Below are 137,000 nucleotides of genomic sequence, written 5' to 3'. Positions count from 1 at the left end.
GGAGCCCACTTTGGACTTGCTTCGTTCCTGGTGTTCGAGGTCGCTCGGGTGCTCCCCTGCGGATACAGGACGGCAATGCGACCGCGCGGGGGCAGCAGACACCGGGGGCGCGGGCCCGGCGCACCTGCGCGCGCTGCTGAACTTGGTGGAAAGTTTTGGGTTGCTATGTTGTCCCCTGTTAGTCTGCGAGGCCGGTTTCCCTGTGACAACAACCTTGGGGCATCCTGAGGAGCTCGCCCGGGGCACAGGTAGGTGCTGTCATGGCTGGGTTGTTGGAGGCGAAACCACAAGAAATAATCGTGTTTTTTTTTTTCTTTCTTTCATGTTCCAATATGATTTCATGTTCCAATAGATATTTATTTCATATCTACTTCTTTTTCCCCCCCAGAAAGACACAACAATGATAAATATGCCTTCATACTTATTGGAATTTGTATTTTTTGTTTTCTAAAAATGGCTTTATCGAAGCTACTTAAATGCAAATAATAATAATAATAATGAATTCAGGAGGAACCTAATCCTGGTTAAGGGACAAGATTTTGGAGTCCGTTTGAAAAGACCTCTGACGCTTAATCAAAGGTCTGTGCTTCCGGCCCAAATTCCTTTATCTGTAAAACTGGGATATACTTTGTAGAATCTAGCAGGTGAGGTTGTGTGGGAAGCAGTCAATGAAACAGGGTCTGGGAAGTGCTTTGAGCAGTACCTGCCCCCACCCCCACCTCCACCAGTGCCTGGAGGCGTTGGGGTAAATGAAGTCAGCACCTGTGGATTGAATAGTTGAAAAGTGGGGCACCTGGGTGGCTCAGTCGGTTAAGCGTCCCACTTCAGCTCTGGTCATGATCTCATGGTTCGTGAGTTCAAGCCCCGCATCGGGCTCTGTGCTGAGAGCTCAGAGCCTGGATCCTGTTTCGGATTCTGTGTCTCCCCCTCTCTCTACCCCTCCCCAGCTCACGCTCTGTGTCTGTCTCTCAATAATAAATAAACATTAAACAAATTTTTTAAAAAAAGGAAAAGTTGACTCAAGAATTTTTTGAAGCAAAATAAACTACAAGTTAGACAGAATTGCTTTCAAACACGTGCAAATTTGTGAAAAGAAATTATCTCCAGGGGGCATACACTGTATTGATTCATAAGCCAATAAGTAGACATATTCATTTCAACCAAACCACTTTTAGGTAATTCACTTGGAGGCCAAGGCTAAATTTTGAAATTCTAGAAAAACATGGGCAAATATACCTTAAAATTGATTCAAACTGACACCTTAAAAAAACTCTTAACATAAAAAGTAATAAAAATGCTTTAAAAGTGTTTTTTTTTTTTATTTTTTGAGAGAGAGAGAGAGAGGAGTGGGGCTCACCTGATGGGCTCCAGCTCACAAACGGTGAGATCATGACCTGAGCCAAAGTCAGATGCTTAAAGACTAAACCAGTCTTTTTTTAAGGACATAAAGTTGCCAAACCACCCCAGTGCTCAAAAACAGTCATCCCCCCATAAAAGTTCTGATAAATGGACAAAATGCATAAATGCCAATAACAGATTGCAAAGTCACCCCTGTGAGGTACAAAAATCAACATATGAACAGACATCAATGGGAAATATAGTTTTCACCAATTTGTTTCTTGATCAGTTTGTTTGGAACCAATATGTTTATTTTTTTATTTATTTGAGAGAGAGAGAGAGAACACAAGCAGGGGAGGGGCAGAGAGAGAGAGAGGGAGAGAGAGAGAACACAAGCAGGGGAGGGGCAGAGAGAGAGAGAGGGAGAGAGAGTATCCCAAGCAGGGTCCACATTGTCAGTACAGAGTCCAATGCGAGGCTCGAATTCACAAACCAGGAGATCATGACCTGAGCTGAAGTTGGACGCTTAACTGACTGAGCCACCCAGGCGTCCCAAGAACCAATGTGTTTAGTGTATCTGTTTTCTGCTGGCTCACTTAGACCTCTCTCGGATATTCTCCCACCCACCCATCTTCAACCGCTGCCCCTCTCCCTGCTTGCCCTTTTCTCTACTAGACCTCTTGTGTCCTAAATAAAATGTCCCTCCATCCACTGAAGGACGTTTAGGTTGTTTCCATATCTTGTCTGTTGTGAGGAATGGTGTAATGAACAAGGGGTACAGTTATCTTTTCACGATCCTGATTTCAATTCCTCCGGCTCTATATCCAGACGTGGGATGGCTGGATAATAAAGCAGTTCTATTTTTAATTTTCTGAGGACCTCCATATGTTTTTCATAGTAGCTGTATTCATATGCATTCCAACCTGTGAGAGATAGATAGATAGATACAATGGGATATTATTTGGCCTTTAAGAAGGAAAATTCCCAACAACACGGAATGGAGCTGCGGGACATTATGCTAAGTGAGGTAAGACACAGAAAGGGAAATACTGCATGATCTCACTTATACGTGGAATCTAATGAAGCCAAACTCAGAAACCGACAAAAGAATGGCGGTTGCCAGCCAGAGCCAATAGGCTGGGGTTGGGAGAAGGGGGCTGGTCAAAGGGTACAAAGTTTCCATTATAAAGATGAATAAATTCTAGAGATCTAATGTACAACACAGTGAGCACGGCTAACAATAATACCTTATTGTTTACTTGAAATTTCCTAAGCGGATAGATCTTAAATCTTCTCAACACACATACACCACACACAAAGTCGAGGTGATAGATATGCTAATTTTAGCTGGACTGTGGTGACCATTTCACAATGTATACAGATATTCTTTTTTTTTTATTTTAACGTTTATTTATTTTTGAGACAGAGAGAGACAGAGCATGAACGGGGGAGGGTCAGAGAGAGGGAGACACAGAATCCGAAACAGGCTCCGGGCTCTGAGCTGTCAGCACAGAGCCCGACGCGGGGCTCGAACTCACGGACCGCGAGACCATGACCTGAGCCGAAGTCGGCCGCCTAACCGACTGAGCCACCCAGGCGCCCCTGTCTACGGATCTTCAAAACAGCAGGTTGTGCACCTTCAACATACGCGACTTTTATTAAAAGGAACAAAGGAAAATGTTCCTCGGTGCTCACTCACTCACCTCGCCGTTCAAATCACGTTGTTGCAAAAAAATTCTGTAATCATCTTACCGCCGCCTCCAGCCACTGGCCATTTGCTCCTGCCCCCCCACTCCCCACTGTCACCACCCTGGCCCAAGTGACCGATAAACTCTTTGTTGCTGAATCTGGTGCAGAGACACTGTGAGCAAAGCCAAAAGGTAGCTTTGGCCTGGGAGAAATGTTTGCGACTCACACAGCAGTCCCAGAATCAGTATCCAGAACGGACAGAACATCTAAGGAACTCCTACCAACATAAAGATACAGAAGATGAAATCAAGTGACTGCAGAACACATAGGCAAAGGCAATTCACAGCAGAGGAAACCCAAAGAGCCAATAAACGTGTGCGAAGCTGTCACCCTCCTTAGTAATCGAGGGAAACGCAAAGGAAAACCACAGTGAGATAACTCTCTCCTGCTCGTTTGCAAAGACAAAAAAAGTCTGACAAAAATGTGTCGATGAGTCCGCGGGGGCAACCAGAGCATCAGACGTGACACGCGTCCTGACCTGGCAGTTCCGTTTGTTTCTCAGACTCAGGGGGCCACCCGTGGTAAGAAAGCTGTTATCTGCCGCTGCCTGTTGCACCCGCATGTGAAACCGAAGTGAGTTCACAAGACAGTAATTGCCCTTACTACATGCAGTGTGCGTGCTCTATTCGATCCATTTCACAAGGAACTGAATTGTTTTCCTTACCCCCTACTGGGCTGCCAGCCCCATTTTGTAAAGCACTCCTTCCAGAAGTATTCATTTGTGAACAAAGGAACATGTGCAAGGCTATTTGTGGCAGCAACTTTTCCCATCAATCGGGAAATGGAAATGAATTGGACGGATCTGTTTGAGAGATGACTACGCGGTGGTGACAATGAATGAGATCTGTATACACCAATGTGGAAGGGTCTCAAAAACGTAGTGTTAAGTGATGAAAAGGGGGAAGTCACAGAGTAAGCACTATAAAATGATGGCATTCATATGAATTTTCTCAACCCCATTAGCAACATTATCTTGTTCCGGACATGTGTAGTAAAAATATAAAAACAAGACCCAGAAGGTCCCGCCCATTCAGGGTGGTAGCTGGGTCCCTGGGGCAGCAGAGAGGGGAGAGAGGAATTCAGGGGAAATGTCACCTTCATCTATAATGCCCTCTTTTTCTACATTCACATATTCTGAAGCAATAATGACAAAATGCTAATATTTGTTCATTACGGGTAGCAGATACCTGAAAGTTGAGAACCAGCCAGTCACGCAGAGATCTGAAAGAAGGATGATCCAGACCCCAAAACAGCAGTGCAAATGTCCTGAGGTAACCACGGCATGTTCCAGGAGCAGCAGAGGCTAGGACAGTGGAGTGAGGAGAAAGGTTAGGGAGGAGGATGGTAAAGAATTTGGAATTTAGGTCTTAAGCAGGGGAGTGAGCTCATCAAGTGACTGTGAAAACATCATTCTGGTTGGGCATATTTTGTTAGCTATCAAAACTGAGGGACGAACAAAATACATGGGGATCATTGTGCCAATCTCTTCTTTTGTGTGTTTGGAATTTTCCATAAAAATTTTACAAACAATAATCGATACCACCTGGCTGGCTACTACGAGGAAAATGGACTGTGGGTGGGGGGCAGAGGGGAGGCAGGGAGCCCAGTGAGGAGGCTGCACAAGGGGTCTGGCTGAGAGGGCAGGAGTAAACGGGACCAGAGTGGCCGAGGCGGAAGGGAGAGGTAATAGCATTTGCCGAAGACAGAATGTGGGATGGGGGAATAATGGCCTGGGCTTCGCCCCTGGGTGCATAGTGGTTCTGGAAGACGAGAAGGAGGAGGACAAGGAGGGGCAGGTTTGGGAGTGGGGACAAGGAAAGCCGGGTTTGGGCACGATGCCAGACAGAGGCCCGTGGCCTCCAAGGGGAGATATCAGGTACTCAGAGTCCAGAGTTCAGGGGAGAGTCAGGGCTTGGAGTCGCCTCTTTGGGACTCGCCGGCGTATAAATAGTATTTAAAACCACGGGACAAAATGAGATCATCTGGAAAGTGGGTGCAGATAGAGACCAAAAAAAAAAAAAAAAAGGCCCAGGACTGAGGGGTGGGGCGCTCTCCTACTTGAGAAGGAAGAGGGGAGAGAAGTGAAGAGGCAGGAAAGGAGACAGGAAGAGAGGTTGCTCTTTTGTCCCCACCCCCCTCCCAGCCCCCCCCCCCGCCCCCCCGCAGACCCCACAGCTGTTCAGGCCTCCAGCTCTTGCCCCTGGGCACCTGAGCCCACCCAGTCCACTCCCCACACTGCCTTCTGGGCGTCTTTGTGAAAATGAAGGTCTGACACTGTAACTCCTCACGGCCCATGCAGGGTTAGAGAGCCAGTCCCAGCCTGGTGGCCGGGCCCCCTGTGGCCTGGGCCCCTGCACACGTCAGCCGCACCCCTGCGGATGCTCCCGCCCATCAGACGCAGGTGCACATGTAAGCGCACGCACCTTGTATCAGCAGCCCGTCCCCCTCTCCCTCCTTTCCCCGAGTTGCGTTTCTGACACTTGTGTCCGGAAGCATCCCGACTGGCCCCCACGGCCTCATGCATGCGCACCTCCCACCCTCCCACGCCTGGCCCCCGAAAGCCGTGCCTTCCCCCACAGCTCTTGCCCATTGGCATCGACCACCATGTCTTGTGTGTGGGCCATCTTGGCCTAACGTGGCCTCACCCTTGTCCGCTTGACCCTTTCCCGCTGCCCACTCTGGCCACAGGATGACCCCCCCCCCCACCGTCCTCAGCCACCTGCAGCCCTTGGCCTCCGGCTTGTACATCTGTGAGGTTAGACAATAGTTTTGAAACATGAACTCCTGCTTTTCACCCCAGACTAGTTTTGGGGGGCGGTCTGGATGGTGTCCACTGCTCCAGGGGAGGGTCACTATCAGCAAAAGGCACAGGAAAGGCTTTGGAATTCCAAAGCGTTGGACTTAAGGGGGCTTATGACAGGGAGCAAGAACAGTTGATGCGTCAGAGAAGGGCCTCCTGCCCTGAGGCTGGGACAATTTCCCAGGCTCTGGAAGGGGAGGAATGGAGTGGGCTCTGGGGAGAGAAGCTGGTCAGACCTGGGGTCCAAGCCTGGGAGCCCCCACCAGTACCCCGCATGGCAAGTCTCATTCTCCATCACGGCCTAGGAGCCATTGCCATAGAAGCCATGTTGGTGCCCACAAACCACACAGCCCCCTCCAGCAAGTGGGGTACCACCGAGCGGAGATACCGAGGGGCTGTGGGGACAGATATGCTGGCCCCCCAGGGCCTCCCCAGGTTCTGTCATGGAGCCACCCAGGCCACCCTCTGATGGTCCAACAGGACCACCTTTTTACCTAAGGGGACATTCCTCATGACGACATCTTTCAACCCCATAGCGCCCACCTACGTTTGCCCCAGACAAAGGAGTGGCCCTGGACACCCAGTGGTGGGGGGTGGGAGGGGTGCTTAGAAGGAAAAGCCTGAACACAGATACTGAGGAGACAGTGCCCAGAGCCCGAACAGGAGAAGACACCCATCTCCCCCACCCTGCTGGACCGGGGTAGAGTGGGGGCTGTTTCTGACTCACCCCTGTGACTCCGGTGCCCTGCCCAGGGCCTGATAAACATTAGGTGCACAATAAATATTTATTGGCCTAAATGAAACATGAGGCTATACAGATGAGGCCCACGCTGTCCGATGACTGAGCCAGTCCCCACCCCCAATCTCCCCCTCCCGACTCACCTGCTAGTGACCACTCTGGGGTGACGATGTGACCCAAACTGGCCAATGGGATGAAGAACTCCCGGCCCTGGGCTTCCAATAAAGTTTTTGTCATGATGAATAGTCTGAGCTGGCCTAGCGTTTTGCCCTTTCCCCTTCATCCTGTCCTGTTGGGAGGTGCAGCGGCCATGACGAGGTGACAGTCAGGAGCGCAAAGGCCTCCGTGCAAAAGGTGGCAGAGAAGGAAGATGACAAGAGCCTGGGTCGCTGATGGCATAAGTGAGCCTCTGACCCGACTGCCCAGTCTCAGCTTTCTGTACGAGTCTCGTAAATCTCTCTGTGTTTTGGCTGCAGCTTCGCACGTGTTCTGTTCACAACGGACTCACGACACATTCACAGGACACCATTGGACTAAAACAGATTTGGGTTTGGATCTTGGCAGGTGACAGCTGACATCTGGGTTTCCTCCCCTACCTCCACTCCCCCAAAACTGCTCTTGCCAAGGTCACCGTGTCAACGAAGGGAAATGACGTTATTGTAACGGACGATCCTGAAATCGCGGCTCAACACAATGAAGTGGGTTTCTTGTTCATGTTACGTCCCGTGCAGGTGGGTGGGGGAGGTGGATTGCGCTACACACAATCATTTAGGGTCCCCGACTCCGTCGTCTGGCAGCCCCCACTCTCCTCTGGGCGCCTGGACCCTGCTCCATGGAGGATCGGATGGGAAGCGTTTATGGTCCAGGTCTGGAAATAAAGCACTTTACCGACATCTGCCTTCTATCGGCCGGAATTCAACCACACGGACACGCCAACGTACAAGGGAGGCTGGGGCACGTTGTCTAACTCAGGGAGAGGTGGTAAATTTGGCCACCGGTGTATGCTGTCAGGGTCTCCCTCGGCCCCCAAAGACCTCCACATCCCTATATCCAGGGCTCCCTTCCGAAGCCTCGTTTTACGCCACCTCTCGACACGCCTCAGTGTTGGCCATTCCTCATCTCTTTGAGACTCTTCTCTGTTCTTGGCATCCTTCCCAACTTCTCTGGGTTTTCTCCAGCTCTCCTAGACACTCCTCTTCCACCCTGAAGGGTTAGGGGTCCTCAGGTTCCGTCCTTCTCTTCTCTTCCTTTCTTGTCTCTCCCTGCACATCCCACCATTATTGGCTGCCTCAATCACTGGCTATACTCGTGACCCTGAATCTGTCTCCAGCCTGTCCTGACTCCTGAGCTCAAGACTCTGGCATTAAACATCCTCCTGGACATCTTCACGTAGACCCCTCAAACTCAACAACCCCAAGCGGTTAATATCCTCTTTGCCCCCAAACCTGCTCCTCCTCCCGGGCTTCCCCGGCTGTGAATGGCACCATCATCCACCCAAAGTCTCAACTCCCAACGACTCGCTTCCCCAGGCCATGCGCTCTCAATCACCAAAGCCCTGCTGCCTCGACCGCCTAAACGTCTCTGACCTTCATCCACTCCTCTCCACAGCCATGACCGCTACCCAAGTTCATGCTACCATCACCTCCCTCCTGGACACCTGTAACAAACTCCCAAACTCCACCTGTCCAAACTCTGATCCCCAAGGGTCCTCTAGGCTAGTGCTTCTGAAACTTCAGCTGCATAGAAATCAGCTGGAGAGTTTGTTTAAAGTAGATTTCTGGGGGCGCCTTGGTGGTTCAGTCCATTAAGTGTCGGACCTGATTTCAGCTCAGGTCATGATCTCACTGCTCATGAGTTTGAGCCCCATGTCAGGCTCTGTGCTGAGAGTGTGGAGCCTGCTTGACATTCTCTCTCCCTCTCTCTCTCTGTCTCCCTCTGCCCTTCCCCCACTTTCTCTTTCTCTCTCTCAAGATATCTTTTCTTCTTTTGTCGTTTAAATTTTTTAACGCTTATTTCTTTTTGAGAGAGGCAGAATACGAGAGGAGGAGGGGCAGAGAGAGACAGAGACACAGAATCCAAAACAGGTTCCAGGCTCCAAGCTGTCAGTACAGAGCCGACACTGAGCTTGAACCTATGAGCTGTGAGATCATGACCTGAGCCAAAGTCAAGACACTCAACCCACTGAGCCACCCAAGTGCCCTCTCTCTAAAAATAAATAAATTAAAAAAAAAAAAAGTAGATTTCTGGGCCCCTCCCAGGCCCCCTCCCCCCCACCCCGCAATCTGATTCTCATTCTATTGGTGTGGAATGGGGCTCAAGAATTTGCATTTCTAAAAACCTCCCCTAAGGGGGTCCCCTGGAGCAACCAGAGCTAAAGATGCTGGAGCAGAGGATGCAAGTTTTGGGACCATACTCTGAGCAGCAAGGATCTCCGCGCTGTCCAAAACGGAGGCCACTAGCCACAGATGGCTATTTAAATTACGAAGACAAAATAAAACTCAAAATTCAGTTCCTCGGTAGCACTAGCCACATTTCAAATGCTCAACGTCACATGTAGCTACTGTATTGAAAAGCGTCCAGTATAGAATATTTCCATTACCACAGAAAGTTCTACAGGATAGCGTTGCCCAGGCCGTGGGGACCGTTCTAAAAATGAAGGCTGATCCTGGGCACCCCCTCCCTCTTTTTAAAAAAAATTTTTTTGGGGCGCCTGGGTGGCGCAGTCGGTTAAGCGTCCGACTTCAACCAGGTCACGATCTCGCGGTCCGTGAGTTCGAGCCCCGCGTCGGGCTCTGGGCTGATGGCTCAGAGCCTGAAGCCTGTTTCCGATTCTGTGTCTCCCTCTCTCTCTGCCCCTCCCCCGTTCATGCTCTGTCTCTCTCTGTCCCAAAAATAAATAAACGTTGAAAAAAAAATTTTTTTTAAGGTTTATTTATTTTTGAGAGGGGGGAGGGGCAGAGAGAGGGAGACACAGCTGAAGCAGGCTCCAGGCTCTGAGCTGTCAGCACAGACCTAGGCCCCTCTCTTCCCCCTAAGATTTCAGAGGCTCTCACTTCCTAATGAAGGACATCGAGAGCCTGGAGGGCACAGAGATGCTCCTAAGCGCGGATACCCTGAAAACGTTCGGAAAGTCTGTATCTCCCCGGGCTAGAGAGAGGCCAAGAACTTTGAGCTCATTGGCTGGTAGCGGGGGCGGCTGCCAGCGCTTTCCTTTGATTGGGTACTTTCTCATAGAGGAAAGCCAATCATCCAGGGAGGTGGGGGCGGGGCCCGGCTGGCCGTACAGGCCCCGCCCCGAGTTCCGGCTCTAAGCACCGCGGGAGAGTCCGATTGGCGGTGAGTTCTGACCCTTTACCTGCTTAAAGACCCTTAGGTCCAGGACGTCAGCTCACCGCTTAAAGAGTGGGGAGGTAGGGTCATGTCCTCCCTCCGGCCACAGGGAGCACCCCTCCCCCAAGCCCTGAACTCCAGGTGTTACAGTCTCGCCCTCTGTGTGTTCAGTGTCACCGCCTGTGAAATGGGATTGGGTGGGAGGGGTGGGAATGGGAGAAATTGCAGTGTCCCTCGGACACCAAGGCTGTGTCCCCACAGGAGGATGGCGCAGGAGGAGGGCGGGAGCCTGTCCGAAGTGCGGGCCCGGGTGGGGGCATCACATGGCATCACCGACCTGGGCCACAAGCTGCACTTCTATGACCGCTGGGCTCCAGACTATGACCAGGTAAACTGGCCAGGCTCCTTCCCCTCTCTCCTCTTGCTTGCCCAGCCTCAACTTTGCTATCTCTAAAGAGGGAATAATTAGCTTTGCATCATCCCAGGGTGGCTTGTGAGAATGAGGTGAGACCCGGTAGTCCTGCCTCCTCAAGGACTGGCCCCCTCTTCGGCTCATCCACAGTAGCTCTGCCCTCTGACCAGCCCCATGTTTCCATATTGGCAGCCCCTTGAAAAATCAGGAAACAAGACCTCTCTACCCTGGGACTGCACCTGGAGGAGGTGCCAATAAGCATGCGCGCGCACACACACACACACACACACACACACACACACAGCTTGGCCTGTTTGATTCCTAGACCACCCTACACAGAGGTCACCCAAACACTGGGGCACGGGGTGCCAGTCAGCTCAGTACTCTGTCCCCAGGATGTGGCCGCCCTGCAGTACCGCGCCCCCCGCCTCGCAGTAGACTGCCTTACCCAAGCCCTTCCGGGCCCACCCCATGCTGCCCTGATCCTGGATGTGGCCTGCGGCACCGGCCTGGTGGCTGCTGAGGTGAGGCCTCCCCACATCCCCTGTCCTGTCTTCAACTCCCCACTCGCTCAAATTTCCTCCCACCCCTGGCCCCAGAACTCTGCCTCCCTGCTCAGACTCACCGGTCCCAAACACGTGGACTACATTTACTGCGGAGCCTGCTGCCCTCCCCAGGTGCAGGGACCCAGCTGGGAGATGGCAGGTGTGAACTGTGACTGAGTCCCCCCACCTTAGCTGCAGGCTCGGGGCTTCCTCCAGCTGCATGGGGTAGATGGGAGCCCAGGGATGCTGGAACGGGCCCGAGCCCGTGGCCTCTACCAGAATCTCAGCCTCTGCGTCCTGGGCCAGGAGCCTCTGCCCAGTTCTGAAGGTACTTCCCTTCCCACCCAGGCACCTTGACAGTGAGTGCCCTTCTCTTGTCCAGCCTCCATCCTCCTTGCTGAGCCCTTCACAAGCCCCCGCCCACACTGAGCCCCATGAACCCCCACCGGGACCCTCTCTGAGCCCCTGTGAGCCCCTCTCTCTGAGCCCTCTACCCCGTGATCTGATGTCATCCCTGTGGGTATCATGAGGCCACACCAAAGACAGACCCCACACTCCACACAGGGACCTTCGATGCGGTACTGATGGTGGGTGCCCTTAGCGATGGCCAGGTGCCCTGCAGTGCGATACCTGAGCTTCTGCGAGTTACCAAGCCAGGTGAGGAGCGGGCCCATCCAACCCCACGTGAATGCCTTCCACCCCCCCCCCCCCTCGCACACCCACAGACACTAACCTCCGAATGTCTCAGGCTAAGCGAGGGGCAGGGTCCTGCCCAGGGTCACACAGCCTAGCCTAGCTTCCCAGCCACCAGCTGCCACCATCAACAGACCCAGGCAAGCAGGCAGGGCAGACCAGTAGCCAGCTTGCCCTCTTATCCACTGGGCAGCTCCACTCCCCCTGGCTCTGTTTCCTCGCCTCTGAGCAGTGACAGAGCCCCTTCCCCAATGGATCGCAGTGAGCGCTGAGTGCAAAGACGTGTCTGAGGCCTTTGCTCCAGTCCTGGCACGCAGTGGGGGCTCAGTTCAGTTCCCTCGTCTTCCGGCTCCCTCACGAACTCACTGACAACTGTCAGGTGAGTCTCTTGCTCTTTCCTGGTCTCAGTTTCCTCATCTGTGAAATGGGCTGCTCAGGTGAGATGATAGACGTGAGCACTTTTTGTAACCTCCACCCGTGGGTTGATGTGCAGCTAAGGATTGTGTTTACTGTGCTCCTCCTGTGTGCCTTGTCCCGCGCTGGCCTCTGCTCTGGAGGGGGGGTACGCACCCTGCCCTCTGGGCTTCGATCACCAACCCACTGCACCCCACTGCACCCCAGGAAGGGGCGTGGGGAAAAGGACCAGGGCACACACTCTGAGAATTCAGGGAAGAGAGGCATTTCCGGGGGACAGGCGGGGGGGGGGGGGCACTGACGGCAGTGGGCACAGGAACACAGCCACAGGCCAAAACAGGTCAGGAAGACAGCCACGGGGAGTCAGAGGCAGAAAGGAGCATGGGGGACTGAGCAGGCAGATGCTGAGGCCCTGACTTGGCTGCAGGATGGGCTCAGGAAGCCCCAAAGTGGGCCTGTGGCAGCAAGGCCGCATCCTCTCCCTGTCCCCCTCGCCTCCACTGCGAGGAGCCGGGCCTGTGGCTAAGCCTGGGCAGGTCTGGGCAGGCTTCAGCCTCAGGGAGCAGGGTCTTCGATGGGGTCAGAGAGAGAGGCAGTGGTGGGGCTCAAGAGAACAGGAAACTCCCGTTGGCATAACCAGCCCCGCCCACACTTGTCAGGCCCCTGAGCTGGCTAGAGCCCCGTCTGCTGCGCCCCTGTCACAGGCTCCCCTGCTTCGGAGCCTTTCCTCTCACGGAGCCCCAGCCACCCACCCTGCAGGGCCCGGCTTCTCCTCCCCGCTTCCTCCAGGAAGCCTTCCAGACACTGGCCTCTTCTACATGTATCTGAGCCCGCACTGGGCACGCTATAGGTGTCTAGGGAACACCAGAAAGGATATGTCACTCATTCATTCAGCCGGCGCTTAATGTGGTCCTTCCTGTGAGACCCAGAAACGAGCCCCACTCTGTAAGCTGGGAAACTGCAGCTCAGAGAGGTGATGGGACTTACCCAAGGTCCCAAGTGCTTCCTTCCCGTGCATCCAGACACACCACATCCTCCGGCAGAGGGGCTGGGTGAGCACTGAGGAGGGAGTCCCCTCTGTCCAGGGGATTAAGCCAAGAGTTCCCAGCGTAAAGGACGCGTGAGCCTGGAAGTTGGTATAGGAGGCTGAAAACGCAGAAGGGTATTCCTTGAGGCGGGAACAGCGAGCAGCAAAGGCATGGAGATAGGAAAAGGCTGGGGGGGGGGGGGGTTGGTGGTGGGGAGAATGTACGCCCTTGAGGGAAGAGCAGGAAAGATAACCTTTCCCAGAAGGGGTGGGCCTAGAGCCTGGAACCAGGGCTCCTGCCCCTCCCCCACTCACCTCTTCCCCCCCACCCCCACCCCCGTCTCTCCCTAGGGGGGCTGGTGTGTCTGACCACCCGGACCAACCCGTCCAACCTTCACTACAAGGAGGCCCTGGAGGCTACCCTGGACAGGCTGGAGCAGGCCGGGGCGTGGGAACGCCTAGTGGCCTGGCCTGTGGACCAGTGGGAACTGGCCACATCCGAGCTTGAGGTGGTGCCCAGAACCTCTGACAGCGATGGCTTCATCTCTGGCATCGTCTACCTGTACCGAAAGCAGGAGGGGGCCCAGGTGGAGGGATTGAGGCCCAGTCCTCAGCCCCCAGCTGGCCTCTGACCCTCCCATCCAGGTCTCCTCCAGGCCCGTCCTTGGGCCTCCTCTGCTTCATCTGTAAAATGGGGCCCCTGAGCCAACCTTGCCCATTAAATGAGTCCCAGGAGGGGTAGCAGGACTCTGGCTCTGTGAGTCTCTTCCCCAGGAAACTGACATCCGTCCCTGAGAAGGACAGAAGTGAGAAGAGATGGAACAGAGAGGGCCCCCACCCCAGGCCGCCCCTGAGCCAGCCCCGACAGGGCCACAGATGTAACTTCCTGACACCTCCCGTGGTGGGCCCTCTCACGCTAACTCGAGGACAGGAAACTCATGCCCGTGCCTCTGGCCTTGGCCAAGTACCTTCACATGGCCAGGATTCAGTTTCCTCCTCTCTAAAGGAGCCGGAAAGCTGAGCTCAGGGCGTGTCTGCCGGGTGAAAGGGTTCAGTGACCCCCGGGCCTTGGGGGTATGATCAGGACTAATGATAATTCCTTCACACAGGGACTGTGGGAAGGCTCATTAGGGAGGAAGACTGAAGCCTGGCCTTCAGGACAAGCAGGATTCCGAGGGGTGGAGAAAGGCAAAAAGGACATTCTAGACCCAGAGCAGGAAACAGCCTGGGCCAAGGCCAGGACATGGGACCTGGAGGGTGAGCAGACCAACCTGGATGCCCAGGTTCGGACAGAGCTGGGACAAAGATGGATAGAGGGCAGGTGGCCCACCCCCCAGGGCTGAGTGTTCTCACGTGGCCTCCCCCCTGGGGTCCCCAGCACTTCAGCAGTGCGTTTCCTATGATCGCCTTGACCTTCCAGCAAACGAAGGGCTTGAGCGAGGTGATTCCCAAGGTGAGGGCCAGCTCTGATTTGTCACAGTTCCTCGAAACCAGGTTGTTGTTGTGGTTTTTTTAAGTGTTCTTGTGTTGACCACCACACAACGGTCGTACTCCTCCCTCACCCCTGCCCAGGCTTCTAGCCCTCCCCTGCCCACCTTCACGGCTGAAATCAGAAACGATATGGTCTTCCTGTGCACAGGTCCCATTTATTGTAGAAAATTATAGTAATTACCATGACAAACAGATATTAAGTTACAAAACAGAAACCAGAGAGGAGGCAGGGAAAAAAAGGTCCAGGACGTCCTGGGAATGAAGGCCAGAGAAAGACCGTCCCCCCTGCTCTTCCCAGGATGCCCAACGACCTTGGCAGGGGTGGCGAATCCAGGCGTGACTGGTCACAAGAGGCTGGGGTCCTCCTACCCAGGCCGCTGAGGCAGAGCCCTGAGGCTGCAGGGTGGGGGGAGGGAGGGGTGCAGGCAGCCTGGGCAGCCTCCGCGGTCTCCTCCCCCACCACCACCCAAACCAGTTTGTAGAGCCTTCACCCCTCCCCTCTAAACCCGTCTGTCAACTCTGTGTCAACTCTGCTCCACGGGCAGGTGGGGGAGCGAGGCGCCAGCCATCCTCACGGCCAACACAAGAGTGGGCCGGGCACCCGCGGAGGCAGAGCCCAAGCAAATTCAGGGCCGTGCTCTCCTGACCGGCAGGAGCCAGCTCCCCCCTCCGCCGCACCCTGTTACTTCCGCCCCCTCTCCTGTGTCCCCGGGGCCAGAGGAGGGCAGCACAGGAGTCTCTTTCTGTCCATCCATCCTTGCTGGCGGAGAGGAGGCTCTGGGTAGGTGTCCGAGGGGGCCGGAAGGGGCTGCCCGCCGGTGGCCTGGCTCAGTCCCTGCTTGTGCAGCCTGCAGCCCGTGGCAGGAACATCCCCGGGGGCACGGGCTGCGCCTTCAGTCCAGGGAGAAGCAAAGCCCGGAGACAGAGCTGAGTGGCGGCACCTTACACGTAGTTGCTGGCCGGGGCGGAGCGGGCGGCAGAGTACTTGGCCGAGTAGGGCTTGTCGGTGCGCGGGGGGCAATTGCAGCACAGCAGGGCCCCCCCGAGGAGCAGCAGGCCCGAGGCGGCCCAGCCGACGTACAGAGAGGCACCCATCTCCCGCTTCTGGCCGGAGGCCACCAGCGGGTTGTAGAAGTCCCGGATGATGTTGTTGGCCGTCCAGGACACGGGCACCATTACCAGCAGGCCGGCCAGAATGAACACCACGCCCGCCACGATCATGGTCTTGGCCTTGGCGCTCTCGTCCTCCACACAGTTGGTGCACTTGCCGCCCACCACGGACAGCAGCACGCCCAGCACGGCCAGGATGATGCAGACGACCATGAGGGCGCGGGCCGCCTGCAGGTCCTGCGGCAGCGCCAGCAGCGAGTCGTATACCTTGCACTGCATCTGGCCGGTGCTCTGCACCACGCAGTTCATCCACAGGCCCTCCCAGATGGTCTGCGACGTGACGATGTTGCTGCCGATGAAGGCCGTCACGCGCCACATGGGCAGCGCGCAGCTCAGTATGGCGCCCAGCCAGCCCAGCACGGCCAGCGCGATGCCCATCACCTGTAGTCCCATGGAGGCCATGGCTCGGCGTCTGCCGGGGTCTAGGACCTGGAAGGCTGTGGGGATCCGGCCCCGGGGGGCTGTAGGAATCCAAGCGCTGAGGACAGACCCTCGCGTCTAGAGGGAAGACTTTCACTGTGAGTGCAGAGGCAGAGACGGTCGGCTCAGCTCCTTATCTCTCCGGAGTCAGAAGCACCAGCACAGCCGAGTGTGACCGGACCAGTTCCTGTCTCCAGTCTGACAGGAGACTGGAGACTGGAGCAGTTATATGGCTCTGGGGGGGGAGGGGGGGGGCAGAGGGAGGGGTTTCCGTCCCTGGGGACTTCCCCTGACCAGTTTCTCTGGATTCCAGAGTCAGGGCCAACAAAGGCCCTTCAAGGCCTCAACCCTGGGCCCCTGAGTCAGGATCCTGGAGAGCCAGTCTCAGGGGAAACTGCCCTCTCCCCACCCCCCCACCCCCGCCCCCAGGCCCTTGCTGAGGTCAATCTGGAGATAGATACTGAGTCACAGTCCACAGGCACCTGGACCCATGGGGCAGCCACGCCCAGCCAGGTTCAGGTCCCGAAGACAGGATCTCCACACCTCAGGGCTCCCTCCTTCCAGGCTTGGGTGGGCAGATGGGGTGGAGACCCTCAGGGAGGGGGTCTGAGGATAAAATCCCCACCCCAATTACTGGAGTCCTGTCCATATCTCTTCCCCACTGGCCTGATCACTACTGTTCCCATTCTCACCATCCACCCACTTGCCTCACCCCCGCGTTTTTGGTGTTGGCTCCACGAGGGCAGTTTGGGGAACGAGGGGCTGGGGAGCCAGGACTCTTGGGTCTGTTACTTGCTGTCCCCCCTCTTACCACCACCAGGCTTCCCAGCCCTGCCAGAGGAGAAGAGAGAGGGAAACCTCCCCCCCCCCAACTCCTGCCCCCTACCAGGAGAGTTTCGGTCACCTCCTCCTGGGGCTGCAGCCTGTCTGGCCAGACCTGAGTGGGGGAGATCACCAAGAACACGCTACGGGCCAGACCCTGGGAGCAAAGCCCAGCAAAAGCCTGTTTACTCTGTGAAGACACACAGAGAGGTGGTCAGATAAAGCCAGGATGGGGGCAAAGTCCCAGGAGGCTTCAAAAGGGAAAAAGAACACAGACAGGATGGAGGTGGGGCTCTGGGAAGGGGGCTTGGAAGGAAAGAGGAGCTGCGTGGTACAACTCTGGGGGTGCAGAGGGCACTGAGGACAGGAATCGCCACAAACGGGAGTTTGCAAGGCAGCGGGACTAGGTGAAGGAGGACATTTGGGGAGAAGAAACATGGAGGTCAAAGGTGCTGATGGGGGTGGGGGGGTGGAATGCACTTAATTCTAGGAACCCGGAGGAATCCAGTCTGACCAGACCCTGGGGTCGTTGGGGAGGGGCTGGAGAGAAAGGGCCAGAAACCTCTGTCCCAAGAATCACTGAGCCCATCAGGATCAGCAAGGGCATTGGATGCCAGGCAGAGAGGTGCCCGCACACCCTAGGGAGATGTCTCTGGAAACTAAATAGAGGTGAAAGAAAGCAGGGGAGGGGTTGAGGGGGTCTTTGTCAAGGACAGTGGCTAGATCAAGGGAGCCCCTCACCCTCCACGTGGTCGCCACCACGTGGGGATCTTCAGGTCCCAGAGCCCCCAGCACTGTCCAGCACCACGCTCGGTGCCCTGGGGTGGCTGTGTGTCCTCCGGCTTCCCATGGAAGCATCAGCAAGCATGCGTGATTTCGGTTGGAGTCCTCTGTGAGCCCTGGGCACACCGGAGGCCTTTGGACCCCGTGTTGACAACCTGATACACCGCAGGGCTGGCTGGGACAATCTAGCGTGATGGGGAAGTCGCGGTCTTGCGCTGTGGTTGGCGGTAACGCATCCGGCCCCTCTGTGAGGCGGGGGGGCTCCCAAAGACCGAAGCAATGCCTGCCTCAGCACAGGGGTGCTCAGTGAGTGCTCGGGGCGCTCAGTAAGGCAGGAGGCATTCTCCTGGTTCCCAAACGCCCTCCCCCACTCTCCCCTACACACACACACACACACACACACACACACACACTCTGCCAGGGACACACACCAACACAAACAGGGATGGTTTCTGCCTGGACCACACCTCCCAGGTTTTCCTTACAAGGCTCTGAGGAACAGCACACCCCAAGGCCTGTGGGCTGAGCAACAGAGATAACTACCCTTCGAGATTAAGTGCTTTCCTGTGATGACCTCATCACAGCCTCCCCATCAGTAAGGAGGCAGGGTCTCTTCGAGCCTTTGCACAAATGGGTAAGCTGAGGCCGGAGAAGGCCGAGGGCTTGCCCAGGATGGGATGGGCACTCCTCCATCAGAGCCTCCTTAGCCATGGTCCCAGCCCCTCAGCAAGCTTTCTGAGCACAGAGGTGAGTTGGCCAGCTGGCCAGACCCCCACCTTGCCCCGCCCCTGCCAACTTCCTGCCCTTGTCTTCCTGGGACACAGCCAACTGGCACTTGGAGAAGTAAGAGTGGGGGAGGGGGAGCACACAGGCCCTAGAACTTTCCACCTGTGGCCCAAAGAAGTGACTAAGAAGCTGTCCTTCCCTGCCCAGTTCAGCCAAGCACATCAGAGGCGGGGGAAGGGAAGGGCAGGTGCAGGAGAGGCCCAGGCAGAGGGCAGGCCCAGAGCAGGGGAGGTCTGTGGGGAGTCCAGATGGGGCTGTGGGCCCAGGTGTGCAAAAGGAACAGGAGGGGGACCCCCAGGGGACCGTGAGCAGCTCTGCACATGAGTGGAGCTGGAGAGAGATTTGTAGATGCTTGACTTACGCCAGGAGACACTGGCTGGGTCCCACCCACCTGTTGAAGGAAAAACACTAGCAAAAGCCAGACACTTTTCCTGCGTGCGCTCGGGCTCCCTGAGCCTGCCACTCCCAACAGCCTGGACAACCTTTTACTGTGACATCTCTCTCTCTCTCTCTCTCTCTCTATATATATATATATATATATATATATTGCCACCCATCATCTTTGCTTCTGGGCCAAGGAGGGCAAGGTTGGCATTGATTTCTTTTTCTTTCTCCCAATATTTGCTGTATAATTTCATGCCAATAGAATTATACCACACATGCTGGTTTTTATCAAGAACAGTCCTCTCCCCAGATCAGTTCACCCATCCCTGCCCATGCCAGGAGCATCTTGCCTGCCGTGTGACCATGGGGAGGTTGGCTTCATCCCCAGCCTCAACTTTCCTTGTTGTCAAAGGAGGATATCCGAGCCCTTCCCTCTCGAAGTGTCAGACGATATGAGGATGTGAAAATGCCTTGTCAGCAGGAAGTTCAGCACCATGAGGACAGAGAAGTCACCCCCTCAGCCCTGGTCCCACTAACACCAGGTAGGAGCTGGGACTTCTTGGACTCCTGGTCCCCAGAGGCACAGAAGCTCAGCCAAGCCCATGATCACAACACACAGACACACACACACACACACACACACCCCAAACATAACATTTTGATCCTTATAACATCAAGGTGTTTTGAAGAAAAAAAGAAAACAGCCTCACTCTCAGCTCAAAAATCAGTCCAGCGGAAAGCTGGTCCGAAACCATTTATTTCTGCAATAGCTCGCAAACTTCTCAGCCCACAGACACAAGTTAAGATCGTGTTCTTTTTTAACCAGAGACAATGCCATGAAGTTCCACAATGTTTAAATGTCAGTAAGTAGTCTGCAATGGAATGTCACGGTCCCCGGTGAGCATACAGATTGTGTCACCAGGGCACTTCAGAGCCATCTCCCTGGCTCGTTCCGAAGCCGGATCTCCCCGAGGCTTGCGGCAACAGGCCGTCACTTCCAGCCCCCGGCCGGTGCAGACTGGCCGCCTCCTGCGTGGCTCTGGCAACGACAGAGATTTCCCGCACCTTCCCAGTGGAAAGGCTGGGCCCCGGGCTGGGACTTTCAGAATCTGAGGGAGGATGTGGTGGCCCCTGTGTGGCTCTCATCCGGAATAACCCTGGCCCTCCCTGGCTCGAGTCCCAGCTCTGCCACTACCAGTTCTGTGACATTGGGCAACAGAAGCAAACTCTCTCAAACCGATTTCCTCATCTGGGTAAGGAGGGTGAAGGTGCCTCCTGCCCAGGGACTGGGAAGCTCAAGCAAAGACACAGAGTCGGGGCCCGGGAGCACTTGGCCCACTGAGATTCTTCGGGCCACGCTCACAGGGGTCCGGTGAGCCCAGGACAGGCCACCAGTTCCTAGGCTGGGAAGTGGAGGCCTGGCCCTCTGCCTGGCAGCCCGCACCAGCGGCCATCCTCCCCACCGGCTGGGGACGGGGTAATGACAGGCCTGGCTGCACAGGAGGCCTGACTGCCCGGCCTGGCCAGACCGGCTGAGCCTGTGCTACCCCCTGGCTGGGCCCCACGTGGGCTGAGGGAGAGGGTGGGGGTGGAGGGTGGCCCCTCCAGGGAAGGGAAGCCAGGCCACACTGCTGCCTGCTGGCCACCCGGGTAGAGAGATGGGGACATGGATTCCGAGAGAGAGGGACTTCAAGTCCCCTTCATGTGCTTGGTTAGAGAGAGGGTCAGATGGGGGCAAGCGTTCCTTGAAGGGACGTAAACGAATGAGTTTGTTTGTTTTTTAAGTTTATTTGTTTATTTTGAGAGAAAGACAGGGAGGGGCAGAGAGAAAGATGGGGGAAGAGAGGGAATCCCACGCTGGCTCTGCGCTGACAGCTCAGTCCCTCATTCCGATGCGGGACTCGATCTCACGAACCGTGAGGTCATGACCAGAGCTGAGATCAAGAGTTGTAACTGACGGAGCCACCCAGGTGCCCCTCGTAACTGAGCAAGTTTTTAATTACTTCCCATCAAATTCGTGCCTCGGATCCCAGCTTCCCTCTGGAAGGAACCCCATATTTATGTGCGACCTTGATCATCCTTACCATCCCACCCAGCTGTGCAGCCGATCATGGGCCACTCCCCTGCTTCTCAGAAAGATCCATCCCAGGCCCCAGAGATGCGGTGTCCTTCCCAGCCACCCCTGTCCCTCCCCCTGCCCCCCCCCCCCATTTCAAGGCAGCCCTGTCTCTGCTGGATGTGTCTTCTTTTTTCCAGAAGCAGTGGAAGGACAGAACCTAAAGGCCAGGGGGTCCCTGAGGACTCAGCTGACGCCCAGCCCTGCCCCTCTGGAGCCAGGGAAGCCATTTCCACCAGACCCCTCCAATCAGCTGGTCAGCAAATAGTTTTCGAGTACCTGCTACAAGCCAGGCACTAGGCTGAGGGCCTTAGCGTGACGAGAAACCGATGTCTCTTCCTACAAAACCACGCAAGGGTATCATCATTCCCATTTTAGAGATGAGAAAACGGAGGGTCTGAGAACTGATGTGACATTCCAGGGCCACCAGGATTCACACCCGGCCCTGCCTGATTCTGGGGCTTGTCCTCTGCACCCACCCTCTCACTTAATACTCTTCCTTCGTTTCTCCTTTTAGTCTTCCGAGGAGGCTACAGGGAGCTTGGCAGGCCCAGGGCTGGACATGGAACTCAATGGGGAACGTGGCTGGCACCTGCCCTCAAGGCCCACCCCCACTCTGAATAGACAATTTCCAGTATCAGACGGTCTGTATGAACTCTGCAAAGGAAAAGGCCCGCCCCACCCAGGGCCCACAGCAGGCTTCCTGGAGGAGGTGGCAAGTGGAGAGGAGACCTGAAGGGTGAGTAAAAGATTAGAAGTCTATGAAGAAAGAGCTCTGCAAAAGGCGGTGGGGGGGAGGGAGGGTGCTGGGATGGATCTTTCTACACCCAGGGGGAGGGGGATAGGTAAGAGAGGAGGGCCTCCGGTGGGGGCGCTTGTGGAGTCTGGTGCCGGCAGTTGATGGGGCTGGGCTGGAAATCAAGTTGGGCACATCAGGGGAGGCCTTGAGTGCCAAGTTCAGGAGCCTGGAGGCACAGGGGAACCACGGACAGGCTTTGAGCAAGGGCAGGCCTGGCCAGCTGTGACTCGTGGGGAGGTACCTGGGCCAGCGTGGGGGAAGAGAGAGAGGGCTGTCCTGCTTTCAGGGGGACCCTCAGGGCACGGGAGGCAGGGTTTCACAGGGGTGGGGGGAAGAGGGGTGTTTTGACCCAGAACCAGCCAGGACCCCCAGAGCAACCCGCTAGCCCTGGGCGAGGCCTGGCGCTGTCTCCAGTGGGCCCGGGCTGGAGCCGTCCCACCCGGCTTCCTCTCCACCCCCTGGTGGGAGCTTCAGAGGACTCTGGAACCTGGCACCCTTGCTCTCCAAGCAGCCTGGGCAGGGCACGCACCTGCTGACGACAAGCAGAGAAGCTGTCTCTGCTTCTATGACACACCGAGGGGGAGAAAGAAACCAGCAGGCCGACCTGGGGACTCCCAGGCAGCCTGTGAGTCAGGAGTGACAGGCCAAGGACAAAACCAGAAGTCTAAGGATCCTAAATGGCATCAAGCCCCAACCCCAGGTGATTCAGAGATCACATTACCCCTCCCTCCCGGTGTGGAGGCCCCCAGGCCCGGCCTTCCGGGCCTCTCTCAGACTTTCTCCTGCCTCTGGCATGGATGGGGTGGACCCCACCCGCAGACCCCTGGCCTCCTCGGGCCCCTCAAGTCCAGCTGCCAGATCTTGGTCCTACCGCCGGATGCACCCACTGACCCAGCCCAGCCAGCGGCCCTCACCCCCCGCCGGCTCCCAGCTGCGGATGGGTCTAGCCCCAAGGAAGGGCACGCGTCCCGACCTGCCCCATCAGCTGGGTGGCAGGAGGTGGGGAGCCAGGAGCAGCCACGCTTGTGGTTAGGTTTGAACTTTTTTGTTTTTCAATGTTCTTTTTATGGCCCGGCTTAACCTACATGGTTTGAACTTTTGGCGTGAGCCCAAGTATCCACCTGCAGCACCAGTGAATGCCCTCCCTCCCCCATCCCTCCTCCCTCCCTCCTCCCTCCCTCCCTTCCCCATCCCTCCTCCCTCCCTCCCCATCCCTCCCTCCCCCGTTCCTCCTCCCTCCCTCCCCCGTCCCTCCTCCTTCCCTCCCCATCCCTCCTCCCTCCCTCCCCATCCCTCCCTCCCCCGTTCCTCCTCCCTCCCTCCCCCATCCTTCCTCCCTCCCTCCCCCATCCCTCCTCCCTCCCTCCCCCGTTCCTCCTCCCTCCCTCCCCCATCCTTCCTCCCTCCCTCCCCCGTCCCTCCTCCCTCCCTCCCCCATCCCTCCTCCCTCCCTCCTCCACACACACACACACACACACACACACACACACACACGCCTGCTTCTCCCCAGCAGGGCTGGGGGAGCCGCAGATGCCAGCTTGGTGTCACTACCCTCACCCCGCGGCTCTCCACCCCCGCAACCTCCCCAGGCCAGGCCTCCCCACCCAGGAAGTATGAAGCTCCCCACACACACCTAGACACCCACAGGTCCCTCCTGGTCCCATCAGCCATTGCCAGGCCCCGGTTGCCATGGAAACCTCCAGCCTCCAGGCCCAGTGGCCCCTCCAGGGCCTGGGGCTCAGGGGCCTCCCAGCTACACGTGGTGGGGGGGGGAGGGGGGATCAGAAATCATTGACCAGGAACCAGGCAGCCATCACCTAAAAGTTTATCGCCTTCTGTTCCTGGGAACAGTGCTTGGCGGACCACACCGTAGGGCCTTTCCTCTGTCACATGCCCCCTAAGTCATTGCCTCCAAAGGAAGGCACCTCTCCCCCATCCTCCCTGTCTGTCTCCGCTCCAGAACACCAAATCCTAGTTCTTCTTGACCTCGGCTTCTACCTTGGGGTCAAGCTCAAGGAGAGCTTCTCCAGCTTCCCCCTCCACACCAAGGTCACAGTGACCTTGAGACACACACTGGCCCTGCCCAGAAGCCTTCCCGGGTGTCCTGAGTGAGCGAGATGAAGTCCCGACCCCAGGGACCCCTAAAGTCTACCCTAGTCTGGCCCAGCCTTCCTCTCCTGCCACATATCCTAATGTCCTAATGTCCTGGCTGGCCACCGTGTCCGCCAGCCTCTCGTCCCTTATCACCACACCCTGAGCACACTCATCATTTTGCTGCACAGCAAAGCCTGTCCCTTCCTTCAAAGCCCAGCTCTAAGGCCATAGCCTGCTGGCTCACCCACACGCTTGTGATCACCCCATCAGAGCACCTGCCACACTGCGTGAATGTGGTCTCTGCCTCCCGCCCCCCAGCCCTCCCACGCTAGGCTAGGTTCCTCGACGGTGAGATGACCACCTACTCTTCTCTGACTCTCCAAGAAGAGCCCGTGTGTCTCTGAACAAGCATCAACATCTAGCTACTGAATTACTAGTATTTTTTTTAACGTTTATTTAGTTTTGAGAGAGAGACAGAGACAGAGCATGAGCGGGGCAGGGGCAGAGAGAGACGGAGACAGAATCTGAAGCAGGGTCCAGGCTCCAAGCTGTCAGCACAGGGCCCGTTGTGGGGCCTCGAACTCATGACCGGTGAGATCATGACCTGAGCCAAAGTTGCGTACTTCACGGAGCCACCCAGATGCCCCCTGAATTACTAGTTTTACTGGATAAGAGTGAATAAAAGAAAGCAGATATTAATAGAAATAAGTGATTGAGGGGCGCCTGGGTGGCTCACTCAGTTGGGCCTCTAACTCTTTGATTTCAACTCAGGTTATGATCTCACAGTTCATGAGTTTGAGCCCTGCATCGGAGTTTGCTTGGGATTCTCTCTGGCCCCTGCTCACACTAGCGCCCTCTCTCTGTCTCTCAAAAATAAAATAAACCAAAAAAAAAAAAAAAAAGAAGAAGAAGAAAGAAAGAAAGAAAAAAGAAAAAAAAGAAATGCTAGCACTCTCTCGCTCTCTCGCTCTCTCAAAAATAAAATGAACCAAAAAAAAAAAGAAAGAAATGACTGAATAAATAAATAGAGGGAAAGAGAAATCTCCCATGCAGAAAATTTTCAAAACATATATATAAATGCTACTCCTTCATTAAGGGGAAGCATTACCCCTTCCCCTCAAGTGTGGGCTGCAGAGTTACTTTCTTCCAAAGAGGACAGTATGGGAAGGAGGAGAAAAGACTACGTTTATAGTAGAGGAATCTGACATACACTCGTTCAGCCAGGTGATCAAGGTCAACATCAATAGCCATAAACCATGTTGGGAATATACACGCTTGGTAGTATGTGAAAACAATAGCACTTTGCCTCTGGGGTCTTGCTCCCCCCAAAACAATCCCAATATAACCATGAGAAAAACACCAGACAAATCCCAATAGAGGGGCACCTTACAAAATATCTGATCGGGACCCCTCAAAACTGTCAAGGTCACCAAAAACAAGAAAAGCCTGGGAAACCGTCGCAGCCAAGAGAAGCCTCGGAAGAAACAATGACTGGAAGTTATGGGGTGTCCTGGATGGATCCTGGGGGCAGGGGGAAGGCCCTTAGGTAAAAACTGGAAAGCAAAATAAAGTACGGGCCTTAGTTAATAGTGGTCTATCAATATTGGCTCATTAATTGGAACAAATATGCCACATTCACGCAAGATGTTAATAATAAGAAAACTGGTTGGTATTAAAATAAAAACTGAATTTAAAAAATAACAGGGGGCGCCTGGGGGACTCAGTCGGTTAAGCATCCCACTTCTACTCAGGTCATGATCTCACGGCTCATGAGTTCGAGCCCAGTGTCGAGCTCTGTGCTGACAGCTCAGAGCCTGGAGCCTGTTTCAGATTCTGTGTCTCCCTCTCCCTCTGCCCCTCCTCTGCTCACTCTCTGTCTCTCTCAAAAGTAAATAAATAAACATTAAAAAAATAATAATAATAAAAATAATAGGAAAACTGGGTGTGGGGGTTATACAGGAACTCTCTGTACTATGTTTCTCAATTTCTCTCTAAATTTAAAACTGTTCTAAAAAATAAAGCCTATTTTATATTTTTTAAGTTTATGTATGTATTTTGAGACAGAGAGAGAGCATGAACAGGGGAAGGGCAGAGAGAGAGAGGGAGAGAGAGACAATTCCAAGCAGGCTCCACACTGCTAGCACAGAGCCTGATGCAGGGCTCGACGTGAGTTCATGGCCTGAGCCAAAACCAAGTGTCCATGCTTAACTGACTGAGCCACCCAAGCACCCCAATAAAGTCTATTTGAGAAACAAAAGAAAAAAGAAGGCAAGCTAGCTAGCTGAGCCCAAGCCCCACCTCCTCCAGGGAGCCTTCCTGGCTCATGCTTGGGCAGTGAAGGGGCATTGGGGTTGCCAGCAGGCAGGACTCAGTACTCAGTTCTGCTCATGTTCCAGAACCTCTCTGGTGGGGAACGTCCCATTTTAGGAGATGCCTATGTTGAAGTACTGGGCGGTCAACGGTCATGCTGTATTCGTGTAACTCTCATGAACCGCCCAGAAAAAAAAAGTGTGTGTGTAGGGAGGGGAGAGGGAGTGCAGAAATGGAGCAAAGTGCTAGCAAGTGGTGAACCTGGGTGGAGGGTGAGTGAGCGTTCACTGAGCTATTCTTGCAACTTTTCTGTAGGTTTTACTTTTGCAAGATACAAAGTTGGGAGAAAAATTAAGGGACGCGTCAGGAGGGTGGACAGGAGGGACCCACCGGGAACCACATGCACGGGGAGGGAGCAGAGGCCCGGAGGGCAGGAGGGGCAGAGAGGTGGGGGGAAGGTAGGCAGGTGTGGTGAGGGTCTGTGAAGCCCAGACGCTCAGGGCCTGGCAGGCAGGGGTGAGACGCTGAGATACAGTCAGCAGGCGGGACAGGAGCTGCTCAGGCCTGGCCTCTTCATCTAGCCCGTCCCGCCACCTGGCAGGCCAGAGCCCCAGAGCTGCCCAAGGGTTGGGTCACGTGATACTGTCCACCCCCTCCCGAAAACACACATACAAGGGCTCTCCTGGCCCCCGCGTCCCCAGCCCTGTGGCCTTGGGGAATGCCTTCATTCCCCGGCCTCTCCTGACCCCCATGCGTGTGGGATACCCTGGGCTCCCCTGCTGATGGGGAAGTGGCCCCCCCTGTCCTACCTAACTAAACAGCCCCCCGGGGCCTCTGGGACCAAAGCAAGCCTCCCAAGCTCTTCTCTCCCCCATGCTCTGGACAGGCCGGGGAGCTCAGGCCTTGCTGCCTTACAGGTAAGAGTAACTCCCCCAAATGCTCATAGCAGCTCTATTCTGACAGCCAAAAGGTGGAAGCAACCCCAGTGGCCAGTAGCGGATGAATGCATCAACAAAGCAGACTAGGTCCCTACACTGGGGTTACTTTTAGCCATGAAAGAAAGGAGCACTGATCTACACCGCAACAGACGAACCCTGAAAACACTGTGCTAAGTGCAAGACACCAGGTAGAAAGGCCCCATATTGTACGAGTCTGTTGACAAGAAACGTCTAGAAGAGGCAAATCTATAGAGACGGGACACAGGTCAGTGCTTAGGGCTGGCGGGGTGGGGGCAGGGGTAAAGGGTACGGGGTGCCTCTTTGGGGTGATGAAATGTTCTACAACCGCGGTGATGGTTGCCTAACTGTAAATATACTCAAAACCCACTGAATTATACACTTTACATGGGCGGCTTACATGGTATGTGAATTGTATCTCAATGAAGCAGCTTGAAAAACAGTAATTAGCACTTCCCAACTGCCTGTCGGGTGCCAGGCAGGCCGCACGCAGCTGCTGTTAACCCCCAGGAAACTACGATTTGGTGCTGGCGACGCGTTCTACCCACGAAGAAACGGAAGCTTGGAGCAGTTCGGAGATCTCCCCAGGGACGCAGGCAGGACGTGAACCCAGAACTGACGGGGGCCAAAGAGTGTGTAACCACCACCACAAGCATCAGGTCTGCTCCAGCTTGTTTCCAAGATGTCACTGAACCCCCAGCTCGCTGGAGCTGGGGAGAAACTCAGAACCCCACAGGCCCTGCCTTTGAGAACTGTAGGCAGGCTGTGGACACGCGGGAGGGGATCAGGCCTGGCTGGGGTGAAGGGTGCGGGAACACAGCAGGGTAGTGGAAATTCCGGCTGTCCATCTGTCCCCCAGGGGGTTGGGCCCCGCCGCCGCACCGCCGCACCGGCCTGCGGCAGCGCTCCCGCGAGTCGCCCCCGTGTGTTTGCTTGTGGGAACTGCAGCCTCCGAGGGGCCGCGCGCCCTAGGAGCAGAGTTTTGAAAATCTCTCCTGCGCTCTGGTGGGTGCAGAGGAAGGGACAGCTGTGACCCGAGGAGGTGCGATGGGGCTTTCAAAAGTGCCCCCAGTGGGGTTCAGTGAAGGGAGGGCGTGCAGTGCCAATGGGGAGCCCATAGATGGCTCCCCAGATTTTTCATCATGATGCTAAATAAAAGATGACCAGCGCGGGGGTGGGGAGGGGCGGCCAGGGTGGCCTCGGCTGGGCAGCCCTGAAGTGGGCGCCCTTGGGTGTCTCAGAGGGCACAGCATGTGTGGCCGAAGCTCTGAAGCAAAGGGCGAAGAGGTGACCATCCAGGGCAAGACAGTGAGGTCCACAGGAAGGGGGCAGCCCACACCTGATGGGGTGGCCCCAGGAGCAGGGGAGGGACTGGGTCTGAGAAGGGTGAACCTAAAAAATGAACTTGGGGATGAGGGCGGTCTGCTGTCCGTCCAGAGGGGCAGGGAGGAGGGTAGGTAGAGGATTGTGTGCCAGCCTGAGAACAGGAGGGGGGTGGGCAGGGGCCCCTGGGTGACGTGGACTCCAGAGTCACAGCCCCTGCCTCCCCTCCCCCAAGCCATCACCCCCGCAGCCACAGTCCTGCCACCTGGACCTGGAAGGTTGATGAAACCCTGGCTCACTTGTTGGTGGACTGGAGAGGCAGCCCGGCCAAGGACAAGCTGGCCATCTCCCGGACCCTGCCTCCAGCCCCTCACCAAGCCCCTGCCTCTGATCCCCACCTGCAGCCTCCCCTGGCCCCCCGGGGAGAAAGAGTTTGGGGAACAGACAAGGCCCAGAGTGGAAGGCTCAGTGCAGAGAGAGGAAAACCCTGAGGGGCGGGTTCAGGCCGCCTAGTGCCAGTAAGGCTGGGTCTCATCCGGGCACCGCCCTTTGGCAAAGCTTCAGGGCAGCCCCCAGGCTGGGTTTCAGTAGACTAAAAACGGAAGAAGCCCCAGCAGGGCACGGCCTCTTTATGGCTTTTGGTGAAACCTGGCCCTGGGGACAGGGAAGAAGTTTCCCGGGCAGGTGGGAGGGAGGAGTGACTCATTCCTCACTCCCAGGCTCCATGACACCACAGAGCATTGGAATTAGCCAGAAGCAGCCAACCGGGCCGGGCCAGTCGGAGAGAAAACAGCCCCAGCCCCACCCTGGCCACTCTCACCTCCCACCTCCCACTGCCGCCCACAGGAAGGGACAGAGCACGCCCGGAACACAGTGGATTCCCTGGATGAGAAACACACACCCTCTCACACAAGCACAAACACACACACACCCAGAAGTAAACAGCCACCATCCACAGACACGGGCACGCACGTCCAGGGGGTCCCAGGTTCCCACCAAGAGGCCCGCCACCACTAACGCACAGCAAAGCACGGCACCCAATGGGGGTAGAGACCTGCTCAGAGACACAGCCAGCCCCGGCTGGCCCAGAGCCAGTTCCCAGGTAGCCAGTTGAAGAGGCTCCGTAGGGAAAGAGAAGGAAGAAGATAAGGCAGCGAAGGTGGAGGGGATCCCGAATCAGGGCGGTCACTGCTGAGGACTTGGGTTTTAGACGCCCAGGGCTAGGTCCTGTTGGACCCCACTGTCCAAGAATCCCGGGAATGGACGGCACCTTGGCTGTTTCTGCCAGCGCAGCCCAGCCCTGGCGTCCAGGGCCAGGACCCCCAGGTTGTCATGTTTTTCCACCCCAGACGGGCTTCCCAGGGCAGGGCCTGTGACCCCTCAGAAAATTCTCCCCAGAGGCATGGCCATGAGCAGAGAGCAGGCGTGCTAGATGTGATCATTTTTATTGAAAGCAACAAACACTGGCAATGCGTAACTTAAGTCAAAAAGATAAGTATGAGTCTGGGTGCCTGGGTGGCTCAGTCGGTTGAGCATCTGACTTTGGCCCAGGTCGTGATCTCATGGATCGTGGGTTCAAGCCCCACGTCGGGCTCTGTGTTGACAGCTCCGAGCCCAGAGCCTGCTTCGGATTCTGTGTCCCCCTCTCTCTCTGCCCCTCCCCCGTTCATGCTCTGTCTGTCTCTCTCTCTCTCTCTCTCTCTGTCAAAAATAAATAAAACATTTTAAAAAATTTAAACAAAATCAATAAGAAAAAGACAACCTAATAAAAGACAGACAAAGGCTATGAATTGGCATCTTATAAGATGAAGAAGTTGGAATGACCAATGAATCTATAAAAGGTCTTCAATGCATTTTTAAAAAAGGAGAGGGGAGTGCCTGGACGGCTCGGTCAATTGGGCATCCAACCTTGGCTCAGGTCATGATCTCAGGGTTTGTGACTTCGGGCCCCACACCACATTGGGCTGGCTGCTGTCAGCATGGAGCCCACTTCGGATCTTCTGTCCCCCTCTCTCCCCCTCCCCAACTTGTGCTCTCTCTCAAAAATAACATTAAAAAAAAAGGGTGTTCAACCTCACTAGCCATCAGACAGATGCAAATTGTAACAAGTTAGCATTTCACATCCACAGAAGAACAAACGTTTAAAAGTCTGACACTAGCAAGTATTTACCGGGATGTGTAGCAACAGAACGTGCCCACATGCTGGAGAGAGTGTTGGTTGGCACAACGATTTTAGAAAATCATTTGGCAAGACCTCTTAAGGTGGATGGTGTGTAAACCTTAGGACCCAGCATTTCCACTGCTAGAGGAATTCTCAAGGCGTGTGTGCCTGCAAAACAAGGAACAGCTCACGTGTAACAGAAAAGCAATTGGAAACAAACCACCTGCTCATCATCAAAAGAAGAATGGACATGAGTTGTGACATACTCACACAACGGAATCCTAGACAGCAATGAAAAGTGAACGAAATACTGACACACCCAACACCATGCAGGGACCTCACTTTGAGTTAAAGGGGTCAGAAATGGATGAATACACACAGATTCTATTTATACAAAATGTCAAAACAAGCAACAGTCATCAATGGTGAAAGAGGTGACCATCTCTGGGGAGACAGAAAAAGAAGGGACACCAGGGGTTATGGAAATGTTCTCTCTCTTGATTTGCGTGGTGGTTTCCTGGTACGTGCAAACATAAATATTTCATCAAGCTGTCCTTTTAAGATTTGTGCATTTTAGGGCCCCCTGGCTGGCTCAGTTGGTAGAGCATGCAACTCTCGATCTTGGGGTTGTGAGTTCAAGCCCCATGTTGGGTGTAGAGATTACTTAAAAATAAAACCCTCGGGGGCGCCTTGGTCGTTCAGTCGGGTAAGCATCTAACTCACGATTTCTGCTCAGGTCACGATTTCATGGTTTGTGAGATCGAGCCCCACGTCATGTTCTATGCTGACCGCACAGAGCCTGCTTGGGATTCTCTCTCTCCCTCTGCCTCTGCCCTCCTCCCCTCACGTGTGCACGTACATGCACATGCTGTCTCCCTCCCTCTCTCTCTCCCTCTCTCTCTCAAAATAAACTTTAAGAAAAAAAATTAAATCTTTGGACAAAAAACAGTGTGCCTTTTATTTTTTTTTAATTTTTTTTTCAACATTTATTTATTTTTGGGACAGAGAGAGACAGAGCATGAACGGGCAAGGGGCAGAGAGAGAGGGAGACACAGAACCGGAAACAGGCTCCAGGCTCTGAGCCATCAGCCCAGAGCCCGACGCGGGGCTCGAACTCACGGACCGTGAGATCATGCCCTGGCTGAAGTCGGACGCTTAACCGACTGCACCACCCAGGCGCCCCACAATGTGCCTTTTAAGGACCTCACTGAATGTATTTTAGGACGAGAAAAAAAGAAACCACGTGGCGAAAGTCTCCGTAAAAATGGTAAAAGATAAGCCAGGGTCTGGGAGAAGATATTTGCAACAAATGATTAGCATTCAGAATACACAAATTCTATGAATCAATAAGAAAAGGACAAGCATTCCAACAGAAAACCAGGCAAACTCCGTCAATAAAGTAGCCCACAGAGACAGCACTGAAATGAGTGATAAACAAGCGGGAAGATGTGTGATGTCACCAATAACCAGCGAAAGGCACACGAAATAATGACATGTCACTTGCCACCCGCAGAATGGCAAAAACAAAAGCAAACACAAACACAAACAATAAAGGGTCTGACTCTAGCCAGTATGGCAGGGGTGTGCAATAGGAAGTCTCCAACATGCTGGACGGAGTGCCAATTAGCACAACAATTTTCGAGACTCATCTGGCAATATCCGGTAAGGCGCAAGGTGCATTTACCCTACGACCCAGCAATTCGCTTCCAAAGAAACTCTCGGGCATATGTACCTGTAGGCATTTATAAGGACGTGCCTCGCATCGTATTTGTAATAGCAAAACAGTTGGAAGCAATCCAAATGCTCGTGGAGAGAAGAGAGGTAAACTGTGGTACACGCGCAGGACGAAATGCTACACAGCAGTTACAGTGAATGAACTGGAGCTTCTTGTAGAAACGTGGGTCAGTTTTGAAGACGTACGGTCAATGAAAAAAGCAAACTGGAGAATGGTATGTGCAATCGAAGACCATTTACGTAAAAATGTTTAAAACGCCAAATAGATCTACGTATTGTGAGTGGACGTATACGTAAGTAGCAAAAATATAAAACCTGAACAGGAAGATGACGTATCCACATTAGGACAATGTTCCCTGGAAGAAGAGAAGGGAATGGGATAGTGAAGGGGCACAAAAGATTTGCTAAATCTGAGTGATGGAGTCCCATGGGGGTTTCTTATATTACGCTTCCCACGTTCCTGAGTGTGTGAAATAACTTTAAATCTATGTTTGAGGGGCACCTGGGTGGCTCAGTCGGTTAAGCGTCTGTCTCTTGATTCCGGCTCAGGTCGTGATTTCATGACTCGTGACTTCAAGTCCCACATCAAGCTCTGTGCTGACACAGTGCAGAGCCTGCTTGGGATTCTCGCTCTCCCTCTCTCTTTGCCCTTCCCCTGCTCGCGCGCTCTCTCTCAAAATAAATCAGTAAACTTTGAAAAACTAAAAAATAAAAATATATGTTTGAAGGGGAAGAGGGAGCGCCTGGGTGGCTCAGTCGGTTAAGCGTCCGACTTCAGCTCAGGTCATGATCTCACCGTCCGTGAGTTGGAGCCCCATGTCGGGCTCTGTGCTGACAGCTCAGAGCCTGGAGCCTGCTTCGGATTCTGTGTCTCCCTCTCTCTCTCTCTTACCCTCCCCTGTTTATGCTCTGTCTCTCTCTCTGTCTCAAAAATAAACATTAAAAAAATTTTTTTGAAGGGAAAGAGGGTAACTTTAGAGTATAGCAACAAGATGATGGATTTCTTGCCGCAGATCTCAGGCTGTGCCTTCCCTGCTTCCCTCCACAGCTCAGCTTTGGAGGCTGGGCCAGCACTCTTCCCCCATAGAGATGGCTTCACCTTCCTCCCTGGGCCTCCCGGCCTTTGGCCCTGGAGGTGGGCTTCTCTGAACATTTATCGGTGGTGACGGCAGAATGTAGACGCTCGGGAGGGTCCCTGAGCTACACAGGCACTGCCCGTGCTTCCCTCTGGTAAGCGTAGTCCTCCATGGAGGACCTCCATGGTCAGAGTCAATCCCCTCATCCACTGTAGTGATTCGCTTTTGCCTGTTCTCGTAGGGCCACAAGGAACCTTAATGGCCAGGAGGCCCCCTCCCTTCCAGTGTAGTGGGTCTGTTATCATGAAGTCCCCCACGAGAGCATTCCTCCTTTGGGTTAAGAAAAGACTATTAAGAGTGGACCATAGGGTGTTCCTCGGGTGATTTTGCCCCTCCGCTCTCGGATCCACATACACCAAAATCCTGGGGACCTAATTCAGGCCAGGCTTGATGTCCCATTCACAAAGCATGACCCAGAAGTACATAGGAACTCCCTACCCCACCCTTGCCTTTTGAAAGATGTCCCAGGTATGGAGATCTGTGGTCCACTGCAACAGATGAGAACCGCCTTTCCTCTCCTGTCTTCCCCTCTCACACCCCACAGCTGATCCTAAGCAGATCCGGAAGCTTCTCCCCAAACCTCTTTGCCACCCCCAGAGCTCTAAAGAGCTCTGTTCCTCTCCTGCCCATCTCGACACTTAACTTCGTACCTCCCCGTCATCTTTCCCCTAGTAAGCACTTTGTCCTTCTGACCCATGAGATGGGGGACAGGTCCTGTCTCAATGATTGAGTCCTCCTTGGCAGACCAGAGGAGGGAAGAAGTCCGCGAACGCACACGCGTTCCGCCTACAGGAGAAACGGCATCTGCCAGGCAGCAGTCCAGCCTCCCAGGCTGTCGTCTCCTGGGTGGAGCCACCGCTGTCTTCAAATGGCCATTTCATCATCCTGCAAGGCCAGATGCTTCTAGGTGGTGGGGTTTGTGATAAGAGCGGGACTTCCCAGGACGTTACCCCATGCGTCTTTTGCTGTGAGGCAACTTCCAGATCAGAAGCAACACGGCAAGGATTCACCAGCATAGCGTATGAGGCATTAGTAAGTTCATGAAGGGCGCGACGGGCAACAGCACAAGTAAAGCAAATACAAATCCCAAATGAGCACCCGTCGGGGAAGAGACACACTATTGAGATCCTCCCCACAGGGGTCTGGGGTGATGGGTTTGCATCAGGCTCGGTGGTCCCTGGGGAAGGAGAGGACCGTACTGGTGCTATTTTTGCTTCCAGTGGGCACTGGGGACAGCCTTCATGAGAGAAAGCCACGCGTGGCCTCCCTGCCTGCCGTAGTGGCCTCTGTGGTCACAAGCCCATCAGGCAGGCACCGGGCTGGCCGGGGGAGGAGGCTACCGGGCACCCACTGGGCTGCTCATTAGCCCACGGCGACAGGACTCTCCTTTGGGCTGGAGCTCAGAGTCAGGGCACCAGTGCCCCAGGACTGTGCTGATAGGGGAGGGTGGCCTCTGTCGGCGATAAGGCAGAAAACACTAAGGGTTGAGTAACCTCTGATAGAGCCCTATCTTAAATCAACTTCTCTCTCCTTGGGCCTCAAAAGCTGCTTTGTTTACCTTTACGCTGTTTGGATGAAGATATGATAAGGTCCCCAAGGCTTACATAAACTTAGAATGCACCAGAGTCTTCTACTCTCCGTTCCCTAAGAGGGAGGCTTCACGAGGGGAGGACACAAGACCCTCCAGGAGCCGAGGACCAAGGTCTCACAGCCCTCTCTCTGCCGCAGTGCCCTCAGCCTCAGCCCATCCCCACTGAGTTTCCCTTGGGTTTCTTTCTTTTCCTTTCCTTTTCTCTCATTTTGGTTGCCAGGAAGGGATCCAGGGCCCAAACCGAGAGCTACAAAAGCTAAGCCAGGTATCTCAAACTCAAGTGGTTACAGGGGATGGAAAGATAATGAAAATGCACGGTCAGAGCTGAGTGAAAGACAATAGTGGGGGCTTCGACTCGTAAGAAGATGAAGTAGATTACATTTCCTTATTCCTTCTGCCACGTGCAGCTAAAACTCCTGGACTTTATTCTATTTTATTGTTTAATGTTTATTTATTTTAGAGAGAGAGAGGGCGAGGGAGGGAGTCCAAGCGGGGAAAGGGCAGAGAGAGAGGGAGACACAGAATCCGAAGCAGGCTCCAGGCTCCGAGCTGTCAGCACAGAGCCCGATGCGGGGCTGGAACCCACCAACCGCGAGATCATGACGTGAGCCGAAGTCAGATGCTTAACCGACTGAGCCACCCAAGGCGCGCCCAAGCCCCTGGACTCTACAGATAAAACATAACTGAGAAGATTGAAAGGTGGAGAGAAAGCAGACCAGCTAGGAACCTCTAGACCCAAGGACGTGCTATGCCTTATTTGTCACCATCCTGCTAGCCACCTTCGGGCCCCTTATAGAGCATGGTGAGTGCCCTAGGCTTTCTTTTTCCTTCATGAATCCGAGACATGGAACCGAAGAAGCAGACAACTGGAAGACACCAACGGGCACAGACAAAGAAAAACCCCCAAAGAAAGCTCTAGTCGAAGGACCAGAAAAGGGGCAGCCTAGAAAGACAAAGAAATTTTCGACAATAACCACCCTACGCCAGCCAAACGCCAGGGAAAGACTGATGCCAACCAGCTACACACTATTTGTGTAGCCAGGTAGAGACGGCCTAGACTTCTACCCTCCGAAGCAAGGAACACCGCCACTAAGGTGATGTCACAATCTGCCCCTTCAGTATCAGTGGAGGCCACACAGGGAGTTTAGCCGTCCACGCTCACCGAGGAGTAAAAGACACCACACAGCCTCCCCCAAAGGGTTGTATCAGAAGAGGTCACCCCCCCACCATGCTGTCGGTGGAAACTACCGAAAGAACCAGAACTCCTATCCTTGTCCAGAAGTAAAGAGGGGCCCCCATCTTACCCTCCGCCCTGCCCCAAGGGCTAACAAGGCCAAATGGGGAACGAAGGACTTCTGCTTCTGCCCGGCAATATGAGGAGGCCCTTTGCCCTTCCATGGTAAAAATCATCACACGAGCAATTACGGACGCGCTTAAAATGAATGCAAAATATGGGGCGCCTGGGTGGCTCCGTCGGGTAAGCATCCGACTCTTGATTTCAGCTCAGGTCATGATCCCAGGGTCATGGCATTGAGTTCCAAGGTGGACTCTGCACTGAGTGTGGAGCCTGCTTAAGATTCTCTCTCTCTCTCTCTCTCTCTCTCTCTCTCTCTCTCTCTCTCTCCTTCTGTCCCTCCCCTGCTCACAATCCCTCTTTTTAAAAAGGGGGGGGGGGGAAATCTAGATGCTTGGGTGGTTCAGTCAGTTGAGCATCCAACTTTGGCTCAGGTCATAATCTCACTGTTCATGAGTTCAAGCCCCACATCGGGCTCTGTGTTGTCAGTGAAGAGCCTGTTTCAGATCATCCAACGCCCCCCCCCCCCGCCCCTCTTTCACATGCTTCCCCCGCCTCTCAAAAATAAACTTTAAAAAAAAAGGCAAATCTAAATATAAAGTATTTAAAAGAGAGAAAGAGAACGGAAGAGGGGCAAAATAAACCCAAAGCAAATGAAGGAAGGAAATAACAAAGATTAAAACAGAAATCAATGAACCTGAAAATAGGGATCAGTGAAAGACAGAGTTGGTTCTTTGAAAGAAAATGATAAAAATGACGGACCTTTACAGGGAGCCTGGGTGGCTCAGTTGGTTAAGCATCCGACTTCAGCTCAGATCATGATCTTGCGGTTTGTGGGTTCGAGCCCCACGTCAGGCTCTGTGCTGACAGCTCAGAGCCCAGAGCCTGCTTCGGATTCTGTGTCTCCCTCCCTCTCTGTCCCTCCCCTGCTCACGCTCTGTCTCTCAATAATAAATAAATAAATGTTAAGAAAAAAAGTTTTTTTAATAAAAAAAAATGACAGACCTTTAGTAAGGCTGGGAAAGAGAGAGAGAGAGAGAGAAGACATACTTACCAACAGGAATAAAACAGTAACAATCATCCAGACCCTACAGACCATCCAAAGGCTAATAAGCAAATATTATGAACAGCTCTACAACATAAATTCAACAATTTAGACTAAATGGTCCATTTTTCAAACACACACACACACACACACACTACAACTCACCCAATATGAAATAAATAATTTAGATAATTTGAATAGCCCTGTAAGTATTAAGGAAATTAAATTTGCAACTTGAAACTCCTCAAAAAGAATTTCGAGGCCCAGTTTTCACTAGAAAATTCTACTGTGTTCATCAGGGTCATCCAGAAGAAGGACAGACAAGGAGAGAGGGAGAGAAGTTAGAGGAAATGGCTCGCCCAGTCACGGACACTGAAGAGTCCCTTGGTCTGCCATCCGCAAGCTGGGGAAGCAGGGAACCAAGTGGTATAATCCAGTCCAATTCCAAAAACCTGAGAACGGAGAGGTCTGTTGTGTGAAAGGGAGGTAGGTGCAAAACAACGTCCAAAGGCCAAAGGAGCTGTACGGCTGAAGAAAAAGGCCAAGTACAGCTTGACCAAAAATGGCTTAAGGCGACTAACGGACAGAAGCATGTCTTGGAGTGTTAACAAGATGAGTGGATCTCCACAACCCCACCTCCCTTAAGACCTGCTTTTGTAGCCCTAGAGGCTGTAGACAAGCTGGAGTTCTACCCAAGAAGAGAATGTTTAAGAATCATGTGTGTCACAGTCCTATCTCCAGGGCAGATCAAGCACCTGATGCCTCAAGGGTGTCCTTAAGGATAGGGTTAAACAAAAGGAAAGAATGGGGGTGGGGGAGAAGCCTGTGCCCAAGAAGGTGTCAGTAGAGCATGTGACTCGATCTCCTGGTTGTGAGTTCAAGCCCCACGTTGGGCGCGTAGCCTACTTAAAATAAATTTCTTTTTTAATGTTTCAGGTGACAGAATGATCATCATGGTGATTTAAACATTTTGTTTAATATTACCCTGATACCAAAACCAGACAAATACAGTACAAAAATTGAAAATTTCAGACCACTATTGCTCATGAATATAGACTCAGAAATCTTCAACAAAATATTAGCTAATAGAATTCAGCACATATAAAAAGAATTATACACAATGACAAGTGGAGTTTATTCCAGGTATGCATGACCGGCTCGTTATTCAAAAATCAATAATGTAATCCAGCCCATGAGCAAGCTAAAGAAGAAAACTCACATAATCATTTCAATTGATGCAGAAAAAGCATCTGACAAAATTCAACATCCATTCATGGTTTAAAACAAAAAACAGGGGCGCCTGGAGGGCTCAGTCAGTTAAGCATCCGACTTCGGCTCAGGTCATGATCTCACGGCTCGTGGCTTGGAGCCCTGCGTCCGGCTCTGTGCTGACAGCTCAGAGCCTGGAGCCTGCTAAGGATTCTGTGTCTCCCTCTCTCTCTGCCCCTCCCCTGCTCACGATCTCTCCCCCCCCCAAAAAAAAAATAAATAAACATTTAAAAATTTTTAAATAAACAAAAAACTCTCTGAAAAATAGGACTAGAGGGGCACATCCTCAACTTGATTAAGAGCATCTTCAAAAAAACCTACAGCTAACGTTCTACTCAATGGTCAAAGACTAGATGCTTGCACCCCAAGATCAAGAATGCTGGTTCTTCCCACCCTTATTCAGCTAGTGCCAGAAGGTGTAGCCAGAGCAGTAAGGCCAATCAATCAATCAATCAATAAATGAATGGAAGGTGTACAGATGAGAAAGGAAAGGATAAATCTATCCCTATTTGCAGATGACATGATTGCCTCTGTAGAAAATCCCAAGAAATCTGCAAAACCCCTCCTGGAATAAGTGAGTTTAAGAAGGTCTCAGGATACAAGATAAACACATAAAATTAAACACAAAATAAAGGTTTTGCCCTTTGGAAGACCCGGTCTAGAGGACAAAAAGACAAGCTAGCGTGGGATCAACAACTGTGTTAAAATTAATAGAGAAACTTCGCTAAAATGGAGTTGGAAGGGCAGCAGGGGGACTTCTCTCATGTCCTACCACTTATTACCAATTGCAAATCCAACAGGAAGACACTTGCAAACTGATGCTACTTTCACTACCCCAGCCCAGGAGGAAAGGCTTTCTTCCTCCCTCAGCAACAGCCCAGCCAATGAGAGACTGTCCCCACTCAGCCAATGAGAAGCCACGACACTCTGAGCTCCCAGTTTCCTCCAATGGACTTATTTATAACAGTCTTCTCAACGGACCCCTCTTTTTCTATAAAAGGGCGTTTGTTCTTCATTGTTTGGGGGGTTTTGCCTTAGCTTGCTAGTCACGGATTGTAATTCTCTGTTATTCCCAAATAAAACCATTTCTGCTGGTAAAATAACCGGAAGTTTGGGGGCACCTGGCTGGTTCAGGCAATAGAGCATCTGACGCTTCATCTCCAGGTTGTGAGTTTAAGTCCCACGGTGGGCATGGAGCCTACCTAAAAAGATAATAATAAATAATTGTCAGTTTTATTTTTTAAGATTAACAGTTGCAAATCACACATTCAACAAAGGATTACTATATAGGATATATAAAGAACTCTGGAGGCACCTGGGTGGCTTGGTCAGTTAAGCATCCAGCTCTTGATCTGGGCTTAGGTCTTCATCTTGGGGTTATAGGTTTAAAAAAAAAAAAAAACTCTGAAAATTGCAGCGTTAAAAAAAAAAAAAGCAAGCAATCCAATTATAACATGAGCAAAAGCTATGAACAGACATTTCAATAAGGAAGATACACAGATGGCAAATAAACACATGCAAAGATGTCTAACATCATTAAGTCATTAAGGAAATGCAAATTAAAACCATAGCAAAATATCGTTATACACCTATCAGAATGACTTCAGTAAAATATAGTGACAATACCAAATGTTGGTAAGGACGCAGAGAAACTGGATAGCTCACACATTGCTGGTGCAAATGAAAAATAGTACAGCAACTCAGGAAAACAGTCTGGCAGTTTCTTTAAAAGCTAAGCATGTACCTACCATACAACCCAGAAATTACATCCGTAGGCATTTATCCCATACAAATTAAGACATGCTCACACAAAAACCAGCACATGAATGTTTTTCAGCAGCGTTAGTTGTAACAGCCCCAAACTGGAAACAATCCAGCCATCCTTCAAGCGGTGGATGCTGACACAAAATGTTTACATCCATACCAGGGAATATCACTCATCAACAACAAGGAATAAACTATTGATACACACAACAGCCTGAATGAATCTCCAGAGAATCCTGCTGAGTGAACAAAGCCAATGCCAAAAGTTATAGTACATGCTGTGTGATGCCATTTACGTAATAACATTTTTTTAAGTTTTATGTATTTGAGTAATCTCTGTGCCCAAAGTGGGGCTCAAACTCATGACCCTGAGATGGAGAGTCACAGGCTCCTCCAACTAAGCCTGCCAAGCGCCCTTATATAACCTTCTTGAAATGACAACAGATGAGTGATTGTTGGCAAAGAGGGGGTGGGGTTAGGAGAGAAGTGGGTGTGGTTATTAAAGAGCAAATGAGGGACCCTTGAGGTTTGGAATTGCTCTGTATCCTACCAATGTCAATATCCTGGTTGCGATACTGTATTATAATTCTGCAAGACGTCATCATTGGGGGAAACTTGGTAGAGGGTGTGGGGGTCTCTGCATTGCTTTTTACAAATTGCTTTATAAGTTTTTAAAACTGCATGTGAATCTTTTTTTTTTTTTTAAGATTATTTATTTTGAGTGAGCCAGAGACAGCGTGAGTCTGAGAGGGGCAGAGAGAGAGGGAGACAGAGAATCCCAAGCAGGCACCGCGCCGTCAGTGAGGAGCCCCACGCGGGGCTCGAACCCACGAAACCAGGAGACGGTGACCTGAGCTGAAACCAAGCGTCAGACGCTTAACTGACTGAGCCACCCAGGTGCCCCCCACTGTATGTGAATCTACCATGATCTCAAAATGAAAAGGTGAATTAAACAAACAAACAAAGATCATAGGTGGGGGGTTCCGGCAGCACGTGAAGTACGCATGCCCCACTGAGAAGCATTCTAACTCAGTCTGTAGAAGAACTTTGTGCTGGTCAAACAAAACTCCACGGGCTGAATTCTGCCCCTGGGCTGCCGTTTGCAACCCTTGGCCAAGCATTGGGAACACAGATTAGCACCGTGACCAAGTGAAATTGATAACAGAGTTTAAAACACACATTTAGCGATATGCAGAATCATTACTGCTTATTCCTCATTCTCACACATCCGGACACATCATACACAAATACTGCACGTCCACACACACGCACACACCCTCCACCACACCAACACCCAGATGCTGCCACCAGTTACAGCGTGACACTTCCTCCGAGGACTCAGCATCCACAGTAGGCACAGATGGGCTCCCTGTGTACCCTCGTCCCTGGGCTCCACATGGTTTGCCCCCAGCAAGGGACAGGTGGGCCCCCAAACTCCTCAGGCTTAGGCTCTTCCCCTGCCCCCACCTCTGCACACAACTCTCACACTTCCAATGCTGGAGATTGCAAGAATGTGGCCCTAGTGGTGACTGCCTACGGGGGCGAGTAGAAGGCCGGCCAGAGCGCGCTGGGACAGGAGACCCAAGAGGATGGCTACTCTCTGGGTTGGACGCTGGGGAGGAGATAAGAAACAGGCTAATCTAGCTGCAAGCCCTCTTCCTTCAGTTCCTCTTTTCCTAGCCCCGTGCTCCTTGGAAACACACACACACACACACACACACACACCCCATTCTACCCAATCATACCTAGTGCCTCCAGCAGCCAAATCCTTCTCCACCCGCCCCAGCCCAGCTTCCTGTGGACCGCTTTCCTGGATGAGCACAGCCCCAGAACTCTCCTTCCAAACATCACTCAGCCCTGCAGGGTTCCTTGTTGACGCTTAAAGACAGGAGGCTCAGGAGTGTGCTTTGGGGTGGGGGGGGGGTGCATTGTGTCTGGAGCCCCCGAGCCTCAGCCTCCTCCCACCCCTTCACAGCCCTCTTCCTTCAAAGACAGCAACATCCTGCTCTCCTTCCCACACTCTGGGGCACGTACACCCACAGACATGCTGCGGGTCCTGAGCACAGTGGTGTGCGCTCTCTCTCTGCCTCTCTCTCAAAATAAATAAATAACCGTAAAAAAAAAAAAAGCACCCTGTACTCATTAGCAGCCACTCCCCGTTTCCTCCCAACACCCCCACCCCCAGCTACCACCAGTCTACTTTCTGTCTCTATACAGATTTTCCTGCTCTGGATATATATATTTTTTAATGTTTATTTATTTTTGAGACAGAGACAGGGGAGGGGCAGGGATAGAGAGGGAGACACAGAATCTGAAACAGGCTCTAGGCTCTGAGCTGTCAGCACAGAGCCTGACACGGGGCTCGAACCCACGAACTGTGAGATCACGACCTGAGCCGATGTCAGACGCTTAACCGACTGAGTCACCCAGGCGCCCCTGGATATTTTTTGCAAAAGGAATCACCTAGCATGTCACGCTTTGTGACTGGCATCTTTAACTTCCCATAAAGTTGTCAAAGTTTATCCAGGTATCTCGGTACTTTATTCCTTTTTATGGCCAAATAATATTCCATCGATAGACATATCACATTTGGTTAACCATTCACCAGCTGACACTTAGGGTGTTTCCACTTTTTTTTTTTTTTAATGTTTATTTTTGAGAGAGAGAGAGAGAGAGAGAGAGAGACAGCAGGTGTGCGAGTCGGGGAGGGGCAGAGAGAGAGGGAGACAGAGGATCTGAAGCAGGCTCTGTGCTGACAGCAGAGAGCCCGAGGCGGGGCTGGAACCCACGAACCGTGAGATCATGACCTGAGCTGAAGTTGGTCGCTTACCCGCTGAGCCACTTGGGCGCCCCTGGGTGTTTCCACTTTTTGGCTGTTATGAATAACGTTGCTGCAAGCATTCATGTACGTGCTTTTGCGTGAACATATTTCTCGTGTCCCCTGAGTACACACCTAGAAGTGGAAATGCCGGGGCAAAAAAGTAACCACCTGTTGAGGAGCTGCTGGACTGTTCTCAAAAGCAGCTCTGACATTTGACATTCCCACCAGGGTGTGAGAGTTCCAGTTCCTCCAACTCGTTGTCACCACTTGTCTGTGTGCGTCTTTACGATCCCAGCCGTCCTCGTGGGTATGAAGTGGCATTTCTTCGTGGCTTTGACTTGCATCTGCCTAACGACTAATGGCCTGGAGCATCTCTTCATATGCTTCTCGGCCATTCGTGTGTCTTCTTTGTCTATTCTGAATGTTCGGATCCCTTGACCATTTTCTAAATTGGGTTATTTGTCTTTTTATTATTGGGTTGTAAGAACCGTGATAGATATTAAGCACCAAGCTGATTGGAGCTGTTTGCCCAGAGCCAAAGTCTTATTTGCAGAGTCCCTGAAGTTTGGCCCCTGGGCACAAAGCTTTCTGTCCCTGATACCTGATCTCCGCGCGGCCCTGCCCAGCACTTCCCTATCCCTCAGCCTCAGGAGCAAGGCACCTCTCCTTGTCCGTCACCCCCCCCCCCCCCCCCCCCGCCAACCCAAGCATCTCAGAACAAACCCTTCCTCATAGGTGAGGATCTTGAGGCTCAAGGAGGAAAAAGTACCGGCTCAAGTTCACACGGCTGGGGAGGGGCAGCCGGGCTCACCTTTAGGTCTGTCCAGCTACACCCCACACTCGCTCCACATTCCCTGCACGTTTGCATGGCCCGCCTGGGTTGTTTTCTAATTTGCACTCCCACCGCGTCCATTCTCATCCCCGCCCTGTGAGGTGGGTCATGTCGACGTCGTTTCCCTCATTTAACAGAAGAGGAAACTAAGGTAAGAGATGATAGGACTTTCCTCGGCCTCGCAGCTGGCAAGAGACAGAGCACACAGCACCCCACCCAGGCACCACCAGCCAGGGGCCCGTTCTCTGGCCCAGAGCACCTGAGCTCGGCCCCCCTACGCCCAGCCACACTGCCTGAGGCTTCTGTTTCTCTCCTGGCCCAAAGCCACCCTCACTAAACAGGAAACTGAGGGCAGCCAGCAGTCCAGTGAGGTGGACCCAGGCTTACGAAGTTCCTCTAAGGCAGCCCCCACCCAGCACCAGCTGGGCCCTCTGGCCGGGCACTCCCAGCCCTGCCCAGCCCGGCCCCAACAGGCCCAGCCCAAGACCTTTGCCCCTGAAAGAAGCAGGGACCCTGGTTTTCATGGCCCTCTGGCCCTGTTTACCTTACTCTCCTATCACCCCAGGGCCTGGGCACTTAGGGAAGAGGCTGCATGCGTGTGGTTTGACAGACAGGGGGCAAACCAGAAAAACGCTCAGGGCCGGCTCCGTGAGGCCTCTCATCTCACCTGGAGGTGCCCCTGGTTCCTACTAGATTACAAAGCTCCCTCGCAGCAAATAAAACCGGCAGAAACCCTCGCCCGTTTGAGGACATTCTGAATGTCCCAGTGGAGCTGACATACTGGAGAAGAGAAAGGAAGAATGAAAAATAAATTAGAAAACTCAAGTACAACGGAGGGTGTTTAACGCTAAGGAGGGTATGAAGTATGCAAAGGAGATAGGACGTGGTGGGGTGAGTGGCTGCAGGAAATCCAACTGCTAGGGTGAGAGGTGAGACCGAATGGGGGGCAGCTCAGGCAGAACCACCAAGGCCAATGCCAGAAAGGCTCCAAGCAGGGCCAGGAATAGCCCGAGAGCATTAATAAAGGGAAGCCTCCCTAAAGTGGACCAGGGATGCTAGAAGGAGAGGCTGGGGGTGGGGCAAGCCTTACAGCTCCATGTCAATTACAGGAAGCACTGTCAATTACGGGCCCAACAGGGAAGGACATACAGAACATCTTGCATCTTCTATAAGGAATCTGACCACCCCTGAAACTCAGCCAATGAGAAACCCTCATCACCTTGAACTCCTGCTTCTCTCCAATGGACTTCTGTTCAAAACAAGCCCTCCCAACTGCCTCCTTCTTCTCCATAAAATAATGCTCCCCTGATTTGCCAGACTTGCCTATTGTTGGTTTTGCCGTAGCGTGCTTGTTGTGGATTATGAGTTCTCTACTATTCCCAAAGAAAGCCATTTTCGCTACTGAAATACTGGGCAGTTCTATGGGTTCTTTTTAATGTTTTTTTTTTTAATTAATTTTTGAAAGAGAGAGAAACAGAGCGCAAAGGGAGGAGGGGCAGAGAGAGAGGGTGGGAGACACAGAATCTGAAGCAAGCTCCAGGCTCCGAGTTGTCAGCCCAGAGCCCGAGGTGGGACCAGAACCCACAAACCGTGAGATCGTGACCTGAGCCGAAGTCGGACACTTAACCAACTGAGCCACCCGGGTGCCCCAAACAGTTTTATGTTTAAGGTCAGCCTTTCTCAGTGATCAGAGGTGGGATCCAGAGTAGACCCCCAACCACTCTGGGGCTGATAAGCAGACAGGTGCCAATACCCACAGAGCCCAGCTCACTGCTTTCTCGCTGATCGTGGAGTTTGAGGACACCTGTTCTCCTGAATTTCAAGCCCTATGCTTTGTGTCCGAGCTCTCCAGGCTTTATTTGGGATCTGTTGTAAGGTCTTGGTTCTTGTTGATGGGTTTTTTGGTGTGTTGTGTTTTTTTTTGTTTGTTTCAATTGATGGATTAAGAGCCAAAGTTAAGAGTTTCCCAGAGCTCCTGGGGGGCTCAGTCACTTAAGCGTCCGACTTTGGCTCAGGTCACGATCTCTCAGTTTGTGGGTTCGAGCCCCCCGTCGGGTTCTGTGCTGAGAGCTCAGAGCCTGGAGCCTGCTTCAGATTCTGTGTCTCCTGTCTGGCTGCCTCTCCCTGGCTCGTGCTCTGTCTCTCTCAAAAATAAACATTAAAAAAAAATTTTAACATACAGACAGACAGACAGACATAAATAAAGTCCCAAAGTGACTGAGGATCCCCTGGCAACTTGCTGAATAATCTAACATAGTTATTCAAACCTACCAACCTGGTTTCTGAGATTTTTATCAGTCTGCATGCTTGTTGCTGAGGACCAGCCTAGCCACTGGATAAAATGAACTGAAAAGTAACATCCTGAAAGGGGATTTAGAGAGACAAGCCCCTAACTTTTGGCAAGATGCTAGAACACTCAATGGAAATCCCCGGCGAGCAACACTTTTTTAAAGGTATTAGTCCTACAGAAAAAAAAAAAAAAGAAAGAAAGAATATTCTGGTCTCCCTTTAGATGTTAAGTCCACTTGGGTAGCATTTAACTTTATGTTTGTTTATTAATGGCCTGAACCAGTATCTTATTCTTTCAGTTAAAAGGACCAGGATGGAACGGAAAAGTGACCACTATAAATTTAGTTAGCGTGGCAAACTGACTCGCTCACATCTTTAAAAGAAAGACCACTAAAATTCTCAATTTTCAACTCTGACAAATGAAGGCCCATAAACAAAACTAATAACCTTTTCGTTTCTGCTATTATTGCAAAGAGCCAGGTCATCTTTTTTAAGATTGTTACAAACTTAAGCACTCCAGGGGCGCCTGGGTGGCTCAGTCAGTTGAGCGTCGGACTTCGGCTCAGGTCATGATTTCACGGCTCATGAGTTCGAGCCCTGCGTCAGGCTCTGTGCTGACAGCTTGGAGCCTGGAGCCTGCTTCCGATTCTGTGTCTCCCTCTCTCTCTCTGACCCTAACCCACTTGCATTCTGTCTCTGTCTCTCTCAAAAATAAATAAACATTAAGAAAAAATTTTTTTAACTTAAGCACTCCAGCTGCCTTCAGCCCTCTGGTCAGTCTTTTTAATGTCCCAGCAGTTCCCAGGGTCGGGGCTCCCAGAAACTCCAAGGGGACGGGGATGAACCTGTGTCTGTCTTCATTGACACCGAAGCTAATTCTCACTGCTCAACCTCTCGGCTGTAAAGCAACCCTTATCTCAAAGTCCTAGAATAGTAGGGGTTCAAATAATAGAAATTTCTAATCAACCTCAACAGGTTCCTGTCTCTGAACCTACTCCCTCTTGTCCATGACCTTTGAGAGACAGGCACCCTTTTCTCCTTACTTCCTCTGCCCCTATTCATTTGCTGGGCCACGATTTCTTAGAAAAGTAGTACCGTGCCAGAATTTGTTTCTCCTAAAAGGGAGAAATAACTCCAGAATTTGACAGAAGAGCCAAACAGGAAAAATAAATGGCCCTTTGGCATATTTTCTGTGCGTTGTCTCTGATGGCACCATAGTTGAGACTTGGGGACACAGATCATTTATTCCTATCAGATCAGGTATTCTCTTCTTTATGGGCAAGATCCTCAACTGATATTAGCAGAATCCACAATGCACCTCCCACCAAAATTCAAATAGATCCCTGAAAACCTCTTCCCATAATTAATCAATGCTGTAGAACTAAAGAGGAGCTTCGAGGCAGCAAGCCTATAACAGACGATTACAAGGCTCAAGGCTTCATGAATCCCTGCACAAGTCCCTGTAAGTCCCCAATTATACCCATGAGAAAACCCAAGGGCCAAGGATGAAGATTTGTCCAGGACCTCTGAGCAATAAATGACAGTTGTCCCTCAGCACCTGGTATTCCTAACTCCAGTGTGTTATTTCCAACATCCATTCCCACTGAGAGCGTATTTTTCACGGTAATTGATCTATGCGGTACATCTCTAGTATTCCAGTTGATAAGGACAGCCAGTAAGTTTTTGCCTTCACTTGGAAGAATGGAAATAACAGCTGGACAGTAACGCCCCAGGATTTCACAGAGAGTACTTCCTACCTTAAAAGCTGATGTGAAAAACAGAACGTTTTCTGCGGGCTCTATTTGGCCAAAATGCGTAGATGGTTTGCTTCTCTGCCCCCTTCCTCAAACCTCTTCACAGAAAGACAGCATCCATCTGTTAAGACTTTTGTTCTTAAAGGGACATAAAGTCTTCAAAGAAAAACTACAGTCTGGTCGCGTTTAGGTTAGATACTTAGGGCATCTGATCTTGGAATACGGGCTTACAAATGGACGCAGATGAAACCCCTCATGACTGCTTACTGCTAACAGATAACCTTTTGACACCCACTGACAATTTACAAGACTCCTCGAACAGATACAGATTTTTCATGGTTTATTTATAGTTCTTATTTATTTTTTTAATGTTTTATTTTATTTTTGAGAAAGAGAGACAGAGGGCCAGCGGGGGAGGGGCAGAGAGAGAGAGGGAGACACAGAATCTGAAGCCGGCTCCAGGCTCCGAGCTGTCAGCCCGGAGCCTGACGCGGGGGGCTTGAGCTCACAAACTGTGAGATCATGACCTGAGCTGAAATCAGACACTTAACCGACTGAGGCACACAAGTGCCCATAGTGATGGTTCTTATTTATAGAATGAAAATGGTAAATACTGTCCTGGGTATGCTTTTCCCACTCCCTTGAAGTCATTAAGGCAGTACCTTTACCTCTGGCTACTTCAGCCCAATGTCAGTGAGTTATAGGCTGAGTTATATGCCCTTACTCAGGCTTGTACTTTACCCGTGGGTAAAACCTCAAACATTTATACTGATACTTGATATGCCTTTGAGGTAGCTCATGACTTTGGAATATTGTGGAAACAATGAGATGTTCTTATCTTCAATGGGAATAATATTAAAGATGGCTCCTATGTCCAAAATTGATTAAATGCCACACTTTGGCCAGCTGCTCTGACTCTTAATGTTCCTGGGCACTCCAGGCTCGACTTCTTGAGGACCAAAGTAATCCACCCTGATGATGTTTCCATCATCAAAATGGAAATGCTGCTCTCAAGGAGTCCAATAGCCAAACCTCTGTTATAGTCTAAAGAGATGGTCTCTCAAATGATAATTTTGGAGACATCAACAAAAGATACCTAACAATTGGCCCCAGAGAGGGGAAAAACAGCTTTGGAAATGTATCACTGTAGGTTCCACAAGAAGAGAGAGAACTCTGGTCGGGACCAAATAATAATCTGCTCTACTAGAAATTCGAAAATTCCCAGTACTTACAACCGTACACACATTAAACCACTGGTCTGGGGCGCCTGGGTGGCTTGGTCGGTTAAGCGTCCGACTTTGGCTCAGGTCATGATCTCACGATCCGGGAGTTCGAGCTCCGCGTCGGGCTCTGTGCTGATAGCTCAGAGCCTGGAGCCTGTTTCAGATTCTGTGTCTCCCTCTCTCTCTGCCCCTCCCCTGTTCATGCTCTGTCTCTCTCTGTCTCAAAAATAAATAAACGTTAAAAAAAAATTTTTTTTTTAAACAAAAAAAACCCACTGGTCTACTGACAAAATGACAGCATTCGTCAATGAACATTTGTGGTGAAAAGTTCATAAGGGCCACAGAAAGTGCCTCTCTCACTTGCCCCACGCGTCCAAAGTATAATCCAGGGAAACCTGTTCATATAAATGGATTTCATACAGCTTCCCCATCTCATGGACAAATGTGTTTTAGTTATGGCTCATATGCTTTCTCACTGGACCAAAGTTTTGTTGTGTAGACAGGCCAATGCTTCCTCTGTTAGAAAAGATTATCACAGGGCGCCTGGCTGGCTCAGTCAGTAGAGCGTGTGAGTCTTGATCTTGGGGCTGTAAGTTTGAGCCCCACATTGGGGAAAAGAGGTTACTTAACACTAAAATCTTTAAAAAAGAAAAAGATTATCACGACCTGGGGAGCCCCTCTCAAACTTCACAGTGATCAGGGAATCCATTTTGCCGGTTGGGTGCTTCAACAAGTACTAATGGACTATTAAGACTCAAAGGGAAAAATTTGTAGAAACCCTCCAAACACCTTGACCTAAAGCATTGCTGTTGGTCCTCTGAAACTCAGATCCACCCCCTTAGCAACTCTACTCTCCCCCTATGAGGTAGTTGCAGGACATCCAAAACACTTGGCCTCTGCTTCCTTTGACCCACAGCTGATAAAAGGAGATATATTTCAATAGTGTAAAGGCCTAATGGCTTCTATTAAAAATGATCATGCTGGGGCACCTGGGTGGCTCAGTTGGTTAAGCGTCCGACTCTTGATTTCCGCTCAGGTCACGATCTTGTGGTTCGTGAGATCAAGCCCTGCATCGGGGTCTGTGCTGACAGCTCAGAGCCTGGAGCCTGCTTCTGATTCTGTTTCCCTCTCCCTCTGCCCCTCCCCTGCTCACACTCTGCTTCTCTCTCAAAAATCAATAAAACATTAAAAAAAAAAAAGTTCTCATCAGAAGAAGAAAAAATTTTAAGAGGAAAAAATAAACTTTTAAAAATAAATAAATAAGTAAAAATAAAAACCAACTATTAACTGACATTGGATTCTTATACACATCCATGGTCTCTGAACTTACAACTTTACAGACTATTATTTGATAACATTTGTTTTCAAACCAGTCCATTTGAGATAACTATTTATTTATTTCTCTCTTTTTTTTTTAAGTTTTTATTTATTTTTGAGAGAGGAAGGGGAAGAGAGAGAGGAAGAGAGACAGAATCCCAAGCAGGCTCTGCACCATCAGGGTGGAGCCCAATGGGGGCTCAAACTGATGAACCGTGAGCTCATGACCTGAGCTGCAACCAAGAGTCGGATACTTAACCGACTGAGCCGCCCAGGTGCCCCTTCCTCTCTTTTTAAAAAGATTTTATTTTTAAGTAATTTCTACACCCAGCATGGGGCTTGAACTAACAACCCTGAGATCAAGAGTCTCATGCTCCACTGACCAAGCCAGCCAGGCGCCCAAGATAACAATATATGTTTTTTTAAGTCTTTGAAGTGTTGCTGGTTTGCATCGGATCTTCCCAATGCACTTGATTCCTTCTTCTCGTGTGCTCTGGCAGTGTTTACCATTCTGCTTTCATGGTTGCTTTAGGCAGGGACTTCCAGGAGGCATAGGTGAGTCCAGGTCTGCCTTCATAGCCAGAAACTTTTCTTCCCTAAGTTGGAATAAGTGCCAATAAACATTTTCAGCTGGCTACCTTCAGACCTAAGGTCCTGATTTAGAACCAACATACAGGTTGGAATTGTCACGTTACTTTTGATTCTGTACTTGTTGCCTATCAATCTTTCATTTTAAATAAATGTACCCAATAAGATTATACTGGCTCCATACTTCAAGATGACCTCCAACGCTGATAACCTTGAGAAGATACAGACTTGAGATGGGAAATGCCTGAGAGCTCTCCCTCCTAACCCTCCTTGCTGTGCCAACCTGGCCTTAAGTGGTTTCCAACTGCTATGCACTTTCCTTCCAAAGTGGGGCGTGACAACCAGAAAAGGTCCTTCCAGGGACTCAGGGACAAAACCACTATGCGCAAAATACCTAATTCTTGATCAGCGATGCTTTCAAGGAAAGATCTTGATCAAAAGAAGGAAATGTGAAAATTAGTGAAGCAGAACTGGGGAGCTAGAACGGGAGGCTGGCACTCCATGTCAATTACAGGAAGAATGGTCAATTACAGCCTCCAGCAGAAGAATCTCAACAGGACAGAATAATCAATTACAGACCCCAACAGCGAAAATTGTACACAGCATCTTCTGTAAGAAATTCACCACCCCTGCAACTCAACCAGTGAGAAAACCAGCATTATCCTGAACTCTTGCAATCCCTCCCAACTTCCTCCTCCTTCTCCATAAAACAATGATCCTCCCCTTTGTTGGACTTGCTTATGGTTTTGCTGCAGCTTGCTTGTCCTGGATTGCAATTCTCTGCTCTTCCCCAATAAACCCATGTTTTGCTGGTAGGATAACTGGCGGCTTTACTTTTAAGGTTAATAGGAGGGAAGGCATTGTAAGTAACACCTCTGACTCCCCACTTCTGCCAGGATCAAACCTTTCACTACGATTTCATGAAAGTGGGCCCAGAGGGAGGAAGCACGAGGCTGCGCAGGAGGAGGGGAATCAATGAGGCGGAGGGACTTCTGGGAGGGGAGAGCAGCTCTGCTACCAGGATCCAGGAGCTAAGGGAGGAGCAGTGGGGCTGGGAAGTGAATTTGAGTTCGGCGCTGGTTTGGGGCATCTTCTCGGTGTCTTTGGTGGGGAGTGGCGGATTTCTGGCTTCTGAGCGCAGACCTCCAGGGCCTGGATCAAGCCCGGATTGTGTGCCAGCAGAGCCTCAGAGGCCAGAGGGACCTAGGAGCAGGTGTGCGGCTCCCGGAGCAGCCGCCCACTCCGGAAAACAGCCCCGGCCACGCCCACTGGGCCCTTCCAGGCCCCATGGATCCCGGCCAGCTGGCCGAGACCCCCTTCCCGACGACGCCTGTGCGAACGGCACCGCACCGAAAATGTGGGGAGGTCGGGGAGTGTCGAGCAGATTGTGATTTGCACCGCAACCCCTGCGAGCCCCGGAGAATTAGCTTGGGAACTGGGCGATGAAGAGCGAGGGGCGGGGTCGCAGGCCCCGGGTCCGCCCTCTCTTGGCACCCCCCACCCCGCGCGGTGCGCCACTCCCCGCCGAGTCCTTCCTCCCAGGGCGCTTGGTGAAGGTGGGAAGAGGGGCCACGTCACAGTCTCCAGGCCCGGGGACCCGCGGCTCCGCCCCTCCCACCCCCGCCGGAGCGCTGGGCACGGATCTAAGACTCACCGGCCCCAGCCCAGGGCCAGCCCAGTCGCCGCCGCCCGCCCACAAAGCCACAGGCAGGTGCAGGCGCTGTTTAGGGGCGAGCGGGCTGAGCGGAGCCGTTAGCGCGCGCCGTCCGTCCGTGCGTCCAAGCCGTCCGCGCGTCCGTCGAGGCATCCCTCCGTCTGCGCGCGGCAGCTCCCACCCAGGCCCGGCGGCCACGGCCGGTCGTCTTCCCGCACCCTGAGCCGCCCGGCAGAGCCGGCCTTGGCGCGGCAGCCATGTCCATGGGCCTGGAGATTACGGGCACCTCGCTGGCCGTGATGGGCTGGCTGAGCACCATCGTGTGCTGCGCGCTGCCCATGTGGCGCGTGACGGCCTTCATCGGCAGCAGCATCATCACGGCGCAGATCACCTGGGAGGGCCTGTGGATGAACTGCGTGGTGCAGAGCACCGGCCAGATGCAGTGCAAGGTATACGACTCGCTGCTGGCGCTGCCGCAGGACCTGCAGGCGGCCCGCGCCCTCATCGTCGTCGCCATCCTGCTGGCCGCCTTCGGGCTCCTCGTGGCGCTGGTGGGCGCCCAGTGCACCAACTGCGTGCAGGACGACACGGCCAAGGCCAAGATCACCATCGTGGCGGGAGTGCTCTTCCTGCTGGCCGCCTTGCTCACGCTGGTGCCGGTGTCCTGGTCGGCCAACACCATCATCCGGGACTTCTACAACCCCCTGGTGCCGGAGGCGCAGAAGCGTGAGATGGGCGCGGGCCTGTACGTGGGCTGGGCGGCCGCGGCGCTGCAGCTGCTGGGGGGCGCGCTGCTCTGCTGCTCCTGCCCGCCGCGCGAGAAGAAGTACGCGCCCACCAAGATCGTCTACTCCGCGCCCCGCTCCGCCGGCCCGGGCACTAGCACAGCCTACGACCGCAAGGACTACGTCTGAGGGGCGGCCGCGGGGAGACCCCACCACCCCAGGGGCGCGAGCGCCCACCGGTGCCGCGTGCGGCCTCTCCTCGGAGACCAGCCCCCCCTCCCCCCAGGTGCCAGGAGCTCTCACACTGGACCGGGAGGGACCAACCCCGCGGCCCCTTCCTGGGCAGCACACCCCGCTCCCCGGCCCCACGGCGCGCGGGGGACCAGCCCACACGGACAGTGAAACCTCAGCCCCTCCGGAGAGCGGGGCCGGGTGGCCGCCGCTACTTGCCCGTCCCGTCGGGCCTCGGCCCCAAAGCCCGCGTTGGGCAGGGACCGGCAGTCTTGGAAAGGGCCAGTTGATATTTTTCAATAAAAGCCTTTCGTTTTTGCAGTTACGGGCGCCTACTTTCCTGAGCGAGCGCCGACAGGCCTCCACCTCCCTACCTCCCTACCGAACACCCGCCCCTCAAGGGTTGGCCTTGGCTGGGTTCTGCTCTCCCGCTATGAAGCTTAGAGAAGGCAGAGCTTGGGTAACCAAGAAAGTGTGGTTCGAAACCGAACTGGGTTCGCCCTAGGTGGCCATTTGGCCTACTCACTGGGAATTCAGACATTGAAGGGCCAACCTAGAGAGGCATGAGCACTTCCAGCCTGCTGCATGGACGGAGGCATGGGGGGGGGGGGGCCGGGAGCGGGGAGAAGTGTGGCTCCGGGCCCTCCTCCCTAGTCTTTGCCTTCTGGGTTTGTGCTTGGAGAATCGTTTGTGCTTGGAGAATCCCCTGTGCGGCTGCACAGCTAATCTTCCCTCTCCGTGTGAAAGAGTACATTCAGTGCTATGATTTCATATTTGGAAGGGGGGAACAAAAAGCCCTATTGTTTTGGTAAAAGAGCGTCAAAAGTAAAGCTGGGCGGCAGTTTCTCACCTGGAGGGGCGAGGAGGAAGGGGCCTCATTTTCTTCCTAGGGACCCCCAAGGGTCAGGATGCATGACCCTCTGGCGAGGCTGTAGGGCTTGAGTTTAAACAGGCTTGGAAGGCCTTGTGTCCGGGAGAAGGCGCAGGAGGTTCAGGTAATAGGAAAGGGCGCCGGTGCCTGGGACCAGGAAAGAGAGATCCCCCAGGGCTGGCCGCATAGCAAAGTGTGAGGGGAATGTGGTGAGGCCCAGCCAGGGGCCAGGAGGAGGCCAAGCCATGGAGTCTCAGATGCAGAATTACAGACTCTGGACCTTAACTCTGGTGTTTTGGGAGTCATGGAAGTCAGATGACTGGCCAGATTTATGCTCCAAAATACCATCTCCAGGAGCCCCTGGGGAAGTGGGATTCCAGGAGGGAGAAGAAGGTGGGGACACCATCGAAGAGGCTCCACGGCCATCCTCTTGGAGATGGTGTGGCCAGAAAGAAGGCAGGGACAGTGGGGTCAGGAGCAGGGCCTGACAGGGGCTGGAAGCAAGCAAGATGAGGGCTTGAGAAGCATCTCGATAGGTAGGGTGAGGGAGATGGAAACATTAGGATAACCCCAATCTTCTGCCCTAGGTCATTGCTGGGATGGCGGATGCCATTTACCAAAATGGGAAACTAGGTTTGTGGGGAAAGATGATGGTTTTCAGGTTTGAAGGCACAGAGTTTGGCAAGCCTGTTGGGCCTCCAGGCAGAGACGTCCAGGAAGCGGCAGGGCACATATAAAGAACTGAGACTCGGGAGTGGCCAACGCCGGCTATTGTTAGCATACAGATGGCACCTGAAACCAGGGTGACTGAGGTTGCAAAAGTGGTCAGGCAAGATGAGGCCCGAGGAGTAGCCGTGGGGTTCAAGGCAGCAAGGTGGTTCCTGGTGGCCTCGGCAGGAGGCGGGCGGGCAGACCCAGCAGGCGGAAAAGCCAGTGGGAGTTGAGAAGTAAGATCAAAACATCTGGACAATGGGCCCAAGACCTTTGCTTATAAAAGGAGTCTAGGCCAAGTTAGCAAGTTGACAGGGAGCAAGGATCAAGGGACAGGATATGGGATGGAAGAGAATGATTTCCCAGTTATTGTATCTCAAACTTCACCTGCAGCAAAGCTTCAGCAGAAGGTCCTAGTGGCCACCGGGTTTTTTAGCAGGCTACTCCCCCCTCCAGCTCCCCCCAAATTATCCAGTTAGGGAATACCGACATGTAGCCACCCTTTATGACCCAAGGAAGAGGAAGGAGGTTACGATGAATAGTAGGGACACCCTGGCTTTAGGTCATTCTCTATAAGATTCCAGGAAAGTTCGAGGGGTTGGGGTTGGGGGTGCTTTGGGGAAACCACTCTTCTAGCCTGAGGGGGAGTAAAGGTGAGGGAGGAATGAAGGGGAGAGGCTGGAGGGAGAGCTGGACCGGAAGTGAGCTCAGGAAAGGGGGAGGGCAGAGTAGGGGGGGCCTCCGTGAGGGGAGGGGGCCCAAAGAGAAGGAGGGAGCTCAGTGAAGGGGAGGGGCTCAACGGGGAAGGGTCAGGAGGGAGGAAGCTTAGCAACAGGAGGTGAGAGGGAGAGAACTAAGAGGAGAAATTTCTCTGGGCCTGGCTGGGATGGAATTGAGGGAGTAAGGGGGCAGACGGGCCAAGGGGGTTGCATTTGCCCTTGAACCTCCACAGTCTCTGGCCATGGATGCCAGGTTGGGCCAAGTCAGAACCGAGGGGCACCTGAGTGGCTCCTTTGTCCCAGAGGGCCCTGCAGGTAGGAACAAGGTTATTCATTTACCACCAGCTTCCAGAAGGCAGCCTGAGCACAGCGCCTCCCGGGCCACCCTAGGGCAGAGCTGCAGCCCAGGGCTGGAGCCAGTCTGCCCTGCAGCCCACCCCCAGTGCCCCTGAGCCAGAAGGATGTGACAGAGAAGGGAGACAGCCCCTTGGGTGGGAGGCCCTCAGCTCCTCCCCTGGCTCCCTGGTCTCTTCCCAAGCCTGGGCTCCCCGGGGCCCCCTGGGGGCAGTGAGGTCTCCTATCCCATCCAACGCTCCTCCCTGACCCACGCACACACACACACTTGCCAAGCTCCAGGGCCTGTCCTAACTCTACCTGATCTTATGCTTTTAGAGTTTAGGGTCTATACAGGGGCATGCAGACCACAGGCTGAGGGGAGTCTCACGGGAAAGATCCGGGAAAACTTCAGCAGGCTGGAGGAGAGACAGGCATTTGATGTGAAGAACACCCTGGACTGAGAGAGAGTAGTTTCTAGATCTTTCCTCCGTGTGCCTCTGAGCACTTCCCTTCCCCTTCTGGGTCTCAGTTTCTCCACCATTTCAACCAGGGGGTTGAACCAGGTGGTCCATGAGGGTCCCTCTAACTTGTATTTTCCATCCCTGTTTTTATCCTTTTTTTTAGCATTTTTATTTATTTTTGAGAGAGAGAGTGCAAGCAGGGGAGGGGCAGAGAAAGAGGGAACACAGAATCTAAAGCAGGCTCCAGGCTTCTGAGCTGTCAGCACAGAGACCAACACGGGGCTCGAACTCGTGAACCGCGAGATCATGACCTGAGCGAAGTTGGACGCTTAACTGAGGCACCCAGGTACCCCTTTACCCGTTTTTATCCTTATCACCCCTTGCAGAAGAAAATTAGAACCAAACCGACAGGGTAAGCCGGGAAGTTCACTCCTCTGAGCCTCAGCTTCCTCATCCGCAAAATGGGTATGATAATGGCACCAGGCGATGTCGAGGATTAGCTGAGTCATCTTCTGGGTTCCGGTTCAGCCTATTCTCACCCCATCACAGCACTATGTTGTTTTGTTTCTTTCTCTCTCTCTCTTTTTTAAAATCTTTATTTATGTTTGAGAGAGCGAGCACAAGTGGGGGAGGGGCAGAGACAGGGAGACAGAGGATCCCAAGCAGGCTCTGTGCTGACAGCAGAGAGTTCAATGTGGGGCTTGAACTTACGAACCACGAGTTCATGACCTGAGCCAAAGTCGTACGCTTTTTTTTATATATATAAATTTTTTTTAATGTTTTATTTATTTTTAAGACAGAGAGAGACAGAACATGAGTGGGGATGGGGCAGAGAGGGAGGGAGACACAGAATCTGAAGCAGGCTCCAGGCTCTGAGCTGTCAGCACAGAGCCCGACGCAGGTCTCGAACTCATGAACTGGGAGATCATGACCTGCGACAACCGGCTAAGCCACCTGGGTGCCCCGCCTTTTTTTTTTTTTTTAAACATATATTCATTTTTGAGAGACAGAGTGTGAGCAGAGGGGTGGCAGAGAGAGACAGGAAGACACAGAATCGAAAGCAGGCTCCAGGCTCTGAGCTGTCAGCACAGAGTCCGATGCGGGGCTCGAACCCAAGAACTCTGAGATCGTGACCTGAGCTGAAGTCAGACACTTAACCCACTGAGCCACCAAGTCGCCCCATGTTGGTTTTTCTCATCAGACTTCCCACCACAAGGTCATCCCCCAAGCTCAGGGGCACTGTCCCCAGCTTCTGTCCCTCTGCAGCACCCAGCGCAGGCCAGCGCCCATTTGTGGAAGGAAGGCATGACTGCGTGCTTTTCCGCCCAGCACAACGCTTGGCACGCAAAAGGACCTCAATCAACGTGAACTGGTACCAATGTTTTGGGTTATTCAGCCAGGCAGGAGCCTGGGAACATGAGGGCAACAGCTGGGCCGTGAGAAAGTCCTCGGTTTCTTCAAAATCCACAGCCCCGGACACCCCCTGCCAGGCTCTGTCCCATTCCACCTCCCACCGTTGTGCCTCAGGCTGCCCAGGGCTTGCCACACCTGTTCCAGCTCTTCCTCCTGCCCGGACCAAAAGCCAAGTGCTTTATCAAACAAACACAGCATTTATTGTGGCTCCCTCAAGGTCTGCGGCAGGCCTGGAAGAACAGACAGTACCTTCCTTCTCCCTCCCCTACCAGGGCTCCATTCAAGGTCATCTGTGCCAAGACAAGTATGTTCTGCAAAGCAGGTTAAGGGAGCAAGAGTGCGGGCTCTTGTGCTCGCTGACAGACCTTGGGCATGTCGCTCGCCAACTCTCACTCATCTGTAAAAGAGGTGATACCGTCCCTGATCTACTTGACCCCCAAAGAACCCCGCAGGGTAGGCATTACAAAATGAGGCCACCAAGGCTCACCAGCTGATGGCCCTCCTGCCAATGACCAGCCCCTCGTCTGTCAACCTCGTCACTATTTCTAGATGTGTCCACCTGTCTTCTTCCCCACTTGCTGCCATGACTCCAACCAGGCCACCACCATCTTTCAGTAACAGCCCCAAGAGGGTCACCTGCCTCCAGGCTCCCTCCCCAACCCGGCTATGCCCCTGTCCAAGCCACTCCCCTCAGAATAGCCAGGTGACAGTTCAATCTGACCATATCACTCGCTTACTTAAAATCCTTCCAGTCCCCTACTCCCTATGGCTCTCAGGATCCCACCCAGACCCATGCGCCATGATTGCCTCCATATTGGCTCACGTCCTCCCCACCCCAACCACCAAGGCCCATCCCCTCTGGATTTCCTTCATTTCTTCATAAACCCTGCCCTCTCCAGGCCCCAAGCCTCTCACCACAAGTTGTTCTCTGTTCTGTCCAGCTTCCCCACTCTCACCTCACCCCTGTTGGCAAGTTTACAGGTCATTTCACATCTTAGCTGAAGGAAGCTTCCCTGACAGCCAGCCTGTTCCCACAGAGTCCTGTCCATCCAGGAGGACACCATGGCATTTGTCACTCTGTACCCAAATCACTTCCCCCCTTTTAAACAATCCCACGGCATCTATTGTCATCTGGTAAGAACATAAGCCTAATCAAAACAACACGAACAAATGTTTCAGAACTATACTCCCAGCAAAGGACACCTAAAAAAAAACAAAATGCATTGTCTTCTCAACCATTTCTCACCTCATTGACCATTTCTAGCTGAAGACACTTTGGAGCAGAGTAATACGGTCTCCTTTTAGCATGATTCAACTTATCATGGCTTAATCGACTGAGCCACCCAGGCGCCCCAGATTTTCTTCATTTTCTTTATTCATTTTAAGTAATTCCTACATGCAACGCGGGGCTCGAACTCACGACTCCCCGAGATCAAGAGTTGCAGGCTCTTCCGACTGAGCCGTCCAGGCTCCTGATTTCAATAAGGGTGCCAAGAGAAATTACTGGAGACAGAATAGTCTCTTCCACAAATGGTGCTGGGAAAACTGGATATTCACATGCAGAAGATGAAGCTAAACCTTTACACAGACAAGAATGAACTCAAAATAGATCAAAGACCCACACATACGAGCTGAGCCTATAAAACTCTAAGAAGAAAACATACCGCAAAAGCTCCACAGCATTGGACTTGTCACCAGTATCTTGGTTATAACACCAAAGGCACAGACAACAAAAGGGAAAAAAATAGACAAATTGGACCTGATGAAAATTTAAGGGGCACCTAGGTGACTTAGTTGAGTGTCCGACACTTGGGTTCGGCTTAAGTCATGATCTCACGATTTGTGAGTTAAAGCTCCGCATCAGGCTCTGCATTGATGGGCTCTGCTCTCTCTCCCTCTCTCTCTGCCCCTCCCTGCATGCACATGCTCTCTCTCTCTCTCTCTCTCTCAAAACTGAATAAACAAACATTAAAAAAAAAGAAAATTTATTTTTTTTAAAAAACTTTTTTTTTCAACATTTATTTATTTTTGGGACAGAGAGAGACAGAGCATGAACGGGCGAGGGGCAGAGAGAGAGGGAGACACAGATTCGGAAACAAGCTCCAGGCTCTGAGCCATCTGCCCAGAGCCCGACGCGGGGCTCAAACTCACGGACCGCGAGATCGTGACCTGGCTGAAGTCGGACGCTTAACCGACTGCGCCACCCAGGCGCCCCCCAAAAAAAGAAAATTTAAAACTTTGTGCATCAAAGGGCACTTACGGACAGAGTGAAAAGGCAACCCACAGAATGGGAGAAAAGACTTGCAAATCATATATCTGGTAGGGAATTAATATCAAAAATACACAGAGAACTTCTAAAATTTAACACCAATTCAAAAACAGGCAAAGGATTTGGCTAGACGTCTCTCCAAAGCAAAGAAGATATATGAATGGCCGATAAGCACATATGAAAAGATGCTCAACATCACTAATCATTAGGGAAATGCAAATCAAAGCCACAATTAGATACCACCTCACCCCCATTCAGATGGCTACTATGGAGAAAGAAAGAAAGAAAGAAAGAAAGAAAGAAAGAAAGAAAGAAAGAAAGAAAAGAAAGAAAGAAAGAAAGAAAGAAAGAAAGAAAGAAAGAAAGAAAGAAAGAAAGAGAAAGAAAGAAAGAAAGAAAGAAAGAAAGAAAGAAAGAAAGAAAGAAAGAAAGAAAGAAAGAAAGAAAGAAGGAGGGAAGGAAGGAAGGAGGGAGGGAAGGAGGGAAGGAAGGAAGGAGGGAAGGAAGGTAGGAAGGAAAAAACAACTGTTGTGGAAGATGTGAAGAAGTTGGAGGCCTTGCGCACTGTTGGTGGGAACGTCTACTGGTAGAGCTGCTGTGGAAAACAATATAGCGGCTCCTCAAAAAAATTAAAAATAGAACTGCCATGTGATCAAACAATTCCACTTCTGGGTATATACCTAAAAGGATTGAAAGCAGGGTCTCAAAGTCGTATTTGCATACTCCTGTTCCTATCACTAGTCACAAGAGCCAAGGCGTGGCAGCAAAGCAAATGTCCATCTATGGGTAGCGAGATGTGGCCTCCTCCATACAATGCAATGTGATTTAGCCTTAAAAAGGAGAGAAATTCTGACACCTGCTACAACATGGGTGGATCTTGAGGACATTCTGCTAAGTGAAATAACCCAGTCACAAAAAGACAAACGCTGTGTCATTCTACTTATATGAGGCATCGAGAACAGTCAAATTTATAAAAACAGATAGCAGAGTGTTGATTACCAAAAGCTAGGACAAGGGGAGCAGGGGGAGATAGGAGTTATTGTTTAAGGAGTATAGAGTTTCAGATTTGTAACATGAAATAGTTCTGGCTATATATTTCACAACAGGGTAAATACATTTACCACTATGGAACTGTACGCTTAAAAATGGGTTAAGACGGTAACGTTTATATTATGTATTTTTTACCACAAGTTTAAGATTTTGTATAGATGGGGCGCCTGGGTGGCTCAGTCGGTTAAGCAGCCGACTTCGGCCCAGGTCATGATCTCGCGGTCCGTGAGTTTGAGCCCCGTGTCGGGCTCTGTGCTGACAGCTCAGAGCCTGGAGCCTGTTTCAGATTCTGTGTCTCCCTCTCTCTGACCCTCCCCCGTTCATGCCTTGTCTCTTTCTGTCTCAAAAATAAATAAACGCTAAAAAAAAATAATAAAAAAATTAAAAAAATAAAAAAAATAAAGATTTTGTATAGAGAGGAAAAATAAATTTCAACCCGAAGAAACAAAAAGATATTTGTATCATATACAACAGAAAAATGGTTAATATACCTAATATAAAAAGAGTTCCTGCAAATCAATAAAAGAGAGTACGATAAGCCAATAGAATCATTGGCAAAGGGAAAAAGCAATTACAAAAAGAACTCTTATGCTAATAAATGTATGAAACGATGCATAACTTCCCTATTAAACAATATTTCTCTAAATTCTCTAAATTAAACAAGGTTTTTTCCCTGCCTTTTCAGATTGGCAAACTTTTTTTTTTAATTTATTTATTTTGAGAGAGAGAGTGTGGGGGAGGGGTAGAAGAGACAGAGAGAGAGAATCCCAAGCAGGCTCTGCACCATCAGTGTGGAGCAGGGCTTGAACTCACAAACCATGAGATCATGACATGAGCTGAAATCACGAGTCAGCCACCTGGCCAACTGAGCCACCCAGGTGCCCCGAGATTGGCAAACTTTAAAAACCAATTGTAGGGGCGCCTGGATGGCTCAGTTGGTTAAGTGTCCGACTTTGGCTCAGGTCATGATCTCGCGGTTTGTGAGTTCAAGCCCCGCATCGGGCTCTGTGCTGACAGCTCAGAGCCTGGAGCCTGCTTCGGATTCTGTGTCTCCCTCTCTCTCTGCCCCTCCCCGGTTCATGCTCTGTCTCTCTCTGTCTCAAAAATAAACAAAACATTAAAAAAAAAATTTAAAAAAATAAAAATAAAATAAAAATTAAAAAAAAAATAAAAAATAAAAACCAATTGTATCGGGGGGGCCTGGAAGGCAGCAGACAGCGCGCTGGATTTGGAGGAGCTTCTACTGGCGGGATTATATACAGAGAGGCATGAATGGAGCTAGGGGACTCAGTAAAAGACATTGAGGTATGAAGAAACTAACAACGGTGGGGAGCCATTCCACCCCCAAGCCTGAAGAAGCAAAGGGAACTGTAGCAAACCAGTAACCTGGGAAAACCAAATAGCTCCGCATCTCTCTCTCTCACCCTCAGAAGACAAGAATAACCCAGTCTGGAAAAGTCAGACTCCAAGCGGTACAGAGAAGACCAGACAGGAATTGGAGACAATAATCAGCACTTTGAGGATATTCCACCTGAGAGAAAATAACAGCTAACAGCTTTTAAGCACAAGGGTTACCAAGTGATATCAAGTGGTATCATCATCATCACCCCCATTTTTACAGACAGGCAAACTGAGGCATAGAAGCATTGTACTATTTGCCCAGAATACACAGGGGATCTGGGCTTTGAACCCCGGGGCAGTCTGGTATGCTAGAGCCCAGGTTGCATGCCATGTCTCTCCTTTGCCCTCTCCCCTGCTGGGGGAGGATATATCGATACCACCGTTTTAAAGGGCAATTTGAGGGGCAGCTGGGTGGCTCAGTCAGTCAAGCATCCAATTTTGGCTCAGGTCATGATCTCACCATTCCTGGGTTCCAGCCCCGCGTGGGGCTCTGTGCTGACAGCTCAGAGCCCAGAGTCTGCTTTGGATTCTGTGTCTCCCTTTCTCTCTGTCCCTCCTCTGCTCGCACTCTGTATCTCTCTCGATCAAAAATAAATAAACATTTAAAAAAAAAGTTAAAGGCAATTTGGCCATTTCTATATAAAATAATAATAGCAATAACAATAGTAGTAATAATAAAATCCTTTATAAATATAAAGATACTCTGAGACCCAGACATGCTACTTCTAGGTAACTTTGTTCTGAAATACTCACAGTGTGCAAGGATATGGGCTATTCATTTCAGGAGCAACGCATAAGTGGAACAGACCCTCAGCTGGAGGGATGATTCTCGATTAGACTAAGCCAATCACGGTGGTTGATCTCTTTCACTCCCCTGTGGTGACAGGTTTACAGTATGTAAACAGTTCCAGCCAGTGAGACAGGAGGGAAAAAGTCCCTTTTTGGGAGGCAGAAGGGATAGGCTTCTACATTTCTAAGAAAGAGAGCACTCTGTCTTTACTTGGATGTTGTCTTGTTAGGTGATGGCATCTGCAATTCTATCGCCAAATTGAAGCCTGCAGAGAATGAGCCTGGGGATGATTTTGATGAGGGCATCCCTCTGAAGAGGAGGAACTTGCAGCCCTGGAAATATTTTCTACCCGGTTATAACTGCCTGTTCTCTGGGCCCTCACCCTCCTTAGATCTCTGGCTGTGGGGGACACAGCTTTTCTTATTGCTTAAGGCAAGTTTGACCTGGGGTTTCCAGCCAAAGATGTCCTAACCAGTACAACTTGGCTGCCCTTAAAAAGGGGGGTGGGGGGGACGGCGCCTGGGTGGCTCAGTCGGTTAAGCATCTGATTTCGGCTCAGGTCATGATCTCATGGCTCATGAGTTCGAGCCCTGCATCAGGCTCTGTGCTGACAGCTCAGAGCGTGGAGCCTGCTTTGGATTCTGTTACCTCCCTCTGTTTCTGCTCTCTCCCTCTTGCTCTCTCTCTCTCTCTCTCTAAAATAAACATTAAAATTTTTTTTTCTTAATCAAGTACAATGTCTCTCATAAAGTAGTGTTGCAGAAAAATAAACAAATAAATACAATCTGAATCTGATCAATTTCCTAGATTCAGTATTAATTTACACGGTGAGTAAGTGGAACAAAGTAACACGGAACATAGTCTGCAAAATGACAACCGGGTTTTTCGTTGACCTTCCCCCCAAAAAGAAATCAAGGGAAAAACTTGAGATGTCGGGGAATCTATAGATCAAAAGAGACCTAAAAAAGATCTAGCAACCAATCCTAGCTGTGGCCACTCATTGATTGCTGATTCAAACTTTTAAAGTTGATGGTATTTATGAGACAATTTGAAATTGGAACATTGAGTAAGATAATTGATAATATTAAGGAATTATTCTTTTTTTTTTAAGTTTATTTATTTATTTATTTATTTAAGTCATTTCTCCACCCAACGTGGGGCTTGATCGCATGACCCCAAGATCAAGAGTCACATGCTCTTCCCACTGAGCCAGCCAGGTACCCCAGGGGATTATCACTTCTTAACATGTGTAAATGATATGGTGGTTTAAAAAACAAACAGGGATGCCTGGGTGGCTTAGTCAGTTAAGCATCCGACTTCGGTTCAGATCATGGTCTCACAGTTTGTAGGTTCAAGCCCCATATCAGGCTGTCTGCTGTCAGCAAAGAGCCCACTTCGGATTCTCTATCCCCCTCTCCTCTCTCTCTGCCCCTCCCCTGCTCATGCTTTCCCTCTCTCAAAACAATAAATAAACATTAAAAGAAGAAAAAGAAACATATCCCTGAGAAATACCTTCTTTCTCTTGCAAAAAGAGAAGTTTCCTTGACTTCACATCTGCAAACAAAGACCACCCCATTTCCCTGCTCACCCCTGATTCTGCCGCCTCCCCCTCCCCCCCCGCCCATGCCAACCAGCCTCTCCTCTCTGCTCCTTCCCTTCGCCACTCCAAGCTGCTCCCGGCAAGGTCCCTGGTGGCCTCCAGGTTGCTATGGCCAACGGTCACTTTTCTTTCTATCCGGAGCTTACTCACTCTCAGCAACTTTTGACCTGGGTGATTGCTCCCTCCTCCTCAGAACCCTGGATCCTGGTCCTGCAGCTTGCAAGCTTTGTGATGGTAGGCAGTTAATTAACCTCTCTGTGGCTCAATGCTCTCGGCTCTAGAGAGGGATCAATAAATAATACAGCCATTAATGGATGAGACGACTTAATGGACATAAAGCACTTAGAACAGTGTTTGGCAAATGTTAAGTGCTCCATAAATGTTAAGTGTTATGATATCTCAAGGGCATCTCAAACTTAACATGGCTCAAGTAGAACTCTAGATTGTCCCTCCCTACTAGTACCGTGTAGACTGGAAAAAATGTTCCTCTCCAGCCTTGTCCATCTCAGTAAATGGCACAACTACCCACCCATGCGGTCCGCCCAGAGACCTGGGAGTTGTCCTTGACTCCTTCCTTTCCCTCACCGCCGTCTTCCTCTCTACCCATCCAATGCTTCATCAAACCCCACTGATTCTAACTCCAAAACATATCTCAGCTCTACCTTCCTCTACCTCCAGGGCTGCCTCCCAGCCGGAAGTTGGCATCATGTCCTAACTGGACAACCACAGTAGTGTCCGGGCTGATTTTCCTTCCTCTCCTCCGTGTGCCCTTTGGTCTGTCCTTCTACCCTCCCCTGTGCAGCCAAACAGTCCTATAAAAATGTAAATCATGTCAGGGCACCTCGGTGGCTCAGTCAGTTAAGCATCCACCTCTTGATTTCGGTTCAGGTCACGATCTCAGGGTTCATGGGATCGAGCCCCACGTTGGGCACTGCGTTGATGGTGTGGAGCCTGCTTGGGATTCTCTCTCTCCCTCTCTCTATGCTTTTCCCCTGTACATGCTCTCTCTTTCTCTCAAAATAAATATATAAACATGAGAAAAATGTAAATCATGTCTCTCCCTCCTTAAACCCTTCACTGGCTCTCACTTTTCTTAGAATAAAGACCAAATCCCCTCCCAGGCCCCTGCTTGGACCAACCCCAGGCCACATCATATATGTCTTTCTCTTCTTGCTTCCTCTGTGCACCTGAGGGCCTTTGCATACACTACTACCTCTGCCTGGACCACTTTTACCCCCGGTGTTCATATGACTCCCTCCTTTTTATCCTTCAGACTTCACCTTACTGGAGGCCTTTCCTTACCACTCTATTTAATATTGTTCAATCCAATTACCAATGAACACAGTATCCTGCTCACTGAACTTAACACAATTTATACTTACATATTTATTTCTTTGTTTATTTATGTACAGCTGGTCTCCCCCACCAAACAGTAGAAAAGCAGAGAATTTGGGGTTTTGGTTTTTTGTGTTCCTTGAGGAATAGGGCCATGTAATTGCCACATCCCTAGTTTTAAAAATCATAATTGGCATTAGCACATGCTCAGTAAATATTTGTCGAATGAATTATTGGACTATTGATTTAAAAAGAAAGTCAGGGGCGCCTGGGTGGCGCAGTCGGTTAAGCGTCTGACTTCAGCCAGGTCACGATCTCGCAGTCCGTGAGTTCGAGCCCCGCGTCGGGCTCTGGGCTGATGGCTCAGAGCCTGGAGCCTGTTTCCGATTCTGTGTCTCCCTCTCTCTCTGCCCCTCCCCCGTTCATGCTGTGTCTCTCTCTGTCCCAAAAATAAATAAACGTTGAAAAAAAAATTTTTTTAAAGAAAGTCAATCGTGGAAGGATGTGCATGGGATTTTCACAGTTATGAAAGTCAGTCTACAAACTTCAACACGCGATGACACTATTTCTGTGATGCTCCCCGTTCTCCCAAGGCCGTTGGAGACAAGTTGAACTTCAGTCCTGCTGAGGCTGGGCCACAATTCCAGGATATTCAGCAGGGCCAAATCTGCTTGGGGGGAGTTGCTGAGAGAGGGACAGGTTGGACAGTATTGAGCCTTCATGCAACAGATGACTGCTGAGACATCGTCAACTGATTCAATGGCCCCTTCGGTCCTGCGCCCTGTACTGTGTCTGCTTTGGGCTTGGGACCGGGGAAAATATTACAAGCTGCCTGCCTAGTAGACCCATGAGCTGTTTCCGCTCTGGAGGGCCTGCCAAGAAGCAGGTGGCAGGTCCCCCTCCCATTCTGGGCCAAGCTCTTATCTCTGCTGAGAAATTCCCTTCCCCGAAAGGCTTCAGCTTTTGAAACACACAAACCAGCTTTTCTGCTCTTGGGTCAGCCATATGCATCCCCAGGGGCAATAAGCACAGAAAAGCAGGAAAACATAGGAAAGAACCAACTAGATTAACACAGAAATACATTACACGTTTGGAAAAAATCATGCTGTCCACCATGCGGGGAAATGACTAGAAAGGCCAAAATGGACAACAAGTCCACTGGGGAGTTGGCCACCCCAGGGGGAGAGATGGGGTCGAGGTGTTGGACAGGAGAGGGTGGATATCAGAGCCATTCGGAAGATTAAAATCAGTAGGAACTTGGTGAGGGATGGGGTGGGGTGGGGGAGGTAAGGAAGAAGGAGGCATCTGGAATGACTCCTAAGAGTCTGCCTTGGGAGGGGGATGGCTCTCCCATTGCACAGAATGTTCCCACCTCCTCCACCGTAAGCACTTTGCCCAGCCCCCCCTCCTACTCATCCTTCAGACCTCCATTCAAGCCTCGCTTCTACAGAGCCACCCTACCTCACCCCAGGGCCAGCTGGATTCTTGGATTTGATGTTTCTTCCTTTGAATATTTACTGGGTGTGCGATGACACATCCATTAGTGTCTACCCCCGCCAAGACTGTCAGGCTGTGAGCGGATCCGGGCTCATCCTTGCAACCCCAGTGCCCAGCACATAGTAGGTGCTCAATAAATAAAGGCTCTGAAACGCAGGCAGAGGAGGATGGAGTGTATCCTGCAGGCTGGTGTTTCTCCAGGGGAGTGGAGGCTGCTGGGTAAAAAAAATACATAGACCCCCTCTGCCACCTCTACTCTTCACTCTCCTCACTTTGTGCTTGTGATGAGAGTGTTACTAGGGGTACAGTGTGCAAATGAGTCTGGAAGTAGGAGAAAAGTTGGTAAGATTGCAGTTAGCAGGACCCGTGGGCGTTTCTGGAAGGGAGAAGAGAGTGGATGAAAGCAGGCATGAAGGTCTGTGGGCCTGGCAGGAAGCTCAGAGGGGACAGGGTGCAGGAGGTGGCAGAGAGGGCCCCCAGGGGTGTTCGGACGCCAGAGCTACAGGATGATCCTGAGCAGTCCCCACCTTCTATCTGTGGCCCGAGGGGCCTTCCCAGCCTGGTCTGAAGGAAATAAACACTGTGCTCCATCCACTGGTGAGCAGCCCCTGAGTTTGCTGTTTTGCTCATGGCTGTGTCTGGAAAGGTGTCTGTGTCTAGAAAAGCCCATAGTAGAGGCTCCAAAGTATCTGTTATTATTGAAGGAAGGAAGGAAAAAGTGAATGTTCTCAAAGGGCTTGGTAAGTCTAGGGGAGGCACCGGGATTACCAGGCTCCTGTGGGAAAGGCTGCTGTGAGTATTAAACAAGATCCTGTTTTTAAAGAACGCAAGATCAAAATCTGAGAAGACAGAGCTGGGCCAGACCAGGAGGAAGCTGGGCAGGGAGTCACCTAGTGGCCGGCTCCCGCTCCCCCCACCCCCAGGCCAGCCCCTCGGGAAACCTCAAGGGGTCCTCCGGGAGCGCCGCCCCAGCACGACCGACACCTTCGCCCCACCCGGCCGGCAGGCAAGAATTTGCCCCGCTGACCTCCCCAGGCGCGCTGCTGTCGCCATGGCGACCAACCTGGAAACAAGCGGCCCGATTGTCCCTGCTCAGCGGGGCAGGTGAAACCCTGGCCACGTGACCGATACTGAGCCAGGTGCGGTGACTGGGACACCCGCCGCCTCCCCGCCTTAACCCCTTCAGCGCCGCCGCCCCCAGGGCGCCGGGTGCCTGCAAGCCGCAGGCCGCACCCCTTCGGGCCCCGGCTTCCCAGCCAGAAGGGAGGTGGCTAGATACCCGGAGCACTGCACTAGGAGTCACATTCCCGGGAAGGAATTCGGGCTGGGCCACGCACGTGCTGAGTGACTGGAGCTGGGTCATTCCCCTCCCGCGTCTCTATGTTCCCGGCAGGAAAATGAGGATGACAACACCCTCCCACTACCCCGGGACTTGCAGACGGCTGGGAAGGGACGCTGGGAGTAAAGACTCCCAGTGCAGTCTCATTCTGCACCCCTCTCCCCCCGCGTGACCGCAGCGTCTCAGGGGCTCCGGAAGGCCTCCCCTCCAACAGCTGACACTCCCCCAAGAGGGACACCCTCACCAACAAACCAGTTAGGAGCTGGCCGGTTCCTATCAAGCTGCGGAGGGGTGGGCGGCCCCCAGGTTGACCCCTTCCCAACACTCCATCACCAGAGTCCTTCCCAGGTGGTGACAACCCCTCTCTCGCGGCCCCACCACTTTCTCTAGAGTGTTCAGTGGAAACCTCAAGCCAACTGGTTTCTCCCCTTGCCTCCAGGCCCTAACCAGCCACGTGATGGGGCCTGGGCCCAGGTCTCAGGAATGTCTCCGGACTGCTTCTGCCATAGACCCAGGGCTCTGGGCAGATGGTCAAGGGTTGTGGGCCAGGCTCAGGTTACCTGGCTAGACTGTAGGCTGGAGCAGCTGTGGGGGGTGGTTTGAAACCACTTTTGAAATACTACCCTTCTGAATCACCATCACGATGTCAACCCCCAGCCTCTTCATCCGCCAGTTCTAGAAAAACACCCTGCTTGATGTCTCCTCTGAGGACCCCTCCCATGCCTTGGATCGGCTCCCATTCTGGGCTCAGATGTCCTCATCACTCCCCTAATGACTATGCTGGTAACAAATCACCACACCACCTGGTGTGTTTAGCGTCCCCAGTGACCTTAAAGCCCTTCTTTCCTTAGAACAAAACAACTGCCAGTCCCCAAGCTGACTCAAGGCGAAGGCCATTTTATGGGGCAAGGGATTTACTACATCTTAGAGTTAAGATGCATCCTTACCAAGGGGAGCCTGGATGGCTCAGTCGGTTAAGCATCAGATTTCAGCTCGGGTCATTATCTCACCATTCATGGGTTCGAGCTCTGCATCAGGCTCTGTGGGGACAGCTCAGAGCCTGGGACCTGCTTCAGATTCTGTATCTCCCTCTCTCTCTGCCCCACTCGCACTCTGTGTCTCTCTCAAAAACAAGTAAAGATTTTTTAAAAATTAAAAAAAAAAAAAAAAAAAAAGATGCTCCTACTGGTCCTGACTCCCATCAGGCCTGCCCTAAAGAGTGAGAGTCCTGGCTGGACCAGATGTCATCTCTGGAAGGGGCACTGACCCAGCCACCAGGTGAACCTTCACCTAAGCCTCAGCTAGTGCCCTGAATCTCTTCACGATCATTCGGTAAAATGATTACAATTGCACTTTGCACCAGATAAACAACACAGGACTCCGGTCCTCCAGAACTCCCAGCCTATGGGGACACAGAGAAAGCCAGTTCTAGAATACCATATGGTAGACTGACAAATGCTTTGAGAACATAGGATAGAAGAGATTAGTGTCAACCGGGGAAATCTGGGAAGGCTTTTGAGGAGGTGGCAGCTATCCTGGACATTTACAGTTGTACAGGACTTGGGCCACTAGCTATCTAGGAGGCAGCCACCCATCTCAGCAGAGGGAGTCTTCGGGATAAAGACCAAAAGGAAGGTGTGCAATGTAGCTCTCTGGTTGGGGAGTAAGAGAATAGGAAGCATGGGTGGAAAAGCAGGTAGGATCAGACTGGGGGACGCTAGGGATGCTGTTTCAACTCTCAAGTTTAAGGGTGGGGAGTCCCTAAAGGTTTCTGAGCAGAAGAATGCTGTAAAAGGAGCAGCGGGCTGAGACCTGAGACCATAGCACCACTGCCACCACTGCCCCAGACTGGGGAGAGAAGATGGCAGCCAGTCAGGCTTCCAAAGGGAGGTTTTTTGTTTGTTTGTTTGTTTTAATTTTTTTTTCAACGTTTATTTATTTTTTGGGGACAGAGAGAGACAGAGCATGAACGGGGGAGGGGCAGAGAGAGAGGGAGACACAGAATCGGAAACAGGCTCCAGGCTCCGAGCCATCAGCCCAGAGCCCGACGCGGGGCTCAAACTCCCGGACCGCGAGATCGTGACCTGGCTGAAGTCGGACGCTTAACCGACTGCGCCACCCAGGCGCCCCCCAAAGGGAGGTTTTTTAATGTGCGGGATGTGCTGAGTTCAAGGGTGGGAGAATCGTTTATTTCTCTGCTGGTAAAGAGGCGTGAGGTCTGACCCATTTCAGCTCAACGAAGCAAACACCCTCCAGTACAAACACCTGGCTTCCCACCTTGATTCGCATCAAGAATGGCAGATAGATAGATAGATAGATAGATAGATAGATAGATAGATAGATAGAATGGCAGACCAGACAGCGGTTCTGGTTCTGCCTCTTGTACAAGCCATTTGCCCCAGTTTCCCCATCTCTAAAGGGTGGGCATGTTGGGTGGATGGAGATGAGCTCTCTAGAGTTTCCCCTAGCTCTTTCTAGAGTCCAGGACTTCGGGATGGGAAAGAGGTGCACCACCCGGCCTGCCTGGGCCCCCAGCTGTGGAGCACGACGCCTCCAAGCCGGCGCCTCGACGACGGGAGCCACTTTTGGCGTCTCTCCGCGCCCGCCTGCGGCACAGAAAGCATGGCACCCACCCAAGGCGGGGCGTGAGGGCAGAGGAGCAGGCCAGGTGTGGGGCGCGCGCTGGCCAAAGGCAGGGGCTCCTCGGCTTGCCAAGGACCCGTCCCGCGGCCGCCCAGGGCTCCCGCCCCAAATCCAGGACATTCCAAACGGCGGGCTTTGGACTCCCACACCACAGGACCCTGACTCTCCGCGAGGACTCGGCGCCTGGGGCGGGAGGGCGTTGGGCGGTGCTTCTCGAGGGGCGTGACCAAGGCATAGGGTGGCTCCGCCCGGGGCGTGGCGAAGGCGGCTCTCTCGCCCGCTGGCGCCGTGGCTGAGGGGATTACGTAATGACGCAAGAGGAGGAGCTGCGGGAACAGACGGTACTCTGGGATTACGTAAGGAAACGAAAAAGGGGGTGGGGAACTCCGCGGTAGTGGGCGGGATGGAAGGCGGAGCTGCAGTCGGAACTGGACAGGGCTCTGAGCGAAGGCGGGAGGCGGAGCCAGGGGATAGGAAGAGCTGCGCGCCTGGTAGCTGTTCCCGGGCATGCTCCGCTGGGCCCGCGTCTGGAGGCTCCCCCTTAGGGGGCTCGGCCCCTCCAGTCTCAGCGCCTCCAGGGTGCCCTTCGCACCCAGCAGCAGTGGCCGAAGCGGCACCGAGAGGAGGTCAGTCAAGGGCGCCATGTGGGAGGCCGTCCATCGCTCCTCCTCGTTCAGTTCGGCTCCGCCTCCTCCGCTTACGCCCGCCCCCCAGGCCGCTCCCCTAAACCCCTTCCCGAGCCAGCTTAGACCCCTCCTCCATCCTTGCTCCTCCCTCCAGGTCGGTGCTGCTTTCCTACAAACTTCTGGACGGAGAGGCGGCCCGCCCGGCCCTCGTGTTTCTGCACGGGCTCTTCGGCTCCAAAACCAACTTCAACTCCATCGCTAAGGCCCTGGCCCAGCAGACTGGCCGGAGGGTGAGCTTCCGGGAGAGGCGGGGTCCCCGGGAGGTGGGACCTGGCTGGGCGGGGCTAGGGAGATGGCCGAGGCGGGCCCCGCTTTTCCGCCCTCACTATTGGACACCCGGCGAGGAGTGGCCGGTCTCTCTAAGCAGAAGTGAAGAGGTTGACCTTCTAAGGATGCAGGCCACATGGCACACCGTGGCCCTATGTGGACCCATTCATTCCGTCGTGCCTGCATCCATCCAGTCCTTCATTCGTGTTAATAGATCTTCAAGCTAGGCTCGCTGTCCAGTGCCTAAGTGCCAACACCTCCCTGGTAAGGGGACCAGCCCTGTTTGTTCACCAGGGTTGAAGGGGCTTACCACCTTTTACAGCAGCCCATCCTTCTGTGCTCCCAACTGTTTTCCACTTCAATATCTTTCCCCAGGCTCCCTACCCGCCCCCCACCCCCTCAGCCTTCAGGAATGCCGTGCCTTCTCTATGCCCTGAATGTGGATGCCAGCTCTTCCCACCCTCACTCCGCTCCGCAGGTGCTAACAGTGGATGCTCGGAACCATGGTGACAGCCCCCACAGCCCAGACATGAGCTACGAGGCCATGAGCCAAGACGTGCAGGATCTCCTGACCCAGCTGGGCCTAGTGCCCTGTGTCCTCGTTGGCCACAGCATGGGAGGCAGGACAGCCATGCTGCTGGCACTCCAGAGGGTGAGCTGTCCCTATACAGGGCTTCTTCCCATCCAGTGTAGACCATGAGTGCCCAGCAGACGACCTGGGACTCAACTGAGCCTTGGATGGCCAAATTCAGGATCTGGTGACTATGCCTGAGACCCACTGTGTCTGCCCTAAGGCTGGTCCCAAGTTTGGTTCTTTCACCCAGCCAGAGCTGGTGGAACGCCTGATTGCTGTGGACATCAGCCCAGTGGAGACCACATCCAACTCAGACTTCCCATCCTACATGGCAGCCATGAGGGCTGTAGACGTCCCAGATGACATGTCCCGCTCCTCTGCCCGAAAACTGGCCGATCAGCAGCTCAGCACTGTTATCCAAGTAATGTACCCATGTCCCGGCTGGTGTTGTGGGCTGGGACCTGTCCAGGGAAGAGTGGCAGCCCCAGGCCTCACACGGAGGTTCCCCCGCCCCCCACACCCAACTACTGGACCCCTACAGGACACGGCCGTGCGTCAGTTCCTGCTCACCAACCTGGTGGAGGTGGATGGGCGCTTCGTCTGGAGGGTGAACTTGGAAGCATTGGCCCAGCACGTGGACAAGATCTTGGCTTTCCCACCACGACAAGAATCTTACCCTGGGCCAACCCTCTTCCTCCTGGGTGGAAACTCTCAATATGTGCAGTAAGCCAGACTGGGTGGCGGGAGGGGCATGCCCCACTTACCCAGGCCCCAGCCTGGGGATCCTGCCTTGGGGAGGGCTTCGGTGCGGGCAGGGGGGTGCCTGAGAGTTCACAAATACCCCTGGCATGTGTGTTCATGTAGCTCTCTCCTCCCTGCTTTGCCTCCACTTCTCTCTCCCCCCCATCTGGGCGGCCTCCTCTTCGACGGACAGTCCCAGCCACCATTCTGAGATCAGGCGGCTCTTCCCTCAAGCCCAGATGCAGACTGTGCCCAATGCTGGTCACTGGATCCATGCTGACTGCCCACAGGACTTCATGGCTGCCATCCGAGGCTTCCTAGCCTAAGAGTTGCTGGCAAGACGAGGCAGGAAGCCCCAGGCTTCAAGGCCCTGCAGCCTGTTCCACGTTTCCGCACAAAAGGACTCAGGCACTGAGAGAGCATGAGGGTGCAAAGGGTCAGACCTCAAGTTTTAATGAATAAAGACACTGCTCCCAAGCCCCCGGGCTGAGCTCTGTCACCGCCAGCGTCCCCACTGACCCAGGAGGAATCGGACCCAGGGAGCCCTGGCAGTTCTGGGGGTCACCGGGGCTCCCTGAGGGCCCCTGGACTCTCTCTGCAGCTGACTCTCGACCTGCTGTCTCACCAGTAGCCGCATGTCCTCCTGGGGGGCAGGAGAGCAGGTTCAGGGCCGACCCTGTGCCTCTTCCCCATGCCTCCCAGGCCCGGCTGGCATTCCCACCCTACCTCCCAGGCCTCCACCTCCTGCCTCAGCCTCAGTTTCTCCTCCAGGACCTCCAGCAGCTGGGCCTCCACAGCTCGCAACTTGGCTTTGCATGTGTCCAGCTCAGCCTCCACTGCCTGCTTCCTGCAGGCGGCCGGGAGAACAGCTTGAGCTTGAACCCTACAGATCTGCTTCTGGGCCCTGAGGGTGGGCAAGTGTGGCCACAGCCCCTGCCTTGTGACGAGGCGAGTATGTATGTGGCTTTCCTTCCAGGAATGCCTGACTTCTCACACCCTCTCCTCTAGCAGGACAGAGCCCTGAGGGCGAGCCACCCACTGCCCTCCCCCCCCCCCCCCCAAGCATCTGCCTCTCACTTGGCAATGGCTTCATCCCGCTCCTGGAGGACTTGGTCCAGCGAAAGCTCTGTCTGGGTGTCCCCCAGTGCTACAGCGACTCACGATTCTGGGCTCTGTTGTAGAGTGACAGAGAAGGGAGCAGGGATCTGGAGCTTGTCTGGATGAGGTGTCCCACCCGAGACCCTTCTGCCCTTGCCTGGGCTCTGATGCCAGTGTCAGGAGGTGAGAGGTCTGGAAAGTTTCATTCCCGCCCCCCAGTACCCATCTCATGGACCTCTGAAAGTTGAGCAGGGGGACCGTGCCACGCTGAGGGGGTGGCAGGTGTGGCCTCTGTCTGGCACAGGGCTAAACAGGGGACAGGGTGTTTGGACCCTCAAGGAAGAAAGAAGTTCTCACCCATTGCATAGGAAAGAGACAAGGTGGGTTCAGAAGGACACTTACCCCTCTAGGGCCCCAGACAGAGAGGGTGGCCTGGTAACTGGGACTCTTGTCAGTGGGGTGGGGCACGCGGACAACATGGCCCTTTGCCCTCCCTTCCGGGCTAGGCACTCCCAGTCAGGCCCCGCCCCCTGTTGGCAGGCCCCTGCCTCCCCTCCTGGATCCTGGAACCCTCCCACCAGGCCCAGATCTTCCTCAGCCCCTTCCCGCAGTCACACATGTCCCTCACCCCAAGGGGGCGCTCAAACCACGTCTGAGGGACAGACAGCCAGGACGGCTTCAATGCTGACAGGCACAGGTACCCCAGGCCCCCATCCTGAAAGGTTGGCATCTTGATCCTTTGAATGGCATCTATAACCACCTATAACCCATCTTAGCTCCGCAGAAAACAGGAGGAAAAATGTTTAACCATTCCTGGCAGGGTCCTAACATCTTTGGATGTCCATACTTCCTGGCAATAATATTGCTCGCTGTTCCTCCGGTATATTCCCAACATTCTAATCCTTGAGCGCGGTGGGGTCCGCTGTGCTGGGGTTATCCAGGCAGCCCCCGCCAACCTCCGTGCCCTCATTGAGCACACAAGTGACATCAGACGTGAGAGAGAGTGTTCCCCATTGAGAAGCCTCTTCAGCAAGGTCATGTCTAGGGGATTAGATCCTCAACTCTGTCCTGCATAATAAATATTTCCTCCAGGGGGCACCTGGGTGGCTCAGCCGGTTAAGCGTCAGCCTTTTGATTTCGGCTCAGGTCAGGATCTCAGTTCATGGGTTCAAGCCCCACATCACTTCCTCTCCCTCCCACTCAAGCACGCACGTGCTCTCTCTCTCAAAATAAACAAACTTTAATTAATTTTAAAAAATTAAATGTATTTCCTCCAGGAACCCCCCTGCAGACATGATTCCTGGTTGTTCATGGGTGCCACTGAGTCAGGTGCACCTCCAACAGCCAGACCAACAATTTCTTTGGTTGAGTCCCAGGTGGAGAAGTGGGGTTCAGATGTACTCCCAAATACACCCTTTTTGTTGAGGAGATTGGTTCAGTGTGTTTTGAGAGGTTGGTCTGTGTGCCATGATCCAGACAGGACCCAGAGACCTGGTCTCAGGAACCTCCAAGGCCAGCAGAGATGAAGCATAGATATAATCAGAAAAGAGTGTCAGGGGGTCCAGGAACAGTGGGAGCACAAAGGAGGTCACAGGAAGTTCTGCAGAAGCTTCTTCAAAATGAATCCTGCAGGCCAGCAGGAGTCAACCAGGAGAAAGGCATTTCTTTTAACTTTTTATTTGGAAACAATTTCAAAACTGCCCTTCAGTGTCCAAAAAAAAAAAAAAAAATCCTTTTAGGGTTAAAAAAAAAAAAATCTAATAGGGTATCAAACATTGTACCTAGTCGTCACATCTCTCTGGTCACCCTCGGTCTAAAACCATTTGCAGCCTTTCTTTGAATGTCATGGCCTTGACATTTTGAAGATTTCAGAGAAGTTATTTTATAGACTGTCCCTCAATATGGGTTTGTCCGTGCCTTCCTTATGATTAGACCACTGTTATCATTATGGGGCAGAGATATCACAGAAAGGATGCTGTGTTTTCATGAATCCAATATCATTTGGAACCATGATTGGTGGGATCAATGCTGATCACTTGACCATGACTAATAAGCACTGGGGCAGGGAGGTACTTTGAGATTATGACACATCCTTTCCTTTACCCCACTTTCAGCCATTGGGTTCGGCACCCACCGATGTTTCTTGCCCGAATTAATTATTACTACAATGATCTGCAAATGGTGATTTTCTTTTCTTCCTTTTTTTTTTTTTTTAAGATTTCTTGGGGCGCCTGGGTGGCTTAGTGGGTTAAGCGTCCCACTTTGGCTCAGGTCATGATCTCACGGTTCAGGAGTTCCAGCCCCACGTCGGGCTCTGTGCTGACAGCTCAGAGCCTGGAGCCTGCTTCAGATTCTGTGTCTCCCTCTCTCTCTCTGCCCCTTCCCTGCTTGTGCTCTGTCTCTCTCTCAAAAATAAACATTAAAAAAAATCAAGAATAACTTTAGTCCACAACGATCATTTTCCCACGCTTGTGGTTTGTGAACATTGATTCAGACTCTTCACTTGCCACGTGTCCATCCTGAGCATCTCCTCTGCGTTCCCTCACACGGTTTTCTCGAACATACCATCCTCACTTGTGCTTGGAAATACAGAGCTCTTTGAATGCACGAATGACACTTGCTGCAAACATTATTCCAAATTGTGAGGGTGGCTTTTTCATCCGAGTGATAGGTTAGCATTTGAGATCTCCTTACGGCAGCACAGGATAATATAAAACAGCAATTTGCAGGGCGCCTGGGTGGCCCAGTGGGTTAAGTGTCTCGCTCTCAGTTTCGGCTCAGGCCATCATCTCACAGTTCGTGCAGCGAGGCCCCGTGTCAGGCTCTGTGCTGTCAGTGTGGATGGAGCCTGTTCGGGATTATGTCTCTCCCTCTCTCTCTGCCCCTCCCCTGCTCGCGTGTACACGCCGTCTCTCTCAAAAATAAATAAACATTAAAAAAAATAAGTGGATTTGTTCTCTCGCCCTGCTTTTGTCTTTCTCCACAGCGCTCCTTACCATGCGGTGTAGCCATTTACCTGCTTATTGTCCGTCTGCCTTCACTAGAATGTGAGCTCCGTGAGGTCAGGGGGTTTTGTCTGTCTTCCTAGTTTATGTCCACTCCCTGGAGACATGCCTAGAACATAGTAGGTGCTCAGTAAGTGTTTGTGGAATGAATGAATATAAAGCTCTTAGACGCTTTTGGTAGCCCAGGGGCAGCCAGGAGCCATGCACGAGGATGGCATTGGAGTTGAGGGTTGGGGAGGTAGCCCCACAGGAGCCAAGCGCACAGGAGAAGAGCATCCAAGTCCAGGGAAGCCCGGTTGTTTAAGGGGATTAGCTGCACACAGGGACACTGGCCAGATTTTGAAGTGTATTGAAGACAATTGGAGAAAGGAGGTAAAATATGGAACGGGGGGAAGCTAGGATGAGCCTATGCCTGTGGCCTGGAATTTAGGTCTAAGGGTAAACTTTTTCTTTTTAAAGTTTATTTATTTTGAGAGAGACAGAGACAGCATGGGTGAGGGAGGGGCAGAGAGAGAGGGAGATCAGAATCTAAAGCAGCTGTCAGCACGGAGCCCGATGCCACGAACCACAAGATCATGACCTGAGCCGAAGTATGGCGCTTAACCGACTGAGCCCCCCAAGCGCCCCAAGAAATCTTAGAAAGAAAGGGAGAGAGAGAGAGAGAGAGAGAGAAAGGAAGGAAGGAAGGAAGGAAGGAAGGAAGGAAGGAAGGAAGGAAGAAAGAAAAGAAAAAAGGAAAGGAAAGGAAAGGAAAGGAAAAAGGAAAAGAAAAGAAAATCACCATTTGCAGATCATTGTAGTAATAATTAATTCGGGCAAGAAACATCGGTGGGTGCCGAACCCAATGGCTGAAAGTGGGGTAAAGGAAAGGATGTGTCATAATCTCAAAGTACCTCCCTGCCCCAGCCCCATTTAAGTTATTCTTAAAAATACGTGATTTAAGGGGCACCTGTGTGGCTCAGTCAGTTGAGTATCTGACTCTTGATTTCAGCTCAGGTCAGGATTCCAGGGTCATGAGATGGAGCCCCACGTCAGGCTCATACATAGCGAGCCCCTCTCCCCACTCACACATACTCTCTCTCTCTCTCTCTCTCAAATAAATAAAAATGAAAAAACAAAGCATAATCCTTAAAAAATATATGTGTGATTTGGGGGTGCTTGGGTGGCTCAGTCAGCTGAGCGTCCGATTCTTGATTACAACTCAGGTCGTGATCTCACCGTTTATGGGATCGAGCCCCCATTGGGCTCTGTGATGACAGTGTGGAGGTTGCTTGGGATTCTCTCTCTCCCTCTCCCTCTGCCCCTCCTTCGCTCATGCTCTCTCTGTCTCAAAATAAATAAGTAAACTTAAAAAAAATTTTTTTTAAATATGTGATTTTAAGATAGTTACACTTTAAATATTTTCGCTAAGTATAACCAGGAAGTCATTTATTTCATATGCATCCCCTAAATGTTTAAACTAGAATATTGGGCCAAACTTCTTTGAAATATTCTCATTGCGAAAAGGAGGGAACAACCTTATATTCAGGCGTATAATGAATCCCATCGCAAAGCCCTACCTCAAATCACACGCTGAGCAGTGGGACCCATTCCCCAGCTGCCCATCACCCAATCTCCCTCCTCCCCTGCTTCCCCAGGAGGGCTGAGCTCAGGGCTTGGGGCTGAGCTGGCAAATGGTCGACGGTGGGCTGGGGTGCTAGAGGATGGAAGTGGGAAGGAGACTGCCAGCTGGCCGGGGGGGCTGGGCTGTATGGTCAAAACAGCTGGTGTCTAAAGGGCTGACAAGCCATGTCACCCAACCTTTGTGATCTTGTTTGGGCTTACCTCCCTGCGCCTCATCGTCCTCATCTGCGAAATGGAATAAATGGAGGGCCTCTCTGATAGGGTCACAGTAAAGGTTAAATAAGGTACCTTGAACAATGGCCAATGCTTGCACCGTAATGGACCAGGGCCAGATTTCCCAGGAAAGGAGAGAAAGTCTGCCATTAAGCGAAAGAAAAGCAACAAAGGGAGAACATCGACAACAAAACAACAACAACAACAACAACAACAACAGCAACAACAGCAACAACAACAACACGCTCCCTATGCTCCCTCCAGGTCAGCTGCCCCTTCCTGCTCTGCACCTGTCATGGGCTCTGCCCCAGGGACGGTTCTGCTTCTGAATTCTACACCAGCGGCCTCCTCATCCCCCTCCAGCCCCTGCACTTCCACATTATTGTCTTGTCACTTTCAAAGTGTCTCTCCCACCAGCCCGAGAGCTTCTGGAGGACAGGTGGTGACTGTCATCACCCCAACCTGGGCACACAGGTGCTCAAGCCGCGATGGTGGCAGTAAAGCAGCACCAGCCTTGCCCAGCAGGTGGCAGCAGTTCCCAATCACAGGGATCTGGCAGGCAAGGGGCCCAACCCCACCCTGCCCAGCCTGTGGGATGGAAACTCCAAACTGCCCCCAGGGGTTTGGGGAACCCCCAAATGCCCAGCCTTCCCCTCGGTGCTCCTTTATAGGAACACCGCTCATTCAAGCGTGCAAACATGTATCACTCATTCCACGAACACACTTTTGGTGCCAGCCTCCAGGAGTCCACAAGAATGTGAACTGGTTCCTTCCCCTTCTATGTCCCCATCTAATGAAGGAACAGACACCTGACACAGACCATAGCCACACACAGGGCAATAACTGCTACAATCAGGATAAATACAGGTCTTTGGGGGACCACACAGGAGCCCAGCCCTCATTCTTGGGCAGTCAGGACAAATTCTTAGAGAAGGTGATATCTAGGAGAGAAAGAGTGAAAGTCAAGGGCCAGGTGCACGGGAGGAGGAAGGAAAAAAGGAGGAGGGTGTCCCAGGCCTGGGGAACTAAGCCAAGTGCAAAGTTCTGAGAGGAGCGTGCCCAGTGGGCATCGTGACTTCATCAAGAGAAGGTGGCCTCCAACAGGTGACACAGGGGTGGACTACAAAGAAAACAGAAATCTATATCGGGGTATCAGGATTCTTCCCCCAAGGGCAATAGAGAAACTCACTGCCCTGAACAAGTAGGGTGCAGAATGCCACAGAGATGCTTCTTTGACTAAAGTGGAAAAGGGCTTTACACGCGTTGGTCTGGACTGAATGCCCATCGATTATCCATCCACATTAAGGAATGGGGTGGGAGTGATGTGTTATGGGGACTGCCTGGTTCCCACAGGGAATAAGCCCTGCTCTCACTATCCCTGTCCTTGGCCCAGAATGCCTCTCCCCCATTCTCCACCTGGCCACCTCCTACTCATCCTGTTAAGCCCCAATTCAAATGCCCCACGTCTGGGAAGTTGTCCCTGACCCCAGGGAGTTGGCTGCTCTGGGGATCCATGGCATCTTGTGCAGCAGTTTCTATTTCAGTCCCTGCCATGTTTCTGGCTCCCCTGTCTCTGCCCATCCCTCACCTGTCAGGGAACATTCCAGTTCCAAATTCAGCTCCTGTTCCTTATTCCATAGACACGCACAGACACACGGAGGCACTGTGTCCCACATCTCTACCCCAAGCCAGCCGACTCCTGCCTCCTTAGTCTCCAGCTGGTGTTCCACATGGACTCTTCATCGACTATCTGCACGTGTCCCCGGATGTTGGAGTGGGCACCTTAAATGCTTACACATGTCTGGTCTGAACCCCCACCCCACCCCGCCCCCTGGATCCGCTCCTCCTCCAGGAGCCAGTTCTGCTCTCATCTGCACGAGCTCAGTCATCAGCACCTGTTGCTTCTCGTTCATAATATCTCTCATCGTTTTAGTGTTTTTTAAAAAATATTTTATTTTTGGGGCGCCTGGGTGGCTCAGTCGGTTGGGCGTCCGACTTCAGCCAGGTCACGATCTCGCAGTCCGGGAGTTCGAGCCCCGCGTCGGGCTCTGGGCTGATGGCTCAGAGCCTGGAGCCTGTTTCCGATTCTGTGTCTCCCTCTCTCTCTGCCCCTCCCCCACTTGCGCTCTCCTCCTCTCTCTCAAAAATAAATAAACATTAAAAAAAAAAAAAAGTCTCTCGAATGCCTTTGACTCTTCTCTCCAGGCCAGCAGGCCCTGCTGTTGTTCAGACGGTCAAGGTCTCTCCTAGACACCACTTCCAGCCGTCTTCCATGCTCCTACAAGCTCTGCCCATGCGTCAAGAACGCTCTCAGCTCGGACTTCTCCCAGGAAATCCAGATCACGTGGGCAATGGCCCACTTGTCCTCCTCGTGGGGGTGTTCAATGGGCAACTCAAAATTAACAGATCCAAACCCCAAATCTTGATGTAGCCCCGCCCCCAACCTACCCCTCCTCCACTTCTTTCCCCACCTTTACAAGAGGTCACACCACCTTTCCAGGTGTTCGGGTCAAAAACCTTGACTCCAATCATCCTGGATCCCTCTCTCTCTCTCTCCATAGGCTCTACCCTTAAAATATATGCAGAATAAGACCACTTGTCACCCCCGTCACCCGGATACCTTTGGCCCAGCCACCTACATGACTGCGAGCACTTCCTAAATGACGTCCCTGCTTCCTCTCCAAACCCCTTCACGGTCTACAGGCACAGACTTAGGATGGTTCAGTTTATGATTTTTCGACTCTCCGATGGTGTGAAAGTGATAGGCGTTCAGTGGAAACCATACTTCAGATTTCGAATTTGGATCTTTTCCCAGGCTGGCGATTTGAGGCGCGATCCTCTCTCGTGATGCTGGGTCCTGGCAGCCACGGCACCCCGCCAGCCACGCAATCAGGAGGGTGAACAACCTATGCGCAGACAACCTTCCTGTGCCCAGACAGCCATTCTGCTTCTCACTGTCTGTACAGCATTCAGTAGATCCCCTGACACAGTCAACACTTTATTATAAAATAGGCTTCGCGTTAGATTTGCCCGACTGCCGGCTCGTGTAAGTGTTCTGAGCACGTTTAAGGTCGGCCAGGCTAAGCTATGATGTTCGGGAGGCTAGGTGTATTACATGCATTTTTCCACTTACGGTATTTTTGATTTACAGTGGGTTTATTGTGACGTTACTACACTAAGTCGAAGAAGATGGGTATTTTCCACCCAGCAAACGGAGCAATTCTGTTAAAGCCAGAGACGGATCATGGCTCTCCTCATGTCCCTTATCTGCTCCTATGGCTCCCGTCCGGGTCAGAGTAAAAGCCACAGGAAGTGGTCACTTACAAGCCTCCTCCTCTTGACTTCTCTGACTTCTCCTCCTCTGAGATCTTCCTCCAGGCATCCACACCTCCTTACTATTTCTCTGACATGCTGGGCATGCTCCGTGCTCATGGTCATTACACTGGACCCTCTTCCAGAATGCTCTTCCCCCAGAGACCTATATGGCTCACTCCCGCCCCTCCTTCAGATATTTTCTCAAATGCCACCTTCTCAGCAAGGCCGTCCTTGACCATCAAATTTAAAATTGGAAACCGAGAGTGCCTGGCCGGCTCAGTTGGCGGAGTGTGCAACTCTTGATTCTCAGGGTTGTGAGTTTGAGCCCCACGTTGGGTATGGAGGTTACATAAAAATAAAATAAATAAAGTAGGGGTCCCTGGGTGGCTCAGTCCATTAAGCGTTTGACCCTTGATTTCGGCTCAGGTCATGGTCTCACGGTTTGTGGAATTGAGCCCCGTGTCGGCCTCTGCACTGACAGCATGGAGCCTGCTTGGGATTCTCTCTTCCTCTCTCTCTGCCCCTGCCCTGCTCTCTCTCTCTCTCTCCCTCTCAAAATAAATAAACATTAAAAATAAAGAAATACATGGATAGATCGATAAAATTGGAAACTCACCTCAAACCCAGCACCCCCTCCCCCTACTTCCCTACTTTGCCTTCTCCATGGTACATTATCGCCACCATGGATGGTACTGGTTTGTTTCTCATCTCTTTCCTTTCCTAGACAAGGACTGCCTGAGGGCAAGGATTTTGTCTGTTTTGTTTTCTGCCACGTCTCCAAGATCTAGCACAGTCAGTCCATAGTAGATGTTCAGTTAATTTTGATTAACGGAGTGAAAGTCAGACCCTTGATCACCTCTCTCTTGTCTGCACAATAAAGTTCAACATTCAAGGCCTCCCTCACTGGCCTCACCTCTTACTCATGCACACCCTCTCACCTGAGAGCCAAAGCAGGCTCCTCACGTTCTCCGAACACTCCCCAGCCTCACCCCAGTGTCTCTGGACACACTCCTTCTGTCCTGAATGCCTGCACCTCTCCCTGCAACAATCCTACTCCTCCAACACCCCAACTCCAATGTCACTGCCTCTGGGAAGCCACCCTGGGTCCCTCACATACTGAAACCATTGTCTGTCTCTCCCACTACATTACATCTTAAGCGCAAAGCAGTGGCTGGAGCATGGCATCCTAGGTAATGTTTGATAAATGAATCAACGATTAAATGAGCGTAAGACTGATATCTGAAAGGCAGAGTTTAAGGTGAAGGGCACACATCCATTCTTTATTCATTTTTCATGCTGCCATTTAATTTTTTTTTAATGTTTATTTCTTTTTAAGAGAGAGAGAGAGACAGAGCGCAAGCAGGGGAGGGGAAGAGAGAGAGAGAGAGAGACACAGAATTTGAAGTAGGCTCCAGGCTCTGAACTGTCAGCACAGAGCTTGACGTGGAGCTCGAACTCACAAACCGTGAGATCATGACCTGAGCCGAAATCCGATGCTTAACCGACTGAGCCACCCAGGTGCCCCTTTCATGCTGCCATTTAAAATGCACCTCAGTAAGTGATGCTTAGCGTGACACTGGGGCTCTCTGAGGACATAAGCTGTGTCTCCCCCTCCTGCCCTCTCTCCACGGGGCCAGACACTGGGCTCTGGGGGTGCACCCACGACCCAGTCCACCAGTTCACCCAGCACACAGGAAAGCACTCTGGACCAGGAGCCAGGTAGCGCCTTCCCTGCCACTGGTTCCCTGTAACCCTGGGCAAGTGCCTGTAGCAGGTGAGTCCCGTTGAATGGGGGGGCACCACCAATGCTTGCTCTGTGGGGCGCCCAAAGCTGAGGTCTGGACAACTGGGAAGGGTGTGGCCGCCTCTCATGCCAGGCTGCGTCTAAGCTAGTCTCGGGCCAGATTTCCAGGGAAGGAGAGATGGCTGGAACAGTGTCTGTAGCCTGTCTGCCAGCCAGCTAACCTGTGCCCACAGTCTGGGAGAAGCGCCAGGACCAGACACACAGGGCAGCAGGGGGCTGGCCCAGCTCCAGAGCAACACCTTGGCAGCCCTGGGGAAAGGAAGAGGGAGTGTTTGGCTTGAGGTCAAGAAGGTCTGGGCCAGGGCACAGAGGGGACAGCTGGAGGGAGGGTGTTATATGGCTGCTGTCTCAACAAGATGCTGGCAAGGACCAGAAAAGGAGCATCTGCTACTGACTAGCCCCCATCCACTACCCCTCTACATACAGCTAAGCTTTCCATTAGTGTCAGAGTGAGCCGGGCCCCAGGCTTAAATGCCCCCCCCCCCCTGGTATATAGGAAATAGAATCTTGGGGGGGGGGGGGAGCAGGCTTTAACTTAGATTTCCTTTCCCCAAAGACAGAAGGGTTCCTGCGTCCTGCTGGGGGCGGAAACTAAAGGAAAAGAAGTGGTCACCCTGCATCAGACCAGTGAACTGAGAAATCCCAGGGAAAGAGGGGCCAGAGCCTGAGTCTGGATGAAGTGTTGGGGGAAAGTGGGAAGGGTAGGGGCTCAGAGGCTGGAACTCTGGAGGAGGCTTTTGGGGGAGGAGGTTTTCGGAGGGGAGTGCTAGAAGTTCCAAGGCCATAAAATCGAGGGGGTTCCAACCTCCAGCAAATCCCCAAGGAGGTGAGGAGCTCTGGGGGTGACGATCCAGGGTCCAGAACGACGGCTGGGCTGCTGAGCGGCTGAGTGCCGAGAGGGTTGGGGTAGGGGAGGGAGCAGGGGCTCTGGAGCCCCATCCCAGGCAGGGATCACGCGGGGTGGGGAACACAGGCGCAAGAAGTCCCAGGGTTTCGACCCCACTGCGCTGGGCGTGGGCCGGCGGCTGGGCGGGGCCGGGCTGGGGGCTGGGCCGGGGTCCCGGGGGCCGGGGCGGGGCCGGGCTGGCGCTGCGCAGCCGCGGGGCGGCCGCCGCGCATGCGGGGCTCACACGGCTGCAGCCGGCGCCGCTGCCACTCCCGGGAGCATGAAGGACCGAACCCAGGAGCTCCGCACGGTGAGTCCGGCCCCAGCGCGTCGCCGCTCGCCGCTCGCCGCCCGCGCCCGGCGCGCCGCCCGCTCCCCGCCCGGCCTCGGCGGCCACCCGGCGACAGCCCCTGCGTCCCCGACCCGGCGGGAAGGAGCGGTGCGGAGCCGAGGACCGCGACCCCCCTCCGGGTCCCGCCCCTCGGACCCACTCGGGGTCACGGGCTCGCGTGAGCTCGGCGCCATGGGCCCGCGGGCTGGCGGCCGGAGCCCGGGATCCTGGATAAACTTTTCGGCGCCCCCTTGTTTTGAGGGGTCGGAGGGCTATTATCGGATACCGGTGGCGGGACAGAGGGCTGACCTCTCCCGTAGCCCGCGCGGAGCAGGTCCCGTCTCTGTCCCCACACTGTGCCTCATCACCGACCCTCCTGTCCCCCGCACTGGTAGAGACAGACGGCGGGACCGCAGCGGGAAGGGGGCCGGGGGCGGTCCCCTGCTCAGAGCCCAGCTGCGGGGCGCTGCGGAAACCGGGCCGCCGGGTGGGGCTGGGCTCTTCGGGCGGGCGCTGTCCCGCGGGCCGCCCCCGTCACCTGTAGCTCCCATCACCTGTGGCTCCCCATCCCGGTCACGCTCGGGGTCTGCTGCCCGCCCAGGTCCCAGAGGGGTCAGATTCGCCCCCCATCCTCCGGTCCACCTTCCTAGCCCCCGAGCAACCCCGACCCCGGTGGTGTTTTCAGACCCTTCCCGGGTTCCTGGTCTGGTTCCAACCTGAACCTGTCTATTTTTCCACCTGTGTCTCGGGGGGCCCCCGGGGTGTGGCTCCCGGGGCGGGGTTCGTGGGGAGTAAGAGGATGCGCAAAGGTTCTGACCAGAGCCCACCCTTTCCCAGCCCTGACCCAGAGCCCTGCCGCCTGTTTCTCATGCACCCCCCTCCCCAGCCTCCCGTGGCCGCTGACGTTTACCAGGGCATTCTCACCTTTGCCCTTAGAGATGGCAAGCCTGGGGGCCCCGCGGGAGCAGTGAAGGAAGTGAAGTCTGCCTGTGGGGAGGGGGACATGAGGACTCTAGACCAGGCTGACCCTTGTCTGATCCCCTAGTTGACCACCCTGCTGGCTGGCAGGTGCCCTTCCCGTACCACTGATCTAGGGTGGGGGGGCCCGCTAGCTCGGTGGCCCCTCAGAGCCCTCCCCCTGCTGCCCCACCTGGAGCCAGAGACATAGGTCCTCTCATAGGGAAAGTTTCAAGTGTGCTTTGGGCTTTTGATCTCATGGCCTGCCCTCTCTGTCCAGAGGCTCCCCGCGTTTGTGCCCCGTCTCCCCCATTATACCAGTCCTGTGTCCTGGGCAGCGCGGAGCTGCGACCTGTACCATCCTGCCTCTATCCCCCCCCCTGGCTCTGGCTACCGGCCCCACCCTCCCATCAGACCTTTTATTCCTGGCCAAGTGCCCGGCCCCTAGGGTAAACCCCACGAGGTTTCAAAGGAAGAAGATGGTCCCTCATGTCATATATGATGTCTAAACACTTCCCCCGCCAGCCCTTGCGGTTGCCCTCAAGCTTCCTGTGCTACGTTGAGTCAGAAAGAATGTTATCTTGGCAACGTATGTCCACGTGGTGCATTTGCTGATGTTTGGGTGCCTGGTGGGTCAGACGAGAGTATATGTGGGAACCAAGTGGTCAGGGAAACGCAGTCCTTTCCAGGTGACAGGATCTGTGGCTCATCAGCCTTCATCCCCTCTGATAAAGGGGAAACTGAGACACAAGAGAGCCTAGTCCCGAAGATAGACTTAGGCCTGGCTGGGCGGGGAACCACCAGGAGAGCTAGGGTTGTAGGGAGGTTGAACCCAGGTGTTTGGCTCCGGTACGTGTCTCTGTGACCCCTCACCCCCACCCCCCACCCCCATATACACATAAACACTAGCCAGCGTGGTCCCCTAGAGGGTGAGGCTTGGCTTCTCTGTGAATTGAGGGGGGCTTCCTCTCTAGACCCCACCCCTCAGGCAGTCAGAACCCATGGAGGTTTGCTGTATCCACTGCTGGGTGGCCCTGCCCATTGGGCGTCTCTTGCAACCTCCAGGAGCCCACACTGTGTGGGGTGAACAGGTAGTCTGTGGGGGGCTGTCGTTTCCCACAAGTCCCCCTCCGGGCCTTGAGTTCCCAGCTATATAGCGGAGATGAGACACCTAGAACCCAGTTTCTCAGGGCAAGGGGTAGTCACAGGTCTCCTGAGTCGCCTCCGTATTTCGGGGAGACCTTGAACCCCAGGAGCCAGAATTTTCAGATTAGAATCCCCAGGACCCAAGAGGCCGGTACTGGCTGGGCTGGACAGAGGTGGTGCTCGGGACAGTGACTTGCACCACCACCAGCCCTCCCTCCCTTCTCCCCCCTCCTCCTTCCCCACCCAACGCCACCACATTTGGAAGGAAGGCAAATGGAGCTTATTTATAAAAGTCACACTTGGGGAAGGAGCTGGCGCATTTCCTCAGCGCTCTGCAGGCCAGGCCCGGCCCTCCAGCCTCTCCCCTCACTCATAAGGCTGATTCTCTAGTTGTGCAGACAGACCGAAGGGATCGTTGGGGGCCCTCCGAGATCAAAAGGGCAACCCAAGGGCCTAAGAGGGGCAAAGACTAGCCCAGGGGCACACAGCCAGAGAGACTTGGGGCGAAGTGTCCCTGGGCAGCCGCACCTGGCACGCAGCTGCCTCCTTCCCCCAATTCAGAGGCCTCTCTGGTTTTCTTTCTGAGAACCAGAAGTTCTCAGACCTACCCCTCCCCGAGCCCAGGACGGTGTTTATCTTTGTCCGGAGTCGTGTGCGACACAGGAGGCCTGCTGCAGAAGCCAGAGGATGGAGAGGAGGGAGTGTTGGGGCAGCCAGACCGTGGGAGAAGAGAACTTGGGGTGGCCCAGAAAGAGGAGTTGGATTTAGATGGGGGGAGGAAAGGTGGTCCCAAAGGAGAGACCCGCATGAGTCAAGGCAGAGAGGTTGGAATGCCCAACCGACAGTGGTAGGTGGTCTGACGCCTGCTCACTGGAGCAGCAGGGGCAGGCCCGGAAGGGAAAACCCCGTGGGCCCCTCTGTCCCCCAGTTCCCCTTTTCTCTCTCATTGCCGGGAAGAGACAGGGTGCCCTAGGCAACACCAGGCAGGTTCTTGCCTTAACCTCTCTGTGCCCATTTCACCCATACAGTGGAGCGAGTGGGATCCGCCTTGCAGAGTGGAAGAAATGGGGATGTAAGAGTAGGCCTCCTTCCCTCCTCTGACCTCCTTGGGGTGCAGCGAATTTGGGCACATTTTCATCTGGGGTGCAGCCGGAACGACCTCCAGGGACTGTCTAGTCCAACCTCCCCTTTCACAGATTGGAAAGCTGAGGTCTGGAAGGGGCCAGGGTGTTATCTAAGGTCACACCGTGTGTTGGAGGGTGCCGGGCAGAGGCCAACTCATCTCCTGGGGCTGAGGCTGCCTCCTGGAGCTGCCCTGGGGGCCTGCTAAGGGGCAGGGATCTGGTGAAGGGCACACACAGGATGCAGAGAGGGGGAAGGGATCAGATGCGGGGAGCCCTTCTTTACTGGGGATGGAGCTTGGCCTCGCATACCCCTGACTCAGCTCTGGGTCTGTCCGCTCTGGTGGTATTGACTTTGATTTGTCATTAAAAAGGAGGGGGGGAATATAGTCCTCGAGGCAGACAACAGCGACTCCTGCTCAGGAGGAATGAATCAGCCCTGCTGGCTGGCCTCCCACTCTCCATCCCTGGGGACAGGCCTGGAGGCTGCCTGGCCTCCGAGGCTCTTGGAAGAATCACTTTTGTTTCCAGGAAGGTATCCTGGAATCCTGGAGCCTCTGCCAGGAGAGACCACCAGGGCTGTCTGGCCTCCACTAGAAGGTTGGGGCTTCTCCCAAGTGCGGCTTTCATTCCTGGTTGCTTGGGCCAGAGCCTATGGAGAGGAGTAAGACCAGACCAGTGGTTCTCAACCCCTGGAGGGGGGGGGGGGGGCGGGGGGGGGGCGCGGAGCTTTTTAAAAACAGCCTCCCCAGCCCCACCCCCTGAAAGTCCAATTCAATCTCTCTAGGATAGAGTCCTGGAAGCTGGTGGGGGTTTTTTAAGCCCCCAAGGAATTATGGTCCTGGAACAGGGTTGAGAACCATGGAGGGATGAACAAAAAAACATCATGACAAGTAAAATATTGGTTGGATGTGAGAAGAAAAGGAAGAATGTGAATGTACCCCGGTTTCTGATTTGAGGGTGCTCGGGAATGGGGGCTCAAGAGAAAGAGGTGGAACCTCGTCTGGGCCAGATGGCAGGTAGGGTACATCACAGGATGCCTGGGTGGGTTTTTTCTAAAGATGTTTGCAGCTTCCAGCTTGTGACCACTCCAGGCTCCAGCTGCCACCTCCAGCTGCCACTGGGGACCCTCAAGTCTCCAGTCTAGTCCAGCCCTCTTTCTGGAGCTGTGACTGTCACTCGCAGAAGGCTGGCAGATTTCTAAGGGAGCTGGGGCCCTCATGATTTAAAACTATCTGGGTGGCCCCTGTGTGCGTGTAGGTGATGTCTGCCCTGACCATCCCCAGACACTAGGAGATAGCACACCAGCCTACTTCCTACTTCCTTTTGGGTCAGGAGCGTGTCTGGGTTTGGGGCTTGTCATTTACTCAGCGTCCCATGAGACCTGACCTCAGTCTTAGTTAACCTGGAGGATGTCTCTAGAAAGGTGCCACAGGGCACCGGCCTAGATGTGGATGAGGTTGCGGGGGGGGGGGGGGGGGGGGCAGCAAAATCATGAGCCATCAGATTCTCACAAAGTGGAATAAGGATCTGAACAAATGAATAAATGAAACGGAAAAAAAAGTCCTTCGCTTGAGCCTAAAATCCAACCAAGTAGACAGTGGTGGGGAAGGGCTTGGGGTTTTCCTGGGCAGGAAGTGCTATATGATCACTGATGCGATCATATATCGTATATCATACTGATTTCTGGTTGCATTAACAGAGGTAGACCACATAAAAAGAGGGAGGGGATGGGTCAGCTCATTGGTACCATTCAGACCACAATCAGCAGCAAATTCAGTCTGTATCATGTACTGCAGGAGAAGATAGAGGCTGAACCAAGTAAGTCTGGGGCAAGGACTGCAACTTCGGGCCCTAGGAAGGATCTGAGGGGAAGGGAATAGCCAACATGAGTAGAAAAACCCAGAGAAGATGCTGATGCTGTCTTTAGATCTCTAGCAAGTCCAGCCCAAGGAGAGGGCACCAACAGGTTCTTTATGGCCTAGGGCCAAACTGTACAGGAAAGGGACAATTGGGGCAGCCCAAGATGGGCAGAGCTGCCCAGGAAAGGTAGTAAGCTCACCATCACAGGAGGTATGCAAGCTGAGTCTGGAAGCTGAGGCCAAGGTGGTTTTTTCAGGTCCCTCAGGGCCTGAGAGACTGTGGTTGTGGTTCCAGCAGAGAAGGGAATAGTGCAGGGGGAAGCAGAGGAACAAGATAGTGACCCTGGGGAGCTGGGGAAGGCTTCTGGAAGGAGGCAGCATCCAAGGATGAGGGCAGTGAACGCCAGCTTCATGGAATCGGCATTCCAGGCAGAGGGAATTGCATGGGGAAAGGGAAGACAGTTGGGTGGGTCATCGAAGCAGGGAAATGGTTATAGGTGGGGCGTGCTGGGTCCAGTTTTAGGCTGCAGCAGCGAGGTGATGAAGGGTGGTGGGCGAAAAGTCCCGAGAGGAAGAAGTGCTGAGACTTGGTAAGGAAGGGGTCCCCATGGAGAATCCCCTCAGGGTTTTGCTTGGAGCCACCACTGGTGTGACCAAGGCTGTGAAGTCAGGCCCTAAGCCCTCCAACCAGCTTTGGGGGCTAATCTGAACGCCGCCTTCAGGACAGACCCCAACCTGGGGGCCCCCACCAGGCCCTGGCCCCAGGTGTCCCCTTCCTCAGCTCTGCCCTCATTGACACAGGGCCTGGAGGAGAGCGTGGGCATCTTTCCTGCCAACCCTGTGCTGGAGAAACTACCTGAGGCCAGGCTTCTTCAGTCTTCTGGGGAGGCTGTGGAGGGAGCAGGTCAAAGCTCCTGGATGCATGGAGAAGATACGTCCTCAGTTTACAGATGGGCAAGCCGAGGCCCGGGGAGAGCCATCAGCCCAGATCCCAGGGGCCTCTGGCAGCGACTCTCATCCTTGGAAACTCTGATGCCCTTGTCTTTGGCCCCCGCCAGTCATTACTCTTTCTGGGAGCGGAGCTGGAAAATTCTCCTCAGTCCTCTCCTGTCCACCCTTGTCCCTCTCTAGACACCAAAAAGACAGGGCTGGGTGCTGAATGGCAGGCACTCCTAGGGCCACCTCCCAAGCTGGCAGCCTGCCCTGAAGGGGGACCTGGGCTCCTCCAGACTGCACTCTGCCTCAGTTTCCCTAGGGAGTGCTCTTCCAGCTTAGCTCCCGGGCCTGGCAAGGCCCAAAAGTGTAGAAATGGCTCCTAGATTTTCTTTGTCTATAGGTGGGCTCGGTTGGGGGGAGGGGGCCACCTGGTAGCAGCCACAGACACTTGTGGGAGCGAGGATTTATTTTAGCTGCTGGGGGAGGAGGTGTGATCTCTTGATGAGAGGGGCCTGTCAGAGCCGCCTCCAGGAAGCTCCCAACCAACCCCGTCTCCTGGTTGGTCCCACTCCGGTGGGGCAGTAGGACCCCGAGAGCCCCAGGGGCACAGCCCTTTACAGAACATGCTGTGCTTTCCCACCCTTTCTCTGCCCTCTGTCCCTGCGGCCGGGCATCGCTGTCCCCATTGCAAACAGGAGCAGACAGACCCAGAGGGCAGGTCCCTCAGTCAGCCCCTGCTGGGTGCAGAACCTGGGTCCCTCCCCAGCAGGCTAGCTGGGCCCAGCCCTCTGGGTCCCTCAGCTTCACCGACCCTCGACCTCCACCTGCCCCTGTCCTTGGCTCTGACCCTGATGTAAGAGAGATTGAGGTGAACGCCGGTGCTGAGCCAGCTCATGCCTGCCCTGTGGGGTGCTAAGATATGAGATGTGACCAAGCCTGAGATCCCCAGTCCAGGGCGAGGCCGGTCCTGCCCCTGGGCATCCTGGCTTTGGCTGTGGAGACGGACTTGCCCTTGCCAACGGAGTGGGCTGCCCCTGGCGACTGCAGGTGCCTAAGGCGGACAGGAACGAGCACGGCCAGTGCACTGGGAAGTCAGAGGTGTAATTACCCCGCCCCCCAGGGTGGGGGGCTTCTATACAGCTGCTCTCAGGGTGGTGGGGTGCGGCTGCACCTGTAGCTGGGGCCTAGGGCAGCCCCTGAGCCAAGTGACATGACTGGTCTTGCCAGGCCCACCTCTGAGCCTGGAGGGAAAGAGGATCGAGGTCTGATGTCAAGAATGACAAGAAGAGGGGCGCCGGGGTGGCTCAGTCGGTTAAGCGTCTAACTTCAGCTCAGGTCACGATCTCACAGTTCATGGGTTCGAGCTCCGTGCCAGTCTCTCTGCTATCAGTGTGGAGCCCACTTTGGACCCTCTATCTCCCTTTCCCTCTGTCCCTCCTCCGCTGGCACTCTCCCTCTCTCTCAAAAATCAATAAACATTAAAAAAAAATTTTTTTTAATTAAAAGGAAAAAAAAGAATGACAAGGAGAGAACAGAGTTCACAGAGCCCCGTGCAGGCAGTGTGTCTCAGGCCTGCCTGAGGGGCTGTGGGACGGCCTCTTTCTGAGTCATCCTACCTTTTTAGAGGCAGGTGTTGTTGGCACCTGGGCCTCCCCTTCCCGGGTGCCCCTAAGAAAGGGAACTTGGGAACTTTGGGCCCCGTCTTAATTAAAACCTTCAGGCCCAGAAAGGAGAGAAGAATGGCTTCCAGGCAGCCTGTCTCAGGCCAGGTCTGTGAGTTGGGGCCACTGGCCAGGGGACCCAGCCTTCCCAGCAGTGCCCTAGGGTGAGGGGCCTACTGGGAGGACCCCAGTCCTGTGGGGAAGGGGCAGGCAGCTGGGTAAAGGAAGGAATCCCCGGCCTAGAGGTGGAGACCCGGTCCGGTCACCAATTCGACAGGCCAGGCCTCTCTCCTTATGCTGGGTCCCCCGGGGTCCTCCAGGCCTCACTGTGGCCGGGAGCCGAGGGCACAGCCGGACCTCGTCCCTGCCAAGATGACGGAGGGCGGTGGTCAGGGCCCTGGAGCTGAGCTGCTGAGTATAGATGCGGGGCAGTTTGTGGCCCCAGGTCCAGCGGGCCCCAGTGGGCCCACCACAGGTCCGCTCATGTGTCCACACCCCTGTGCAGGCCAAGGACAGCGATGATGATGACGATGTCACTGTCACCGTGGACCGAGATGGCTTCATGGATGAGTTCTTTGAACAGGTGGGAGCCAGCACACCCCACCTCCTTGGGCAGACCTCCAAGGCAGAGCTCAGGGCGGGGGGGGGGGGGCCCACATCCGTCCTCTGAGTCAGGCCCAGGGCCCTTACACCAAATAACAGAGCCATTCTGAGGGAGAATAGACTGAAGCTCAGAGGGGAGCAGAGTTTAGGATTGGACTCGCCCACTCCTCCCCATCCCGTTCTAGAAGGATAGTTGGAGTCCCTGCCCCCACTGCCCCCCTCCCCCCTGCCCCGCCTCCCGAAGCCTGGTCCAGCCTCTCCCTGAACCTGACCGCCAGCCCCAGTCTGGGCCAGCCCCGGGCCCACGAGCCCCCTCCCTGGATCTCCCCCTGCCTGCCTGGCCCTGGTGCACAGGTGGAGGAGATCCGTGGCTTCATTGACAAGATCTCGGAGAACGTGGAGGAGGTGAAGCGGAAGCACAGTGCCATCCTGGCCTCCCCCAACCCTGACGAGAGTGAGTGTGGAGGACTGAGGGGCGGGTTTGGGGCCTCCAGGAAGGCGCTGCTGCCCGGGAGGGGCTCCCGGAACCCCAGCACCCTCACCGTTGGTCGGCAGAGGGGTACCTTGGCGTGGCCGGGACGGGGAGGGCCCCTGTGGAAAGCTCGGGAAACACAGTTGGCCCAGGCGTGGGGCGGGGTTCAGCGCCCGGGTCCCACGCGGACTTGTGCGGAGTGGGGCGGCCATCCTGGGGCCTGGGTGGCATCGGGCGCCAGCCTCACCCTCTCCAGGTAAGCTGGGTAGGTGGGTGCTGCCCAGCTCCAAAGGAAGCCTCCCCGCCCAGCCCCTCCCCTTCCCGAGCCTCCCGGGGGAGCAGATGGCGGTGCCGAGGCTCAGCGCCGTGGGAGGGCAAGCCGGCCGAGCGGGAGGAGCTTCCGGAAAGAGCTGGCAGCCACTGGTACCCCGGGGCTGGGCATTATCAGGATTCCAGGAAGTCACCTTTCTCCCTCTGCACAAGGAGCCTCTGTGTGTCTGCATTCCGCTCTGTCCCCAGACAGGTCCTCCTGACCCTGCCGTCACAGTTGTGGGGAGGTGCTGATCGCTGCACTGCCCTGTGTGGGGCTGGCGGCATGCGGGCCCCAGATTCCTTCCCCTCGGCCCCAGGGAGTCCGCGACAGGGCTGGGGTCCCGGCCCGCGACCTGGACAGTTGACTGTGCATATATGCACACAGCTTCTGTCTGCTCATCTCCTCCCTCACCTCTCCAGCCCTTTTGGGAGGCACCAGCCCACGGGGCCCCAAGAATGCAAAGGGGAGGCTCCCATCCCTGGGTGGGCCAGGCGAAGTGCTCAGGGCTGGGTTTCTGTGTCCTCGACAGCAGTGCGTCTCCATCCATAGGCCCTCAGCCCTGGTTCCACTGGTGTCCTCAAGCGCCCAGAAGACATCTCTCCACAGCCCCAAAGAGTGCTTGAACGTGAGACCAGTGCCAGGCCCTTGGGAAGCAAAATGAGTCCGCTGGGAGCCAGGAGACTGTGCTGGGAATGGGTGGGAAGGAGAGAGGGGTCACCCGGGGCAGGGCACACGTTCGGTGTGGCCGTCATGCATTGGCCCTCTCCCCAGCGGTTTGTCTGGGAAGGCAGCTGTGACATGGTGGGTTTTAGTGCGCATGTGTGTCTGAGTCCGTGTGTGCCCCTCCTGATGAGAGGGGGCTGCCGGTGAGAACAGAGTACTTGAAAGAGCTGGGGCATTGGCCTGTCACCCGCTGGAAGACGGGGAGAGTGTGGGGCAACGGAGATGCCAGTCCGTTTCTCTTGGCTCCCCTGTGCCCCCTTCCACACAAGGTCTCCCCGAGTCCTACAGTCGGTAGCGACCCGCTAGGAATTGCCACCGTGAGCTGAGCAGTCAGGACCAGCCAGCGGTCACTGATGTGGGCTCACGGGCCATTCCTCGTGGGGAGGGGACTCCTTCTAGGGCAGAGGGCGCCGTTAACAAGGAGTGACTGGGAAAGATGGCAGTGAGCGGGGGGCTTGCCCAGGCCGAGGCTTGCTCCGTCTCCCCTGGGCGCGGCCATCCGGGCCGGGCTATTTTGGGTCTGAGCAAAAGCGGCTGAGACGTCAGAGCAGCTGGTAACTAAGTTTCCTTTGTTTGAACGAACGAGGCGCCCTCCTCCGCTCCTCGAAGCCCCCCACCTCATGATGCACTTGGTAGGCACCCCCCCATCAACCGCTCTAAGCCCCTCCCAACCCCTTACAGGAGAGGCCCCAGCCCCAGAGGAAAACAGACGGTGGATAAGAAAGGCTCCGCCAGGAGCTCAGTCCTGGTTTCTCCAGGAAGTAGAGCCCTGGGGTCGCCCTGAGGCTGGGGCGCTGTCCGGAGCCGTTGCTGCATCACCCCACGGGAGAGCAGCCCCCTGGCCCCCCTTGGCCGGCCAGCCCTTCGCTGGGGGGCGAGCAAGCTGAGTACCCCTATGGCCTCTACCAGCTTTAGAGAGATGGTTCCAGTTGGAACAAGGGCCCGAGAAACACTAGGTCACGGCCTTCCCCCAACTTCCCCGTCTTAGGCCCAGCCATCTGCTGCTTCACGGCCAACTGTGGGCCGAGGCCCACCTCTTTGAGGCGCTTCTCCGCCAGCTCCCATCCAGGCCAGGTGCCTCACGCCCCCGTCTACCCGCCGGGCTCAGCACCTGGGAAGGGGGGACTCTAGCAGAACAAGGTCTACCCCACCCAAGGTGCTTGCTTCGGCCTCTCTGGCCCCTGGCTCTGTCACCCCCTTGGCTGGATGCTTCCCCCCTGCGCCAGAGCTACCAGGTAGCGCTAGGTGAGCCCGCTCCCCCCACCTTCGACTCAGGCAGGCATCAAGTAAATGTCCCCCAGCGCCAACTCCAGCATTGCCAGCTGCTCCACAATTATTTCTGCCTTAAATTTAGACCCATCTGTTATCTGCAGGGGGTGGGAGAGCCAGCAAAGGAGGAAGGGAGGCTCCTCGGAAGGCAGCACAGAGGGAGCTAGGCGATAGCTGGTGTGGCCCCCGCCCAGGATCGGAGGGGCAGGCAGAGCCTTAGCCGGGGGAAGGGGGAAGACCCAGGACCCAGGCTCTGCCCAGAGCCCCCCCCCCCCCCCCGGGCCCCCTGGGCCAGAGGCTGCGCCTGAACGGCAGGCAGCAGGGGAACCCCAGGTGTCTACCCTGTACCCCTTCTGCCTCCCCAGAGACGAAGGAGGAACTGGAGGAGCTCATGTCTGACATCAAGAAGACAGCAAACAAAGTTCGCTCCAAGTTAAAGAGTGAGTCTGGGCTCCAGGCCTTGCCTGGGAGGTGGAGGGGCCCTCTGGACCCGCTTCCCGTGTGTAGCCGTGGGGGTTCACTAACTCTGAAGGGTACATTGGGTCTTGCTTTCCTTTATGAGGGTGCCATCATGCGCTCATTCCCTCAATTGCTGCCTGGCAAGGCTTGTTTGTGCCAGGCTCTGGGCTGGGCCTGGGGATGCAGGGGCCTGAGGCTTCACTGAGGGAGTGCTCCCCTCTGAGCATTGTCCCCCACTGCAGCTAAAGAGGGTTCAGGGAGTGGCCAGCGCCACAGATGTGCCCACCCCACAAATGCACAGGACTGGGGGCCGTGTGCTCTGCAGGTTGTGGCCACCAGGCCCTCCCTACTCTGGGCATGGCCCCTTGTTAGGCGCACAGGAGGCAGGGTGGGCCTGAGCCACCAGGCCTAGCGCATAGCGGGCATTCACACTCATAGCGTGGCGTGCACTTGAGGCCTCACAAATGGGCCGCATGTATGCACACACCGAAGCGTGCATCATGCGAATGGGCCCTTGTTACCCCCCACCCCCATCAGTCCCGCGCTCCCTCCTCCTCTGCTTCCCATGTGACCCCACTTAAAGACCACAGGAGATCCTCTCTAGGGGAGGAGGTCCTGAGCCAGATCCTGGGCATGTGGGTCAGGGGGATGGGCAGTGGCGAGGGAGACAGGCTATGGCTCAGCAGCCATTCGTTCCCCCAGGCATTGAGCAGAGCATCGAGCAGGAGGAAGGCCTCAACCGCTCATCCGCAGACCTGAGGATCCGAAAGACACAGGTGCCCCAGGCAGGCCTCAGGGTGGGCAGGCGGGCGCTTGAGGCTCTGGTGTTGGGTGGGGCCGGGCCTGACACCTGCACCCCCACCTCGGATCCCCAGCACTCCACGCTGTCCCGCAAGTTCGTGGAGGTCATGTCCGAGTACAACGCCACGCAGTCCGACTACCGGGAGCGCTGCAAGGGCCGCATCCAGAGGCAGCTGGAGATCAGTGAGCTGGCGGGGCGGGGCCAGGGCTTGGGGGCGGGGCCGGGGCCAGGGCCGCCGCCCATCTGCGGGGTGTGCAGGACTCGGTGTGACCCCTCCTCGCAGCTGGCCGGACCACGACCAGTGAGGAGCTGGAGGACATGCTGGAGAGCGGAAACCCGGCCATCTTTGCCTCCGGGGTGAGTGGGCACCACACCCCTCCCACCGGGCCCCCAGGTGTGCTGGGACAGGGCAGTATTTGGACACAGCCACCTTTTGAGCCTCAGAGAAGGCGGAGTCCCAGAGAGGAAAAGGGACCAGGCTGAGGCCACATAAACATTAGTGGCGGAGGTAGAATTAAGACCCATGTCTCCCGGGTCCTCCCAGTTAGGTCCACTTCCTTGCTTCTCCTGTCCATTTGCCAGCTAGGGGTGCCTTCCACTATCCTCTGGGCCTTTTTCCTTTCCTGGGGAACACGGTGCCCTTGGCCGTCTCTCCATTCAGGTGAAGCTTGAGCAGGGGGGCTTTCTGAAGGAGGTGGCCCACGGGGTGGAAGGCGGCTTGGGGACGTGGCTTCCAGGAGGAGAGAAGGGAGAGGCAGTTACCCTCTCTGGGAGGCAGAACAGAAGGAGAGGGGAAGAGAGAAAAGCAGTTCAAGGCCTGGGTCCTTGGGACAGTCAACTTGGGCTGTACAAGACTGGTGACAAGAACTACCACTTAGTTACCGTGTGGCAGGCACAGGCGGGGAGTGTTATTAGCCCCGTATTAAGGAGGAGAAATCCATCTCAGAGAAGTCAGGTAACGGCTAGTAAGAACCAAGCAGGAAGTGGGAGAATGCTGTGGCTGAGGAGGGAGCCACTGCCCATCCCAGCTGCCTTTGCCCTTGGCCTGCTGTCCTGGCCCCGGTCCCCATCCCTGCCCCCTTCAGCAGGCCCCTGGGTCCCAGCCCACTGCTCCCACCCCCTAGATCATCATGGACTCCAGCATCTCAAAGCAGGCTCTGAGCGAGATCGAGACGCGGCACAGTGAGATCATCAAGCTGGAGAACAGCATCCGTGAGCTGCACGACATGTTCATGGACATGGCCATGCTTGTGGAGAGCCAGGTGAGTACCAAGGGCCCCACTGCCCTCCGCCCCCCAGCCCACAGCAGCACCCAGGGCTGCACTAACCCCGACCCTTTCTGCCTGACACGCTGCCCTGCCCGGGAGGGACCGAGTCTCCAGGTAACTAACCGCCTGCTGTTGAAACTGCCTCCAGGGCCGTGCCCACCTAAAGGACCCTGTCCTCTGCATGGCTCTGCTACCGGGACCCAGTGCTGCATGGCTCTGCTTGGCCCTCCAGGACCCCAGGCCCTGCATGGCCCTCTACCCAGCCTTGTCCCATCGTATTCATCAGCTGTTTGTCACATGGACACAGCGGACGGCCACTTTTCAAGGAACTGGAAATATAGCAGTGACCAGGACAGCTGAGGGCCTGCTTCCCGGAGCTAATGTCTGTTGGGTGAAAGGGCAGCATAAGTATATGACAGATGGAATGTTCTCCAGTTGTGCCAGGTGCTCAGATGTTAGGAGGCAGTGTGAATGAGCGGTGATTCTCCAACTTGAAAGTGCCCGAGAATCACTTGGAGGGCTTGTAAGTTTCCTGGTTCCCGTTCCCAGAGATTGGTAGGTCAAGGTGGGAGCCTGTACGTTTGCTTTTTTTTTCAAGTTAATTTTTTTTTTTTAATTTTTTTTTTTCAACGTTTATTTATTTTTGGGACAGAGAGAGACAGAGCATGAACGGGGGAGGGGCAGAGAGAGAGGGAGACACAGAGTCGGAAACAGGCTCCAGGCTCTGAGCCATCAGCCCAGAGCCCGACGCGGGGCTCGAACTCACGGACCGTGAGATCGTGACCTGGCTGAAGTCGGACGCTTAACCGACTGCGCCACCCAGGCGCCCCTCAAGTTAATTTTGAGAGGGAGAGAGAGAATCTCGAACAGGCTCCATGCTGTCGGCACAGAGCCCGACATGGGGCTCGACCTCACTGGGGGATCGTGACCTGAGCCGAAATCAAGGGTCGGCCGCCCTAACGACTGAGCCACCCAGGCGCCCCGGAATTTGCATTTCTAACAGTTTCAAGGGCGATGCCGATGCTGCCAGTCTGAGGGCCACACCTGGGGTAACGGTAAGAGTCCCTGAGGTGGCCACTTTGGACGGGGTGGTCAGGGAAGACTTCTCTGTGGAGGTGGCATTTGAGCTCTGAAGACTTCCCGGGGTCACAGTGAAGAGCTGGCCCAGGCAGAGGGACCAGCAGCAGAACTGTCCTGAGACTGGCAAGAGCCGGGCTCTCGGAGGAGGAGGCCATGCAGTTGGAGCTCAGGGGCGGCAGGGAGGAGGCAGAAGGTGGTGCTGGACGCCTGGATTCTCTTCTAGATGGAGGGTCTTCAGTGTGGGCGTGGTGTGGGCAGAGTTAGGAAGCAGGGAGGCCACGAGGAGGCTGCTGCCACCGGCGGCTGAGAGACCGTAGCTGTATGGACGCCAGTGGGAGCAGCGGACTCGGAGAGAGCAGTCGTGTGTCACAAAGCGGCTGCTGGGGGTCTCAGGCAGCGCTGTGGTCTCCAGGGGGCTGCGTGGGACTGGATTACGGGGCCCAGAAGGGCTATGGGAGGGGGCGAGGAGTCTTGAATGTTGAAGACTGAAGACAGAGCTGGATAGAACCACTGTGCCTGCGGAGGACGGAGTGGGACACCGTCCAGACCGCCTGCTCCCGCCCCGGCCTCCCTCTGCCGCGCTCCAGGCCCCAGCTCGGCGCCCTCTGCATGGCCCCCATGCCCTTGGCTGAGACCGCATGGCCAGTTCCCTCCCCCAGGATGACTGCTCTGCAGGGAGAGGAGGGAGCTGCCCCGGGGTGCCTGGCCTGAGGGGCACAGGTGAGAGGCTGTACCCCATCCTCACACCCCCACTTTCCTTTCTCTGACTTCAGGGTGCCGCCCCAAAGTCCTGCCCTGAGGGGGGCCCTGCTGGAGCTTGAGTGCCCTGGCCCTGCAGGGGGAGATGATTGACAGGATTGAGTACAACGTGGAACATTCGGTGGACTACGTGGAGAGAGCGGTGTCTGACACCAAGAAGGCTGTCAAGTACCAGAGCAAAGCACGCCGGGTCAGTAGCCTCCCTGCCCCCTCCCATGAGGGCCCCGGGACCACGGTAGATCCCTCCCCACTCTGCCTTGACCGCTTGCCCCCACCTCGGAGCTGAGCAGAGCCCCCATCCTGAGGCCTTCAGCTCTTGGTGTCACCGCCTCTGGGCTGCACCTTCCCCAGCCCTCGTCGCCACCCCCCTCAGAGCTCTGACCCAAGCCCTTGGCCTCCCTCCCTCGTCTGAGGCTGCTCCTTTGTGCCTCTCCGGTGCAGAAGAAGATCATGATCATCATCTGCTGCGTGGTCCTGGGCATCGTCATCGCCTCCACCTTCGGAGGCATCTTCGGATAGAAACCACCCCACCCGCCACCCCGCTCGGGATGGTCTGCCCTCAGGAGGCCCCTTGGCTGCTGCTGCCTTCTGGCTCGGAGCCCCTTCCTCCCCGCCCCGTACTGCTCCTTTCTCTGCCGCAGGGCCCTCCGTCCCCACCCCGAGCCGTCGTGTGCATGATCTCTGTGACCGTGTGTGTGTGTCTGTACGGGGAGCCAGCGGGGAGCCGGGCTGGGAAACAGCCAGTGGGGTGGGGCAGGTCAGCAAGGCACAGACTCAGGCCCTGGCCCAGGCCGCCTCACCCTTCCCAGGTAGTGCCACCCAGGGTAGCCATATTCCCCCCTCCCCCTTCCCCTGCCTTCACGAATTCCACTCCAGCCTGGGGTCTGCCCTCTCCTGGGACCGAGGCTCGCTCTGGACCCCAACCTTGCCTCCTCCTGACTGGCCCATCTGCCCTGACCTCTGTCCTCTCCAGCTGTCCCCCTAAGCCGAGCCCCCTGAGGGGTGGGGACCAGCTGGCCACATGGTGCTGCTTTTCAGGTTAGGGGAGGGGTGGCCCTGAGAGACAGCCCAGCTCTAAGCCTCTAACAGCTGATCACTGCCAGGGAGGCTCAGGGTGCTGTGGCCAGGTGGCTTCTGGCTGTGTCGAGACCAGGCTCCCTCCCCTGCCTAGGGGCAGAGTCCAGCGGGTCTTGGCTGCCTCATCCTCCCTTCCCGCAATCCTGCAACCCCAGGAGCAACCCCTTTGGGCTGTGCCTGGCCCCAGGTAACATTCCACAAGAGACTGTCCGGTGCCTGGTTTCCAGCCACCCTTCCAGCCAGGGAGGCAGATCGGGCCCGTCAGTTCTCTGCCATAAGCTGAAGCCTGCACCCTGGGCCAGCCACTCTCCCCGGCAGGCCTCAGTCAGGTCCTCAAGCCATTGTGTTGCATGTTTGGGACAGTGGTTCCTGCTCTCGTGCTCTGGGAAGTCAGGTGTCCCTTCAGGCCTGCAATCGCGTCCTGCCCTTGCTGTTCCCCAGTGATGTGCCACGTGGGTGTCTGGTGTCTAGGATGCAGTATTCAGCAGCCAGCCAGGGAGGAGTACCTCCCTCCTCCCCATCTCGGGGCTTCTCAAGTCAGAAACGTGCCCCCACCCAAGCCCCCCTCTTCCTCGTTGACAGGCAGGGAGTGTGCATGCGAGTGCATGCAGTAGGGGATGGGGCCGCATCCGTGCCCCGCCTTCCCTCAGCTCTGCTCCTGCCCAGTGACTGTGACCACTGTCCGTGCTGCCTTCTTTAACAGCAACTTCCCTTCCTCCACCCCTTCACCAAAGGTCTTGGTACAACCAGCTGCCCCTTTTGTGAAATTTTTATGTAGAATAAACATTTGTATCTGTACCGTGTCTCTGCCCTAGGTTTCTTACTGTCATGAGGTCACAGCCTTAGAACTTGGGGGTAAATGTGCCCAGCACTAACCGGAAGAAGGGGTTCAGAGGCAGAGGATCCCGCCTCCCACCTCGGCCTTCAACCTCCAGATCCTCTGGCCCCTCCACCCCAGCCTGAACGTTTCTACTCCTGCTTAAAGCCTGATGCCCCGCCCCTTCTGTGCTGAGGGCTCAGATCTACCCCTCCTTCTGCTTTCCCAGTAGCCACAAATGAGACCTGGATCCCCACTTGCTTAGCCTGCTGCTACAGTCCCCCCCTCCCCCGCACCCCAGGGCAGGCTTGCCTGCTCTCCTGACCACTAGTAATCGGACAGGAGACACACCCAAAGGCAACCAAGTGCGGGCCAATCAGCAGTTGGTGTAGCTCAGGGCCAAAGGTCAGCCCAGGCCCTGGCTGGATGCCGCCTTCAGACTGGGGGACAACCAGAGGCTGGGCGGTGGCCTCAGAACAGTGGGTCCCACCGATACTTTGACCCCACCCATTTTTCCCAAATTTGCCTAGTGCTGGAATAAACAGACCAAAATTCAATCTACCTGTGTTCCTTGTAGGTTAAAATAGGGTGCTTTTCATACACTCAAGTTCTTCGAGCCTCTTTTGGATCAGGGGAGTCAAGTACTCGGAGAAACTCGAGATTTGTTCAGGATCCCAGAGCTAGAAAATGCCAGAGCCACAGTTCCACAAAAAGTGGTTTATTGCTTTTAGAACAAAATAAGATGCTTTTAGAACTTTTGTTAGTAAAGAAAAACGGTTAGAACTTGAAAACATTTCTAAAACGATGTTTTGTCAGCGGATGCAAGTAGGCACTTCGACAGAGAAAACTGCCCGCTTGCAACTGTGCAGGCCCGAGCTGCCCGGTTACGTGGAGCCAACGGCTTAGAAGCGGGGCTTGCGCTTGCGGCCGGTGTACTGGGTGTCGGGTCTGACCTCCCTGTGGCAAGGAGACAAGGGGGCGGTCTCAGAAAAAAGAACAAAGGACCTACCTCAGGGAGGCTTTCAAGTGCAGGCGATCCCTTGGTGGCCACAGACCACGCCCTCCCCCCATCCCCAGCCCAGGTACTCACTTGCCCTGCCGCCTGCGGCGCTCCTTCTTCTCCAGCACCCACTCACGGCTCTTCCTCACCACCCCGCGCCTCGCCATCCTGCGCTGGATCCTATGCGGGAAACACAGCTCTGAGGGCACGGGTGGAACCCACGTGGCACTCAAGCTAGTCCACGCAGGGAAAAATAGTGGTCCTCCCCGAGGCAGGCGGCCTCCGATGCCCCTGCCACAGAAGTCCCTGCTTCTGGACACCTCTCCTCCCCCAGTGATATCCCCTGGGGCCAAAGCGGTTGTCTGGTAGACGAGCGGGAGGTGAGAGGCCCCACTCCCTCACGGGCATCTTTGGGGCAGTAACCACCTGTTCAGGTGTGTTCCCTTGTTAGGTGCTGCCTGTCGGGCAGGCAGGGGGCCGAGCTACTTTTAGGGCAACACGGGCCAGGGTCAGCCCTCGAGAGCCTGGCACTGCCAAGGACAGCCAGAGGCCCGATGCCCAGTGCTGCCGACTTCGGACCCTGGTCCGGCTGCGGGGTCGGCGTGCCTGGCATAGACCAAGTGGGGGTTCCCAGCAACGACAGATGTCTGAGGCAGGAAAACAAGGCTGTCAGCTCACGGCAGCCGCGACAAGGATCCTCAAGCACTGATGTTGGCCTCCAGCCCTGGCTGAGGAGAAAAGGGACCCCTCACAGCCCCATGGGAGAGAGGCCCTGGGAACAGGGAGAAGCCTTTTGTCCCTAAACCACATCCCCACCTGGCAGCTGGGCTCAAACGATTTCCAGCATAATTCCTGCCACGGAGGGCCGCTCGCCATTTGAGTAACAACCATTTCCTGAGCACCTGAGCGCCGGACCCATGGATGTCCTACGGCAGATACGAACCAGGCTTGCCCTTGAAGAGCCCACAACTGGGCCAGGGCAGGGACCAGCCACACCAGGCAAAGGGAGTGCAGAGACCCAGCAGCTACCGAGGGAATGACACGGAAAGGAAAAGCAGAGTCTGCGAAAAACAAGAAGGCTGCTGAGATAAGCGGGCGTTTCTGCAGGCCGAAGGTGGGGCGGCAGCAAGACCAGAAGAACCACGCAAGGGTGCGGCACTGAAAGGACCGAGGGAGAGTTAGGGAACAAGAGTCCCGTGTGCCAGGCAAGAGAAGGGGAGGGGTCCAAGTGAGATCCTGAGGGTCCAAAGCACAAGTTCCCTCCTGGCATGAGGGCCAGTGCAGGCCGGATTCCAGCACAGACCATGTTTGCAGCTACTTCTCATCTGTTCTGACCTAAGAATAAAAGTCAGAATCATTAAAAACGAAAAAAACTCAGGGGCTCGGTCGGTTGAGCATCTGACTTGATTTTGGTTCAAGTCATGATCTCGTGGTTCGTGGGATCAAGCTCCGTGTCAGGCTCTGAACTCAGCATGAATCCTGCTTAAGAATCTCTCTCTCCCCTCTGCCCCTCTCCCTTCCTCTAAAATAGAAAGTTAAGGGCGCCTAGGTGGCTCAGTCGCTTCAGTGTCTGACTTCAGCTCAGGTCATCATCTTGCGGTTTGTGAGTTTGAGCCCCACATTAGGCTGGCTGCTGTCAGTGCAGAGCCTGCTTTGGATCCTTTGTCCCCCTCTCTCTGTGCCCCTCCACTGTTCATGCTTTCTCTCAAAACTGAGTAAAAACACATGAAAAAATTTTAAAAAGAAAAAAGTCTCAATCTCACTTGGCTGGGCCAGTTCATGGAGGTGTGAATACAGGCAAGGAGTGTGCTCTCCCTTCAGTAAGCAGTGGGCGGCCAATGAGGTCTCACAACAAAGAAATGAGACAATGTGATCTAGACACTTCAGCACGTACAGGCAGTGGTGCATGAAAGAAACATTAAGAATGCCCACAACCAGGGGGCAGGAGTCTGAGGCACCAAGTGCAAAGCAGGAGGCAGCTGCCAACAGGGGGCTGGAAGTACAGGACTAATGATCAAGGGTCTGTAAGGAAGGACAAGCTGGGTGGCAAGCTGGGAGCCACAGAAGTAATGATGGGAAAGAGTCATGGGGGCAGATACGAGCAGCAGATGGGGGCAGTGAGCGAGGGCCCCAGACCAAAGGTGCCAAGAAGGAAGTTGGGCAGTAGTGGCAAATGCCACAGGTGGACCAAGTCATCAGAGAAAGTCAGAGACTGACAAGAATGATTAGACAAAGGGGCGCCTGGGTGGCTCAGTCGGTTAAGCGGCCGACTTCGGCTCAGGTCATGATCTCGCGGTCCGTGAGTTCGAGCCCCGCGTCAGGCTCTGTGCTGACAGCTCGGAGCCTGGAGCCTGTTTCAGATTCTGTGTCTCCCTCTCTCTGACCCTCCCCTGTTCATGCTCTGTCTTTCCCTGTCTCAAAAATAAATAAAATGTTAAAAAAAAAAAAAAAAAAGAATGATTAGACAAAATGACAAGAACACGAGAAGGCCAGATCATCCTCCCAAAGGACAACAGCCCCCTGCCCCCCCGCCCCCCGAGCCGAGGACCCACAGAGCGAGTGCCCACAGAGCCAGGGAGACAGGCCCGTGCCGGGCACTGTGCCGGGTCTGCCCACACACACGCGCTCTGCTCCTCCACACGCTGCCCGGGTGCTGGCATTATCCCCTCGCTGAACAGCCAAGAAACGGACGCTTACCTAAGTTTACAGTTAGCACATGTCGTCTGTAGACCCCAGTGTGAGGACAAGAGGGATTCTATGGTGGGTGGAGGGGGATGAACCACGTGCACATCCTCTGTGAGGTGGGAGAGGGCGCCACTCGCTGGGAGCAAGTGGTGGGCGCCTTAGAGCAGAAAACATCTAGGAGAGCCCCTCCCCCCCCCACCGGCCCGCAAATCCCCACGGGGAACACGGGCTGAGGAAGCTAACAGAGATGACCGTGGGGAGGTCAGGGGGCTCCACTCTGTAGTGGACACAAGGAACACACTTGTGATCTTCACCACCTGTGGCCTTCCTGACCTATTCTCTGCGCATTTTTCCCCTTAAACGTCTTAAAAGTCTTCAGGCTTCTCACTCACATCAACCAGAACTAAGAAATAACCTCCTTCACTGCCTTACCATCAATTATCCAGTCAGCAAACACCGGAAACCTTTCACTAACAATAAGACCCTACTCTGGGATCAGGGACACACCAGCAGAGCCCAAGTCCCCCTTCTGGCTGGGGAGCCAGCAAGCAAACAAACACACAGGATTGAGAACAGTGAAAGGTGGTAAGGAAAATAAAGAGTAAGGAGAACTCACCAAGGATACTGGAACAGATAAATGGCAACGTGTGATTTCCCTTTCTCAAAAATTAAAGGAAAAAGAAAGAATTCACCTTGCTGCTGTGCAGAAAATCAATTCAAAGAGGCAAAGTGGAAGGAGGCCAGTGCCGCAACTTCCACACTCCAGGCAAGGACGGTGGGGGTTCAGACCAGGGGAGGGGACCGGCTGTCACCCGGACAGACACAGAGGACTGGTCAGATGTGAGGTAAGAAAGACAAGAATGACTGTGTGGGGAAGGACAGAGGAAGGCAGTCTTGGTGTGAAAAACAAGAGCTGGGTTTTGTTCCCAATACTTGTGGGAAGCCTAGGTACGGATACTTTGGAGGCAGTTAGGAAAACGGAGGTGAGGTTGAGACCATAGGCATAAACCCAAAGCAACAAACCTGGAGTTGGTGATTAAGGCAGCAGAGAGAGAAAGGGTCCGGGCTGGGCCCCAGAGTGCTCGGAGAAAGAACAGCCAGCAAGCTGAGGACAGAACCAGGACGGCAGGCAGGAGGCCGAACTGGGAAAAGCATCGAGGGAGTGGCTGGCTGTCGTCAGTGCCCGAGGAACAGGCAGGTTAAGAGGAGGACAAGAGAGAAAGCAGACTGAGAAGCAGCCACAGATTTGGCAAGACAGAGGCTGGCGTGGCCTTGAGAAAAGCAATCCATGAGGAGACGGAGGTGGGAGCAGAGAGGAGTGAGAGAATGGTGTGGTGGAGCAAGAGGCACACATGAGATGTGACCCAGAGGGAAGCCCATGCACGAGGGGGCGCAGCGGGGGGAGTTAGGGCCCTTAGGGAGAAGACAGAAGAAACAGGGTCTCTGCAAACTGAGGGAATGACCCAGGAGAGTAAACATGAGGACACAGGAGCGGGGAGGGAGAGCCAAGAGGGGACAGAGGCCAGGATGCAGGTGGCGGAGGCAGCCTCGGGGAGGGAGGAGACAACCCGGCAGTCCTGGCAATAGGGAAGGCAGAGAGAGGAATGAAAGATGGTTGCGTGGCTGTCCACAGACATCCAGAAGGGCCCCTGCTGCCCAGCCTGAGGCAGGAGCGGGCACAGGCCCACAGGGTTCCCCACTGTTACCACCCTGGTGTCACTGCCACACTTGAACCTCAGAGACCTGGTGCAGGCAGAGAGCCACGTAGGACGACCCCAGCAGAAGCCAGCCCCTGCACTCCAGGCAGGGGTGACAACTGCTTACCTCTCACTCGTGAACGCAGACTCCGTGGCCTCCTCTTCATCAGTAGTTTCGGTCAGGGCCTGCGGGGACCAGCGTGCTCTTAGATCAACCTGGAGATCTCTCAACCCACCTGCCCCACCCCAGAAGGTCAGGCCACCCAGCCCTGAGTCCTTCCAACAGGTACCAGGCCCAGCCCCACAAGAAGGGAATCTAAAGGACACGAGCCTGCAAACTCTGGATCCCTCACCTTTGGCAGAAAGGTCGAAGGCCCAGAAAACAAACAGAGGTAGAACCTGAAAGCAGAAAAGTACAGAGTGAGGGCTGGGCTCATAAAGCCACGCACAGGTACAAGTCTCCACACTCCTTCCCAGGAACAGGCGCAGAATGTGTAAGCCCCGGTGACCCAGCCGAGCACTCCTCTGGCCCACTCATCACCCCAACACCCTCTCCGCTCAACGCGGACAATACACTAGCCCCCAGCACTCACTTCTTTGCCTTGGCGCTGTTGGGGAAATCCACCACCACGCCACCAGTGAAGCCAGCCTTGGTGGCCTGGATCGTGATCAACTCCAACTGAGAAGAAAACGGCAGCGAGTCAGGCAGGGAGACTGGGGGAGCAGACAGCTTCCGCTCCACTCCTTTCGAGAAGCCAGTTTGCCCCCCAGGGTGGACCCTACCCAGGAGAGCTGAAGGTCTTCATCAAACTGTTCCCAATTCTGAGTCCCCAAAAGGCGTATACACAGGAAAGTGCAGGCTGGAACAGCAACTCCCCTGGTTCTCACTTTTCTAGCCCAGGGACCCGTCTCCCTGCTCCCATCTCAGGAATGAAAGGCCACCATTCAGGAAACAAACTCCTTCAAGTTAGGGGCCGGGGACAGCTCACCACTGGTCTATCAGGGTCCGCACCTGTATCTCCTCATCCCCATGGCGTGACCCGCCACAGAACAGACAGCTGTTGCCATCGTATCAAATCCTCCCCCCACTGCCATTCATTTGGTTACAGAAACCAGACACATCCTCATAATTGTAATACCACAGATCAGCCGAGAAAACACACAGGTCCTATCCTACCCCGCAGAAACCTCTCCCTCAGGTACTCACTCCCTACTTTTCCCACCAGTCAGCAACAATTTCCTTGTTCCGTCACCTCCCAACAGCAAGAGGGCAGGTGAGGGAGGCACAGGACAGCTTACCTGTTCTGGGTCTCTCCCCCTCCCCTGCACCTCCAGTAGCCAAGGCGCTCACCTGCTCAGAGTTCTCAGGATACAGCTGCAGGACAGCCCGGGCTCCACGGACCTATAAGCAACAGAAACATCACTCTCCTACAAACATACCATGGGCTCAGGGCCCAACGCTTCTCTCTTCCTCGTTCACTAAATATCTGAAATCCCACTGTGCACGTGACCCTGTTCTCAGGGCTGGGGATGTAGCCGTGAACGAGAGAGAGCGCCTGAACTCTTGAAGGCCCGTTGCAGTGAGAAAGGCAGCTAATACATGGTGGTGACTTAGTGCCAAGAAGAAAACCAAATCAGGACAAAGGAATGGTAAGTGACAGGAGACTATTGGGTTTACTTTTGGCTCAAGGAAGGCCTCTCTCTGAGGAACACTTGGGCAGAATCCTGACTGTAACGGGGAGCTGGCTGAACATAGAAGGGAAAACCATTTCCACAGAAAGGCAAACACAAAGGCCGTTAGAACCTCAGATTAACCCCAGTGTGTGTGTGTGCAACAGAAACCACATAACACACAAGGACAGCCAGCCATCCACAAGAAACAACCCATTCTAGAAAAACCAGGGATGAAGCGAGGTGATTAAGAAGAACCCAGATATGGGGCGCCTGGGTGGCGCAGTCGGTTAAGCGTCCGACTTCAGCCAGGTCACGATCTCACGGTCCGTGAGTTCGAGCCCCGCGTCGGGCTCTGGGCTGATGGCTCAGAGCCTGGAGCCTGGTTCCGATTCTGTCTCCCTCTCTCTCTGCCCCTCCCCCGTTCATGCTCTGTCTCTCTCTGTCCCAAAAATAAATAAATGTTGAAAAAAAAAAAAATTTAAAAAAGAAGAACCCAGATATACCTGGCCTGTTCCAAAAAGGAAAAGAACTCATTTTTAGGACTTAAAATCTCAAACTATCAATTGATCCTATTAAACAACTGAAATCAACACCATCAGTTACAAAAATAAAAAGCTATTGAAGGCTCTGTCTGTGATAAATAACCCTCCTGCACCCCATCTGAGCATCAGCAGTAGGGGAGAGGGAGGGTGGGAGTCACAGGATGTAAGCACTCTGCATGCCCTGGACATGAGGTCTCTGTCCTCACTCCATGGAATCCGTGCCCCCACACCAACTTCCGATTAAAATTTAGTGCAGCCAGACACAGGAACTGTGATCAGTCTCAGACACCACCATCTTCTGCCATTTCATTAGGGAGCGTCAGACCACCAAGCTCTCTCTTTAGGCCAAGACAGGAGAACCATGATAAGGTCCTGCCACCCCATGCAGTACCATTTGAATGGCTTTCCCCTGGGAAACTTCCTACTCCGTTACTGCCTGTAGAAGGGAGAAGCGGCCAGCCCAGACTGGAGACGATCTCATACTCACCAGCACAGAGTAAAGAGAAGAAAAAAAGCAGTATAGGCGCTTGGCAGGGATGTCAGACTTCTTATTTGCATTACAGAGCCACTGGACAGCAGAAATGCTGAGAAAGGAAAGGACCCCAGTCAGGACAAGTACCAACATGCAATGCTCTCTCCAGCCTCTTCAAGACTCTAACACCACACACAATCCTTGAGCCCCAGGTGAAACCCTCCTGCCTATAACTCTCTTTCTGGGCCTGTGCAGATCCACTCCAGGTGACCATTCTATAATACCGGATGAAGGAGAGTAGAAAGAAGGTTGGCATCAGCTTCCTTGTAGCCAATCTAAACCAGTATTTTCTCAACCTTGTTTCTCCATGCATCTCAAATTTAAAATTACTCAGTGTGTCAAGGCTCTCTGCCACCTACCCCTTCATTCCCTTCCTCTAATCAAGGGAAAACCCCTTTATAGTATGTACACAAAGGCACTCATTCACTTTTTCTCCTCTTCAATCGGTTCCTTTAACTGTACCTGTGTCTTCACCATCCCCAGATTTAAAATGCTCAAGCAACTATTATGTACTCCACTCAGGTGTTTCCCCCTTCACTGCTGTGTACACACATGAATGGAAGCCCAAACCCCACTTGCCTGTCCAACTGCCTCTCCCAGGTTTTACCTTCCTCTACCATTCTCCTGGTCAGCACTCATCACCACCTCCAGCTTGCTTCAACAACCTAACTAATCTCTCCTTTCTTTTCCTTTTTTTTTTTTTTTAATTTGAAGGAGTGGGGGAGCACATGCAAGCTAGCAGGGGAATAGGGGCAGAGAGAGCGACAGACAGAGAGAGAGAGAGAGAGAGAGAGAGAGAATGAATCTTAAGTAGGCTCAATGCTCAGCACAGAGCCCGACACGGGGGTTAGCCCCACAACCATGGTATCACGACCTAAGCCGAAATCAAGAGTCGGCCCCTCAACCAACCAAGCCACCCAGATGCCCCTCTCCTCTCCACTCAATAATCTTCCCAAAATACAGCTCTGATCTGGTTACTCCCTAGCTTCCCATCAATTACTCAATAAAGCTCAAACTTCTCAGCATGGAATTTAAAAAGCTCTCATTCTTGAGGTGCCTGGGTGGCTCAATAGGTTAAGTGTCCAACTCTTGAGATCGGCCCCTGAGTCGGGCTCTGTGCTGACAGCTTGGAGGAGCCTACGTGGGATTCTCTCTCTCCCTCTCTCTGTCCCTCCTTTCCTTGCATGCACTTGCATGCATGCTCTCTCTCTCAATAAACAAACTTAAAAAAACACCTCTGGTCTTTCCCACAATCTATCAGGTTCCTTTCCCTGGGCACTTCTGTGCCTTTGTTCACACTGTTCCTTCCCTCAGAGCCCCATCCCCAGTCCCAGGACTATCCAAGTTCCTCTGAGCCTTCAAGGCACAACCCCAGCCCCTCCTCCTCCTCAAGGCTTCCCCGTGCTCTCTAGCTTTTCTTCACCGCTCTGGTGGGTCCCACAACTCTGGTCACACCCCACACTCAACTTCATGTTTAGCTGTATGGCCCATGTCTTATAGCACCTGACACACCACGAAGAGTTAAAAATTAAAAGAAAGGGGGGCGCCTGGGTGGCTCAGTCGGTTGAGCATCCGACTTCGGCTCGGGTCATGATCTCACGGTTCGTGGGTTCGAGCCCCGCATCGGGCTCTGTGCTGACAGCTCAGAGCCTGGAGCCTGTTTCGGATTCTGTGTCTCCCTCTCTTTCTGCCCCTCCCCCACTTGCACTCTGTCTCTCTGTCTCAAAAATAAATAAACAGTAAAAAAAAAATTAAAAGGACTGTGTTGTATTTCCACAAACCTCGCAGCACCTTGTACCATGTCTTACATATAACAAATGCTAAAAAAAAAAAAAAAAAAAAGTAGTAAGTTTGCCATACTCTCTCTCCTCTCAAAAACAAATAAAAAGTGACTACTTACTCCTAAAACATACAGACCGTATCACCGGCCTTTGGTTTGCTGCAGCTTAGAACAATCTCACTCAACCGTTACTAAAAAGCAATTGCTTTCCTTGAAATGATTTCCCCCACTCTTGTTCCCAGATGTAAACTAATCCCTTACCCTAGAAGAAAATCTTCAAATCTACATTTTTACTGCTTACCCAGATCCCTAATGCTCAACCCACAATCACAGGATTAAAGCTGACTTCTTCCCCTATCCCCTACCCTCCACCCCATCAACAAAGAGAACAGAGAATACACCAAATAATCAACAATTTACCACAGGACACAAAGAACAACTTCATGTTTCTAACAGTCACTTCAACGTTCTAAGATCTGTTATCGAAGTACTACATAAAGGCTCAAAACTTAACCCAGACAACCCAAAAAGGACTAAGCCACTGAAGAAACTGGCAAATCCCGGACCACTCTCCATTACAGTTAGTCAAAAAGAAGGAAACAAGATGGCTGCTGGGGCCCACAAGATGGCTCCTAGAGATGTAAGAAGCCACCTCTCCACCACCCTCCAACAAAGCACAGAGAATCTATAATCTATACCAGTGGTACCTGAACCTGGCAGCGCAAGATGATCAAAGGAGTAGACAGTTTCAAAACACAAAAAATGCGTAATTGGGGACGCTGCTCTAACCAGGGATGTGTATTTCTAAGTCTCCTGTGTAACTCTGCACAACCAGTTTAGGAAGCACTGACCTGCAGGACTAAAAGCAGGAACTGAAGACTCTTACCTGATACAACCATCAAAGGTGCCTGGTTTGAAGGGAATGCCCTGGCCCATGTCCCCCAGAAGCAAGTCTCCCTCAGTGTCTCGGTCCAAGGCCGCATCTACATTGGACGATAATACGTCAGGAAAACAGACGACGCGTAGCTGCTCCGTACACATGAAGCGTAGTCTGCTCCAATGCTAAGTAGCACATACTTACCCAGCATGGCAGGGCTGATGTCGATGCCCACCCAATAGTGCCCCTCATCCGAGAGATAATCTCCACTCAGCCCAGAACCACATCTGGAAGACACAATAAAAACAGGAACTCAATAGTGTGAGCAGGAAAGACACTCCTCCACCTGGACAAGCTGAACTAGGCCCCAGGATCTCACCCAATATCCAACAGGTAACAGGGCTGACCCTCGGGCAGACAAAGGAGCTCCAATGCGCGCCCAGTCATCTGGGTCTGGACATCAATCATCCGTGAGCTGGGAAGGCAGAAAACACAAGTGATAAAGGAGTTCTGGGCTAAAACATTGCTCAGAGCAAAAGAAGAGAAAGAGAACAAGGCACAGTCACCCTGAGGCACCGTCCCAGTCACCATACCCAACTACACCTATTTAAGAGCGACCCCCAAAGTCCATGTAATACAGCAACAAGTTATTCTGCGACACAAATTACAACTTTGCCAGCTGCAAAACTGATGTGAAGGGAATAAATCGCTTAGCTAATGACTAACTATTGCCTATTTTCAACTCCACGTGGTTCTGATATGTTTATTACTGAAAAACACGTTTTCTGGAAAAATTACCCACCATAGTTACTGTCCTGTATAAAGCTCAACAAAGTACAACAAAAATCCATAGCAGTTGCTACCCATGAGAAATATAATGCAAGCCACGTGGGACTTTCTTAGTGCCATGATTAAGATGAAATACTAAAATTAGTTGTAATAGTTTACCCAACCCAATAATCCTGGTAATATATCTTAACCCGATTTCAACACATCATCAACATTCAACAGGTAAAATGTTAACGTTTTCTTCACCGTAAGTCATTCAGACCAAACATTACTTCAAGAGAATACTGCCTCTTAACAAAACGGATCTTTGGTGTTCTCTGCCTTTCCCAAGATCAAGAGGAAGAATCGCACTGAATTCTGCAGCTGGGAAAAAAGCTAATGACAACCGGATCAGAGATTTCTGCTGGCCTTGGTCTTGGACTCTAATTTGAATGGAAAAGTGGAGAACAGTTATCTCTAGAGTAGTGGTATCAGAGAGAGCAGGCTTGGCAGTCCCTGTTCTAGCCTTCACCTGTTAAATGACTCTATGGTTAACACAAGTTAACTCCCCCCCTGAAATTCAGATTCTACACCACTTGTCATAAGACCTTAATGATAATGCAAACAGGGGCACACAGCATTCTGGGAATACTACTTCCTCCCCCTCAACAGCACTGACTCCCCCTACACGTATCCACCGCCCCTGCTGATTTTACCGCATGCTTCAAACAAGCTGTCACATGAAACTTTGAGAACCCCCTAGAAAAAGTACGCATGATTCACCTCCATTTTAATGCTAAGTTCACCGAGGCCCAGAGGGTTCCGAGATTTACTCAAAAGTTGACTTTCCCACCGTGAAAAATAGGATCAATCCGGGTCCCTTCCTTCCCTAACACCCCAAACTCTTGCGTGCTTTCCAAGTCGCGCCAGCTATCAGGGTAACTTGCCGGCCCCCGAACCCCGACGCCGCGCGACATCTAGGCTCCCCTTACTTGCGCACGTATTTCCGGGCTTCATTCTTGTCGTAAAACTGCGGGGAAGAAAAAGAGAAGAGTAGTATAGAAGGAATCAAGACGCGAAGGCCTTAAATGGAGGAGAGAAGGACGCGCGCGAGCCGCAAGCCTCACCAGCTCCGGGGGCCCGCCGTGCTCCGGTCTCTTCCCGCGGAACGCCATCCCCACGCCTCAGCCGCGAGACTCACGCTAGTGTTCCGGGAACCCGGCTTTTATATCTTCGGCCCCGCTCCCGCCCAAAAACACGCATGCTCCACCTTTCTCCCCGCCTCCCTTTTTACTCGATTGGCTAGAGGGCCGACGCGCTGCGAACAACGCGCGCTTCCCATTGGCCAGTTAGTCTCGCACCGCCCGCCTGGCCCGTTCAAGATGGCAACCAAGCGCGATCTGAGGTGGCCACGGCGGTTGCTGTGGGGGTTGTGGCTGGCCCGGGGCGCTCCACAGAGCCCGGGTTCCGGCCTGGGCCTAGAAGGGAGGACTTATTCCCAGGGCGACGGCCCATACTCGCGCACGGCGCTCTATGAACTGCTCGGCGTGCCCACCACAGCCACGCAGGCGCAAATCAAGGCGGCCTACTACCGGCAGAGCTTCCTCTACCACCCGGACCGCAACTCGGGGAGCGCCGAGGCTGCCGAGCGCTTCACGCGCATCTCCCAGGCCTACGTGGTGCTGGGCAGTGCCACCCTGCGTCGCAAGTATGACCGCGGCCTGCTCAGCGACGAGGACCTGCGCGGACCTGGCGTGCGGCCCCCCAAGGCGCCGGTCCGCGACACCGGCTCGCCCCGCCCCCCGCCCCCTGCGTCTCAGGCCCACGGCCGCGGTCAGGCCACCGCGGGCGGCAACCGCACCATGTTCGACTTTGACGCCTTCTACCAAGCTCACTACGGAGAACAGCTGGAGCGTGAACGGCGCCTCAGGGCCCGGCGAGAGGCCCTACGCAAACAGCAGGAGGACCGGGCCAAGAAGGGCTTCCACTGGGACGATACCCGAGACGCGACCTTTGTCTTCCTTCTCCTCACGGTCTTCATCATCATGGGCTTTCGTTTTTAAAAGGAGAGAGGAAGAAAGGGAGCAGCCCCCCGCCAGCCCCGAGAAAATGGCCTTTCCGGTGTTCTTGAACCCTTTGCCTTCCATAGTCTACCTCTGCGGGGGTCCGGAGAAACTGCTCTCCCCCTCCTGTTCCCCGCCCGCCCAGCTTAGCCGTCCACGTACGCTTCCCTCCCCTACGGTCCAGAAAAGAAGGCTTCTCGATGCCCAAGAAAGAGGCCCCAAGAAGAAGAGTCCCAAAAGCCCGAGAGTGAAGGGTTTTCTGGAGTCCCTTGGGTGCCTGCTTCCAGAGGTTGCCTTCCCGATGTCAGCTTCTGGAACACTTGCTCGGGCTTTATTGTAAAGCTCGGAGCAAGAATTGTCTGCTCCTGCCCCGCGCTTGTACCGTGGGGCTCCTGTGTAACCTTGAACCGTGCAATGTGACCAATTGTTGGCTGCCAAAAGAAAAATTGTGGGGTTGTACGAACCTTGTCTTTCTGTGAGTTCCCCAGCCACAGGTGAGACCTGACGTAAGACTGTGATCTTTGGAAACCTTGCCATTCTTGTATGATCAGCCCCAGACCCCACTCCCTTTTCTGTTGATGGCCTGTGGGAGTGGGAGAGCAAGGTCGTGGAGCATAAGGAATTGAGTGTTCCTGTGCCCACACTTACCTAATGTGTATGACCTTGGAGAAATTGCTCTGTGGGCATGACAGCAGAGGAACAAATCATTTGCTCTCTTGAGGCCTGTCACACTTTATTATCTACAGTTCTAATGGGCTCATTGATTAAAACATGATGTGATAGAGTTAGGTTTATCCTTGGGACAGTCAGTATGCCTGTCTCTTGGTCATTCCTTTGCCAGCCAGCCCCATTGCTAACTGTGCAGCCCATCCCCTCCCAGAGATAGAGCGGCCAGCTGGGACGCTGAGTCGCTTGAATGTGGCCTGTCCTCTTGTTTAGCCCCACAAGCCAAGTCCTTGAAACCTGCTTGAGTTTAGGGTATACGGTAGTACAAGGGACAAGAGGCTTGTGGTGAAAACAAATTTCTTTATTCAGAGCTGGCTGAGGCTTTCTCTCTCTCCCTCTCTCTCTCTCTCTCTGTTTTGTTTTTTAATATTTATTTTAAGAGCACATGTGTGAGCCCTGGAGAGGGGCAGACAGAGAGGGAGAGAAAATCTTAAGCAGGCTCCATGTTCAGCCCGGAGCCCGATGTGGGGCTCCATCCCAGGACTGTGAAATCATGATCTTAGCCAAAGTCAGGAGTCGGACGGTTAACCCACTGAGCCACCCAGGCGCTCCTCTCTCTCTTTCTAAGCAGTTGGTCATCGCTTGGCAAGAGCTGTAGAAGTCAGGCTGTCAACTCTGAGTCCCTGCGCGTGGTACATGTATTGGCTGTAAGATTTTAGGTGCTTAAGCATTAATGCATGGGGCCTAAGTGTAAAGCTGCGAGCTAGGGAAGCCTTTACAAGAGAGATCTACCACAAGGGTGAGGACAGAAGTGAGCGTAAGTTCTAAACAAAGCCAGAGGTGCTTGGGTATATGAGTAAGAAATCCTGCATTCAGTCTTTCATGTGAAATCCTTGTAATTAGGATAAGCCCACAGCTAGTTCAAACTGGTGTCTTGGAAACCATTTCATTCTCTCCAGCCTTGGAGGTCAGGGGCTGCAGTGACTGTACGATTCAGTGGTAAGGATTTGAGCCTGCTTGGATTCAGGCTTGGTGAGCTCAGCTAGCCTTGGTTTGGGGGGAGGGGTGTATGTACTTTTGAAAAGAACATTTAATGTTACTATGTTTCATATTTGGAAAACAAGTTCTTCTCGAAATCCAAACAAGTAGTGTTAAGCTTAGCAAAATGCACAGAAACTAGTGATTCTCAGCCAAGCTGTTGGCATTATTTGGGGCAAGGTTCTATCAAAGTTTCTATCAAAAAGGATTGGGTTCTTTTGGGTTGGTTTATAAAAGCACTCGTGGTCTGTAAATTGCTGGGCCCTTTCTCATGGGCTCCTTAACGTAGACCTCAGGTTTGTTTTCTCTCGTGAACATTCCTTAGGGCTCCAGAACATGGAGAAGGATAGAAAGTTACAGAAGACTGGAGGAAGGGGCAGACCCTGTGGAACTTCTGGAACATTCCATGCAACTCTGAGCAGGGTAGTCAATAAAGTTTGTTAATCATCCAACTGTAAGCCTCTCCTTAGGCGTAGGACCAGGCTCACACTATATTTAACAGTGCCTTCTTGCCTACCTCAGGTTTTTCTTAGCCCCAAGCTGAACTCTTAAGTTCCTACTCTACTCTCCCTAAAATGGAGTTTGGGCTCTTTATGGAAGGGGAGATGTGTAGGAGGATTTTTGAAGGACCCTCAGACCCCTTCCCACCTGTCCCCCACGCCCGAGGGTCGTCATAGGTCGTTCTTTTCTCAGTTTTTTACCTGCTCTGGAGAGGAGAGACTGAACCAGGCTGTGGACATTATCCCTGCCTTCTAGGGGCTGCTCCCCAATTCCTAATAATGGAAGAAGGCTCAGACACGCTCAACTTGAGTCCCTTTTCTCCTTTTGATCACAAACTAAAACAAAACTCCCTTGAAGGTTTGGACCTAGGACGGGAGGTGGACCAGAGCAGCCCAGCCTGCCTTGGGCTGTGTTCCCTGGGGTGGGGATGGGGTTGCGAGTACAGTATCAGGCTGAGTGAGCAGCACACACAAGGCCTAAATGGGGAGACCCGGCCGACAAGCCAGGAGTCAGGTTGTGGAGGCAACTGTATGTTGTATACCGTCTTTGGACTGGATCAGGACTTCGTTTCTCCTGAGCCAAACTTTTCCCTTTGTCGCATTTTGTTTATTGCTGGGTGAAATGATCTGTTACAGATCCCAGTGCTGAGGGAGCAGGATTCCTTGCTTCCCCTCTGAAGTTCTGGCATTTCGTTCACTCGGCACACCTTGCCTTCCATAGTGATCCCAGCTGAGCCAAGATGAGGAAGAAGAGCCTACCTTAGGCCGGTGTGTGGCCTCTCTGGTCATTTTTATACACGTGTATATAGTCCTTACAGCCAACAGCTGAGGTGCCAAGGATGGAACCCAAGTGAGCGGCCATCATACTCCCTTTTGGGCAAATGACGGTGGGGATGGGGGAAGGGGTGTGTATCTCGGACCTTCCTGGAAGGTCACCAGATCCCAGGAAGAAAGGCTGAAACAGGACAGCTGGTAAGTGGTGGTGTTACTTCAGTCCACTGTCTCGAATTCAGTGCACTAGATAAGTGCGCTCTATCCTGGTCTTTGCCTCCTCTCAGTTCCTCAGCTGGTGACAAGGTCACACACTGTCACCTACCTATGATCAGGATCATAGGAGAAGGCCCGCCTTACCTGTGCTCAGTGCCTTAGTTCTCAGGCCCAGCTTGTGGCCTCGGTGGCCATAGGGTTTGTGCAAAGCAGTTGAGGGTCCCTCTGAGGATGAGAGTGACCTGAGTCTGGTCCTCTGAACTTGCAAATACTGAGAATACTCGGTGCTGTTGTGCCCAAGAAGCAGGTGCACAGAACTCATCTTCACCATTTGCTATGAGGTCATAGCGTCACTTCACGATCTAGCCATCTCACCACCATCTCTTAAGCCTGTCCAAACCTGGGGTCCTCTAACCAGACTTGAGGTGTGTTTGCCTTTCCATCCTGCTTTGGCCCCTTCAGCGTTCACACCCTCAGTCCTGGGAGGGGGCTGCTACTAAACAAAAGAAAGCCTGTTTCAGGAGGACCAAGGAGAGGCTGAGATTTGTGGGTCACAGGCCACATAGCCAACCTGCACACAGTGTTTGGCTGTGGTTGGCACGGTGTCTTAAAAAAACTTTAGCCAACTTTCAAATCTTGGGAGACTGTATAAAAATCTAGAATTCTGACTTGTCTCAAAAAAATGAGAAAACGTGCTGCCATTGCCCTCACACACACACCCGAGTGTACTACCACGTGGGAGAAACGGTAACATTTGCCTTTGAGACAGGACAGAGCCCCCCATTTCACTGTGTTCCCACCGGCAGACAGGAAATGTAAAAGGCCTTGATCTACACACTTGGACATTTTGCTCATAATAGAGAAGTGTCTATATTCCATGTCTGTCGAGATGGAGAAAAAAAAAAAAACCATGCATTTCCAAAAAAAATGAGGGAGGCTGTATTTCTTTGTGGAAATGGACTGCTTTGCACCTCTGTGACCTTCCTAGCCCTGGCAGACATTTGAGTTTGCAGACCCCTGAGCTACATCATATGTTGTTTTGAGAGCTCACACTTAAGCGGGGAGGCAGAGTGTAAACCTTATTTTCATTGTGGGACAAGAAGGATCTTTTGAGAAGTCTACAGCAATGGCCAAGGTCCTAGACAAAGCCAGAGGTCCTTTGGTACAGTAGCATCAATTCCTGCACTCGCGCTCAATCTTTTGTATAAAATCCTTGTATATAAGTTGGGATAAACCAGCAGCGAGTCCAACTTGGTCTCTTAAAAACCATTTGATTCTCTCTGGACTTAGAGGTCAGGGGCAAGTTCTTAGCCGTGACTTTGCAGTGACCACACCACAATTCAGTGGTAAAGATTTGAGCCCACTCTGGTTCAGGCCTGCTCAGTTCAGTAAGACTTGATTGGCTCAAAAAATGGTATTATGTTTTATATTTGAGAAGGAGGGAAGCTTAGGAAAATACTCAAAAGCTAGTGATTCCCAAACAAGGGTATGCACATAACAGACTTTCTTAAATGGTGGTAACTCGTGTGTGTGTGTGTGTGTGTGTGTGTGTGTGTGTGTGTGTGTGTTTAAGTTTATTTTGAGAGAAGAGAGAAAACTCCAAGCGAGTTCCGCACAGGGCTCGAATTCATTAACCATCAGATCATGACCTGAGCCAAAGTCAAGTATCAGACACTTAACCGACTGAGCCACCCAGGAACCCCTGGGAACTGTTTTTTATCAAAAAGAGATAAAAGTTTTGTTCTTTGGACAATTTTTTCTTTTTGGTTTGTGAAAGCACTGATGGTCTGTAATAGGTGAGACCTTTCTCATGGGCCCCTTGATTTAGATTCTCAAGTTCGTACTCTCTCAAAGAGGAGTGCAGCAGCCAGGAACATTCCCTGGGTGCCGGGAACCCCACAACAGAAAGTTCCAAAAGTTGTCTGGCAGCAGAGAGTGCCCAGACCACCTGGAACCTTCCAGAGCCTTCCAGAACATTCCATGTACTTTCAAGCAGGGGGCTTAATGAAGTTTAATTAACCATCCAACTCTTTACCATCCAAGACTTTACCATGGCCCAGAACTGAGCCCACTCTACTCTGTCAGTATCCGTACCCACCTGCCTCAAATCTTTTATGCTGGAGCTGAACACCAAAGAACCTCGTTCCGTACCCCTTCTAAAACTGAGTTTGAACCCTTTGAGGGAGGTAAGGGGTGTGTAAGACTTTTGAAAGACATCATCTAGTTCCCTTGTTAACTCTTCCCCTCTCAGATCCTCCCTTGGGTCATTCCTGTTTCTACTTACCAGCCCTGGGGAGGGGAGGCTGAGCTACTAGGCTGCGGACATTAGCCTGTGCCTTCTAGAGCCTTCTCCCCAATTCACAATAGTGGAGGAGGATTCAGGCATGCCCAATCTTAGCTCCTTTTCTCCTTTTGGTTGCAAACGAACAACCCTGGAAACTGGACCAGGAAAGGAAAGCCAAGACAAGGGGGGCCCACCTTGCCCTAGGCTGTGCTGAGAATGTGGGAGGTCTTCCAAAGTTGTTCAGTCTTCTGTCATCTCAGGCAGGTACCTGGTGGTTCCAGTGTCCCTCAGCCCCCAGCAGTTCAAGTGCTGGCAGCAAGGACAGTAGGGGAACCAAGGCCAGTGTGGGGTAGAGCTTCTCAAGTGGGCACTATCTGTGTGTGCTTTGGCTGGGCCCCTGGCAGGGATACCTCTGCCTGCCTGCACTTGAAGGGCTCTGGAAGGCTCAAATGAGCCAGTCCCTCCAGCCATTGCTTACATCTCTAAAACTCCCATCAAGCAGTCACTGGGGTACTGCTCACACATCTTTGTGGTTGGTCCTCATTCTTCCTGTGGTTTCCACCATTGGTCTTGACTCTGACCTCCAGCTCTACATCTCTAGCCCTTGGAGATTCAGAGGCTAACTGTCTCACTTGTAGCCAGATGCCTCAACTACTCATCATGGGATTTAGTCCCAATCCTCTTTCTCATCATACACACTAGGGACATTCTGAGGAGACCAAAGGCGGTAGTTTGGTGGGTCGGTCCCTCTTACAGTGTAAAACTTCGGTGAAAAGCAGAGCCAACCCAATACTTTACTCTTTCTAGACGGTTCTATCCCTATTAACATGGACCAAGATCACACTCGCTTCTACAGCACTCTGCCCCCTCTTGTTTGCAGGACCTTCCATGCCTCCCTGCGAAACTTCATCTCATTAGGCTTGACCTAAGCTGATCCACAGCCTGTTTCTGCTCTCCTAACTTCTTGTCCCACACTCACCAGCCAAGCTGGTCACCTAGTATTCACCCTGGCTGAAGACCAATACCTTCAGCCTTATAGAAGCCCTCCATTCCTCAGCGGAGGTGGTCATCTGGCCGGCCAGAGCAGGAGCAGGCACCATCCTGACTGGGCTTACAGGCAGCCCAGGAGGAGAAGGTGCATACGGGTGAGGCGGTTGGGAGAACAGAGGTGGAGCAGAGTGTGCTTCTGGCCAGAAGTGCTGGGAAGTTAAGAGTTAGCAAAGACTCCCAGTCAGTAATCAGAGAAGGCTTCACGGAAGAGGCAGCAGCAGTGCTGGACCTGAAGGAGCTAGGCTTTGGACAGGCAGAAAGGAAGGGAGGGCATCTCAAGAGGAGGAAGCACAGGAACTCCGGTGTGGAGGCTGCAACGGCAGAGGCAGAGTGGCTGGTTGAGGGAGCAGAGACGAGTCGGGCAGCATCGTCATCCTCATCATCACATTTATTGACGGCCCCTGGGAGGTGGGGCTGGGGACAGAACATACAAAGACAAGGACCTGCCCTCAAAAAGGTTCCATTCTAAGGAGACGGGGACAGAAAAATACAGAATGGTCTTTCCTGGGGATGGCCCACTCTCATCTGTGCAGGTCAGGAGCCCCTGGCCTACCTTGCCCCAGCGACCGGAGCATGAGTGGGGCACAGAGTAGCCCCAGGGCCATGGTGTCCCCGGCCCCGCAGCTGGGGTCTGACCACCTGGCTCCTAGGCTGTGGGCCCCAGAACTGGGGAAAGGTAGGAGCAGGACGCGATGGAAGGCGCTCCGGCGCCCGTTGTGCCAGCCCAGTGGAGTGGTAGGGTGCTTCGGCCCCCTGGGCAGGGTCCCCGGGGGGGGAAGCAGGCACCTTTCCAGGCGCCCAGGCAGAAAGTCCTTTCACTGGGGCTGGCCCATTACCCGGGAGGCCCCAGCCGGGGAAGAAAAAAAGGCAGAGTTTCCTCAGCGCCAGAGACACCCTGCCCACCCCACCTCCGGCCCGCTCTCCGGGCAACTTCCAGGTGACCCTCCTCCCCAGCTCAGCCTCCAGGGCCGCGGACTGCCTGAGGCCAGGGGGAGGGGCCTGCCCCTCCCCCCACCCAGGCAGTGGGGGAGGAGGAGGAGCCACAGATCAAGTTTCTCTGGGCCCCCCACCGGGGGGCCGTACGCCGGATCCTACCGGTGGGGGGGCTCCGGCTGCGAGGGCCGAGGGCTCAGCAGAGGGGCCGGGCCCAGGGGGCACCCGGGGGAGCCCTTCAGGGGGGGCACGGGGCGGGAGTCCAAGGGAGGCAGGCTCCGGGGCACTGCCGGCGGCCCCCGGGCGGCCCCGGTGGGCGGGACGGCCGCGGCGGGGAAGGGTCTGGGGGGGTCCGCGGGGGCGGTGGGGGCTGGCTGGGCAGACCGCTCCCGGCGCCGCAGCAGCTCCTGCAGCTTCTCCGCCTGGGTCCGCCGCAGGTGGGCCAGGGCGCGGCCGCGCTGGAAGGCGGGCAGGAAGGCCTCCAGGCTCTGCTCCCCCAGCAGCAGCTGCTCCATCTGCTCCTGGGGTGGGAGGGCCGAGCCCGTGTGAGAAGCGCACCCCCGGAGACCGCCCTCCCTCCCTCCCCGAATCTCTCCCAGGGGCCACCACCCCGCAGCTGGGAGATGAGGCACCGGAGTTGTGGCCTGGGCCTGCCTGGGGCTAGCTGAGGGATAGCGGACACATGTCCTCTACTCTCAAGCCTTGGTTTCCTCACTGTCACCAGACCTACTGGGCGGAAGACGAGGCAGAATCAGAGATGGGGACACACTTAAACTTAGGTGTCTCTCAAGTCCAGGGCCAAGGCCCCTCCTCCCCTACCTCCTTCAACTCAGCACTGCGCTCCCAACCCGGCAAGCTTGGAGAAGTCTGTCCCAGCTCCTCGGGGGACCCAGTCTACACTGTCCTACACTGAGACAGTCACAGGTGGTGAGGATGAGCCTTGCCGTCCAATGCGGACAGCAGTGTAGCGGGGCTCTCCTCGGGGCCAGGCACTCCAGGTGGGCTTCCTGGAGGAGGGGCTCTCAACCCTACCATGTGAGAATGAAGGGGGGGGGGGTGATGATAGTTTGGGTCTCCCGCCCTGTCCCCAGGCGCAGCGGCCCCTCCCCTCACCTCAGCTTCCTGCTCAGCTTCTTCCAGCTCTGCCTGCAGCCAGCCCAGTGCGCAGTGGGGGCTCCAGCGATGCATGCTCTCCTCTGAAGGCCACAGAGGGACCACAGTAAATAGCTCCTGCCTTCGGGACCCATGGCCTAGGACAGACAGGCCAGAGCCCCAGGGCCCGATCCTGACACTCACTGACCCTGTGTGTGACTCTATGCCTCTCGCTGGAGCCTCAGTGTCCTTATCTGTGCACTGCCCATGGGATCAGTTTGTGAACCTCCCCCCCTCCCAGGGTTCTGTCCCCGTCCTAGTGCAAAAGAGGAAGCAGGGGCTGTGTCCCCTGGAGCACCCCAGGCCACTTTCCTTCCCCTACTCAGGGCCCCCAGTTCTACTCATTTACTGCTCACTTCCGCAACTCAGTCTTCCAGGAGGAGGACCCCTAAGCCTCGCCCAGGGAAGAGGTCTGCCCACGTCCTGCCCTTCAGAGCCTAGCACCTCCCCAAGGCCAACCAGCCGGATGGCCAGCTGCCCCCCCCGCCACAGCCAGTTCTCCCAGATGTCCCTCACCCAGTCGCTGCAGCTTGTCCGCACAGCTCTCGGCCACCTCTCGAAGCTCCTGGTACTTGATGGCGAGGGCAGCCCGGCCCATCTCCAGGCGGGGCCGCAATGCCAGGTTCTCCTTGGCTAGCGCGTGGTTGGAGGCCAGGCATGCCTCGCGCTCCAGCTGCAGGCCCTGGAACTGCCGGCACAGAAGAACCAAGAGGCCCGCTCAGGGAATCTGCCCACGTCCACCTCCTGCCACCCCCGGGGGGAACAGGGCCCAAGGGCCAAGCCGAAGGCGCCCCAGCCTTCAGGGTGGCGGACTAACAGGTGGAGGGACTGGGAGAGGCCTGGACGGAGCTTTGCCTTGAGGTCCCTCTCTGGGCCTCAGTTTCCTCTCACACAAAGTAAGCTAAAAACATCTACCTTGTGGGGTTGTTGTGAGACCAAGTGAGGAAAGCGATGACCGCCTCCACAAATGTTAGTTAATTTTTAATTTTTCAATTAATATGTCTGCTCAGGTCCCTAAGGAGTCCCCCGCCCTCCTCTGTCCCATTTTCCATGCATGGGCAGCTTTCCTCTTATTCCAGGCCTTTGTCTGCTTCCTCCTCAGGTGTTTGTGCCGAAAACACTCCCCCCTGCTTTTACTCTCCAGAGGGATGCCTTGGCCCTGTCCCTGCATGACACCCCCCTCAAGCCACCCTCTCTTTCCTTCGCACCCCTCCTTCTGCCCTCCAGTGGAATCCCCACACCCCAAGGAATACACACCCCCTTTTCCTCCCTGATCCCCAGCACCTGCTCCCAGCTTTCCTTCTCTTGCAGAAAGCAGACCCCCTTTCTCTCCTGGCTCTGGAGGATGCTTTTTCCTTCTGTTTCTCGGAGGGCCAAGCCCCCCTCCCTGCCCCTGGAGAACGCACTACCCTCCATCTGTCCCCTATAGGATGCACATGCCCCTCCTGTCTGCCTCCCTCCAACATACACTTTCCCTTTCTGCCCCCCACAGACAAGCAGCCCGGGCCTATCTCCTGTGAAATATACAACTTTCTCTTATGGTGGCCTATGGAATACACGCCTCAGCTTCCAGTACCCCTCCCCAGCGGAAGACACAAAGCCCCCTCTTGCACCCCTAGAATGCGGACGCCCTCCCAGAGGTCCCCCCAGGTGTCAAACAGGCCCCTAGTTCTCCCTCTAGAAGGCGCCTCCCCTTTTTGGCCCTACTGAACGTGGGTGTGCGAGACAGGGCCCCCCACAACACAGCCGCCCCCTGTCCCCGGAACACACCTCCCCGGAGCATCCGCTGGAGGACACGCCTCGCGGCCATCCCGGGGGTGCACGGGCGCCTCCCTGGGTCTCCGGCGCCCCACCCGCCCCAGGCCGGCTCCGGGCGCCCCCTCCCCCGGGGGCGACTCCGCGGGGCCCACTCGGACGTGCCAGGTTCCCGCGGCCCCGCGGCCCGGCCCGCGCGGCCCTTTGGTCGGTCGGTAGGTCCGGCAGGCCGCGGCCCGTCCCCCGCGCCCCCCGCCCGCGCCCCCCGCGCTACCTTCCTGCTGAGCCGCACGATCCGGTCCAGCTTGGGCTCATCCTGAAGCAGGTCCCGGAGCTGCCCGGTGCTGAGGATCCCAAAGCGCCCCGGGCTGCCGGGCTCCGGCCCCGCCCGCGCCGCCCGGGCCCGGTACATGCCGCCCGCCCGCGCCCCCAGCTCGGCTGCTGGCTCGGCCCGCTCGGCCCGCTCCGCCCCGGCTCCGCTCCGCTCCGCTCCGGCTCCGGGATCCGGCTCTGGCTCCGGCCAGGCGCGCCGCTCAGCCGCCAGAGGGCGCCCCGCCCGCTCTTAAAGGGGCCGCGGCGCTGGGGCTGGGGGTAGGGCGGGAGGGGGCGGGAGGGGGCGGGCCGCACCCCGGGCTGCCGGGGCAGAGCCTCGCCTCCCGCACCCGCGATCTCCCGGCAAACCCATCCTCCTGCCGCCAGGCGGGTACCCGAGGCTTCTCTCCCCGCACCCTTGCTCCGGCCGGCATTCACCACGCCCCCCCAATCCCCCCCTCCCCCTGGCGCGGACTCTCCCACCCCAGACGTTTACAGTTTGCAGGGCTATTTCACATTTCTCCCTTGGATCCTCACAACAATTTGCTGAGTTTGGCTGGGCGCCAGGAGCTTCTGCCCTGTTGCTAACTTGGGCAAGTCCTTTACCTCCCCAAGACTCAGTTTTCTCTTCTGTAAAATGGGGTGACGATACACCACGTGAAGATTAGAGCTAGTGAATGCTGAGTGTCTTATCTGTAGGAAGTGAATACCTAATGTGAGCGATGGTTATATTAGAGATGAGGAAACAGATGCACACAGATGATGTAATCTCCCCAAAGTCACATTACAGGTAAATGATAGACATTCTCCTTTCTTCCTGTCTGTGCAGTATAGTATGCACAGAGCACATGGTGCCTCTCCGTGCTGGGCACTGGGCTAAGCTCTGTGAGGGCCTGGTCTCTGCCCTCAGAGAGCTCACGGATTAAGGCAGAGTCACATTCTCAGCTTCCTTTAATGGCAGGTATCAACCACATGATGTCTTCCTTTGTGATTCCCATGTGATGCCAGAGGATGTCATGGACCTTATCTTCAGGAATAGGTTTGGCCAGTGCCATTGTCAGAAAACAGAGAGTAAGTCACTTATCTAAAACCAAACCGCAGGGGCGGCTGGGTGGCTCAGTTGGTTAAGCGTCCTCCTGATTTTGACTCAGGTCATGATCTCACGGTTCATGGGTTTGAGCCCTGCTTAGAGCTCTATGCTGATGGCACGGAGCCTGCTTGGGATTCTTCCTCTCTCTCTCTCTCTCCCTCCCTCCCTCCCTCTCTCTAAATAAATAAATGAACATTAAAAAAAATAAAACAGCAATGAGCAAGCTTATTCCACCTCATCACACTAAGAAAGCACAGAGGTGGGAACAGGACAATCAGAAAACCTCACAGTGGTGGGGGGCGGGGAGGAAGGAGAGGACACCAGAAGAGGTGATGTTTGAGCAGGGTTTTGAGGGATGAATAGGAGTTCTGAAGCTCCCTATTTTCATAGGGAAAATAATGAAACCAAAGGGAAGCCCATAAGCCAAGGACTCTCCCAATCCAGCCAGAGCACATATCTCTACATGGTAGAGATACCTGAGAAGCAGAGAGAAAACTGATGGAGCTGGGCAGAACAGGCTTATTGACAGACCACGACGACAATATTTCTTCCACATTTTAATGATAACTGAATTTGGTTTTCCCCTTCAAGACTCAGCTGGAACACCACCACCTCCAGGAAGCCCTCTCTACCTCCCCAGCCTGGGACGCATGCCCCTCTCTTCTGCGCTCCCACTGTCCCATCCCTGCTGTCCCTCCATCCTGGTCCTGGCCATGATCAAGAGCACCTCTACACCTGCCAGTTTCCTGGCTATGATCTCCCTGGTTCTGGCCTGCCTCCTCAGGACCCACCATTTCCATTAAGCTTCCGTGGTTCTCCTAGATACCCCCCTAGCTGGCCCTCCTTTGGGCCCTCCTACGCCGGGCTGCAGGACCTCTGCACTCTGGGAGGCGCTGGTAAGAGCTGATGGGAGACACCTACCCCGCTCCATTCCCCACCCTTTCTTGCCCACCCCCCTTTGTTCACCAGTCCCTCTGTTGAATGCCCCACAGCAGCGCCTCCTGCCTCCCCTAAACCCTCCCCACACTCCTCGGACCCTCATACTTACTCCTACCTCTCTCGGCAGGGGAGGGGGGGAGAGGGGAGGTCACTCTGCTGCCTGTCACCTGGAGAAGCTTCCGCCACTTTCTGCCTCACCTCTTTGGGTTTTCTCTGCATCTGCTCGGCAGGCAGCCCTTCCTTCCCTCCTGCCTCCGGGAAGAGCAGTCCCTCTGGTTCCAAAGCCAACCCAGGTACCTTTGCTATGGGTCTCACCTTCACCTGCCTCCTCTCAGATGCCCTGATCCAATCGAGTAGTTATGTCTCTCTTTCTGTCTCTGTCTCCTACATCTTTAATCTCTGTCTTTAGACTGGCACCTTACTTTCACTACCACCCCCAATATTTTGTTCTCTCTCTCTCTTTTTTTAAACATTTATTTATTTATTTATTTATTTATTTATTTATTTAAGAGAGAGAGATAGAGACAGAGTGCAAGTGGAGGAAAGACAGAGAAGAGGGAGACACAAAATCCAAAGCAGGCTCCAGGCTCTGAGCTGTCAGAACAAAGCCCGATGCAGGGCTCGAACTCATGGATCATGACCCGGGCCGAAGTCAGACGCTCAACTGACCCTGCCACCCAGGCGCCCCATCGCCCCCAATATTTTGAAGTAACTTATGATAGACTGAATACTTGTGTGCCCCGCCCTAAAATTCATATGTCAAAGCCCTAACCCCCAGTGTGATGGTATTTGGAGGGGGGCCTCTGGGGATGATTAGGTTTAGACTAGGATATGAGATTGGGGTCCCCATGATGGAATTAGTGTCCTTACAAGAAGGGGAGGAGAGACTAGAGTTCTTTCTCTGTCCACCATGTGAGGACCCAGCAGGAAGGTGGCCTTCAGCAAGCCAGGAAGAGGGCTCTCCCCAGAAGCCCGATCTGTGGTACTTACTTTGATCTTGGACTTCCCAGACTCCAGAATCACGAGAAATAAAAGTCTATTGTTGAAGCCACTTGGTCTGTGACACTTTACTTTGACACCCCAAGCAGACTAAGATGTCCCCTCCACACTTCATTCCCTGCGTCCATTTCCTCACCCTCCTAATTCCTCGACTCACTCTGACCTCACCCCCTACTCACCACTTGGAAGTCACTGGTCTGAGCCAGGGCTGTTCTTTTTCACATTCACCACCATTGACCACGATCTCTTTCTTGACCACATTGCAGTCAGACCCCAGACATTCCATAGCCATTGGGCGACAAAAATTAAAACGTCAGATAACGTCAAGCGTTGGTGAGGATGGGAAGCAACAGGAATGCTCGTGTCCTGCCAGCGGGAGAGAGAATCATTGGCTCCAAGAGCATTCTGGCAAGCTCGTCATTCAAAGATCCCCGTATCACGTCCCTGCCATGTTGGACAGCGTAGTGCCCCCCAAAGATGTCCACAGCCTAAACCCTAGAAACTGAATATGTTACCTCACAAGGCAAAAGGGACTTTGCAGATGTGATTAAGTTAAGGATCTTGAGACGGGGGGTGGGCCAATGTAATCACAAAGGTCCTTATAGAGGGGAGGCGGGGGTGGGGGGGTGAGAATTAGAGGAGCTGGTAACGGAAACAGAGGGCCAGAGTCAGAGAGGAATCTGAAGACACTGCGTCACTGGTTTTGAAGACGAAGGAAGAAGCCACGAGATACAGAATGGAAGCCTCTAGAAGCTGGAGAAGGAAAGGAAACGCATCTTCCTCTCCAGACTCTGGAGGGAGCATGACCCAGCTGACACCTTGACTTCAGCCCAGTGAAACCCATTTTGGACTCGTGAGTCCAGAACCGTAAGAGAATATCGCGTTGTTTCGAGGCGCTAATTAGGTAATTTGTTGTAGCTGCGAAAGGAAACTAAAGCAAACTCCTAGGAATTTGGGGAACGGGAATGTTCACGGTGGCCCTAACTTGTAAGAACGGAAAACTGGAAACAACCCAGACGTCCAACCCCAGAAGAACGGCAAAGGAACTGGTGAGCCTTTGTACAGTCACCCCTTTGCCCTAGACACCAAATACAGGAGCAAATCATAGTGCACACGACCCTTTGGGTGAATCCCACAAACAGCACTAATTGAGAAAAGGCAACCTGGGAAGAGTTCATCAAGTGTAATGCTGTTTACACAAAGTTTAGAAACAGGCAAAAGTATGGGGCGCCTGGGTGGCTCAGTCGGTTAAGCGTCCGACTTCGGCTCACGTCATGATCTCACCGTTCGTGGGCCCGAGCCCCGTGTCGGGCTCTGTGCCGACAGCTCGGAGCCTGGAGCCTGCTTTGGATTCTGTGTGTGTGTGTGTGTGTGTGTGTGTGTGTGTGTGTGTGTGTGTGTCTGCCCCTCCCCCACTCACTCTCTGTCTCTCAACAATGAACAAACATTTTAAAAAATTTAAAGAAAAGAAACAAACAGAATTAAACTTCATAATGCTTGGAGATATGTACAAAGGAAAAGCATGAGAACAATAAATACCAAATTCTGGAGCATGGCTGTCTGGCAGAAAAAGGTTGCAGTCAGGGAGGGACCAAGGGAAGTTCAATGGCATTGATAGATAGTTCGATTTCTCTTTCTTTCTTTCTTTCTTTCTTTCTTTCTTTCTTTCTTTCTTTCTTTCTTTCTTTCTTCTTTCTTTCTTTCTTTCTTTCTTTCTTTCTTTCTTTCTTTCTTTCTTAATCGAAAGTGAGAGAGAGAACAAGGAGGGGAGGGGCAGAGAGAGTGGAGCAGAGGACCTGAAGTGGGCTCTGTGCTGACAGCAGAGAGCCTGATGCCGGGCTCGAACCCACAAACGGTGAGATCATGACCTGAGCGGAAGTTGGACGCTTAACCGACTGAGCCACCCAGGCACCCTGATCGTTTGATTTCTTAAGCCGGTCGTGGTACACAGGTATGCACGGTATTATTCTTTATGTTTTTAGTAAGTCTGAAAACTTTGATATAAAATTAATAATTTTTAAGGTCTATTTTTAGACTTTACCTTTGGAGTCAGACCGACCTGGATCCCTTTCTGAGTTCTGCTACTTCCTGTGTGACCAAGAGTAAATTCCTTAATTCCTTGAGCCTCAATTATAGTATCCGTAAAATGGGTAGTTGAAGGGTGTGACTTGATGTAAGTGTCTCGCATGAAGCCTGACATCCGGTCAGTGCTCCAAAAACAGCAGCCGCGATGTGTTTTCTCTTTCTGGAAATGCTCCCTTGGTTTTAATTTATGGAGCACCTACTATCTGCCCGGGACGTCCAGGGGCTGACCCTACAAAGGGGACCCTTCATCTTCTCCCTGGTTCAATTTTTAAATTCATTATTCTCCAGGCGCGCCTGGGGGGCTCTGTTGGTTAAGCGTCCAACTTCGGCTCAGGTCACAGTCTCATGGTTCATGAGTTCGAGCCGCGTATCAGGCTCTCTGCTGTCAGGACAGAGCCTGCTTTAGATCCTCTGTCCCCTCCTCTCTCTACTTTCTCTTAAAGTAGAAAAGTAGTAAAGAAAGCTCTCTCTTTCCCTTAAAGATAAGTAAACATTAAAAAAAATAAATTCATTATTCTCCAAAAATCCAATCGCTACCCCTTAAAAAAAAACAGCTCTATTGAGATATAATTCATATGCAATATAATTCAACAATTTAAATTCTACAATTCAGTGCTTTGGGGTACATTCAGGGTTGTACAACCTTCGGTACAATTTTAGAACATTTCCAACACCGCAAAAAGAAACTTTGTACCCATTAGCAGTCACTCCCCATTCCTGCCCCAATCCTGGCCTCACCACCAGCCCCAGCATGAGGCAATCACTAATCTACTTATTCTATAGATTTGCCAATTCCGGACATTTCATACTAATGGAATCCCATAAGATGTGGTGTTTTGTGGCTGACTTCTTTCATTTCACATCATGTTTTCTTTTTTCTTTTTAATGTTTTCTTTTTTTATTTTTGAGACAGAGAGCACAAGCAGGGGAAGGGCAGAGATGTAGAGAAGGACAGAGGATCCTAAGCGGGCTCTGTGCTGACAACAGCGAGCCCGATGCGGGGCTCGAACCCATGAACCATGAGATCATGAGGTCATGAGCTGAGCTGAAGTCCTACGCTCAACCGAATGAGCCATCCAGGCACCCCCATTTTAATCATTTTTAGGTACACACTTTGTGACACTAAACACATTCACACTGCTCAGGGACCATCACAACCATCCATCTCCAGAACGTGTTGATCTTCCCAAACTGAAACTGTATATCCATTGAATACTATTTCCCCCTTAGGTCGGATCCTGATACCTACCCTACTGTTCTACTTTCTGTCTCCATGAATCTGACTACTCTCGGAACCTCGTACAAGTGGAATCAGACAGTATTTGTCCTTTCGTGACTAGTTGATTTCACCGAGCGGAATCTCTCCAAGATGCATCCATGTTGTAGCACGTGACAGGATTTTCATCCTTTTTAAGGCTGAATAATATTCCACTGTACATGTGGTGTGCAATTTGTTTCTCCATTCATCAGTCGATGAACATTGGGGTCGTTTTCACTTTTGGGCTCTTATGAATAATGCTGCTACGAACATTCGCACAAGTGTTTTTGTGACCTGGGTTTTTTTTTTCCTCTGGGTTATGTACCAATGAGTGGGTACATGATAACTTCATGTCTAACCTTTCTGAGGGAAGGCCAGACCATTTCCCAAAGCAGCTGCACCTCCCTACACTTGCACTAATGGTGTAGGCAGGGTCTGATGTCTTCACCGATACTGTTATTATCCATTTTTCTTGTCACAACTCTTCTGGGGCGTCTGGGTGGCTCAGTGGGTTCAGCCTCCAACTCTTGGTCTCAACTCAGGTCTTGATCTCAGAGTCCTGAGTTCAGGCCCCGCGTGGGGCTCCGCGCTGGGCATGAAGCCTACTTATAAATAAATAAATAAATAAATAAATAAATAAATAAATATCCTAGTGGATGTAAAGTGGAATCTCACGATTTTGATTTGCATTTCTCTGATGGCTAATAATGTTGAGCATCTTTTCATGTACTGTTGGTCATTTTTTTAAAAAGTTTATTTCTTGGGGCGCCTGGGTGGCTCAGTCGGTTAAGCGTCTGACTTCAGCTCAGATGGTGATCTCATGTTCGTGGGTTCGAGCCCCGTGTCCAGCTCTGTGCTGACAGCTCAGAGCCTAGAGCCTGCTTTGGATTTGTATCTCCCTCTCTCTCTCTGCCCCTCCTCCTCTCGCTCTCTCTCAAAAATGAACATTAAAAAAAATTTTTAATAAAATAAAATAAAATAAAAAAGCTTATTTCTTTATTTAAGAAATTTCTACCCCCAACATGGGATTTAAACTCACAACCCTGAGTTCAAGGGTCACTGTGCTCTTCTGACTAAACCAGCCAGGCGCCCCACTATTGGTCACTTTTATGTCTTCATTAGAGAAATGTCTCTTCAGATCCTTCGCTAATTTTTTACTTGGGTATTTGCCTTTTTATTTTGCAGTTGTAAGAGTTCTTTATATATGGGGCGCCTGGGTGGCTCAGTCGGTTGGGCGTCCGACTTCAGCTCAGGTCACGATCTCGCGGTCTGTGAGTTCGAGCCCCGCGTCGGGCTCTGGGCTGACAGCTCAGAGCCTGGAGCCTGTTTCCGATTCTGTGTCTCCCTCTCTCTCTGCCCCTCGCCCGTTCATGCTCTGTCTCTCTCTGTCCCAAAAATAAATAAACGTTGAAAAAAAATTTTTTTTAATTTTTATTTCATTGTATTATTTTTGAGGAAGGCAGGGGCATTTATTTCTTCCTGCGTCCCCCGTGGGAAGCCTTCACCCAGGGGTCCACCTGCCCAACACCACTGGGCGCTTATTTCCTGCCAACAGGCACGAGAGTTTTTATTTTGATGAAGTCCAATTTATCTATTTTTTTCTTCTGCTACTTGAGCTTTGACATCATATTGACGAAACCATTTCCCAACTGAAGATCATGAAGACTGGGGCTCCTGGGGCTCCTGGGTGGCTCAGTCAGTTAAGTGGCCGACTTCGGCTCAGGTCATGATCTCGCGGTTCGTGAGTTTGAGCCCCGGGTCGGGCTCTGGGCTGACAGCTCAGAGCCTGGAGCCTGCTTCGGATTCTGTGTCTGCCTCTCTCTCTACCCCTCCCCTGCTCACATTCTGTCTCTCAAAAATAAATAAACATGAAAAAAAATAACTTTACTGAGGTGTAACTTCTGCAAAATCAGCTGCACATATTTTTTAAAGTTTATTTATCTAAGAGAGAGAGAGAGAGAGAGAGAGAGCGAGGGAAGAGCAGAGAGAGGGAGAGACAGAAGCCCAAGCAGGCTCCACACTGTCAGAGAGGAGCCCAATGCAGGGCTTGAACTCCAGAAATGCAAGATCATGACCTGAGCCAAAGTTGGACGCTTAACCAA

The 137,000-nt window shown here is 53.5% G+C and overlaps 8 protein-coding genes, 3 long non-coding RNA genes and 2 other non-coding genes across 22 annotated transcripts; 7 read left to right on the top strand and 6 right to left on the bottom strand.

Moving 5' to 3' along the window:
* Positions 1 to 9,874: 9,874 nt before the first annotated feature.
* Positions 9,875 to 13,794, top strand: METTL27 (methyltransferase like 27). Its single transcript, XM_003998575.3, is given in 7 exon segments — positions 9,875 to 9,962; positions 10,218 to 10,344; positions 10,764 to 10,892; positions 11,106 to 11,241; positions 11,478 to 11,570; positions 13,399 to 13,519; positions 13,521 to 13,794. Coding segments are annotated over 6 exon segments (729 nt in total). The 5' UTR covers positions 9,875 to 9,962; positions 10,218 to 10,221; the 3' UTR covers positions 13,648 to 13,794.
* Positions 13,795 to 14,673: 879 nt separating this feature from the next.
* On the bottom strand, positions 14,674 to 16,334 carry CLDN4 (claudin 4). The gene has a single exon (XM_006942058.3). The coding sequence runs from the start codon at positions 16,108 to 16,110 to the stop codon at positions 15,481 to 15,483; it is 630 nt and encodes a 209-aa protein (XP_006942120.1). The 5' UTR covers positions 16,111 to 16,334; the 3' UTR covers positions 14,674 to 15,480.
* A 13,676-nt stretch (positions 16,335 to 30,010) lies between these two features.
* TRNAQ-UUG lies at positions 30,011 to 30,095 on the top strand. The gene is given in 2 exon segments: positions 30,011 to 30,047; positions 30,061 to 30,095. It is a non-coding gene; the product is annotated as a tRNA-Gln (tRNA).
* A 6,074-nt stretch (positions 30,096 to 36,169) lies between these two features.
* LOC109495161 lies at positions 36,170 to 45,457 on the top strand. Its single transcript, XR_002150413.3, has 2 exons — positions 36,170 to 36,600; positions 45,258 to 45,457. It is a non-coding gene; the product is annotated as an uncharacterized LOC109495161 (long non-coding RNA).
* Positions 45,458 to 52,314: 6,857 nt separating this feature from the next.
* Positions 52,315 to 54,254, top strand: CLDN3 (claudin 3). The gene has a single exon (XM_011290351.4). It carries the CDS (start codon positions 53,231 to 53,233, stop codon positions 53,885 to 53,887), a length of 657 nt encoding a protein of 218 aa, XP_011288653.1. The 5' UTR covers positions 52,315 to 53,230; the 3' UTR covers positions 53,888 to 54,254.
* Positions 54,255 to 67,263: 13,009 nt separating this feature from the next.
* LOC123382629 lies at positions 67,264 to 69,383 on the bottom strand. Its single transcript, XR_006591278.1, has 3 exons — positions 69,324 to 69,383; positions 68,347 to 68,597; positions 67,264 to 67,569 (listed from the first exon to the last, which is right to left on the bottom strand). It is a non-coding gene; the product is annotated as an uncharacterized LOC123382629 (long non-coding RNA).
* Positions 69,384 to 72,793: 3,410 nt separating this feature from the next.
* Positions 72,794 to 75,109, top strand: ABHD11 (abhydrolase domain containing 11). Its single transcript, XM_003998590.6, has 6 exons — positions 72,794 to 72,990; positions 73,145 to 73,280; positions 73,796 to 73,969; positions 74,142 to 74,312; positions 74,433 to 74,614; positions 74,826 to 75,109. The coding sequence occupies exons 1-6, from the start codon at positions 72,872 to 72,874 to the stop codon at positions 74,956 to 74,958; spliced, it is 915 nt and encodes a 304-aa protein (XP_003998639.1). The 5' UTR covers positions 72,794 to 72,871; the 3' UTR covers positions 74,959 to 75,109.
* Positions 75,055 to 76,246, bottom strand: LOC102902394. Of its 2 annotated transcripts, XR_006591131.1 has the most exons (3): positions 76,133 to 76,246; positions 75,710 to 75,804; positions 75,055 to 75,479 (listed from the first exon to the last, which is right to left on the bottom strand). It is a non-coding gene; the product is annotated as an uncharacterized LOC102902394 (long non-coding RNA). The 2 variants fall into 2 exon arrangements; XR_006591130.1 differs by having other exon boundaries at positions 75,710 to 76,168.
* Positions 76,247 to 86,791: 10,545 nt separating this feature from the next.
* On the top strand, positions 86,792 to 104,213 carry STX1A (syntaxin 1A). 4 transcript variants are annotated; one of them, XM_023247028.2, is made up of 10 exons: positions 86,792 to 86,886; positions 95,096 to 95,173; positions 95,548 to 95,647; positions 98,336 to 98,410; positions 99,132 to 99,205; positions 99,305 to 99,413; positions 99,515 to 99,588; positions 100,356 to 100,493; positions 102,418 to 102,528; positions 102,780 to 104,213. In XM_023247028.2, the coding sequence occupies exons 1-10, from the start codon at positions 86,857 to 86,859 to the stop codon at positions 102,855 to 102,857; spliced, it is 867 nt and encodes a 288-aa protein (XP_023102796.1). In that variant the 5' UTR covers positions 86,792 to 86,856; the 3' UTR covers positions 102,858 to 104,213. The 4 variants fall into 4 exon arrangements, 3 of the variants coding, with proteins under 3 accessions (XP_023102796.1, XP_023102795.1, XP_044903274.1); XR_006590887.1 differs by having other exon boundaries at positions 102,353 to 102,528; positions 102,780 to 102,818; XM_023247027.2 differs by lacking the exons at positions 102,418 to 102,528; positions 102,780 to 104,213 and adding an exon at positions 100,648 to 101,162.
* A 721-nt stretch (positions 104,214 to 104,934) lies between these two features.
* On the bottom strand, positions 104,935 to 117,035 carry BUD23 (BUD23 rRNA methyltransferase and ribosome maturation factor). 6 transcript variants are annotated; one of them, XM_045047340.1, is made up of 13 exons: positions 116,915 to 117,035; positions 116,780 to 116,817; positions 115,399 to 115,494; positions 115,224 to 115,306; positions 115,029 to 115,125; positions 112,318 to 112,414; positions 110,966 to 111,016; positions 110,208 to 110,293; positions 109,968 to 110,013; positions 109,742 to 109,800; positions 106,176 to 106,293; positions 105,323 to 105,412; positions 104,935 to 105,189 (listed from the first exon to the last, which is right to left on the bottom strand). In XM_045047340.1, the coding sequence occupies exons 1-12, from the start codon at positions 116,960 to 116,962 to the stop codon at positions 105,365 to 105,367; spliced, it is 867 nt and encodes a 288-aa protein (XP_044903275.1). In that variant the 5' UTR covers positions 116,963 to 117,035; the 3' UTR covers positions 104,935 to 105,189; positions 105,323 to 105,364. The 6 variants fall into 6 exon arrangements, 5 of the variants coding, with proteins under 5 accessions (XP_044903275.1, XP_003998622.1, XP_006942116.1 ...); XR_006590888.1 differs by lacking the exons at positions 104,935 to 105,189; positions 105,323 to 105,412; positions 106,176 to 106,293 and adding exons at positions 105,413 to 105,960; positions 106,049 to 106,158; positions 107,930 to 108,026; XM_003998573.5 differs by lacking the exon at positions 106,176 to 106,293.
* On the bottom strand, positions 105,874 to 106,004 carry LOC111558324. The gene has a single exon (XR_002739045.1).
* Positions 117,036 to 117,131: 96 nt separating the features above from the next.
* Positions 117,132 to 118,634, top strand: DNAJC30 (DnaJ heat shock protein family (Hsp40) member C30). The gene has a single exon (XM_023247031.2). The coding sequence runs from the start codon at positions 117,170 to 117,172 to the stop codon at positions 117,848 to 117,850; it is 681 nt and encodes a 226-aa protein (XP_023102799.1). The 5' UTR covers positions 117,132 to 117,169; the 3' UTR covers positions 117,851 to 118,634.
* A 6,111-nt stretch (positions 118,635 to 124,745) lies between these two features.
* On the bottom strand, positions 124,746 to 128,700 carry VPS37D (VPS37D subunit of ESCRT-I). Its single transcript, XM_023246733.2, has 4 exons — positions 128,490 to 128,700; positions 126,977 to 127,148; positions 126,422 to 126,504; positions 124,746 to 125,829 (listed from the first exon to the last, which is right to left on the bottom strand). The coding sequence occupies exons 1-4, from the start codon at positions 128,625 to 128,627 to the stop codon at positions 125,467 to 125,469; spliced, it is 756 nt and encodes a 251-aa protein (XP_023102501.1). The 5' UTR covers positions 128,628 to 128,700; the 3' UTR covers positions 124,746 to 125,466.
* Positions 128,701 to 137,000: the final 8,300 nt, after the last annotated feature.

Source organism: Felis catus, chromosome E3 (genome assembly GCF_018350175.1).
Source record: "Felis catus isolate Fca126 chromosome E3, F.catus_Fca126_mat1.0, whole genome shotgun sequence".
In the NCBI taxonomy this organism is placed as follows: Eukaryota; Metazoa; Chordata; class Mammalia; order Carnivora; family Felidae; genus Felis; species Felis catus.
Note: the sequence above shows the minus strand (reverse complement) of the source record. Positions and strands in the feature narration are given on the sequence as shown.

Coding starts and splice junctions, on each gene's coding strand:
- VPS37D (XM_023246733.2), bottom strand. CDS start 128,627: ATGTACCGGGCCCGGGCGGCGCGGGCGGGGCCGGAGCCCGGCAGCCCG. Junction 127,149..128,489: donor TCGTGCGGCTCAGCAGGAAG/GTAGCGCGGGGG, acceptor CTGTGCCGGCAG/TTCCAGGGCCTGCAGCTGGA. Junction 125,830..126,421: donor AAGCTGAGCAGGAAGCTGAG/GTGAGGGGAGGG, acceptor CTCCCACCCCAG/GAGCAGATGGAGCAGCTGCT.
- DNAJC30 (XM_023247031.2), top strand. CDS start 117,170: ATGGCAACCAAGCGCGATCTGAGGTGGCCACGGCGGTTGCTGTGGGGG.
- ABHD11 (XM_003998590.6), top strand. CDS start 72,872: ATGCTCCGCTGGGCCCGCGTCTGGAGGCTCCCCCTTAGGGGGCTCGGC. Junction 73,970..74,141: donor TGCTGCTGGCACTCCAGAGG/GTGAGCTGTCCC, acceptor TCTTTCACCCAG/CCAGAGCTGGTGGAACGCCT. Junction 74,615..74,825: donor GGAAACTCTCAATATGTGCA/GTAAGCCAGACT, acceptor TTCGACGGACAG/TCCCAGCCACCATTCTGAGA.
- CLDN4 (XM_006942058.3), bottom strand. CDS start 16,110: ATGGCCTCCATGGGACTACAGGTGATGGGCATCGCGCTGGCCGTGCTG.
- CLDN3 (XM_011290351.4), top strand. CDS start 53,231: ATGTCCATGGGCCTGGAGATTACGGGCACCTCGCTGGCCGTGATGGGC.
- BUD23 (XM_045047340.1), bottom strand. CDS start 116,962: ATGGCGTTCCGCGGGAAGAGACCGGAGCACGGCGGGCCCCCGGAGCTG. Junction 110,294..110,965: donor ATCCTGAGAACTCTGAGCAG/GTGAGCGCCTTG, acceptor TTTTCTTCTCAG/TTGGAGTTGATCACGATCCA. Junction 110,014..110,207: donor AACAGCGCCAAGGCAAAGAA/GTGAGTGCTGGG, acceptor TTCTGCTTTCAG/GTTCTACCTCTGTTTGTTTT.
- STX1A (XM_023247027.2), top strand. CDS start 86,857: ATGAAGGACCGAACCCAGGAGCTCCGCACG. Junction 99,206..99,304: donor TGAGGATCCGAAAGACACAG/GTGCCCCAGGCA, acceptor TCGGATCCCCAG/CACTCCACGCTGTCCCGCAA. Junction 100,494..100,647: donor CCATGCTTGTGGAGAGCCAG/GTGAGTACCAAG, acceptor AACTGCCTCCAG/GGCCGTGCCCACCTAAAGGA.